This window comes from Schistocerca americana, chromosome 5 (genome assembly GCF_021461395.2).
Source record: "Schistocerca americana isolate TAMUIC-IGC-003095 chromosome 5, iqSchAmer2.1, whole genome shotgun sequence".
NCBI classification, from domain to species: Eukaryota; Metazoa; Arthropoda; class Insecta; order Orthoptera; family Acrididae; genus Schistocerca; species Schistocerca americana.
The window spans coordinates 471,512,409-471,656,587 of NC_060123.1; the positions used below are offsets into that span (position 1 = coordinate 471,512,409).

Sequence of the window (144,179 nt, forward strand, 5' to 3'; positions counted from 1 at the left end):
AAAGCTCACATGGAATTGATGACATTTCCAGCAGGATAATAAAAGCTTGTTCCCAAGAAATTAGTGTGATTCTTAGCCACATATGTAATAGCTCTCTGAAGCAGGGATTTTCCCAGATAGACTGAAGTATGCCATTGTTAAACCAATGCATAAAAAAGGGGATACATCTGATGTCAACAACTACCGCCCAATATCTCTTCTGACTGCCATATCCAAAATTCTTGAAAAAGTAATGTATTTTAGAGTAGCTTCACATCTTTGTAGAAATAAAGTCTTAACAAAATGTCAGTTTGGTTTCCAGAAGGGTTTTTCAACGGAAAATGCTATATATACTTTCACTAATGAAATATTAAATGCTCTGAGTAACCGGAAGTCATCTGTTGGGATTTTTGGTGATCTATCAAAGGCTTTTGATTGTGTAAATCATGGAATACTTCTATATAAGCTGTGGTATGAATGGGACAGTGCTCAAATGGTTTAAATCATACCTAACTGGAAGTTCACATAATATGCAAAAAAACTGGTGATTTCTCAAATTGGAGAACAATAAAGAATGGGATGCCACAAGGTTCGGTCTTGGGTCCTCTGCTGTTCTTAATATATATTAATGACTTGCCATTCTATATTCACGAGGATGCATAGCTGGTACTTTCTGCCAATGATACGAGTATAACTATCACACCCAACAGACAAGAATTAACTGGTGAAATTGTAAATGATGTTTTTCAGAAAATCATTAAGTGGTTCTCTGCAAATGGGCTCTCATTAAACTTCGACAAAACACAGTATATACAGTTCCACACAGTAAATGGAATGACGCCATTAATAATTATAGACTTCGATCAGAAATCGGTAGCTAAGGTAGAATATTCAAAATTTCTAGGTGTATGCATTGATGAGGGGTTGAACTGGAAAAAACACACTGAGGATCTGCTGAAACGTTGGAGTTCAGCTACTTATGCTATTAGGGTCATTGCAAATTTTGGCGATATACCTTTAAGTAAATTAGCTTACCATGCCTATTTTCATTCCATTAAAATTGCTACTCCAAGAAGAAATGCAGATGATAAATGGGTATTCATTGGACAAATATATTACACTAGAACAGACATGTGATTACATTTTCACGCTATTTGGGTGCATAGATCCTGGGAAATCAGTACCCAGAACAACCACCTCTGGCCGTAATAACGGCCTTGATACGCCTAGGCATTGAGTCAAACAGAGCTTGGATGGCGTGTACAGGTACAGCTGCCCATGCAGCTTCAACACGATACCACAGTTAACCAAGAGTGGTGCCTGGCGTATTGTGACGAGCCAGTTGATCGGCCACCATTGACCAGAAGTTTTCATTTGGTGAGAGATCTGGAGAATGTGCTGGCCAGGGCAGCACTCGAACATTTTCTGTATCCAGAAAGGCCCGTACAGGGCTGGCAACATGCAGTTGTGCATTATCCTGATGAAATGTAGGGTTTCGCAGGGTTCGAATGAAGGGTAGAGCCACGGGTCGTAACATATCTGAAATGTAACGTCCACTGTTCAAAGTGCCGTCAATGCGAACAAGAGGCAGCAGTCGAACAATTTCTGTATCCAGAAACGCCCGCACAGGACCTGCAACATGCGATCGTGCATTATCCCGCTGAAATGTAGGGTTTAGCAGGGATCGAATGAAAGGTAGAGCCACAGGTCGTAACACATCTGAAATGTAACGTCCACTGTTCAAAGTGCCGTCAATGCAAACAAGAGGGGACCGATATGTGTAACCAATGGCACCCCATACCATCACGATAGGTGATACGCCAATATGACGATGACGAATACATGCTTACAATGTGCGTCCACCGTGATGTCGCCAAACGCGGATGCGACCATCATGATGCTGTAAACAGAACCTGGATTCATCCGAAAAAATGACGTTTTGCCGTTCGTGCAGCCAGGTTCGTCGTTGAGTACACCGTCGCAGGCGCTCCTGTCTGTGATGCAGCGTCAAGGGTAACCGCAACCATGGTCTCTGAACTGACAGTCCATGCTGCTGCAAACGTCGTCAAACTGTTCGTGCAGATGGTTGTTGTCTGGCAAACGTCCTCGTATGTTGACTCAGGGATCGAGACGTGGCTGCACGATACGTTACAGCCATGCAGATAACATGCCTGTCATCTCGACCGCTAGTGATACGAGGCCATTGGGATCCAGCACAGCGTTCCCTATTACCCTCCTGAACCCACCGATTCTATATTCTGCTAACAGTCATTGGATCTCGACCAATACGAGCAGCAATGTCGCGATGCGATAAACCGCAATCGGGATAAGCTACAATCCGAACTTTATCAAAGCCAGAAACGTGATGGTACGCATTTCTCCTCCTTACACGAGGCATCACAACAACGTTTCACCAGGCAACGCCGGTCAACTACTGTTTGTGTACGAGAAATCGGTTGGAAACTTTCCTCATGTCAGCACATTGTAGGCGTCGCCACCGGTACCAACCTTGTGTGAATGCTCTGAAAAGCTAATCATTTGCATATCACAGCATCTTCTTCCTGTCGGTTAAATTTCGCGTCTGTAGCACGTTATCTTCGTGATGTAGTAATTTTAATGGCCAGCAGTGTATGTATCGAATCCATATGCTGGTGAAGCCACACAGAAAAGGCTTATTGTATGTATGTCTGGGATCTATCCTCATACTCCACTGTAGAATTCAGCTAAATTTGACACACAAACAGCAAACTTCCCAAGTATTAACACTGTGGGGTTTATAACCCCCTAGGGCCCATAGGGATAGAGATAGGTCATAATGATTTTTTTTTAGACCATGATTTACTGGCTGCCCTGCACAACAGGAATGATGTGTGGAACATCGGCCTGCATTATTGATCTGCTTTGTGAGGCAGTCTACACGTTGGGTGTAAGAAACTGTTTTCCAACTCTCCGACATGCCTACATCATCAACCTGCTTTGCATATGTCAGGGGAAAACCAGTTTTCAAGGCCTTGGTGTGTACGCTGCCCTGCATGATAAGCATGAGGTGGGAGTAGTATTGGCCTGTCTTATCAACATCTATTGTAGGGGCTACTCCAGTGGTTAGGTATGGCCGTGGGGAAGTTTGAGATGGGTAGAGGATGGGATATACAGAAAGGGGCAGAAGGGGATGGATAGGGAGATGGGGCAGTAGAGGCTGATAGAGGAGGAGAATGAGATGATCAGGGAGGGGGAGGAAGAAGTAGATAGTCACAGAGCGGGGAGATATGGAGATAGATAGAGAGGGAGGCGGTAGAGGAGATGTACAGAGAAAGAGGGGGTGGAGGAGACGTACAAAGAAAGAAGGGGAGGACGAGATAGGCAGAAAGACACAGGGAGAGTAGGTGGACAGAAAGAGAGGTGGGAAGGATAGAAGTAGCGATATGGGGAAGAGGAGAACTGCAGGAAGAGGGGTCAGTCGAAATGGGCAGATATGGCGAGAAGAAGACTGCTAGAAAGGGGGAGGAGGATTTGCGCAGAGAGTGGGTTGAGGGAACAGATTGGCAGAGAGAGGGTTGAGGATGAAATTGGCAGAGAGGTGGAGAACGAGATGGACCTAGAGAGGGGAAGAAAGAGATGCGTGCATTATGTGCGATATACTAGTAAGCAGATGAAGCTGTGGGGGGCAAGGCTAATATATTTACTTGTGTGTGGTGGGGGGGGGGGGGAGGGGGCTGTGTGTGTGTGTGTGTGTGTGTGTATGTGTGTGTGTGTGTGTGTGTGTGTGTGTGTGTGTGTGTGTGTGATACGAGGCCATTGGGATCCAGCACAGCGTTCCCTATTATCCAGACCCCTGGATCGTTTTCAACCAAATTTAGCACACAAACAGCAAAAGTCACGTGTATCAGCCCTATGGGATTTATAATCTCCAAGGTACCATAGGCAGAGAAATAGGCAAGAAAATAATAATTTTTTTAGCCCCTGCTCTATAGGCTATCCTTCATGAAACACAAATTTTTGGGGAGAAGTATCGGCCTTCTGGGACTACTGAAGAATGAGGTACAATCTGTCGGCCTTGAAAAATGATATCACAAGTCACCACAGATGATACATTGCAAAGACACAGATGAATGTTGAGAAGAAAAGGAATGTAGTACAGAGAACACAGATTGTAGACATATACCGCATATATCCATATTTCGAACGACATTTACAGATATCACTTTTATCACTGTAGAAATTACTAGTATCCTATTCTTTAGTTGATTTATATAGGTCATGCCTGTATGGACTGTGAGTGAATGTCTTCTGTTTGTAATACTTGGGACTTGAAACCGATATAACTGCGTGCTTAAACCCTGTATGGAGTCTGTTTTCTGTCATTGGCAAACTCACTGCTTTCCCATATATTTTAGGCCAGCCACAAGGGGAGAGATCACTCGAGACAGAGGAATATCGGCTGTAACTTTCGCAAATAATGGATGCTGAGGCGGAGTATCAAATACGTAAGAAGTACTGTCTGCTTCACTGTGCTTGGCTTCCATGTAATGCTGATACATTGGGTAAGAGCGGTCGTTGGTAACGTGATTTGCGTTGCAGTGCAAACATCAATGCTCTGCTATGGAAACACTGTGAAGTCTCACGGTCTCCTGGGTATTTAGCACAATGGGCACTACTGTGACACTGTTTAGTTAAATGGAAACATCGATGGCAATTTTAGCATTTCAAAACTGACTGGTTATACAGTGCAACTAGACAGCAGATACCGCACAGATGTACATATTGGGGAAGTTGTAGAGATTTAAATGTTAAGGCACATTTAGGAGTGGGAATGTGTCTCACCTCATCATCTTCAATGACTTTCTTGTGGAACCTTCTCATGTCAGTAAGTAAAAATTCATACTGCATTTCTGCAAGGATGTCTTCATTAGATAACTCAATATCAACATCTTGAATGTCACTCCACCTCTTTATAAGAAAACTAAGAATGTAAGCCTCCCCCTTCCAAAAGATATCAGACAACTACGATTTATTTGCTGACTGCCCAGATTTGGTTTCAATTTTATATATGTTTCTGCCAACAGCGGAGATATTGAGAATTTCATGCCGCAAATCTTTACTTTCTTCAAAGGACATTCTGCCCAGTGCTATTGGATGCATCCTTCCCACATTACCATTTTGTCTTCTACAAATACAACATACAGACCCACATCTGTTGACTGATGTGCATTATCCCTGCTAGCAGTCTATACAAGCATGGCTATTCTGATATGTTACATGCCTTTCAGGATCCACAGTGCTCAATATGAAGCAAAATCCACTGCTCTGGCCACCTCTCAGTCAGACCGAGAAGATGCTTAACAGTTTCTGTGCTTTATTACTGCAGATACTAGGGAATGCATTACTTTCTGAAAGAGTGACCATGGTGGCACTGATCTGTTTTTGAATATGCTGCCCATTGAAATGGCCATTTAGAGAACTAGCTCGAAAGTTATTGTCTTCAGCTACTATGTCCACAGTGCAAGCAACATTTGCAGGGTCACCCGTATCAGTATCCACTGCAACAGTGTTACAATGCGTGTCACTTGCCTTTACCCTTTTCTGCAAATTTACATCAGAAGCTGGTACCTGCCATGATGACAGCGAATGATGTCTTAACTTTTGTCTCTTTGTGTTGTGCATCAGAGGATGTGATGAGACAGCTGCATGTGAAGAATGATGTTCCATTTCAATCTGATAATTCTGAGAACAGCGATCTCGTAAGCACATTTCAATGGTACCTGACTGATGCAGGTCTGTAATTTATACTGTTCATGGAGAATGCGTCATGTTTGGCTCAGTGTTATGGCTCATTTTCAGAATACAGACGACCCCTGACTGGTATCAGCAGGGATCACATAATTAGGTTCCATTTTAATTATAGCCGCTGGACTTACTGAATCACTTCTTATGAACAATGTGTGAGCTGCAAGAATGAACACAGAACTGACACGTGAACCTAAACAGCCCAGACGAAAACACACAACTGGTACACTAGGAAAAGCATATTTGTGCACAGTAAGCTCGCTGCGATGTTAACTATTCCGTGCCTCAGCGACTGTTTTTTCACTGTCGGAGGTATCAGAACGACTTTCAACTATAGTTTTCGACTAGGTAGTTTCTAGACCAAGGTCCTTTACCTCAGATTTGTACATTTTACTCTTCTCCACCATCCCTGGAAGTTCGTAACATCGTCACGGAACTGCCATGTATATTTGTACTATTCCATATTTGTTCACAAACAATTTCGCCAATCGTTCGATTCGCCTTGTAACTTGACAAGTATATTAATATTTGAGTATTACCGTCGCTTAAGGAGCCATTGCAGATGGTTCCATCTGCCTCTGGCACTAACTCATTTTTTTGGAAGATAAGTTACGAATGCTGGCCTCAGAAGGATTTACTCCGTTTCGAGTTTGGACTTAAATATCCGTTACAAGATGACTGGCCAGCATAAAGTTGATACTGTGTGTTGTGAACGCACAAGTTTAACAGGTATTTTTTGCATGCACAGACAGATCGTTGCGTTCGGACAGGGGCCAGAGCCAGCCAGGTTGTTTCCACAGGCAAGTTGACTTGCCGGCTCCGTCGTTCATGGATGCTTGCGCAAGTTTCATATTTGTGGGAATGCGGTTTACACTATGGTACGACGCAGTCTGCTGGAAGCTGCAAAACAATTACGGAAGGTAACAAAAATATTGTCGTTGAGAAACAGGAGAGTGCGTTGATTGTGTATCTTACTGGAATATCTAATTATTTATGAGAATTAATCGAGGAAAGACCTTGATGATAAGACTATTTCTTGTGAAATAAAGTCTCTGACACATCACATGACAGTTGATTGGAAGTGGAGCAAGTGGGAAGGGCCGAGTGTTATAGAAGTGCAGTGTAAATATATAAAAAAATCAATTGTTATTTTCTTTACAAATTCGAAATGATTGGATGTATGTTCAATATTGATGCTGGTTACTTGGAAGGCCTCTGTAGAGGGTTCAAATGTGGAATTTTGAAACAGGCAGATTACTTGAACTTAGTGCAATGTGAAACTCTTGAAGGTAAATATATGAATAATATTTTTGTGACGTTGGACGTATTTTACTTCTGAATTCCTTTGTCAGGAGTTTAATTTGTTCCAGATCTGAAGTTACATCTTCAGGGCACAGATTATGGAAGCTTCTTAGCAAATGAACCAAGTCCACTCCAAGTGTCTGTCATCGATGATAAGCTGAGAGAAAAATTGGTTATCGAATTTCAGCACATGAGACATCATGCAGTTGAACCATTGTCCACTTTTCTGGACTATATTACGTAAGTAACAGTATAGCATGTAAGTTCTCGTCTGCCCTGCGTTTAACAACTACGTTGAATACTGCATCGATCTTATTTGGCTTAATCTTTCGCAATTAATATGAAATTGATGATGAGAAGTTGAACATAAGCGTATAAATCCCACAGCGCTTTGCGAATGAAAAGATTTGATGTCATAGAAGGATGCTAGGAAAGCCCCAAGATTCGTTTTACCACTCTCCCTAAACTGTATTGCATGATCGAATTTTTCTGACAGCGATTGATGTTGTGAGGTAAAATATTTACTTTTCAGGTACAGCTACATGATAGATAACATCATTCTTCTTATCACTGGAACCTTACACCAGCGACCAATATCAGAATTGATCCCAAAGTGTCACCCACTCGGGAGTTTCGAACAGATGGAGGCTATTCATGTTGCTGCAACACCTGCAGAACTATACAGTGCAGTCTTGGTTGACACACCACTAGGTAGGTAAAGCTGTATTCTGTGCTTATAAAATTAGATACGTAGGTACTAATTGAACTAAGATTAAAGTGTGTATGGTAGATATAGAAAACTGCCCTGTTTCTGTACTTAGCTAAGCATAATTAAGTATTACATTGAAAGTAAAAGCACTCAGTTTACATTAACTGTTGAGGGAGGCATAAAGAAAAATATTTATTAAGAGGCAGAGGTCTGAATAGAGGCTTGCCATGTGGCCAGGATAAAAAAAAAAAAAAAAAAAAATAGCAATAGATGGTCACAGTCAGAAACTGGCTGTTTACTAGGAATTTGACACATTTGTTTTGGAAGCTTGTCTAGATCCAAAAATACACTGTGTTAGCAACCTTACGTGCCTCTCTGTGCCTGCTGTGTTTTCGGTGTTTAATAATTGTGGAGAGTGTAGTCACTTAAGGATTAGAAGTATGAGTTCTCAAAAAGACAACAGAGAAAATAATTTCTGGATGTGGTACTGTAGGATTAATTTACTAGTCAAAATTAGGATGATGGAAAATACAATAAGCATGAGAATTAAAGGAACCCTTCAGGGATTATCGTGGCATGGTTACAGTAGAAGCTACCACATTTTGACTTGACTTACATCCGAGAACCCCACACTCAACAGTATAAATCAGGTGAGTTGTGGCCCTACTGCACTGATACATAAAGCATCCAGTGCTTTCTATGACAATTGAAAAAACCTGTAGAGATCAATTTCACAAAGATGGCAGAGGCAATGGTGGCGAATTGTTTCCCATTCAAACTTTCATCTCTACTTACCTTTCTTCAATAGGATGGCTTCTAATCTAGAAATGTGGCCAGTTTCAAACATGAATAAAAGTTTGGTTAATATGCTGCATCAAAATTGACAAAAATCAAACAGAAGATGTAATGAACTTACATAATTTCAAGTAGTATGGGTACTCAGATGATTAATGATATTTTACCATATTATACGCTAAAATCTGGAATTGATAATGAACTCTTCATGATCAAATTTCGGGTCGATGCAAGCGTCCGATCCCACGCGTCGGCTTTGACCCGTGATGTAAGGGTGTTGTTGTGTGTGACGTCATGATGGTGCGGAGTTTGGTTTGTGAGTGTGGCGTGTTTGTAGATGTCGTCGTGTTGTGGTTTGTTGTGCTCTCTGGTGGTATGTTCAGGGTTTTCATTTGTGTTGTGTAATGGGCTCAGTTTGCTTTTGCTCATTATCCAGAATTGTTAGTGTCGGCTGTGTTTGTAGTGGAATTCGTTTCAGTGAGTTAAAGATTTTGTGTGAAGGTTAATTTAGTGTTGTTCGCTGTACATCGTGTGGTAATTTTAGTAAAATGAATCGGTTGTTGCTTTTGTTCAGGAATGGATATGACGGATAAAATTACAGTGTGCAGGTCAAGGGAAGTGTTCGATCCCAATGTGTGGCTGTGTATGTTGATATTGGTATCGGGAGATGTTTTTGAGCTATGTAGGCCAAGTAAAGTGTTTGATCCTAATTTATGGGATAGGGAGCTGCTGTTGAGCTATATAGGTCAAGGGAAGTGTCCGATTCCAGATGATAATTGTGTTTAGTGGTATTTGGGGAGTTTTGTGATGTCGGTTTTTGTCGTCATTTTGTGTGGGGGTGGGTGTCTAAATTTGTTTATATTTAGTTTGCCCCCACCCAAAAACACCCTATTTCCCGCACTTGTCCCGTTAGTGTCATTAGGCTTTTTGTGGAAAGTGTGTGTGTTTGTTTTTCGATGTATTTTCATCCTCATAATGTGTACGTACCGACTTTATATGCACCATATTGGAATCGTGGTTTATGGTCATTTCCGCCATATTTGTAACGTCATGGGTCAAAGCAGACGGGCGGAATCGGACGCTTCCGTATTTCCCAAATTTCAGACTTTGGTTGTAATTTGCCATTATTCGATGAAATGCAGGAAGATAATTAGGTTCTGCTGCTACTGTGGTCAGATAGTCTTTGGGGTTTCACTATGTAGTAATATATACTTCCATCAAGTCATAGTATATAAAAAAATAAATTGCGGTATATTGCACGTGCTGTGATCGGCACTTTAGCTTCTCACAGTACTTCTAAAACTACTAAGTATTTCATTTATTCACTTTTAATTTATCTATTCGCTGAGATCAGTAACATCAAATGATGTATGACAGAAAATCTCCTCACATGCCCACTTACCATACTTAATATGCAGCAACCGCAATTCCCATGCTGCATCATTGAACTGTGAGGCAAGAGACCAAAACAGTGTGGTTATTTTTTCACAGTTGGAATCTCATAAACTAATATTATTAAATGACCTTAGTCCACAATGCTACTTTCACCTTATTAAAAGAAGTGTCAATCTCTTGCTAATATCTTAAAGATGCCATTGTGTCAGATATGACCTCATTCTGTTCACTTTGACTACAGGCTCCCCTCTTCTGCTCCAAATAACTGGGCTAGTTAAGTAGAAATATGACAAAGCTTATTGAAATTTGTGGCCGTATCAGAGACAGTGTCTTTCACACGCATCCCAGCAAAAATGTTCATGGCCCCCTGCAGTAAATTGACACAATATGGCAGAAACCAGAACACTCTCAAGCTGTGGCTTTAAGATGATTAGCATTGAGAGAATTTAGACTACAGCCCACAGGACAGGTACCTAAACTAAGAACACGTTGGCAAGAGGGTGATGTGATCCCTGAAGCATTGCAAAAGTAATGCTTGGAAGTCTTTCTGTGCCTCACTGACTTGCTATGCTGCTAAGGTGGACATGTGTCTGAAGGTAAAGATCATTAGAAATGGAATACATTCTGAGCGTCATAAATAGTCAGTCTGTATAAAAGGCTTTGTGAATGTAATCACCTCATCTCTTATTTCAATTGGTATCACTTTCTTGCCACACACATTACAATGAAGGATTTCAACTGATAAGCAAGCCTTCCCAAGGATTAACGTCATTTGTTACCCTTACATATGTCATTGATCTGCAACAACTGCTTCTGTTTGTCCTCAGTGAAATGTAAGCAAAGAAGTTGCTCCTGCTGATACGGGTGACACAATTAATTGTGCTCATACACATTCAAAGGAAAGAGCTGGTCATGCCAACTGCATTAAGTTCATCATTAGCAAACATATGGATTGTATTGTTAACAAGACTGGAATGGTGGCTGTAACAAGCACAAGAAATGGCTTGTTTCTCCAGTATACTTGCAACAGTGTACACAGTGTTGCCATATTACATGATGATTGGTTGTTATAGTGGACTAACAATATCACCTTAGAAATCACCAACTTGTTCATTTTCAAATGTCAGCAGCATCTTGTGGTGCAGATGAAATTGGGAGATGGTACAATAACATCAACCTAAACTGCATGATTCTTGTGACTAACCTACACCTAAAAACTTATGTGGTGTACTCGTGTGAGATTTCTCCTTCTGGGGCTACAACAAGGATTAAGTGTGTCTTGGCCCATACTTTAATGGGTCAGCATCCTACCTCAATGCTATCCTTTATTTGTCAAATGTGAAATGTGTTACGGAGTGGTTTTTACCCCTGAGACACTAAATTAGCACTCATCAAATTAGAAAAATTACGGTAGTGCTGTGTTAAAAACTGTGTGCCTTCAACACTAACCAATCCTCAGTTCTTGAAAAAAATACTTCTTCACATTAGACACTTTTTCCTGTTGGTTCAATTTGCTGCAGGAAATTCAAACTCTGGAACCACTCATTATTTAAAAATTGTCTTAGCTACAGGAGTGTCTTTAGACCCATTATCATATGTTTCTAGAAACTGTGTCATTAAATAAGTCACTAATCAGCAATAACACTTCCTTACAACACAGTTCGTGAGATTAAACAGCACTTCAAATTCCCCTCTCTGTTCTAAATTCGTGCATCATTCACCTGGTACCCAAAAGGTGAAATGTCAAATATTAACTACATATTCAGGGCAACCGTGCAAAGGGAGTGACCTGGCGCAATTCGAATAGTCACTGACTGGTTGAAATGAAACTGTCGTACAATATACGGGTAGCTCCTGCTTTTGTCCTTATCTCTAAACAGAACATTCATACTCCCTCCCTCAGAACACAGTAGGGTTTACTGCGGAGGTAGTGGGAATCGTGATTTCATAAAGCCGCTTGGAGTGAAAAAGATCTTGATCATATGTAGCTCATAAAGTGTAACTATCAGCTACCAACACTCAGAAATATGGAAGGAAAACAATGTTCGTTTTATGAACATAATGCAAAAACTGGTTGAGCTATAGTAGTATATGCAACTGTAGTGAACTTTCTCTCTGGTCCATCACACCAAGGTCACCAATAAAACTAGCTAAGGGACATCATTTCAAGGATGCATCGTACAGCAAGCACTTACTTGTCCCCAGTTTCAGTTCATTGAATCACTTCCCTGAACTTAGTGAAGTCATTAATGCGTACAAGTAGTGCAGGAAGAAACATGGGCATCAGTGCTATAATGAACAATTTGCATCCTCTGGAAGTTAGTGTTCCATGGACTGCACATTTGGCAGATGGTATCTTAATATCAGTCACTTCTAGAGGATAGGTGTTAAACATTTTCCAACTTTATGTGACTCAAAGGCAGAAAGTGTTTTAAATGTGAGTGCTTTGGTGATCAGTAAGTAACTTTGTGCAAGATACTAATCAGACTGAAACACCTAATTTCCTATGAATATCAGCGCTGTCCTTACATCAGAAAATACAAGAACTTACAAAATAATTATTGTCTTTAACAGATTGCAATCTGTACATCTAATTATGAGCTACTATGTGCTCTGTGTATACTTACATGACTTTGTTGTAGTCATCAGATATATTACTAATCTGCTGATGTAATATGGTGCTGGCTGCATGGTGTGTACAATGTATGTCAATAAAATAAAATAGTAATTTGTTCTAGGTGTACAAGGGAGTTTCTTTCACTTTTAGTTACATTTAGGCTTTAAGCTTTTGTTACCTCCATATTTCACTTCAACATTCACAACAATAGTTTATTGTGGATGCATTGTGTGAAGATTGCAAAGCTCCCTTCACACTACTCTTCTCTCCACAGTGGCTTTTGTATTATTGTTTAATTATTCCCTCTGACAGGTCCACAGCTCTGCAGCAATAACACAAGTATAATTTGGAAATCAAGGTTTTTTTAAAAGAAAACTTATTCAGTGGGAAATACAGTGCATGTGCAACAGTGCTGTGAAGTAACGATCGTGTGATGGGCAAATAGTCTCGACTGTTGTCAGTAGTTCTGGAGCAGTGGTTGAAAATGGTGGCCCTTTGTGTTTTCTTCTTCCAACTGTGAGGTTCGTTCAGTGATACCATCATATAGGGTGAATTTGACTACCTGAGGGTGAAGTTGACTGAATATCTGTTGTGATAATTGTGGATCGTTTGACACTAGAGTGAATTTAATTGTTCTGAAACTTTTTCAATAATTGAGAAATAAATTGAGCATAATAATTAAATTTAATACTAATTTCAGAATGACATACAAAGGAAGTTTAAGGACAGAAATGGTGATCACAAATTTGCTTTATGAAATTACACACACACTACTTCTTTAGCATTAAAATCTGGCTAATCAACTTTGGTTTTACCATGATGACCCTAAAACCAGTTCATCAGCTTCGCAGCTTCCTTTGGGAATTTTATACTCCTAGCTTAGTGTTGTTCATACTTATTTTTGCATTTAAAATTTCTGTGAGCCATAGTTCTAAAACATCCAGGCTATATTTTGTGAAGTAACCTGGTTTTTGTATGTACACATGTGACGTTTTCAACTCTTACAATCTCAACTGAATTATGCAAAAAACAGAACAGTGACCTATGAGACAATCTATAAGTTAACAACAGCCCACTGCAAGAATGATCACACTTCACAACTAGACTGTTATGGACAGTGCTGTTGTATCCAGTGTGTCACATAGTTGCCGCATTCATTATATCACATTCTTGCCCCCATTTACAAATGTTTGTTCCTAAAAGAACAACTACCAACAAGGTGGCACAGTGGTTAGCACACTGGACTTGCATTTGGGAGGATAACTGTTCAAACCCGCATCCAGTCAATCTGATTTAGGTTCTCCATCATATTCCTAAATCACTTCAGGCAGATACTGTGATAGTTCCTTGAAAGGGCACAGCCGACTTCCATCCCCGTGCTTCTCTAATCTGATGGGGCCGACGACCTAATTGTTTGGTCTCCTCCCCTAAATCAACCAACCAGCCAAAAGAACAATTGGAGAAAAGATATTAAACTTCACACTGGTTCCACAAAAAACTGTGAAATTTTTGTGTGTGTCTATAAATTGGTAAATAAGTATAATTAACTTTCATTATTGCTCTAGTTGTCATTGTAAAGGTTCAGCACATGACTTGCACAAGACCTAGACATATGACCAGGTTTATGCCAGTCACACAAATAAAAGATTTAGCCCATTAAAAAAGTTAAAACTAGTCCTTCTGAAAATGATTAGTGTTCAAATAGAGATCCGGAATTCATTTAGCCATTGCCATGAATTAAGAGCTTTTGCGTGGTAAATACAATAAATAAAACAATTTTCATCACCAGTGTATGGTTATTTAACATTTTTTAAACTTTTTGGTCAACTTCACCCCATTTGATGGTACTTTTCTCAATGCAAATTGTAAAGTAGCTGCGTGGCAACAATTTCATCCAGTACGGATCACGATATCTGCAGAATTAGGCTGCTGAGATCCATAATCGTGGGAAGAGCGTTCTCTATAATGTAGTGCCCTACCAACTCCAAAAGGTAGTCACTATTCAGTATTGATCTTTGGAAAATTGTCTACACTAGTGACAAACCAGCTGTTTGCTTATGACCTTTGTCTGGTACACCTGACAGTTGTCGTCTGAAAATTTTGAAAAAAGTGGGTGCTGCAAAACCTGACACCATAAAACGAAGTTAATCACTTACGAGCAATGTTGAAGTTCCTGCAGTGGTATCATGACGACAGCAACATCTTCCTCGACAGTATTGTCAATGGTGATAAGATGTTGGTTGCTCACTTTATTCTGGAAATGAAGCAGCTGTTGAGGCATTGGTGCCACTATAATCCTCTGATCAAGACAAAGTTCAAATGGACTGTCATTGTGGAAAGTGATGTGAACAGAGTTCAGGGACAGCAAGGGTATTCTACTCGCTGAGTTTCTACCCATAGGTGAAACAGTGAATGCTGACCATTCCATTATTGTGAAACACTGTGGAAATTACAATGAGCAGTTCAAAACAACCAGCATGGAATTCTCAATACAGGTTTTTCATATGATCTGACACTGCATGCCCATGTATGGCTAGCACACAAATATTCTGAAAGAGGTTTTTATTTTATTTTGCACATTTAGTTTCATAGTACCAAAGTGAGAAGCAAATTTCCATTGGCATGGAACAAGTGTGTACATGAAATTAACATCAGAAAAGTAATAATAGAGAAAGTAAAATGTACAAAAATCCTATGCCAATGAGTAGCAGAGAGTTTATATGAGGGTCATTCCATGTCAGTTAAACCAGGGCCTCGAGCTCATAGTCTCAGATTTGACTGAAATTCAGTACACTAATTCTACCATGTGTGGAACACTCATGTACAAAGTAGTAATTTCCCCTGCCAATTAGTTCCAGAATTACGACTTGTGAAAGAAGGTGGCGAGACCCGGAAATTGCAACCCGCATCTGGCAATCTATCTTCAGACCCAACTTCAGGTCTTAATAACTTTGGAACTATTCCACACAGTCCAGTGAAATTTTTACAACCCAGTAACATCCATTAAGAGAACACGCTCCATGAATCAAAACACCAACAACATATTTCTGAGGGAAAATAAAAAATTCCAAAATGTGATTAAAATAATGTAATACGTTAAAAGGTACATATTGTAGGTGCCCTCTATGCCAAATATAATTCACTCAAAGGGTTACCTATATTTTTTGTGTGGTGAGCTTAATTTGGCCTAAATACACACAGAACTCATCTTACCCATATGAGTCACGCAAACAGAGTTACATGCACACGAAAATACAAAAATTTGAAAAATTACCTGAAAAACATGGATTTTCGAAGTGTGGTAGCACAAAAGGGACAAGTGGTATCCAAGCCAAATTTCACACACTGCATAAGTAGACCATAATGATATATATCTCAAAATTTCAGCATGTTATTGCAAGACATTTGTGTACAATGGAAGTTGACAGATGTATTTAGTGATGTGGCTATTGTTCCACAACACAATTTTGTAAAAACATATCGTAAACTGTTCTGCCTCTTCTTATCCTCTCCCACAACTGTTTAATCACTAAGCAACAACATATAGACAGATTAATACAACCTATCATTAATGTTTATTGCACCTTAACTGCTAAAAACCAGTCGATTGTGCTTCAAACAGAAGTTCTCCCACACTTCAGCTACTCTACTCTGTACATTGAGTGGCAAATTGAAATGTCTTCCTGACACTGTGGTAGGAACTAGAAATGTCATAAGAATATGTTCAAAAGGAATCCAACACCCGTCTGTCAAATGTGGCCAATGAAATGATCTTGCCGGTCCTGCTGCTGCCATGAAGTTCACAAATACATCACCCTCTGCTTCACAGCACTCTGCAACACATTCTAAGTACCATTTGTTATCATAAACAGCAATAACATAGCAACCTGGTTGTATGTTGCTGCTTTTGCTTCTGAATCCTGAGTCAGACACACTGTGAAGACACATGTTCTGCATGAACCTATAGTTATAATCGGACAGTCTGCTCATCTGAACATTGTCAGAGTCCGCTGGAGAGAAGTGATGATGGCTCCTTGTGCCTGCAACAGTTTTAACATGTTCTAGTCTGCTTTTTAGCAACTCTTCGACTGATTTCACCTCATCTTTCGAAACATAGAATGATTGTATGCCAGAGATATTTTTCTGTACCCAGCTAAATAATTGAAGACGTGTTAGAATGTGACCTTCTGTAGGGTGCTGCAGACTAGCTCGTGATGCCATGCGCTTAATGGTAGCACCAATACCATCACATACGTGTTTACCATGACTTGTTGCGAAAAAATTCCATTCTGTGTGAATCTGAAAATCATGGTAATGCATCATAAATTTTCGAGATTTTTACAGTTTTTGTACTGACTAGCTGCCTCATCACTGAAGTATTTCGCAAAATGTATGTGAGGCAGCTTGTTTTTCACATATGCCATGACAGTGCAAATGTGGGCATGAACTGCAATGGCAGCATGAATTAAACAGTCACTAAAAATGCACAGGTTCATGACAGACACGTCACCTGATTCACCTCTATAGTAAATCGCAAATGGCCGGAGAGTTGCTTGACTGTTGTCCCAATGCTATCCTTGGATGGCATCTTGAACTATAAATGCACAATTTTCAGAAAAGTCTAGTATTACTACAATTTCATCTTGTTTCAAATTATCCTTACAAAACTGGAGATAAGCCGATTGTGCTGTTTCTGTGAAGCTGTGTGTGGTCAGTTTGTCCATTTTTTGACAACACATTTCAATAAAATCTTCCACTGTACTTTGCTTTGTTTCAAGACTTGTGCGATCCATGTGTGTCCATTGTTTATAAGAAACAAGTTCATTGTCACCCACAGTTTGTTATTCATGTGTTCTGCAAGATTTGCCTTACCAGGACACTTTTCTCACCTGTGTATCATGCACTGGTAGGAACTGATGTCACACACTAGCAGCTTCATTGCACCTTTGTAATCCAGACCAGAATCCTTTATAGCAGCAAACATCAGCTTAGCATTTTAATGGGTCTCACATACACAAACATTGTGTGTGTCCCTTGCACTTACAGGCACAACCCATTTTGGCCGAAGATTGAAAAAAGATGATAAACCTACTTTGGTATTGGCATACTTTTCCTTGAATTCTACATATAGTTCTGATATGTTGCATAGCAACAATCTTTTTTGCATCTGTACACGTACCTTTCCCATTTTCACCGTTAGTCTTTTTTTCCAGGCATTATTCGGCTATAGTCATTATTTTCGTAAAACTCCGACACTAGCACCTTTATTTCTGAACTCAATTGCTTACCCTGAGCCTGCTGAAATTGTGGAAGCACTCCTTGGGTTGCTTTTATTTTCCTAGCTTGCTTTGCCATGTATGTAGAAACATTGAATTCCTTTGCAGTGTAGTCAATAGACCAGCTGGAAGGTGCAAGGATGAGAATAGCTACTATTTTCTGGTGTGTGAATATGGCACATTTTTCTTTCAAATCATGCACAATTTTGTCCAAATCAGAGCATTTCTGGCATGATTTCTGTTCCTTTGGAGCAGATAGTTCCTCCTCTTCCACCATTAGTGTGTCAGCTATTTTGTGTTTTAATTCCATTTGAGCTTCTTGTAGTTTTCTTCTACCATAGCTGGGCCTGTCTCTTTCCCAACTTTGTGTGTCTTCATGGGAGACAAACCAAGAGCAGTCACTGAAGTATTTAATTGCTCATCTGCTGTGGTTGTAGGTGGCTGATACTCTTCGTCACTGCCATGTAAATTATCAGAAGATTCTTCATTTTTTAGCAGTGTAATACACCTGAAACATAACTGTTTTCCTGGTTTCATGTTAAGTCCCATGCACTGATTCACTTTCAGTACTGATTTTATAACAACTTCTCTGAGGCTACGCTTCACTGTCTTCTTATGAATCCAAAATTGATCAAAACAATTTCTTTGTAGGAAAGAATACTTATCCAGAAACACTTTCATATGATGATAACAAACACTAAAGTTTCCTGGAACTGTACTTCTTGTGCCCACAGGGTGTATCCTGGATCTCCATAGCAACAAATCTTGGTCTGGTTCATCCAGATCATACAGTACAAAGCGAATGCCACATTTTGTTCCATTTGTTGTTTTATGACATTCAGATGCTTGTGCTCTACCAGTACTGCAACTTGTTTGAACAAAAGCACCATTAGTACACTCTTCTGCCTCCATACTGACTTTCCACAACAGTACTGACCAGTCTGAACTGTTGTTGTTGTCGTGGTCTTCAGTCCTGAGACTGGTTTGATGTAGCTCTCCATGCTACTCTATCCTGTGCAAGCTGCTTCATCTCCCAGTACATACTGCAGCTTACATCCTTCTGAATCTGCTTAGTGTATTCATCTCTTGGTCTCCCTCTACGATTTTTACCCTCCACGCTGACCTCCAATACTAAATTGGTGATCCCTCGATGCTTCAGAACATGTCCTACCAACCAATCCCTTCTTCTAGTCAAGTTGTGCCACAAACTCCTCTTCTCCCCAATTCTGTTCAGTACCTCCTCATTAGTAATGTGATCTACCCATCCAATCTTCAGCATTCTTCTGTAGCACCACATTTTGAAAACTTCGATTCTCTTCTTGTCAAAACTATTTATTGTCCAAGTTTCACTTCCATACATGGCTACGCTCCATACAAATACTTTAAGAAACGACTTCCTGACATTTAAATCTATACTCGATGTTAACAAATTTTTCTTCTTCAGAAACACTTTCCTTGCCAATGCCAGTCTACATTTTATATCCTCTCTACTTCGACCATCGTCAGTTATTTTGCTCCCAAAATAACAAAACTCTTTTACTACTTTAAGTGTCTCATTTCCTAATGTAATTCCCTCAGCATCACCCGACTTAATTCTACAACATTCCATTATCCTCATTTTGCTTTTGTTGATACGGTTACACGACAACCTAATCAACCGTGACAGTGGCTACCATATCAGTAAAGCCTGGGAGCCTGCAATCAGGAAAACCAGAGCAGAACTTTCTGTGCCACCAAGGGCCACGGACGGAGCAGACAGAGATGGATGCCGGGACACGAACCCCGCACATGCATCCCCCCCCAACCACTGGCGGCTCAAGGCGCATTGGGCAATTCCGTGGGCGCGTGATTGGCTGGCAGGAGGAAGGGGAGAGCGGTCCAGCAGAGATATCAGCCTGCGACCGACGATATCCTGGTACTTCGCCTGAAGATAGAGATGCATTCCTTCGAAACATTGCTACAAGACGACGACGCTACTGGTCTGACAACTGAAGACTTCATGTATGAAATTCCCTGAGAAAGCCTGCACTCACATAAAAGTCAATCACTTTGTTATAGCTTTAGGAGCTACACTCAGATGCTGCAGTATGGTGGCCATGCCCCTAGCAGCTTGTAGTGAGGTGGGTAACAGCGATGTGGTGTTGACCATCATCCGGCCAGCAACCTCTGACATATATACCCCAGAATGCTGATGACTCTGACTGACTGACCAGTAATATGTAGCCCAGTTGCACATGCCACACTGTGCATGTGCTGTCCGCGATGCAAGAAGGGACCGGAACTTTTGCATAGGGTGCCAACCTCCAAGTGGGAAGTCGTGCACATGAGTGGTGGCACAAGGCACCAAGGTGCTTACACCAGCATAGAAGGGAGGGTGGCTGTACCACCCCAACTGCCTCCCTAGCACAACCAACTGCCCTCTGGCAGGAGTCGAGCTGCTGCTGCTGCTGCATGACCCTGGAGTGGCCCACCAGTGAAGCGAAGACAGTCCCAGAAGGCAGTTTTGGCACTAACAGGTGCTGTCCACACTGCAGGAGGGGTATTCTTCGGTGTGATGGTGCCCGGCATAGCCCTTTCATCATTGGTCTGCAAGGCTGTGAATTTCTGCTAGAGTCACAGCTGTTTATACAAGATAGTATCTCATTTGCTGTGTCATGGCGCCACATCTAGTCACGTTTCTGACAACATTTCTGCACTCTGCCGGTTGAGAAACTACTTGGCTCAATCTGTAACACCCCTGCTTTATTGCTGTGCTGGATGGTTTGTGGTGCTGGGCCTATTCTGTCTTTTAATATGAAAACAGCTATGGTCTTTTAATCGGTATAGCAACATCCTGTGTCTGTTGGCTGGCTGTGGCGTTTGCAATGCTATGCTTCTGCAGAAAATGGTGGTGGCTCTACAATCGAGATGAACATCAGAATTCCCAGACTCCTGAACCAGACTTGACAAGAGGCTCATTAACTTATACCACATATTGCTCATACTGCTCATTTCAGAGCCAAAAAATACTCTCTCCAAATAAGACGACTTACTTCAGAATGTAATACCATGTCATAAATGAATGAAAATAAGCAAAGTAGACTAATTTTCCTGTTCAACTATCACTTACTGCAGATACTGTTATGATGGTCAATATAGCAGCATTCAGGTTTTGAAGAAGATCCTGAATATGGGCTTTTGATGACAGCTGGTTATCTATTTAAACACTAGGAATTTGAATTGTCCATGCTGTGTAATCAAAATGTCAGTTTCAGTGGAATGGTGTGATAGAAACTGTAAAAACTGAGTCTTACTGTGATTTAGCATCAGTTTATTTTCTGCAAGGCATGAACTTGTCTTAACTGCACTTTTTGATACATTGCCTATGTTCCACTCAACATCCGTTAGTACCAGGAATCATCTGTTATATCATATATAAGAAACAGCAATGGTCACAGCACTGACCTCTTCGACACTTCCTGTTTAGCTGTGCCCCAAACATGTGTCATCTCATAGCCTTTCTCATTACTGTGTAGAATGACCTTTTGCTGTCTGTTCTTAAAGTATTTGTGAAACCAGTTGTGAACTGCTGCTCCTATTCCATATGGGTTCAGTTTCTGTAGTAATACTTTGTGATCAACACAAATGCCTTAGTTAAATCAAAGAAGACTCCTACTGTTCCGAATTTTTTATTTCATCTATCCATTGCCTCGCAGAGAAAAAGGAAGATAGCATTTTTAGTTGCTAAACCTCTTCGGAATTCATATTGTATGTTTGACAGCAAATTACGTGAACTGAAATTATCAGTTGCCCTTATAAATACAGTCTTTTCAATAACTTTTGCAAACACCTATGGGCTTAGAAAAAGCTCTGAAATAAAGCAGTTTCACTATTACTTTGACTGGAAGCTGTGGAAGCTGTTTGATCATCTACCATACAGTTCTTTCCTTGCTCCTAGTAATTTCCATCTTTCTGTAAGTCTTGAGAAAACCAGAAAGCGTTTTTACAATGATGAAGAGCTGAAGACTGCCACACACTGGTTCCATTTCCAAGTGGCAGACTTTTGAGACACATGAATACAACAGTTTATCTCACAGTAAGATAGATTCTCTGGTGATTGTCGAAAAGTAGCTCAAGCATTGCTGTATCTGTTGCCAGTGAAAGCGCTTTTTTTGGTAACACATTGGGGAAACTTTTTGTAGATCTCCCTAGTATGTAGGCTAGTTTTGGCAACACAGATTCCCCTACAACTGTTGGTTATATTTTTTCTTGTGTTGTATAGTATTATAAATCGTCTGCAACAAGCCCCCATGACCGTTATCATGAACAGATATTGTGAAATATGTCTGAACTGATTTGAATTCTGATGCTTCCACTTTAATCTTCCATCACAGCATAATTTGAGTTGACTCTTCTGTTTACTTAAAGGTTTCTACTTCAAAGAATGTTCCTTTTAGACTGTCACTCCCAATAAAATGTCACATTGTCATTCATAATTTAAATCATGTAGACTTAAAATTAACTCTCCCTCTTTCCCCTTGTACAGAATCTTGAACTGAAAAGATATATAATATTCGAAATTTTGTGCCATATTTGACAATTAAATAAATTGGCTTTCCTCTGTGGATGACTGCAGATTTCACTAAAGATCGACCTGATTCTTGGTGCAGTTGGCTGTAAGCTGGTAGCAATTGCCATAACTTATACAGAGTTCAACAGCATTAACAGTGGGATATAAAAAGTATTTAACTTTGAAACAAATTGGCAAATTTATTGAAACACACATTGGAAACAAAAAATATATATGCCAAGTACTTGTTTTTTAATATAACACCATACAAATAGTCACCATCTCATTCTGTGCATTCCTCCAGGTGGCAAACAAAAGCTTCCATCATCTGACCCAGTATGTTCAGTGGAATCTGCTCCACAGCTGTACACATTCTTTTCTTGCGTTCATCCACAATGTGACGACATGTAGCTTATGCTTAAATCTTTAGTATCCTCACTAGAAAAATTCAGGCGCATTCAAATTGGGTGATTGTGCTGGCCAGTGAATGTCTGCAAACGTAGAAATAAAGTGACCAGGAAAATGGCACTGCAAGACATTCACTGAATGGCAAGCCATATGATTTGTTGCCCAGTTCTGGTAAAACCACATCGTTGCTCAACATTTAAAGAAAAGTCATTTAATATTTGGACCTAGCTATCACTAATGACCATTGGTGCATCGCCATGTCAGTCCTCAAAAAATATGGACTGGTGATTCCAGATGAAGCTACACTGCACCACACAAATGTTCACTGTATAGGGTTTTCTAATGCAGCCAGTGAAAATTATGTTGGTTATGTGATACTCAGTACCTGTAATTCTGTTTATTTATTCCATTGTCTACATGAAGCAAGCTTCATCCGATATCTACTGTTTTGCATCTGTGGGTTGTATACTAAAAGTTCCAGCAGGTGCAAGGCAAAGCTTCATCGGGCAGCTGCATCTCGTTTATTTAGTTTCTGCACAGCCTGAAATTTGTATGGGTAGAAGTGGAGGCTGTTATGAATAATGCTCCACTGGGAACAATCTTGACATTTTTAGCACCAAAACATATTTGGCGGCATGGTAAGGACTTCAGATGAGTTGCTTGATGCACCTGCTACACTTGCTTTGCGGACTGCTGCATCCTTTGTTGCCCTGCACTCTTCTTCATTGCACAAGATGCAGTTGTCTGGAATTGTTGACCCCACCCTTCCACCCCATACAATCATCTGATGATCCAAGACTTTCATCATGTCATTTCAACTCAAAATAGTGATGAAAGACTCGCTAAATTGTGATGAGAGTCCCGTTGTCGTTTTTTAAAAGTGCTTTGACAGCGAATGCTCGATGCTCGGAACTACACAAGTTCGTAATTACAAATGACCAGGGCCTCGGTGCAGCATGTGCATACTTGTTTTTGCAGGCACAACAGCAGTGCTATACTATGACTCAGATTGTACTATTCATTGTGTTGGACCCTGTATATGCTTTGCCAATTCATGGAGCTATATTTCTATGATGCCTTTCTGCAAAAGTTACCATGTAACTGAAGGAAAAAGAAATGCTACCCACATTGCCGTGGGTGGTGTGAGTTTTAAAGTTATTTCATTTAGTGTAATTGTTTTGGAATAGTCACTGTTCTTCTTATCATCTTTTTCACCTAACAAATAAGTATGTACTCTTTCTAATTAAACATATTGTATTTGCAATATTCCTCAAATTTTGTACTGACTGCTCCAGAAATATGTTTCTTGACACACAAATAGTTCTGACTGAACCTTCTTTATTAGCCGTCAGTTAACACCTTTTTCTGCTGTTTAAGAGCATTTCCTTGTTTTAGAATGTGGGCATTCTGACATTAATTTAACTGAAAGAATAACTACACAGCTGAAGACAGTAATTGAACTTGTAATATTACTTAACTAAATGTTTTTCTCAGCTCCGTTCTTTGTGGACTGCATCAGTGAACAAGATCTTGATGAAATGAATATAGAAATAATACGAAACACCCTGTACAAGGCATACTTAGAAGCATTCTACTCTTTCTGCAAAGAACTTGGTGGTACAACAGCTGACACTATGTGTGAAATTCTTGCTGTAAGTGAAACAGTACTTATGATTTGTTATGATTAATTAAGCTACTAATAATTTACATCTTTTGTTTGTGCTTATATTATTGTCTATGAATTTCTGCAAAATATGGGAGAAGGGCATGTACCTTACCTCTGCATGTCTCTTGTTTAGCTAAGATAGTGGCTAGTAATTAGTGTTTGAAAATGTATGAACTTAAGAAATGTTTCATCTCTAATACCATATCTTCCTTTGAATTTTCAGTGTTTAATTGAAAGGGACTAAGCAGCAGTAGCATCCTGTGGGATAACTATAATCTTTATGTGACAATCTAAGGGAGGTGTTGCAATGTTTGACATTGGATGTACATTCAGGAGGCTGTCTCTCAATCCAGATTTAAGTGTTCCATTGGTTCCTTTAATCACTGGAATTGAATCCAGAGATTCCTTAAAAAAGGACACAGCTTGTCTCATTCTGTCCTTGCTGAATCTGAGCTGGTACTCATCATTAATGACCTCTAGATGAATGATGCATTTAGTCTAACCTTAGTCCCTTCTTAATGGCCGCTTGGAGTATGTAGCGAACCCATAAGTCATGCTAAGGCTGGGATGCGACAGTGTGAATTGAAATCTAACAACCCACAAAATCTGATCTCCATGATGATGAATTTTTGGTGTACCCTTTGTGTTAATCGAATTGCAGTTGCACAGATTAAATAGGCAACCTAATCGATGGCATTCATATGGCACAAATAATGCTCTGAATGGTTTCACCTGGCAACATTCCACAAGCAGATGTTAAGCAAGGCTAACTATACACTTTACAGACAACAATCTGTGTTTCAGTATCATTACAATGATCAGGAATGGTGAGGCGCCCTATGACAGTTCAAAAGCTGACCAACTGTGGAGAACTGCACAGCCTGTTGAGTAATGAACACTATCTGCCATAGAACTGATAACCCTCTGACTGCTGTGGACTAGTTAACTCATCCAGTCGTCTCATTGCTGTCGATGAGATTAAGCACACTGAGCCACAGGTACCTGTGTTCTCTAGAGTGTTAAGACACAGAACTGAATTTCTGCGACATACTTTGAGTTCCAGTTGCATATTGGAATGTGTATCTACATTTGCTGCTGTGGTCCCTCACTGCAGATTTCGATATCGATATTTTTTTTTGTTAGTATTAACTTCATACTCTTCTGTTGTACATTGCTGTGGTTCCACAGATAGTATCCAAAAATGATCACTAGGAGTGACAGAGAGTGTAAATTCTCTGATGTCAGTACAGTGATGAGTCATCAACAGTGTCTCAAAGTAATAGTCCTCAGCCCTAAAAATGAGCTGGTACAACACACTAGTTTGATGTTTCTACGAGAGGTGGAGTCAGCAGACATTCAGGATCTGTAGAATCAGAAAATGAAATACTTCGGGAAAGAACACACCTTAGTAACACTTTTGATCACAAACAAACTTATTTCCGGCCGTTAAATAATGCGTTTGATGAGTTGCGTTCAGGGCACACGTCAGTCGGTTAATGACTCAGACATACTCTTATTTTTTATGATATTCCTGTCAGAAGACCTGTTTCATTTTACAGCAGACAAAATATGTTGATTTTGCATATATACCAAGGCAAATACTCGTGACTCTGTGCATTATTGACTATCAAGGTGGAATGATAGGCGATTTTAGGAACTATAGTTTTGTTGCTATTTGTCTTCTGATTTTTCAAGTTAAAAAGTTGAAAATAAATGCTTATTGGTCCATAGATATACTTTTATCACTCCAGTTTTAGCAAAATTATTTCTAGAGACCATTTTATTTTACTTTTGAAAATGCTACACTTTTGTGGCAACTGTACAGGTGACAGTTTGTTCAAAATTAGGAATATTGTTGATAAAGTTCATACAGCATTTCACAGTTCATTTAGTCCACATAGGAAGCTTTACATGATGAAAATCTTTCATTGTTGCAAGATTGATGATCTTTTAAACAGTTTATCCATTCAAGCAAAGTAGAATCAGAAAATACATATCTGTGCTGTTTGTCTGTCGTACTGGGTACATTTTGCAAGTCGTTGTATATACTGCTGCACTGTTTATCACCATCATCATCATTGTTAAAGGTTATCTTAAATCCCATGAATTAAAATAAATAAAACATTGATCTTGCCAAAAGCTGAGAAGTGAATTTTCTGTTATATCTCTCTGGGCTGTCCTTGGATAGTTAGTGTGCCTGGGTGACTCAGTGGCTCAATGCAGGCTTGATTCCACTTGTGCAACGAGAGCTGCATGTCTCCCTTAGTGTGGAACTTAGTCCCTGGCACATCCTGCAGTGCTTCTAGGTTTTTTAGGCACGGCAGACGTGTTTACCAGACCGGATGTGATTACCACAGTCACCAGTTACAGAAATATTTTTCACAAACTCTGTGTCTTTTAAACCAAATAAAAACAGCTTCAGTACCCTCTACTTATCGTGTACTACAAGTACAGTGTGTCAAGGCTGTATCAGAAACATATTACAACCTACCAAATTCTTTATTCACAACTTCACCAATATGATGAGTAAGACGACAAATCAAATGACAAGAACACGTTAGCAGTAGAAGCATCACTACCAATGCTTACAATAGCAGTGGTCAACCAGTCATTACCATGACTGAAAGTATCATTGTTACTAATAATAAAGTTAAATACACATCCTACAAATACAAAAGTACCATCAGGGGTAGAGGTGGAGGAATCTACTTTCAGTTTATTCTTCACGACACTAGCTAGAGGGCCATTCCCAATTTTTAAGTCTGTTGACAACATTGATGTGAAGAGTGGAACTGGAATTGGTGCCACGAAGAATAAACTGAAAGGAGTTGCCTGCACCTCTGTCCTTGTGTGTTTGTAAGATGTGTATTTAATTTCAATGTTAATAATAATTATACTTTTAGTCATGATAATGGTTGGTTGACTGTTGCCATTGTACAAGTTGATAGTAATGCTTCTGCTGCGGTGTACCAGAGTTTTGATTCTCATAACGTGATTTGTTATCACACTTATTGTATGGGTGTAGTTATGACTACAGACTTTGTTAGGGCATACTGTTTCTGATAAGGCCTTGACTCTCCATGGTCATCAAGACCGCCCAAGGCAAAGTTAGGTAGCAGGAACATTGCTTGAACTGAATGATGTTACATGGCTGATTATCTGAGAGTATTTAAAGAGATTTTACAATATTTCAGACCAGCGCCGTAACTAAATGCTTTTACAGATGGGTCTAAGCAGGACATCGGTACCTGTGCTGTGGCTTACCCTGATTGTGTGTACAAGATCTGCTTCCTGAATGAATTCACTGCTTATGGTACAGATGTACATGCAATTTTGAGGACAGTGGAGGAGATTAAGCATGAAAGTTTCTCTCATCTGTTTTGACTGTGTTCACTCAGTGATACGTAGTACATGTATCCAAAAGGGAAATTATCAATTTATCCAGAACACCACTTGCCAGGCATTGTGATTGATGAACTCTGACACAGAGTTGAAGCAGGATAGAATGACGTGCCCGTATTTGTCATCCAAACTCACTTTGACTCGGTGCCCAACTGGATTAGATCAGTTGTTGCTGCCATATGTGGCAGATCTGTGTATAAATTTCACATCCTGTCTAGCACCAGATAACCTACAAATTTAGTTGTGTATTCTTCCTGCTGTACTGTGTACCCTTAGTAAGTAAAATTTTGAATTTATTACCCTTTCTGGTGTTGCAGTCTTAGTGGCCAGCAATCACCAAATCAGAAGTTCCCAATTTTTTGCAACTCCAGATTTGTAACACACTGATGGAACTAGTTCTTTTTTACCTACAAGAGAAAAAACACTCTCTCTGAATACAATACATACATTTTCCTTGTACCATTAATGCCTACAACTATCTTTTTTCAGCCTGTGGCACCAAGAATTCCTTGTTTCGATTAACAAAACTGAGTGTTACATATGTTGCCATCAGTAATATAATCTAAAATTACTATTTTGCTTTATGGATATGTTCAGCACATACATTATGGTTTGTTCTGGTAGAGATGCCTCTACCTCCATAGTTTTGAGTTGCTGGTAACAATTCTCAGTATCTGCATCTACATCTACTCTACAAACCACCATGAGGTGTAGGGCAAAGGATACGTCCCACTGTACCAATTATTAGGATTCCTTCGTGTTCCATTCACATATGGAGTGCGGGAAGAATGATGATTTGAATGGCTCCTTGCATGCTGTAATTATTCTACTCTTATCCTCATGATCTCTGTGTGAGCAATATGTGAGGGTTGTAGTATATTCTTGGAGTAATCATTTAAGTCCAGTTTTGAAAATTTATTAATAGCCTTTCTTGGGATAGTTTGTCTGTCTTCAAGAGACTTCCAATTCATTTGCCTCAGTATATCTGACCCTCCCCCATGGATTAAACAAACCTTTGATGATTCATGCTGCCCTTATCTGTATAAGTTCAATATCCCTGTTAGTCCTATCTGTACGGGTCCCACACACTTGAGCTATATTGTAGAACTGGTTTCACGAGTGATTTTTAAGAAATGTCCTTTGTAGACTGATTGCACGTCCATAACATTCTATCAATAAACTGAAGGCACCTGCTTTATCCACAACTGCATCTATGTGATCATTCATTTTCATGTCCCTACAAAGTGTTACATCCAGGTATTTGTATGAGTTGGCAGGTTCCAACAATGACTCATTGATATTATAGGCATAGGATAATACATTTTTTCTTTTTGTGAAGTGCAAAATTTTATGGTTCTGAAGATTTAGAGCAAGCTGCGAAGCTCTGCACCTCATTGAAATCTTATCAAGATTTTATTGAATATTTAGTTTCTTTCAGATGATACTTCATTATAGATAACAGGATCATCTGCAAAGATCCTGATTTTACTATTGATATTTCTTGCAAGGTCATTAATATACAAAATGGACAGTAAGGGTCTCAACACAATTCCCTGGAGCACACCCGAAGTTACTTGTACATCTGATGATGACTCTCCATCCAGGATAACATGCTGTGTCCTCCCTATCAGAAAGTTCTCAATCCAGTCACAAATTTCACTTGATACCCCATATGATTGTACTTTCGACAATAATCATAGGTGTGGTACTGAGTCAAATGCTTTTCAGAAATCAAGAAATACTGCATCTACCTGATTGCCTTGATCCAAAGCTTTCAGTATCTCATGTGAGAAGTGTGTGTCACGTTTCACATGATCAGTGTTTACGAAATCTGTGCTGGTTGGCATTGAGGTCATTCTGTTCAAGATATCTCATTATGTGTGTGCTCAGAATGTGTTCTAAGATTCTACAACAAATCGATGTCAGAGATGTTGGACGGTAGTTTTGTGGATCATTTCTACTACCATTCTTGTGAACGGGTGTGACCTGTGCCTTTTTCCAAGAACTGGACATGGTTTTTGTTCAAGGGATCTATGATAGGCTATAGTTAGAAGAGGGACTAACTCAGCTGCAAATTCAGTATAGAATCTTACAGGGGTTCCATTGAGCCCTGGAGCTTTGTTCAGTTTTAACCATTTCAGCTGTTTCTCAACACCACTGGCACTAATATTTATTCCATTCATCTTTTCAGTGGTACAAGGATTAAATTGGGACATTTCTCCTGGGTTTTCCTTTGTAAAGGAACTTTTAAAAGCTTATGCTTTGCTACCCTCAATTTTGGTTCCTCTCTCATTCACTAGCGGCTGGACATAAAAACTTTGGTGTAACTAATAGCCTTTACATATGACCAGACTTTCTTTGGGTTCTGTGAAAGCTTGCTTGACATTATTCGACTACGGTAGGCATTGAAGGCATTACGCATTTGTCTTGACAGCCAAACTCATTTCATTAAGCATCTCTCTATCTATAGCCCTACGCTTTGTTGTAAAACTATGAGGGGCGTTTGAAAAGTCTGTGCAAAGTCCGAGAGATGACACCACCGGCATGTATCGAGGTCATTTTAGTTAGTAGCATCTTTGGAAAGAATGCACACCAAATTCAGTCATATTGGTCTATTTCTTTGTGTTTGGCATTCGTGTGAATCAAGGAAGTAGAGTGACTGTAAAAAAATGGACGAAAAAGAATTTCTGTGGTGATTAAACATTACTTAATGAAAGGCAAAACGCCTCAGGAGACTAAAGAGAAGCTTGATAAACATTACGGTGACTCTGCACCTTCGATTAGAACAGTTTATGGACGCCCTGTGGAGGTTACGACTCCAGAAATAATTGATAAAATCCATGATATGGTGATGGATGACAGAAGAGTTAAGGTGCATGAGATTGCTAGTGCTGTGGGCATCTCCAGTGAACGAGTACATAATATTTTGCATAAACATTTGGACATGAGAAAGCTATCCGCAAGATGGGTTCCGCGATTGCTCACGCTTGACCAAAAAGAGAATCGTGTGAAGTGTTGCAAGGATGGTTTGCAGCTGTTCAGGAAGAATCTGCAGGAATTTAAGTGTCTTTTCATCACGGTGGATGAAACGTGGATACATTACTATACTTCTGAGGCCAAACAACAATCTAAACAATGGGTTACCAAGGGAGAATCTGGAGCAAAAAGGCAGAGATCATTCCTTCAGCCAGAAAGGTTATGGTGACTGTCTTTTGGGATTCGCAAGGGATAATCCTCATCGACTATCTGGAAAAGGGTAAAAATATTACAGGTGTGTATTATTCATCGTTATTGAACTGTTTTTTTCCATCACGACAGTGCACCAGCACCCACCTTAGCAGTTGTGGTCGCAAAATTATTTGAAATAGGATTCCAACTCGTTTCACATCTCCCCTATTCTCCAGACTTGGCTCCCGTGGACTACTATTTGTTCCCCAATCTGAAGAAATGGCTGGCGAGACAAAGATTTTATTCAAATGAGGAGGTGATTGCAGCAAGTAATAGCTATTTTGCAGACTTGGACAATTCCTATTATTTGGAAGGGATCAACAAATTAGAGCAGTGTGGGATGAAGTATATAATTCTAAAAGGAGACTGTCAAAAAATAAAAAAGGATTACCCTAAACACGTAAGTAGTTCTTATTTTTGCACGGACTTTTCAAACAGACCTCGTATTATGCAGTAATCTGTTTCTTTAAAAGTTTCTTTACAGTGACTGTATACCACAGAGGTTCCCTTCCGTTATGAACAGTCAGACATTTGGAAATAGTTAATGAGATGAGGCTCAGCGATTCCCTTCCGTGACTTTGCCTTTGATGGTTAGGTAGCGCTAATATTTTTGTTGCTGCTGGAGAGATTCGTGAAGGCAATCGACTTATTTTCTGTCTGTAGCTTCTTGTTCATTTTTATAAAACTGTCAGTTTCGGGCAGTGTCACCCATCTTGAGATCTGCATTTCTTGTAGTTGCAAAGTAGTCAGTCTTAACAGAGCAGTCAGTTTGTTTCATACATTTGTTGTGTTGGTGTTTAATCATAATTGGCCGCTAGTATGTATCACTGTTTAAGCCTTTCATTGCCTATGTTTCCATTACCCATCTCACATAATGCTGTATAAAGCTGTAAGATATTTTTAATTGGCATATTGGTGGTTGCTGAGTGAGTGATTCCTTTACCAATTCCTCTAAACCCATGCCAATACAAATCATTGGTTGTCCCCCTCCTCCTCAGGCAGATCAGATTGTCTCATCCCCATTACTGGTTCCTACTTGAATGGCCTACATAGCCTTGATTTGGTACTGAATCAAAAGCATTTTGAAAGTGTAGAAACACCAGATTAATCTGGTTTCCTCTATCTATGCCATTGAAGATATCATGTATGCAGAGTGCAGGTTCAAGTTTGCATGATCACCATTTTCAAAACAGTGTTTTAAATGTGAAATATGTTTTAAGCTTTTGTTACAAATAAATATGAATGCTATAGACACGAGTCTGTTCACTTGTACTTAAAGCTGCTGATTGATCTGTGTGTAAATAATAGCAGTGGCTTCCAGAATTAACTGAGTATAGATGATTCCAGGAATTATAGAATGAAAGTTTCACTGTGGAGTGGAGTGGGTGCTGGCAGGTTAAAACTGTGTGCCGGACCAAGACTCAAACTTGGGTCCTTAGCCTTTCATGGGCAAGTGCTCTACCAACTGAACTATGTAAGCACAACTCACAGTGTGCCCTGATAGCCTTGCTTCTTACAATACCGCATCTCCTACCTTCCAAACCTCTTAGAAGCTCTCCTGTGAAGCTTACAGGACTAGGATTCCTGAAAGAAAGGACATTGCACTCCTGGAAGAAAGTATATTGCAGAGATTTGGTTTAGCCACAGCCTGCCGGGAAGTTTTATATCAGAGCACACACTTCTGCAGAGTGAAAATTTCATTCTGGAAACATCCCCTAGATTGTAACTAAGCCATGTCTCCGCAGTACCCTTTTTTCCAGGAATGCTAGTTCTGAAAGTTTAGCAGGAGAGCTGCAGTGAGGTCTGGAGATGAGGTACTAGTGGAAGTAATGCTGTGAGGAGGGTATTAGCTCACCAGAAAACAATAGTTAAGAAAAATGGATGTTCTACCTGGGAGATTAACAGGCCACTATAAAAGCCAGAAGGCCGACACCGGATACAGAGGATACTATGATGTCAAAGTCCATAACTTTCATTCCATAAGTTGCCAAAGTTTTGTCTAAGATAACCAGAATCTTACAGAAATTTCAAGTTAATCTAATGCTGCTAGTACTAACTTTACTAGTTGTTAGTCAGGACTATTTATTCACATTATCTCTACATACATTCAGAACATTTTTAATTATATTAAAAATTTTAAAATTATTGTTATTTCTTAGGAAACTATGATGTAAAACAATACTGTATTTGGGAAACCCTGGTCCAATATTAGAGGGCCTGAAGGCCTTAATCTGATCAGGTTAAATGAATAAATTTTCTGCCCTCTGTCTAAGATTGAAGACATTCTGAGAATTAGTGATGGATGATTTACTCTTGTGGAATGTGAGAGTTTATAAAATAACTTATCTGTGTGCTATGTTCTACATAGATCAGAACATTGCAGTGACCACAAATGCTACTCTAACCATTTGCAACCCACAGAGTATGGTATTACTGTATTTTCACTGCATATGTAACAAATATATAAAAAAAAGATCTTCAGCAAAATTGTTCGGAGACTCTTTGAATCCATGCAGTGAAACTTATAGATGTGATAACAGGTATTAGTCGGATAATGCTTCGACTTGTGTTATTTCGACTGTCCTCTCTCTGTGTGTCAGGCTATGCAGAAGGCCACCCAATTGAACAGCTTAGTTTAACAGTTCGTTTGTTACTGGGTCATGTGGATAATCTTTCATTAAGATGATGATACATACACAAAATGCATACAGTGCACTAATAGATAGTGCGACATGGGAAGCGTATGTCGGTTACCGTTGACTTGTCTGGAGATAACTGGCATATGTCATATTGAAGTAGCATGCTTTGAAGTAAATGACAACTGAATAAAATTCTGATACATCCTCTAGTCAGTATGTGGGAGAAACACTAAGATAAACAATAAAAATGTTTTATTTCTGGCTATTCACATTCATAATGGCAGTATGAACCCCCCCCTCCTCCTCCTCCTCCTCCTCCTCCTCCTCCTCCTCCTCCTCCTCCTCTGGGGGGCCCACAGTCCCTTTTGTGGGTATGTGTGTGGCGCGCACGGGGTCCCAAACTGTTGCAGTCTTCTTCCTTTTTCCAGACTGCATTACCGTCCCTGTTCCTCTCCTTCCCTGTCCTTGCTCCTTTCTCCCTCCCCCTCCTTTCCCTCTTGGCAGACTTCTTTATATCAACCTGGCTCTCCTCCCGGCTTTGTTTTGGTATGTGCTATTGTTTAGTTTGCTGTTTTCATCTCCTTTTTGGCATTTTTGGTCCCCTTGGGGTTTGACCTCCATTTCCAACGTTTTCTGTTCAGTGTGAGACCTTTGGGGATGAACTCCCAACCTAGTTTCCATGGTGCAGGCTCCTCTCCCCTTCCTTTTCCCCTTGCACCCTGGCTCTCTTCCTGCTAGGTCACCATCACGGTAGCCAGTCCACGTGGTAGGGCTGTTAAGTACCTACTTGGCTGACCCCCCCTGAAAACACAGGGATCACACTACTAGTACCTGAGCTGTTAATACCTCGTGTATGCCAAGGAGTCGATGCTGATCACTTTGGGGCAGACGGCCCTTGTGTGGCTGGGCGACGCCCACGGGGCGAGCCCCTGGTCGGAGTGGGTGGTACTATGGCAGAGACCTTGCACATGAAGCGACAAAAGCTTCAACATTCTGCCCATACTGTGGGCCGTCTTTAAGAGTGGTAGATGACATGACACTCCTTCTTCTGATCCTTCAGCCTTCCTCTCCCTAGCCACCCCCTAGCTTCCCAGCTCACCAACTTCTGTTGAAACCTTTCCCTTGATACCTGTTTTGTACCAGGACTGATGGTAAAAGTTTTGCTGTGACCAAGCCTTTGTTTTTCATGGAGACGATTGAAGATAAGTATGGCGAAGTGGAGTAAAATGTGGAGTAAAATGTGATCTGGTTCTTTGCTCATAAAGACATCTTCTGCTGCCCAATCTGAAGCCCTTCGTGCTTGTGACCATCTTGGTGACATTCTGGTCTGCGTCGCACCCCACCAATCCTTGAAATCAGTACAGGGCATCATTTTCCACCGGTATATTCTTCTCCAAACTGATGAGGAGCTCAGTGCAAACTTTGAGTGGCGAGGAGTTTGATTTATTCGCCATATACTGTGAGGCCTTAAAAACAATCACACCAATACAGGCACCTTTATCCTGGCTTTTGAGGGGGATACCCTCTCAGAGAAGGTCAAGGTGAAGGTGTATCAGTGTGATGTAAAACCTTACATTTCACCACCAATGACATGCTTTAAATTCTTATGGTTTGGACACACATCTTCCGCTGCACCAATGATAACCTCTGCAGTGATATTGGGGTGCCCCCTCCATGAGGGAGTGCCTGTGCTCCCCGCCAGTGTGTGTAAATTGTAATGCGCAGCATCTTCCACGCTTGCCAGCATGCCCGGTGTATGTGAAAGAACGACGGATTCAAGAGTAGAAGGTCTTAGATCGACTTACCTACAATGAGGCTTGTTGAAAGTATGACTGGCTACATCCCGTGCCTATTAATTCTACTTTTGCATCAATTACATCCATTCCCCCTCCTACTCCCTCATCTTCCCAGCCCCGCTCCATTCACCCTACACCTTCCGCCTCACATTCCCTCTCCCATGCCCCCTCCCCCTCCCCTACCCACCCCTTCGGGTGCTGCTCCCCATCCCCTGCTGGAGAATTGCTCACCTTCTTTGGCAGCCACTGGTTCTGGAGCTCCTTCCTGGGACTCTTCTTCCCAGCCCCCACCTGAAAGGTGATCTGCAGCTCTGCATCGGCCACAAGATCTGCGGCTGGTGGGTGTCAAGATTGCCAGGTGTAATTCTGTGCCCAACCTCACTGCAGTCTGCCCTTCTCTTCCTTCACAAGAGAAGAAGCAGAAACACAAGAACAAGGGCAAGGCCTCTCCAGTACCACCTGAGGTGCCGCCGCCTTCCCCTCCTCCAGCCAATGAACCAACAGAGCGTGACCCCACCTATATCGACTTTACCCCATCTTTATCGGTGACAGATGGCGACTCGGCGGCGTGACCGGCTCCGGTTTGTTCCCTTGTCATCTGGACTCCAGCTGGTTACAGATGGCGACTCGGCGGCGTGACCGGCTCCGGTTTGTTCGCTTGTCATTTGGACTCCAGCTTGAGAATCCTCCAGTGGAATTGTAATGGATATTTGTATCACCTCCCAGAGTCACGGCCCCTACTTTCCTCCTACTCTGCTGCTTGCATTGCTCTCCAGGAGACCCATTTTGTCAACTCTTACTCACCCACCCTTTGTGGGTTCCACACTTTGTCGGAACCAAATTGGCCCCTTGCGGGCTTCTGGTGGTGTTTGCATCTTGGTCCGAAAGGACATTGTTAGTAAATGGGTTCCCCTCCATACCACTCTGGAAGCAATTGCTGTCAGGGTCCATCTGGCTACTCCAATCACAATAGGTAATCTCTACCTCCCATCTGACAGGACGCACACATCCCTTGCCCTAACCACCTTTCTTCAACAACTCCCTTCTCCCTTCCTGCTTCAAGGAGACTTTAATGGCCACAACCCTCTTTGGGGTAGTCACCCAACTACTGCCCTGGGCAGGACTGTTGAAGCTGTTCCGACAGGGCTTGACCTCTGTCTGGTAAACACCAGTGCCCCCACACACTTTAGTGTGGCACACAGCACTTTCTCTGCCATTGACCTCTCCATCTGAAGTCCCGGCCTTCTTCCCTCCATTCAGTGGGGTGTCAATGATGACTCACGTGACAGCAATCATTGTCTGATTGTTTTTGCCCTTCCTTTCAATGTATGTCACTCTGACCCCCTCCCAGGTGGGCCTTCTCTAAAACTGAGTGGGATGCCTTCTCCTATACTACCATCCCCCCTGTACTACCACACAGCAGTATAGATGAGTCTACACAGACTTTGACTGCCGCCATCCTTTTCCCAACTGTTTCAGCCATCCCTTTTTCCTTGGGTTCCCCCCCCCATCGGAAGATGGTCCCTTGCTGGACTCTGGAAATTGCTGTGGCCATAAAAGACCGCCGCCGTTACTCTTCAACACTTCAAGCGGCACCGTTCTACAGCTCTCGTTTTGGACTTTAAATGATTCCGCACCCAGGCCCATTACCTTAGCAAATTTCAGAAACGGATTTGCTGGGAACAATATGTGGCTGCCATAGGACTGCACACCCCCTCTTCACAAGTCTGGGCGAAACACGGGTGAATTTTTGGCCATCGTCCTCCCCCCGGCGTTGCAGGAATTTCTGTGCATGGTGTTGTTCTTACCCATTCAGACTTTGTCACACAGCATTTTGATCAACACTTTGTCCAAGCCTCTGCATCATCTCAGTATTCGCCCACATTCCTCCTCCTGAAAGAGTGCTCGGAACGACTGCCTTTGTCTTTTGTTCCTCGCTGCTTAGAGCCTTATAAAGCCCCATTTAGTGAGTGGGAATTTACCAGTGCCCTCGCTCTTTGACCTGACACAGCTCCTGGACCTGATCGGATATATAACCAAATGCTCCAGCACCCATCGGTGGCTGGCCACCATCGTATACTGACCCTTTACAACCATCTGTAGTGAGGGGTATTTCCTACCCAGTGGCAGAAAAGCATTGTTATTCTGGTGTTGAAGCCTGGGAAGCCACCTCTTCAGTTGGATAGCTAGCCTCCAATTAGCCTTACCAACACCCTCTGCAAGCTCCTTGAATGCCTGGTGTGTCAGCGGCTGTTTTGGATCCTTGAATCTCATGACCTTTTGTCGTTGACTCAAGGTGGTTTTCGCTGTGGCCGCTCTACGGTGGATAATTTGGTGCACCTGGAGTCTGCTATCCGGTTGGCTTTTGCCCATCGGCAACACATTGAAGTCTTCTTTGACCTGCATAAAGCCTATGACACCACCTGGCACCACCACATCGTCACCACACTTCGTGAATTGGGCCTTTGTGGCACTCTGCCCGTTTTTATCCATAACTTCCTTTCTTGTCGCTCTTTCCGGGTCCAAGTTGGTTCCTCCTATAGCACTCCCCATTGGCAAGAAAATGAGGTTCCACAGCATTCTGTGCTGAGCGTCCCTTTCTTTCTCGTAGCCATTAATGAACTGGTGTCTGCTGCTGGGCCGACGGTGTCCCCCTCTTTGTATGCTGATGATTTTTGTATCCACGCCACTTCCTTTGTCATGGGCGCTGCAGAACGCTGTCTACAGGGGGCAATCTTCCGGGCGCAGTCTTGGGCTCTATCCCATGGCTTTCAGTTTTCGGTAGCCAATTCGTGTGTCATGTATTTCTGTCGTCGCCATACAGTCCATCCCCATCCAGACCTGCTTCTCAATGGCCAATCCCTCGAGGTGGTGGACACCCATTGCCTCTTGGGTCTGGTCTTCGATGCCTTGACATGGCTCCCTCATCTTCGCCAGCTGAAGAGGATGTGCTGGTTACATCTCGATGTTCTTTGATGTTTGTACAATACCACCTGGTGTGCAGACAGCTCTATTCTACTGCAACTGTACCAAGCTCTGGTCCAGTCTTGTTTAGACTACAGGAGTTTTGTCTGTGGTTCTGTGTCACCTTCGACATTGCAGATACATTGTGGGTTACGGCTTGGGACTGGTGCCTTCCGGACTAGCCCCATGATTAGCCTTCTCGCAAAGGCGGGGATTCCACCACTGGGAGTTTTGTGCCAACAACAGCTGATATCTTACGTGCTCAGCATTCGCTGCACCCCAAAGCATCCTAATTATGGTCTCCTTTATCCAGACATGGAGATCAACCTCCCGCAGTGGCGGCCATGATGTTTGCTTATCATGGCTGCCTGCATTCAGTCACTCTTTTCTGAGCTCCAGCGCTTCCCTTTACCACTTCTTTTCTCCGCGCGTGCCTATACCCCTCCATGGTGCGTCTCTTGGCCATAGCTCTTTCTTGATCTCTCCATCAGTTCAAAGGATTCTGTTCCTCCGGAGGCCCTTCACCATCAATTCTACTGTCTCCTCAGTTCATGTCATGGTTCAGAAGTGATTTATACTGATGGCTCGATGGTTGCTGGCCACACTGGTTATGCTTACACCTATGCGAGACACGCGGAACTTCGGTCCTTGCCAGGTGGCTGTAGTGTTTGTACTGCAGAATTGGTAGCCATCTTGCGCACGCTGGACTATGTCCACATCTTCTCAGGACTGTCCTTCACTATCTAGAGTGACTCCTTGAGCAGCTTGGAGGCCATCAGCCAGTGCTTCCCTCGCCACCTGTTGGTCATAGCTATCCAGGACTCCCATCCTCTCCTTGATCAATGTGGATGCTCAGTGGTTTTCATTTGGACCCCAGGCCGTGTTGGGATCCCTGGCAATGAACTTGCTGATCGACTGGCTAAATTGGCTACTAACAGGCCATCTCTTGCTATTGGCATTCAAGAAATAGACCTTCACTCGGCATTACATCGTCAGGTTTGGGGACTTTGAAATGCAGAATGGCACACTCTCTTCACCAAACAAGCTCAAGGTGGTAAAGGATTCTACAACTAAGTAGTGGCCCTCCTTACGGGCCTCAAGTAAGGCTTCTGTCGTCCTTTGCTGGCTATGCATCAGTCATGCCTGGCTGACTCACAGTTATCTCCTCTGTTGTGAGGACCCCTATCTCTGTTGTTGTGGATCAATGTTGACCGTGGTTCACATGTTACTGGACTGTCCCGACTTAGCCGCACTGCAACGGACTTTTAGCTTTCCTGACTTGCTACCACTGGTGTTAGCTGACAATGCCTCAGCAGCTGATCTTGTTTTATGATTTCTTCGTGATGGGGTTTCTTATGGCTTTTATTTAAGGGTGGGACCTTCAACCTCATTGGTGGGTAGAGGCGATGGCAGGCCGTCTTGCTCCCCCCTTTGCCCTGACTCGAGTGGCTTTGACTAGGCTTGGTGGTACACCCCCACCCTCTGCCTTCCCACTCCTTTCCTTCTGTTTTTTTTTTATCTCGAGTGTCTTATCTTATCTACCTGTGCTTCTTCCTCCATGCCCCTGTCATTAGTCACTTTCTTTCCCTCCTCCCTTCTTTTGCCTTCTTCCTTCCTTCTCTGTCAATAGTTTGTAATTTTATAGCCATTGTAGTTCCCTCGTAATTTAGGTTAAGTAGTGTGTAAGCTTAGGGAGTGATGACCTTAGCAGTTAAGTCCCATAAGATTTCACACACATTTGAATTTTTGTAGTTCCCTCGTATAGTGTGAGATTTTGTGGGTTTTAGTTATTCCAAGGTCTGAGGGACTGATAACCACGTAGTTTGGTCCCTTCTCCAATCCAACCAACCAATCATGTTATCACTTGCATTTGTTGTCCATGTTAATTTCTGTTTTGCCCAGGACTTTAATGATAAAGTCCTGGACAAAACAGCATCATTACTCTCAAATAAATAAAATGCAGTTGCCCATGAAATACTACATGCAACATCAATGTCTCTATAATAATGCACTGTGTCAATATTTCACACAAATTTTGCAGCAATACTCATACCAAAAAAATGCAAAAGTTCAGTGAGCACGTGCAAACTACCAGAACAGCTGCTACAAGAACTCTAGTGCATAGCCTGTGGGTGGCTGAGTGCTGTTTGGCTGAGCAATGGGCATGTGCACCAGAAAACTACTAAAACCCTCGTGAAAACTTCTAAACGCATCGCATGTCTCAAGAATCCTTGTGGCAAGCATTTACCTATACTTGCCTTGGTATCTTTCACCCGTTCTCGATGCAGTTGTCAATGATACAGCTCAAGGCTTGCAAGGAAGTTGCTGTCAGTTTGACAAGAAATTGATGATGCCAGTAAAACCGCACAGAAAACTAAGTGTATGGACCTATTAATTCAGCATTCTGTTGGTTTGTCTTGGAGGTATATTGTAAGTCTTCTGATGCCTCTGTGTTAGGTAGTGTCGTGCTGAAAGGATGGCAGTGGTGATGGCTGTATTTGCCAGTAACATAAACCAATGAACTTTGTTGAAAACTGGCATTATGAGACCTTGGTATGTAAAAATAAAAGATAATTCATTTCCATTTTGGCATATTTGGCCTCCCTTTGGGGTTTGACTTCCACTTTTGAATTTTCTCTCGGCAGTGTGAGCCATGTGGGGAAGAACTCCCTCCCTGGCATCAACAGTGTGGATTCCTCTCCCACTTCCCCATCCCTCTTCCTTCCACACCGTAAGCCATCGCCCCCCTCCAAATACTGTCCCATTGTCACCAGCACGTCTAGCCAGTCAGTGTGGTGTGAATGTTATGTACCCATCTAGCTGATCCCATTGAAAACACAGGGCTCACATTTGCTACCAGAGCTGTTATCTCCCAATGTATGCCTAGGAGTGGTTGCTTGTCTTTTTAGAGCATTGCAACACCTGGCAACAGCTGCAACACAAGACGGCCCTTGCTGTGGCTGGGTGGCATCAGGGTGGATGCTTTGTGTACAGGATGTATTAAGCACCAAAAAGCTGTCTGTTCTTGTACGGCTGTCTCTTCCTTCCCTGGCTGCACCCTAGGAGGAGGGTCAGGTTTGCGGGCTTGGAGTGAAACACTTTCTCCAGTATCTGGTGTGCACCAGGAGTGATGGGGACACAATCAACTCCACCAGGCAGTTACGTTTTGTGGAATGTATCAAGGACAAGTTTGGTGACGTGGACTCTCAATAAGATGAGGTTGGATTCACTGTTGATCAAAACTACTACTGCCACCCAAACTGCAGCGCGTCAGTGCTTGTGACCATCTTAGTGACATCCCGGTGGCCATTACTTTGAATATGGTTCAGGGAATCATTTTTCATAGGGACCTCATCCTTCAAACTGATGAGGACCTCCAGGCCAATATGGAACGATAGGGCATTTATTTTGTTCGGCATGTTTAGAGAAGTAGTCAGGACAATTACTCAGGTGCTGGCACCTTTATTCTGGCATTTGAGGGAGATACCCTCCTGCAGATGGTCAAGGTTGTGTGTTATGTGATGTGAAGTTGTAGGTCCTGTCACCCACGCAGCATTTTCCATGCTTGCACTTTGCATGTGTCTTCCAGCTATATGGCGGACCCTGTATGCAGTGAAAGTGGGCACCCACTCTGTGAGATGAGCCCCTGTGTTTCGCTGCCCATGTGTGTTGATTGTCGTGATCGTCACTCACCAAATTGCCTGGTTTATAAGAAAGAAAAGAAGATACAGGTGTATAAGTCCCTTGACTCTTTTATCTTACACTGAAGCTCATCAGAAATATGCCTGACTTCAGCCTGTGCCAATGACCTGTAGCTTTGCTTCTGTTATGTCCTTTCGCCGTCGTCCCTTTTCCTTACCCCAGTCCCATCCCCCTCTTCTCTTCTTCTGCCCTGTGGTTCCCACGCCCTCCCCTCTGGTGCCACTCCCTCTCCCTGGCTGGAGAAGTGTCCCCCTTCTTTGACACCCACCAGTGTTGGAGATCCCTCCCAGGACCCCTTGCCCCTGGCATCTTAGAGGCTGTAGGCCTGCTGCAACAACTCAGCCGCAGGACCCATAGTCCATGCGCTGCATGGGTGCCCTCTGTGTGTCAGTTCCGGATCTTGCAGCAGCCTGCTCTCCCTCTGTGTGCTGCCCCCCTCATCCTATGAAAGAGAAATAGAAGAAGAAGAAAAAACATAAGTCCCAGGACAAGATCCCCCCCCCCTCCCCCCCACAACCTGAGTCTGATCTCTTCTTTGATGTCACCTCATCATTGTTGGTGACAGATGGTGACCCAGCGGCATGATTGGCTCCAGCCCATTCGCCTCTCATTTGGATCCATGTTCTCTTATTCAGTGGGACTATAATGGATACTACCGTTACCTCTGGTAGTTGCAATCCCTTATTTCCTTTTATTTGCCAGCTTGTGTTATTCTCCAGGAACTGGGTCGGTCCTTTGATGGCTTCCGGTGACGTTTGCATCTTGATCTGTATTGACGTTGTTAGCACATGGACCCCCCTTCGTACCACATTGGAAGCAGTTGCTATCTGAGTCCACTTGGACTCTGCGATCACAGTTTGCAATCTCCTTCCTGACAGGCCACATACACTTGCTACCCTAACTGTCCTCCTTCAGCAACTCCTCCCTCCCCTCCTCCTCCTCCTCCTCCTCCTCCTCGGGGTTTTAATGCCCATCACCCGTTGTGAGGCAGTGCTTCATTGTCTAGTTGGGGGCTGCTCATAGATCAGTTTCTTGCAGACTACAACATGTACCTTCTCAATGATGGTTTCCCTACTCATTTTAGTGCCACATGTGGCACATTCTCTGCCATTGATCTTTTGCTCACTTCCCCTCCCCTTCTTTCTTCCTTACACTGGTCACTGCATAGTGATAGAGGCTGCTTCCTGTTGATTCTCTTGTTTCCTTCCCATCTCCCTGTAGCGAGGCTGCCCCCACTGGGCCTTCCATCATGTTGGCCTCTATATACCTCTCAGGTTGTGTTTACACCTTCTTTGTGAGGCTGTAGTGATGAAGTCTTTCATGATCTGTCTGATAAGGTAATTGCCCCTGCCACTTGGGATCATCATCATGCCTTGCAGCATCTTAATGACATCTGTCCTCTGCTGTTCTTATTACCATTAAACATCTTCGTGTCAAAGCCCATTACTTAATCAAACAGAGCAAGTGGATGAGTTGGGAATGCTGTGTGTCCTCCATAGGTTCTTGCAGCCCTTTGTCACAGTTGTGGACTACATTCCACACTCTCCAAGGTTGTCAGAGGCCATCTTCTATTCTGAGCCTTGCGCTTCCAGGAGATCTTTGTACGGATCCATCAGTTCTTGCAGAACACCATGCTACCCATTTTGCAACACCTTCGGCATCAACCTCATATCTCGCCACCTTCCTCGTCTGGAAACACTGGGCTGAAGCTTCCCGCTTGTGTTTTACCCCTTGTCGGGCAGAATCCTGCAGTGAACCTATTATTGAATAGAAACTTCTTCTGGTCCTCTCTTCTTCCTATGATTCAGCCCCTGGTCCTGATTCCCTCGATAACCAGTTGCTTCAACACCTCAATCCTCCACAACGGCAATATCTGCTCTGTGTGTTTAACCGTATTTGGCTCCAAGACATTTTCCCCTCAATGGATAGACAGTATTGTAGTTCTTGTCCATCATTCCTGGATAGTTACCGGCCAGTCAGTCTGACCAACGCCCCTGCAAATTACTTGAAACGATGGTGGCTTGTTGGCTCAGTTGAGTCCTCAAATCTTGGGACCTTTTATCTCCTTACCAGTCTGGCTTCTGGGAGGGACAGTCTCCTATCCATCATCTGCTTCAATTGGAAACTGCAGTTCGACTGGCCTCTTTTCAGCGTTGCCGTGTGGTCACAGTTTTCTTTTATTTTTGTAAGGCCTACTACACAGCTTGGTGCCACAACGTACTACTTATGCTCCTTGAGCAGGGTCTTCTGGGCCCCCTCCCAATTCTTATTTGCCAGTTCCTGTCCCACTGGTTGTTAAGAATTCAGGTTGGCACCGTTCTCAACTCTCCATGGATCCAGTAAAATGACTTTCCACAGGGCTCTGTATTAAGTGTCCTTACTTCTCTCATTGCTATTAATGGACTTCTGGCCTCTGCCAGACTGTTGGTCATCCCTGCTACATATGTGGATTATTTCGCAGCTCCAGGGTGCCATTTGGCGCATTTCCTTGTGGAGACTCTTAAACAGTTTTCAATTCTTGGATCATGTTTTTTTGACAATAATCTTCTTTGTTGCTCGAAATCTGCCGTCTAAAGGTTGGCTGTTTTTGTAAATTCTCGCTTCACCTCTTGGGGTGCGGATCATTTGACCCATTTCTGCCTTTATCGGGCATTGTTCTGTATCATCTGGATCAGCTGCCCCTTCCCTACTGCTCCTTTTGGAACTAGTTCACCATTGTGGTATCCATTTAGCCTTTCTCATTAGCCCTGTCGATAGCCTTCTCGTCGACGCTGAGAGTCCCCACCCCGCCACGCACAGTTTTGTATGGCGATCCCAGCTCCTGGTTTCCTGTGCCATCACTGTCCGCTCTTCCCCTGCTCACAACTCCTGTTCTATTCTTCTTGTGGCTTCAGGACTTCGCCCGCCCACTGCCTGTTGTTCGCCCTTGGGTGGGTTTACCTGTTGGGCACTGCCTCACTTTTCTCCAGTGTGATTTTCATCTGTCCTTCCTTGTCTTCTTCCCCATGTTCTCTCTCGACCACGGACCACCACCAGACCCTAGGGCACTCACCGTTCTTTGTCAGTTTCTTTCTTTTCTACCATGGGGCCCCAGCCTTTGCAGCATCTTTCTCTCTCTGTGCTGTGTGTCTACCCTCTTGCTATTCCTTTTCCCTTCCCTTGGGAACAAGTCTGGGTTGTTTTTGGGAATGTGTTCCGCATTTTCAGTAGATGACATAAGAACAGTCTCACCACTGTTTTTCATTCCTGTTTTCCTTTCTTCATTCACCTTCTCCTATACTCCCTCCACTTCAGCATTTGAGGCTCCTGTTTTTCTTCTTACTCCCTGTGCGTTCCTGAAGGCCAGTCCACACAGCCAATGCGTAACAGGTGATCAGTTAAAGCATATTTCCTAGCCCCAGGTCAAAAGGTATGGCTCGCACATACCCCCTGGTACAGGCCAGGCCCAGGGAGGGGTGATTGCCTGAGCTGCTACCTTCGAAAATTGCTGATTGGTCTCTTGGTCATGTGTTTGGGAGGTGTGATCTGAGTTGTGAACAGTCACCTAAGGTGGGTGAGCCCCCCTCCGAAGGGGTCCCCCAGCTGGAAGGAGCATGCCATTGGAGATGGGGTCTTGCAATGAGCCAGTCATCATCTTTGTAGTCCACATCTACCAAATGTAAAAGGAATGAAGCTCCTGATTCAAAGACCCTCCCAGCTGAATCACGGTTTCACGTACTGAAGACAGTCAGTCCTTTGCAACGGTAAATCCATTTCTGATCCAGAAAGGTGTTGATGCAGTTGCCGGTCCTGTGAAATCCTGCTCTTGTTCATGCAGTGGCCCTTTGCTTTTGGAAACTGCTTCTGACTCCCAAGCACAACTGCTTGCCGCTTCGCTTCTCCATGGCTATCCTGTTTGTGCTGAGGCCCATAGAACTCTGAATTCTTCCCATAGTGTTATCTGCACAAGACTGCTAGATTGTCTGTCTGAGGCAGAAATCCAAACGTACCTATCTGATCAGGGTGTCATTGCTGTCTTTCGGGTGCTGAAAAAAGTAGATGCATCTTTAGTGCCCACACGCATTATTCTCCTCACCTTTGATGGAGTGGTGCCTGCATCCAAGATCAAATATGGCTCTGAAGCTGTAACAGTCCGACCTGATGCGCTGCTACCAGTGTCATCATTTCAACCATACTCGAATGTCTTGCCAACACCCGGCCAAACGTGTAACCTGTGGTAGGGATGCTCACAAGCCTGATTGTCTGCCGCCGCCTCCTCCTCCTCCTCATCCTCATCCTCCTCCTCCCTGGTGCATCAACTGCAGTGATGACCATGCCGCCTCCTCCCACGATTGTCCTGTGTATCTCAATGAGCACGCTGTCCAGGAGATCTGGGCAAAGGAAAATTATGCTTCACCCAGTTGCTCGCAAGTTATTGGCTAGTCAGAAACCTTGCATTCTATCGTTTCACACCTGCAGTACTCTTCTTGCTACATCTCGTTCCATGAAGAACATGGCCACGCAGACATGCTACCTCAAATTCAGCATTGTGGTTCTGAAATCACACATTGTCATGGTAGCTTCGCCGTCTCCTCGTACAGCTGTGCAACAAGTCATCAAACATTCACCACCTGGGGCAAAGCCACCTACTACACAACTGGCAGGCCGGAAAGCACAGAAGGAATACTCCTGCAAAGACTTCCTATGTCCCTCCAGCCAACCAACATCTGAGTTTTCCTCTGCCAACCTGAAAGGCTCCAAGAAGTCAAACAGAGGGAAACAGTCTTCTTCTTCTTCGCCAACTCAGAGGTCCTCTTCGACAGTGTCGCCACATGATACCCTCACTCAGCTGACCTCCAGATCACTGGTGCACACCACCAACTGTTTTTCTGCTCTGAACTCAACTGATCAACAGAGGGAGAACGCTGACACCTCTGTAGATCTCATGAAGCAGGCTCCTCCCGCCTCTGTGCCGTGTAGCAGCGAGTCTTTGAAGGCTGGAACTCGGTAGCCGCCGAGGTGACACCCCTTCATTTTTTCTGTCCTCCCCTTTCCTCATTATGACTCTACTTCAGTGGAACATTCGTGGCCTTCAAAGAGAATTCATGGCTGCTCTTAGAGTCACAGTGTCCACACATCCTCTGCCTCCAGGAAATAAAAATGCATCCTCACAACCACTTTCAGCTTTCTCATTTCTTCCCGTTCCATTTCGAACTTTCCCCAGAGGACAGCATTCATGGCGGAGTCGTGCTGCTCTTATGGGATGATGATCATAGTCAACCCATCTCCCTGACTACCTGCCTTCAAGCTATTGCACCCCTCAGGGGCTCAGCAATCGTTTGCTGAGTACGGGCTTGACGACCCTGGGGTTTCTGAGTTGGGGACTGGTAAGCACTACCAGTCCTCTGTCACCGTAAGCTCTAATCATATTTCAATGACCACCGTGCGGCGCAGTGGTGGAATGTTGTGTGTTTCGGAGAACTGGGCTCTTGGCTTCACCACCTGGACTGCGAGGAACGTACACGCCTCAATAAAACAGAACTTCAACCTCAAGGTGTGCTATGTGGTGAGGAGCTGAATGGATGTTGAGGTAAAACAGTCTTTAGCAGGCAACCTCTGGGGCACCTGTCACCCTCCAGTTGTATCAGGCTTGTTCAGGCATGCAGGGGTCTGCCTAGTTCGACGGTTGTGTCTCTAGCATCTAATGGGATCCCTATGGAACTGTCTCATGAAACTACTACTCCTGACGGGATGGGTGTACCATCAGGCAGCACCTGCACCCACTCCTCAAAGAAAACTCGGTTAGTCAGTACTCCTGAAAAGAAGCCTCAGAGTAATAGTAACAGAGCATTAGTGTGCAATAACACTTGCATTGTAATCAAGTCAAGTGAAATGGGGGAAGCTTTGAGAAGCTATCCCCTTTCTATATTCACATGGCATTGGAAGGTATTGCTGGGTCTCTGAAAAGTGTCAAACGACTTTGTAATGCAACACTTTTAGTTGAAACTGCTAATTCTAATCAAATATCTAAGCTTCTGGGATGTAAGGCCTTACGTGACTACCCAGTCGAGGCTGAATTGCGTACCACCTTTAACTATAGTAAGGGCGTGGTTGCCTTCTCCGATGTACTGGAGATGGACCCTGCTGAGTTACGTGAAGAGTGGGAGAATGTGGGTGTCACAGAGGTGCAGAATTATATGAGGAGAGTCAATGGCAAGTTGAAGAAATCTGCAACATTTATTCTAATGTTTAGTACTCCCGAATTACCGGAACATATCCTTGCTGGCTGTAACCGCCTTAAGGTTCGCCCATTTGTTCCTAACCCCAAGTGATGCTATAAATGTCAAAGATTTGGCCATTCCACTATGGGATGTAATGGGAACGCTACCTGTGGCAATTGTGGAGGCTCTGCTCACAAGTCGGGGACTTCTTGTACACTTCCTCCGAAATGTGTAAACTGCTCTGGGGATCACCCAGTGTGGAGCAGAAAATGTGGGGTTTACAATGAGGAAAAGAAAATTCAGGAGTTGAAACTAAAGAGACGCATACTTTATGGTGAAGCTAAAAAGTTTTACAAAGCCATACAACTACCGATTTTTGCTACTTCTTTTGCATGAGCCCTTAAGACGACAATCGCTAAGTGTGATGCCTCCACACAAACTCAGACCACAGATTCCAGTACGAGCACATGCACTTGTCGATGTACCTGGGGGGGAAACGCTCCACTTGCAACTGATGTCGTTTGGAAGCCATTAGCAGTAGGCTTACCACCTAAGCCACATACCACTCTCCAACATTAGAAGCCAACTAAGCCATCCCTGAAACCCAGGCAGCCGCCGCCTCCTGTCAGTAAAGGAAAACGTCCTTCGAAAAGTAGTTCTAAGTCCAAGAAAGCAGTAGGTAAATCTTCGGATTGATGAGTTCTCCTACTTTCTGATGGCAACTATGCTCATGAGGATATAGACTTCCAATTGGAGGAACCAGAGAGCATGGAACTGGCTAACGTTCCCCCTGACCTCCCCAGTAAATCACTGCCTCCAAGGGAGAAAGAATAGAACCACCATCGCTAACCAATGGCTTCCACAGGGACTTCTGTGTTGCAGTGGAATTTGAATGGATATCGCTCATATTTGGAAGAATTGCAGCTGCTGGTCCAGGATAAACCTTTCTGCATCTGCTTACAAGAGACGCATCTTAAAGTCACAGACGCACCTGCATTACGGGCTACCAGATATACAGAAAGGATGATACTACTGGAGACAGGGCTAAAGATGGAGTGGCTGTTTTCCTTGATGACAGATGCCACTCCTCTCCTGTCCCTTTTACCACGACCATGCAAGCAATTGCTGTGAAAGTTCTCGCACCATTTACTATCACAGTTTGTTCTTTGTACCTGCCCCCCAATGACGCTTTGGCTGCAGATGCACTGGCAGACCTCTTTCAGGCACTCCTACACCCATTCCTCCTTGGGGGGGAACTTCAATGCCCACAATGTGCTGTGGGGCTCGGCTACTACTTGCTCCAGGGGTCGGATTATTGAGCGACTTGTTCATTCTGAGAATATCTGCCTTCTGAACGCGGGTCAGATGACTCACTTTCGCAGAGCTACAGGGTGTTTCTCAGCTATTTATCTTTGTTTTTGTTCCCCAGCTATTGCAGACTCGGTTCAGTGGGAAGTGGCTCCAGATTTACATTCTAGTGACCATTTCCCAGTGTGGATTCATCTGCTGCCTAGGATGGTGGCCAGCAGGAGACCACGCAGGTGGCTGATACAATGGGCAAATTGGTTACAGTACAGTCGATAGGCTATTTTTGAATGAAAGGATTGTGCACACGAGTCGATGGCCCATATCGCTCATGAGATCCAAAGGGCTGCCGCAGAGTCCATCCCCAGGTCTAGAAGCTACCACAGACGACGGCCTGTACCTTGCTGGAATGACGACTGTCGATTGGCAATCCTGTCTGCAAGCGCACATGCAAGGCGAGTGATCAAAGAATGGAAGAGGGATTCCTGGAGGGAATTCCCAACCTCCATTAATCAGTCCACTTCCGCTGCGCACATTTGGGAATTAATAAGACGGATTTCAGGCGAGGGTAGTCCACATCTCCTTATGACTTTGTCAGATAACAGGGTCTTGGTGGACATGCCAGAGACACTGCTCCAGGACCTGATGAGATCCAGTATACCATGCTTCATCATCTGTGCCCTGAAGCGAAAGGTCAGCTCCTCTCTTGTTTCAATTAGATCTTGTATGATAGGCAGTATGCCACGACTTGGAAGGAGGCAATATTAATTCCATTCCAGAAACCAGGCAAGGACCATAGCGCCCATAACAGTTATCGGAGTGTCGCCCTTACCAGTTGGAGGGGTTAAGACTCTTGAATGCATAGTCAACCACCGCCTTGTCTGGCTGCTCGAGTCCCGAGATCACCTGAGCCACTTCCAGTGCGGTTCCAGGTACTACTATTCTACTCTGGATACCTTAATTCTACTGGATACGGTGACACAGGAGTCCTTCTTATGCCAAAACCATTTAGTTTGTGTGTTTTTGACCCCAAAAAAGCATATGACACTACTTGGAGGTATAACATCCTTCGCCAACTTCATGAGTGGGAACTACGTGGACGCCTGCTGCTTCTGATCCAGTCCTTTCTTGGAGACCGGCGTTTTCGTTATCGCATTGGCAATGCAATGTCTGATTGCTTTGTTCAGGAGAATGGTGCGCCCCAGGGCAGTGTCCTCAGTCTCACGTTGTTTGCCATTGCTATCAATGGCATTTCCTCCGAAGTCAGGCTCTTTGTTTGTGGATGACTTTGCCATCTTCTACTCTTCCTTTGATCTTGAGACAATGATGAGGCAGCTACAACTGACCATTAGGAGGCTGGAAACCTGGGCCCAGACAACTGGTTTTCGGTTTTCCCGTGAGAAGACGGTGCTTGTCAATTTGATTCGTGCTCGTCGGAGTTTAAACCAACCAGAGCTTACTATGGGGGACCGTATTTTACATTTTCAAGACACTGTGTGCTTTTTGGGTTTATTATTTGACTCTAAATTAACATGGCTCCCACACCTGAAAGACCTACAAACAAAGGGCTTCCGGTTGTTGAACATTTTGAAATGCCTTGGCTGAAAAACATGGGGAGCTTACAGGTCCTGGCTCCTGCAGTTTTATAGGGCATTTGTTCGATCACACTTAGACTATGGCAGCATGGTCTACATATCGGCCCATCCTTCCTACCTCCAGATGTTAGATGCTGTCCACCATGTGGGCATTTGGATATCAACTGGAGCTTTTCGGATCAGACCAGTTTAGAGTCTGTGTGTAGATGCCGGTGAGCCACCACTCAGGATTCAGCGACGTATCCTTTTGGCTCGACCGGCGCTGAAAATCACAGCTTCACCTCAGTCTTTGGCATTTAGTTCAGTGATCCAACCCACCTTCGAACAACTGTTCTTGAATCAGTCCCAAGGGACCCAGCCATATGGTATATGTGCTACGGACTCTCTCAAGGATCAGGATCTCTTGGACATGAAAATACACACCCAGGTATGGAACCCACTGCCACCTTGGTGTCTTCAGAGGCCCAAAGTGATTTTACGCTTGATACAGCACATGAAAAGTTGTACTCCAGATGTGATTTTCACAACTTTGTTTTCATCTATTTTAAGTATGTACCATAGTTTTATCGTTACTTATACAGACAGATCCCAGCAGGAGAATGTTCTCAGCTGTTCTGTGGTTTTCCCTGGTAGGGTTTTTATAGTGCATCTTCCAGAATAATTTACAAATTATGATGCCGTGTTATATGGCATTCTGATGACAATGGATAGGGTTCACAGACATCACCGTAGGAGTTTTCTTGCCTTTTGAGACTCTCTTAGTGCACTGCAAACACTTCACCAAATGTATCCAGTAGACCTGCTGATTCAGCTCATCCATGACTCCTTCCAGCGGCTTCAACGCTGTGGCAAGGAGGTGATCTTTTGCTGGGTACCTGGCCATTTTGGGATACAGGGTGACGACATGGCTGGCAAAGCTGCCAAGGAAGCATGTTGGGATGATGCTGTCCATCAGTGTCCCATCCCATTGCACACCATTATCTCATTTTCTGACAGATGCATCATGCATCAGTAGGAGACTGAAGGGGTTGCAGGTGTCGGACAGCAAACTGCGGTCACTCAAAAATAAAATTGACCACAAAGGCTTGGTGGACTTTGTGTCAGCCTCACTGCTGGAAGGAGGTTTTGCTTACCAGACTGTGCATCAGGCATAGCCCTTTCACACATGGGTTCCCCCTCCGGCGGGAGGATCCACCATTCTGTGAAGTTTGTGATGTGCCACTTTCAGTTCAGCATATTGTGGCTGTGTGTCTCCTGTATACTGATGTTAGGGCAGCCTTCGGTCTCACTGGAGATCTACCCACCATCCACGCAGATACCAATACCAATGTTAACAGAGTGGTGAAATTTTGTGAACTGTCAGGCGTCATCCCTAAACTGGTGGGGAAGAGCGGCAGACTTTAGTACAGTTATAAACTGCTCCGCATGTTGGGGCAGCCTTCGTCCCCACTCATGAGGTTTCATGTCGACTTTTCATCAGGGCGCTGATGACCATGATGTTGAGTGCCCCCTCAACCCAAATAATAATAATAATAATAATAATAATAATAATAATAAACCCCGTGGAGGCCCGGGAAAAGAATCGGCCTCCGGTATGTTCTGCCAGTCGTAAAAGGCGACGAAAAGAACAAACCACTAATAGGGCTAACCCCCCTTTTAGTGTGATTAGTTGGTTCAGGACAGAACTAAAGAAGCCTCGGACAAGCGCCGTCATGGTCGGGGACGACGCTTGAACCCTATGCCCGCCCACAATGGTAACGACACTGCTAGCCAACTGGAAAATGATTTAAATCCAAATAGAGGTGTTTTGCAGGATATGCTTCCTGCAACCACCCTAGAAGGAAAACAAAGACAGAGGATGAGATGGTCAGATGAAGTTAATCGACACCTCATGTTCTGTTATTACCAAGCAACAAACCTAGGAACCAACACAACTGGATACAGATCACAAGTATACACAACATTTATTACCAGATACCCAGAATTAAAATTTTTAACAGAACAACGATTAGCTGATCAGATCCGTGTAATAATAAAAAATAACAGGATACCCCAGTCAGAATTAGAAAACATCAAACATCAAGTACAACAAATACTGGAACAAAATAATGTGCAATCAGAAGAAGAAGAAAATACAGTAATGGACTCAAACATCCCAGAGCAAACAAACAAAGAACAACATGCACCAATTAAACAATCAGAGGAAAACGAAATCTTAAGACAGCCACCAGAACAAGCACAAATAGAACACGAAGTGACACAGATGTTAGATATAGAAGAAAAATTTCAGCTAACATATATAGAATACAAAGACACAAATACAGACATTAGACCATTCTTGCGTAGACCACCAAATAACCCACAAGTCGAAACAACAATAAAAACTATCAACACAGTCATACACAACAAAATAAATGAAAATACAACTATGGAAGAGTTACAACTACTGGTTTAGATAGGAGGACTCACTACACTAAATATACACACTAGGCAGAGATCAGAACCAACCAACACACAGAAGAAACCCACAAAACCAGCATGGCAACACAGGCTACAGATCAAAATAGAAAAACTGAGAAAAGACATCGGACAGCTAACACAATTTATAAGAAATGAAATCTCGGAAAAAAAAACGAAAAAGGTTGGGTAAAATCTCACAACAAGAAGCGACAGAGCAATTAGACGAAAAGAAGCAGAAATTACAAGCATTAGCCAAACGACTCAGAAGATACAAAAAAAGTGAAAATAGAAGGAAACAAAACCAAACATTCAACACAAACCAAAAGAAATTTTACCAGACAATAGATAACACACACATTAAAATAAACAATCCACCAAACATAACAGACATGGAACACTTCTGGAGCAACATATGGTCAAACCCGGTACAACATAACAGGCATGCACGGTGGATACAAGCAGAAACAGACACATACAAGATGATACCACAAATGCCTGAAGTGATAATTTTGCAACATGAAGTCACCCAAGCAATTAATTCTACTCACAATTGGAAAGCCCCTGGAAATGACAAAATAGCAAATTTCTGGTTAAAGAAGTTCACCTCAACACATTCACATCTAACTAAATTATTTAACAGTTACATTGCAGACCCATACACATTCCCTGATACACTTACACACGGAATAACATATCTGAAACCTAAAGATCAAGCAGACACAGCGAACCCAGCTAAATATTGCCCCATAGCATGCCTACCAACAATATACAAAATATTAACTTCAGTCATTAAACAGAAATTAATGACACATACAACACAGAACAAAATTATAAATGAAGAACAAAAAGGCTGTTGCAAAGGAGTACGAGGATGTAAAGAGCAACTGATAATAGATGCAGAGGTGACATATCAAGCTAAAACTAAACAAAGGTCGCTACACTACGCATACATTGATTACCAAAAAGCTTTTGATAGTGTACCCCACTCATGGTTACTACAAATATTGGAAATATACAAAGTAGATCCTAAATTGATACAGTTCCTAAACATAGTAATGAAAAATTGGAAAACCACGCTTAATATCCAAACAAATTCAAATAATATCACATCACAGCCAATACAGATTAAGCGTGGAATATACCAAGGAGACTCATTAAGTCCTTTCTGGTTCTGCCTTGCTCTGAACCCACTATCCAACATGCTAAATAATACAAATTATGGATACAATATTACTGGAACATACCCACACAAAATCACACATTTGCTATACATGGATGATCTAAAACTACTGGCAGCAACAAATCAACAACTCAACCAATTACTAAAGATAACAGAAGGATTCAGCAATGATATAAGTATGGCTTTTGGAACAGACAAATGTAAGAAAAATAGCATAGTCAAGGGAAAACATACTAAACAAGAAGATTACATATTGGATAACCACAGCGACTGCATAGAAGCGATGGAAAAAACGAATGCCTATAAATATCTAGGATACAGACAAAAAATAGGAATAGATAATACAAATATCAAAGAAGAACTAAAAGAAAAATATAGACAAAGACTAACAAAAATACTGAAAACAGAATTGACAGCAAGAAACAAGACAAAAGCTATAAATACCTTTGCCATACCAATATTGACCTACTCATTTGGAGTAGTGAAATGGAGTAACACAGACCTAGAAGCACTCAATACACTAACACGATCACAATGCCACAAAAATAGAATACATCACATACATTCAGCAACAGAAAGATTCACATTAAGCAGAAAGGAAGGAGGAAGGGGATTTATTGACATAAAAAACCTACATTATGGACAGGTAGACAATTTAAGAAAATTCTTTCTAGAACGAGCAGAAACTGGCAAAATACATAAGGCAATCACTCATATAAATACATCGGCTACACCACTGCAATTTCATAACCACTTCTACAACCCTTTAGATCACATAACATCAACAGACATGAAGAAAGTAAATTGGAAAATGAAAACACTACATGGCAAGCACCCGTATCATCTAACACAGCCACACATCGATCAAGACACATCCAACACATGGCTAAGAAAAGGCAATATATACAGTGAGACAGAAGGATTCATGATTGCAATACAGGATCAAACAATAAACACCAGGTATTACAGCAAGCATATTATTAAAGATCCCAATACCACAACGGATAAATGCAGACTTTGTAAACAACAAATAGAAACAGTAGATCACATCACAAGCAGATGTACAATACTAGCAAATACAGAATACCCCAGAAGACATGACAATGTTGCAAAAATAATACATCAACAGCTTGCCTTACAACATAAACTTTTAAAACAACACATTCCTACATACAAGTATACACCACAAAATGTACTGGAGAATGATGAATACAAATTATACTGGAACAGAACCATTATAACAGATAAAACAACGCCACATAACAAACCTGACATCATACTCACCAATAAAAAGAAGAAATTAACACAACTAATCGAAATATCCATACCCAATACAACAAATATACAAAAGAAAACAGGAGAAAAAATTGAAAAATACATCCAACTGGCTGAGGAAGTCAAAGACATGTGGCATCAGGATAAAGTTGACATCATACCAATTATACTATCAACTACAGGAGTCATACCACACAATATCCACCAGTACATCAATGCAATACAGCTACATCCAAACATATATATACAGCTACAGAAATCCGTAATTATTGATACATGTTCAATTACCCGAAAGTTCCTAAATGCAATATAACACATACCGTACAGTTAAAAGTAAGTGACGCTTGATCAAGGTCCGCGTCACTCCATTTTTAACCGGACTTAACGTCTGAGAAAGTGAAGATAATAATAATCATAATCATCATCATCAAGCTGTTGCAGTTCACCTTTTCCTTCCTCACTTGACCTTTTCACTTCCTACTGTTACATCCCTCTCTCATTCGATGTCACCAGGGCAGACTTCCTTCAGCTTATTGGGCAGCTACCTCACACCTTTCTGCTGCTCGGTGACTTTAAGGTGCACCATCCCCTTTGCGGCTCTCACAGGACCTGTCAGAGAGGTGCCCTCTTGGCTGACTTTCTCAATCAACTTAACCTCGTCTGCTTTAACATAGGAGCATCTACGTTCCTTTCAGATTCCACACTGGGGGCCTTACTCCTCCCTGACGACCTTTGATGAACATTTCCCCAGTTGTGATAACCAGGTAGAATATCTTACAAACGTTATTCTTACTGCCGCAGGACGTTCTGTTCCTTGCACTTCCTATTTACCACACCATGTTCCAGTCCCTTGGTGGACAGAGGTGTGCACACACATGCTCTCCATGTTTTTAATTGTCATCCTATGATGGCAAACTGCATTCATTATAAACTGTTGTGTGCACAGTGTCATTACATTCTTCTGGATAGCAAAAAAGCTAGCTGGATTTAATTCACTAGTTCTTTCAACTGTTCCACTCCCTCCTCAGTCGTGTGAGTCAACCTCTGGAACTGAGATCTATTCCCCAATTTCCGGCCTGACAGTAGCGGATGATATTGTAGTGGACCCATGTTGCAATCTCAAACACCTTGGGCCTCCATTTTGCAGAGATTTCGAGCTGCTTCCACTATCACCCTGGCTTCCTTCATTGGAAAGGAGTGGAGGAGGCACAAGGTTACCCTTCTCTTCTCAGAATTGTGACTGCTGCAATTCCACCTTTACTATGAGGGACCTAGATCATGCTCTACCTCATCCCAATCCTCCGCCCCAGGGCCAGGCGATGTTCACATTCAGATGTAGCAGAACCTTCCTGTTGCAGGCAAGCACTTTCTCCTTCATATGTACAATCACATGTGGGCAGAGGGGACATTTCCCAGACACTGGCGTGAAGCTAGTCATACCTGTACCTAAACCTGGTAAGGACAAATATCTTCCTTCTAGCTACCGCCCCATTTCTCTCACCAGCGGTGTTTGCAAGGTGATGGAATGTATGATTCAAGCCTGGCTGGTATGGTGGCTCGAGTCTCGTAATGTACGAACTACTGCATAGTGTGGATTTCGAGCACACTGTTCTGCAGTTGACCATCTCGTCACTTTGTCCACCCATGTCATGAATGGTTTTCTGTGGAAATCCCTGACTGTAGCTGTGTTATTTGTTTTGGAGAAAGCCTACGACACTTGCTGGAGGACTGGTATTGTCCGTACTCTTTACACATGGGGCTTCTGTGGCCACATGCCCTGTTTCCTTGAGCAATTTTTAAAGGAATGTGTTTCCATGGTAAGCATGGGTTCTGCCTTGTCGGACACATATATCCATGAAAACGGTGTGCCCCAGGGTTCCGTCTTGAGTGTTGTCCTCTTTGTTATCACTATTAACCCTATAATGGCCTGTCTCCCACCGGGCATCTCTGTCTCTCTTTTCGTTGACAATTTTGCTATCTATGGCAGTTCCCTATGGATTTGTCTCATTGAGTGGCATTTTCAGCGATATCTCGATCTTCTTCATTCATGGAGCTCCGACAATGGCTTTCGTTTTTCCTCCAACAAAAATGTTTGTATGAATGGCACAGCTGGTTTCTTCCACCATCTTTATATCTTGGGCCTGTTGCTCTTTCGTTTGTTGAAACTACGAAATTCTTGGAGCTCATGCTCGATAGGAAACACTCTTGGTCTTCCCACATGTCTTACCTGGCAGGCCGCTGTGTGGGGTCCCTCAATGTCCTACATGTCCTCAGTGGTACTTCCTGGGGAGCATATCGAACCTCCCTCATCCATTTGTAATGGTCCCTTGCCCATTCGAAATTAGACTATGGTTGTTCCATTTATACATCTGCACGTCCGTCCCTGTTATGCTGTCTCAGTACTATCCACCATTGTGGCACCCATTTGGCCACGGGCGCCTTTTACACTAGCCCATTTGAGAGTGTGCAGAAGCTACTGAACTACTGCTGTCGTACCGCCATGACTTTCTTCTCAGCAGGTATGCCTGCCATTCAACTGCCATGCGTGGCCACCCATCCTATGCCTTCTTCTTCTTCTTCTTCTTCTTCTTCTTTGATGACTCCTTTGATCACCGGTGTGGGGCACATCTCTCTTCTCTCTTACTTCCTGGAGTTCGCTTTCGGCTTTTGCTCCAGCAGCTTTCCCGGTTGGTGTGAACCTTTCACCACCTTGACTTCATGTGGCAACCCGCGTTCATCATGGTGTTCATTTGCTTACTAAGGACACTATGCCAGCCTTGTTCTAGCACCTTCAGTTTCACAATCTTTGCATGGAACATCGCAATAGTACTTTTGTGTGCACTGTTGGCTCTCGGATTGACCACGGTGCCTGGTGCGCCTTCGTCATTGGCACCGATGTTTTTCGGTATCGGCTTCCAGAACACTGCTCACTGTTTACAGGAGAGCTCTTCGCCCTGTATCAGACCATGCAGTACATCTGGCATTATAGGCTTTTCAATTGCGTCATCTGCTCCAACTCTCTCAGTGCCCTCCAAAGCTTCTGTGTGTTGTACACCATCCATCCCTTAGTGAAACAGGTCCAGGAAAGCTGTCACTTGCTCACTCTTGATGGAGCCACTGTGATGTTTGTGGGTTCCTGGTCACATTGGTCTAACAGGAAACGAGGCCACCGACACTGCTGCCAAGGCTGCAGTCCTCGTACTTGGGCCCATTGCTTCTTACATTTCCTCCGATAATCTCTGTATTGCTGTCTGTTAGCAGGTGGTTTCAATTTGGCGTCTCCACTTGTCCTCCCTTCATGGAAACAAGCTTCGGGTTATTAAGCCTCTCCCTGCAGCTTGGATGACCTCCTCTTGGCCCTCTCACTGTGAGGAGATCATTTTAGCTAGTTTGGATATCAGGCACTGTCTTTTTAGCCATCACCGTTTAAGTGGTGCTCCCCCACCACATTGCACTCAACCTTTGACGGTCCACCATTTCCCGACGTTTTGCCCTTATGTTTGCCATCTGAGTGATCAGCCGTTTTAGCGAACGACATGCGGACTGTCGACCGCGTTTTATGTTGTATCCGTCATAGCAATCTGGCAAAGGCCATTTAATTTTTTGTACCGGTCTTCTCTTCCATCGATTGGGATTAAAGTGTAGCCATTTTTTACTCTGTTTGTCTTTGTGTTCTATAGTTTTGACGTGGGCTTATGTGACCCTAGTTGTTTTTGTGCCCTAAAACAAAACAAAACAAAACAAAACAAACCCTCCACCACCACCCCCTCCCGTCCTGCCCCCCTGCCCCCTTCCTGGATTAGTTCCTCGGCCCCAGATTCAGACTGTGTTTCCTGGGTCTTGAGAGCCTCAATCACTCAAACTGTGTTGCATTGTTTGTTCCGCCTGATCTTATGGGAGTTTCAGGATGCCAGTGATTTTTCACTGATAGTTCTAAATCAGCTGATCAAGTGGGATATGCCTTCATGTCTTCTGTTGGTACAGAACACCATCGCTTGCTTGCCATGTGTGGGGTCATTACTGCGCTATTGATTGCCATCTAATGGGCTCTTTGCTTTATTAAATAGTCCTCCCTAACCTGAATTCTGCTCTTGCTCAGTGTTTTTCCTCCTACCCCTTGGTCCCTGCCGGGTCTCTGCCATCCACCGCTTCTTCAGTTGATTCCTTTGGGTTTCCCACCATGTGAGTATCCTAAATAATGAACTGGCTGATCATCTGGTTAGGGCGGTAGCCACCTATACCCTTGTTCTCCGTGATCCCTCTAGTTGCAGATTTGCGGCTTTATATCAAATCCCTTTTTCCTCAATCATGGGCTTACTCTTTTGGGAGGGGTGGGGGGACTACCGCCTCTCTAGTAAACTACATGCAATCAAGGAGACTGCCATGTGGCATTCTTCCCTCTTCCTCTCCCAGCAGTAATCTACCATCCTCTGCCATCTTTGTATCAGCCATACTAGGTTGATCCATGGTTTCTTACTCCACGAAGACCCCCCCCCCCCCCCCCCCCCCTCATGGTGATCTGTATTTTGCCACTGCCCCTGGCTTTCGGCCACTCACACTGGATACACCCTCCCACCTTCCTGGAACCAGGTGTTAGCAGATGACCCTCGCTTGGTTATGTCTGTCCTTGGATTTCTACGTGAAAATGGTTTGTCCTCCCAGGTTTAAGTATCTGAATTTCCTACAGTAATTGGTATCCCTTGGTTAGTGTTGGTATTGGTTATGGAGGCCTTGGCGTTGCCTATACACTGGCCAGGTCCCCCCTCCCCCTCGCCCCCCTTTCTCCTTAAGTTTTGTCTTGTCCTCTGTATCATTTTATTTCCCTTTTTCTTGTGTCTGCTTCCCTTGGTGTTGTCCCTGTTGTCATTATTACGGTATGGTATGGGAATCGGGAAGAGTCAGTGGCTGTGCTGGTGACCCAACCTGTGTAGTGTTTCTGGGGCATCCCTGCTCTCACTGTTCCCTTCCTCCTGTTCTTTACTCTTCCTGTTGTCCCAGTGTTCCTTTTTGGTTCTTTGTTTGCCTGTTTTCCATTCCACTTGACTGAATTGTGGTGTTTGTGTTCCTTGTTTCTGCCACCTGAGGTCATGGGCTGATGACTTCGCTATTTGGTCTCCCCCCCCCCCCGCCCCCCATATCATCCAACCACGTCCTCTGCATTACATGAAGACAATTAATGAGGAAAATGGTTTTTGTGCAGGAACAAGCATGCTTTATTCCAACTGCTAAAGGGATTATGTAACCTAGGTATTTCAAAAGGGCGTTGCTGTTTTTTTTCTTATGGTACCTGTTGTTTTACAAATATGCTTACACACACAACCAGTTTGTAGTTATCTGCTGTGAGTTTCTATACATTTTCACTCAGTTGTTCATTTGTTTCATCATCACCAATTTCTCCAGGACATTCACCATTTTTAGAATGGAAGTTTTATCCAGTCGCATCATTCCTTGCATCATTCTCCTACGCGCTGTCAGGAAGCATGGGACTTCATTTCCATTTCCATCCAGTAAATACTCCAGTGAAGTGCTCCATATTTCCAGTAATTCATATTTTTGATAATTCCTCAACAGTGGCATTAACATTCATGAATCCCAGTGATCTGTAAAATACCTGTTGCTGTGATAGCAAAATCATGAGGTAACTGATATGTTTTCTTACCAATTCCAGAGGTACTGTAAGGCTACTTTTGCATTAGTAGCTGGAAAGTGCCAGTATATAAATTTTTACAGCACGTAAATGCAGCAAGTTTAGCAATATCAGACTTTCTAAACATAAATAGGAGCACCATGTACTATACTACACACAAGTTTTTTTTTATGTTTTCATTGAAATTTTTACTATTTTACATATTTTGAATCCTTATTTTAAATATTCTGAAATTATTACTTACGACTTTATGATGGCTTTCAATATAAATTATGTTGTGATGTATGACTTGCAGTTTGAAGCAGATAGACGAGCAATTATTATTACAATAAATTCATTTGGCACTGAATTAACAAAGGATGATCGTGCCAAACTGTATCCTCGTTGTGGGAAGCTACATCCTGACGGTCTAGCTGCTTTGGCACGTGCAGATGACTATGAACAAGTAAAAGCTGTAGCTGAATACTATGCTGTAAGTATCATACTCAAGAAAATCTTTGGTCTGAATGTTTCAAATGTTATCAGTAGTAATTACCAAGATTAAAATATTTTAGAGCTTTTAAGGATGGTTTAGTGAGATTGTTAGCAAAGTAATCTGCTGGGGGGGCCTGATTGAAACTGTACGATTTATTAAACATGTTAGCAAGATAAACAACATTACACCAACTCTCATACAATACTATCCAGAATAAAGAAACACAAAAGATATTTACATAAGTGAGGCGTAGATTCTAAATTCTCACCCTAATTATAAATTACAGTAGATAAAATTTTGCACTGATCAGTGATTATAGTCACAGGCATAATGGGCTAAAAAAGAAAAAGAGCTACAGGAAAGTGAGTGATGTATCTTATAAACAGCATTTTGGGAAATGTCTTCTATAAGGAGAAAGTCTTCCCTCCTGCCGTTACTTTCAATTTGACTGCAAAGTCTTGGCAACAATGAAATTCTAGGAAATGAATTTGTTCTGGCTGAATTATGTCAAAGTAATAACAGCAGGTGGTAATGAACTTTTTGGGAAACTGTAAAACTTACAAGGATTGCTGCATCAGAATTGAAATGGTAGTCCTTCTTATTGCTTCAGGTTGTCACTGTAGGACTACTTCATGTGGAGTGAATTGTGGCTTTTGTAAGCTTGTTAATGTTTTCAGTTAGTACAAGGAAAATGTGCAAAGTTCTTAGCTGTTACTACAGAGATGGCATTGGTATTAATGACACATTTTTGTTACATTGACATCTGTCGTACAAAGTGCAAATAAGGTGTTAAGTTTCTCTGTGGAATATATTCTTTATATGGCTTTTTAAAGTTTTCATATTGTGTGTGTATTTCATTCATATGGTTTACTTTTTGTTTATTTTTTTCATTTTGTTGTTCAGCTAATTTAGCCTTTACAAAAATAGGTGAAGCCTCTTTAATCTTGAACTAACAAATAAAATTTCAGTAGATGTTTCCATGCCCCTCTGTTTTCTGCCAGTTGAAATTTGCAACTGTCTTCAATTCTTTATCCCAGAGGTTGGACAGTCTGCTTCGTAGTCTTCATCTTTCTCTGGCAATCCCCTCTGCTACTACTATTCATTCATAAACAAGAAACACCATCCAATTATAAAATTATTTATTTTGGTTTATTGTCTGTAAATAATCATTCATAGTTGATTAAGTTTTGTAGGTCATGTCAATTTATTTCAACTGTTTTGAAAAGTGTGATTGTATTCAGAGGTGATTGTACTCTTGAATACGCAAGAACAGTATCCCAAGAAAGCAACCACAGACGAAAACATGGAGGAAGTGCACAAAATGGTATTTCACAGATTGTAGTTAGACATATCAAGCCATGGGCCTGGTGAGTGTGGCACTGTTATTGAATCATTTGACCGATACAGCTGATTCGTTTAGCAATTTGTCAATGGTAAGTGGTTCCACCACTTTATACCAGTAACAAAATGGCTGTGAAAGCTGATTGAGTTGCAGAAAAGAGATAGATAGAGAGAGAGAGAGAGAGAGAGAGAGAGAGAGAGAGAGAGAGAGAGAGAGAGAGGGGGGGGGGGGGTATATATCAGATTTCCTGTGCTGGAAATGTGGTGACCCCGTTCTGGGATGTGGCAGAGATTCTTGTCTTTGATTAAATCTTCATGGGTGGAATCTAACCACTGTAAAACATTGGTCTCATTTATTGACATAAAAGGAAACCAGTTTTTAAAAAAAGGCACAATTTTGATTGCAGAACAATTACTTGCCATCAGCCTGACAAATTTTACATTGCCCTTGTTTTTATAGTGTGACTATTTCCATAGAAACCTAATTATGCCCCATACATTGCACAGTAGACTGTTCTGATGTTTGTGAGTGTTCTTCTCTCTATATGTGGGGTACAGTTGTAAGTGGTAACAAAAAGCTTATGAAAATAGTTAAATCACTTACAGGACAGTGTAATGTTGTCAAAGGAAATAATAGTATAATAAGCTACCTTAAAGCATTGCAGTGCTGAATGGTTGTTTGGTTTGTGCTATAAAAAGGTATTCAGTGGATGGAAGAACTGACTGTCAGATCAGTTGATTATTCCTGTAGTTCCTGTCTTGTTATTTAGCATCTAATTCCATTGGGGTGAGTTCTTATTCAACCACATAAGTGTGCCTCTTTCTAGAATTAAAAAAAGTGTGCGGACGAAGGAAAAAATAAGCTAATAACATCAGAAATTATTGCTCCTAGAGAGTGAGAAGTTAAAGTGAGTGAATTTGAGGTGAAAATTGGAACCATTCTTCAAACTTTGGAGGAGCAGGAAACACTATGAAAAAAATGGCCTTATGCAATCAAACATATTAAACAATAACAAAGATAGATTGACACATTTATGAACACCATATTAAATGATTCTAAGGTATACTTTTAACTTTTTCTGTTCTTGAGCTCTGTGCACTGTTACTTAGGGTAGTAACAAAAGAACTGATAATTTTTTATAATATTGAAATTAACTGTATTCTTTTCTTCTTCAGGAATACAGTGCTTTATTTGAAGGTGCAGGGAACAACCCAGGAGAAAAAACACTGGAGGACAAATTCTTTGAACATGAGGTAATGTTACTGCTATGTTATATGAACTGTAAGAATATATACTGCACAATATCATGCGTATTGGTGTACAGTAGAACATTTTAAGTGTGTGTGGGGTGTGTGTGTGTGTGTGTGTGTGTGTGTGTGTGTGTGTGTGTGTGTGTGTGTGTGTGTGTGAGAGAGAGAGAGAGAGAGAGAGAGAGAGCAGTTATGGTTTTTACACTTTGACTTCAATCAATATCTGATTCTCTCACACGGTACTGAGACTAAATGTCTATCACTTTGTATCCATTAATATTAGTGTGAACAAAGAAAAAAAATGAAGAAAGTGAAGCTACTAGTGTAACACCATGTGCTTGACTTCATAAGAAACATTCTAAATCTTCTGGTATTCCTACGATTTAAATTAAAGCCTTCATAAATGATAAATGATGGCTTTAAGTGCGCTAACAACGTAGTTCAGAGTGATTGTTTCTGTAATTAGCGTGGCTCCTATATCCCTTTTACTACAAACATAATGGCAGGTTCTCCATGTGTGTACAAATATATATTGACAGCACGTTTTTCTCCCAGTCTTCTCAGCTTTTACTTACACTGTTTGGATGCGTGACAGTACACTTGAGATAAATCTTGTAATTAAAGCATGTTGTTTGCAGAGCAAGGAGCATTGCCTTGCTGTCACAAAATATCTCGCAGCAGTGAACTCACAAAGCCTAAACTACAGCAAGCAATAGAAAATAGGGAGAAGAGTGTCTGGCAAGTTTCTTGGTTTGGTTGAACATTCTACTAAACCCACAAATTTGAGATGCCAACGTAAGGGTTTATGGTTGTCATGGCACATTACCAACAACGTTTTTTCCTAGAGAAGGTTGACAACGGTTGGAGTAAGAGCCTACGTAGTGATGGTGTACTACACTCTGACAATGGCCACTGCAACCAGGATCCAGTTTTCTACTGCTGTCAGAGACTGTGGCAATTTAGAATTGGAACTTTGGTTCTGAACAACAGTGAAATGGGGAATGCTCATGTCTTATATTGAATCTGCTGTCTGCAGAGTCTGAGGTCCAGCAAACTGTACCTGGATGTCATTGAATGCAAAACAGTATATTAGTGCACCGGAGAACAAATGCTAAGGGAGTGTTGGTCTCATTAGTATGAGAGAGTCCTATGTGATTCCTGGTATCCATGAAACTATTTTCCTCTTCCAGTATAGGTTCAGAAGGCATTTTTCCAACCATGAAAATGTGAACTTCCTGTAGACAGCAGGACATCACTCTCTCTTATGCAGTTGTTTTTTTTTTTTTTTTTTTTAATCCAGAATTGGTCTATGATAGCACTTGGAGGCATCATATCCTTGTACAGCTCCACATGTTAAGTTTCTGCATTCTTCTTCCAATGTTGAAAAGACCCTCTCTTCTTATATACTTCTGATATACTTAGATACTTAAACTTAAATAAAAGAATTTTGTCTCACAGAGATTCAGTTAACGGTAAGTCCTCCATAGTACCTGCTGTAAAGTATCTTAATATTGTTTATGGATAATTTTGTAATTTATAGTTCTTTCTCCTTGCAGCAATTACTTGTTAGTTTTGATATAGTTGGGTTAGTAGCAGCATCTTCAGTCCAGTTTCTCCTTTTTTTCTTCTCAACCATGTCATTATTTTATAGTTGACATTTTTTACTTTATCTGCTCTCAAAATGAGCATTTTGCCCATAAAACCCTGTTTAAAAATGCTATATGATTCTTGGCCTCACATCTGATAAATAACTTACATGGATATTGTACCTTAAGGATTTGAATGCATTGTGGTAGAGGGATATCTTAAAAGCACTTCAGCTGTGGATATATGGCTCTGAAACTAGCCTTACTCCAATTGGCTAGTCTAGTGGATGAGATAATTGACTTCAGTTGAGGAGAAGCAATGTTCAGATTTCTGTGTGATCATGTAGATGAAGGTTTTCTTTATTCTCCTTAAGTAATTAAGGCAAATGTCTTTATGGATGCTTTGAAGAAACCAGGGCCATTTTCATGCCACATCCTTGTTGCTGCCTAGCTATTACACACTGTTCAATGAAGGATGAATAGTGGCGGGGGGACTAAAATGTGATATATGTTGGAAACTGATTAAAAACTGCTGCTTAAATAATTAAAAGGGAAATTTTGAAAGAAATTGGAAGGTACACATATCCTGAGTGAACTTTAACTGACATTGGTATCAACAGACCCTCAATATTCAGTACATATATTCAGCATTTAAATTTACGTACTTCTTTTTCTGTTACCACCATTGTGCATTGAGATTGGTATGATAATACTGGTTCCGGATCACCCATCTTCTGCTCACGTAAATTATTCTTGTCTGCTTCAATCCTCTTGATGCAGGACTCTCAGCACGTCTTGGAATGATGAACAGTTGGCTATGGTCATCGTGAATGTACAAATAAACTTTACTAGCTCGACCAGTTTGTATTACACCTTTTAATGAACAATTGGAATATATATATAAAGAAAAGAACGAGGGAGAAAAGAAAAGATAAGAAAATAATAATAATAATAATAACGACTTAGAAGATACAAAAAAGTGAAAATAGAAGGAAACAAAACCAAACATTCAACACAAACCAAAAGAAATTTTACCAGACAATAGGTAACACACACATTAAAATAGACAATCCACCAAACATAACAGACATGGAACACTTCTGGAGCAACATATGGTCAAACACGGTACAATATAACAGGCATGCACGGTGGATACAAGCAGAAACAGATACATACAAGATGATACCACAAATGCCTGAAGTGATAATTTTGCAACATGAAGTCACCCAAGCAATTAATTCTACTCACAATTGGAAAGCCCCTGGAAAAGATAAAATAGCAAATTTCTGGCTAAAGAAGTTCACCTCAACACATTCACATCTAACTAAATTATTTAACATACCTAAAAACAAAGACGATGTGACTTACCAAACGAAAGAGCTGGCACGTCGATAGACACACAAACAAACACAAACATACGCACAAAATTCAAGCTTTTGCAACAAACTGTTGCCTCATCAGGAAAGAGGGAAGGAGAGGGAAAGACGAAAGGATGTGGGTTTTAAGGGAGAGGGTAAGGAGTCATTCCAATCCCCTCTCCCTTAAAACCAACATCCTTTCGTCTTTCCCTCTCCTTCCCTCTTTCCTGATGAGGCAACAGTTTGTTGCGAAAGCTTGAATTTTGTGTGTATGTTTGTGTTTGTTTGTGTGTCTATCGACGTGCCAGCTCTTTCGTTTGGCAAGTCACATCATCTTTGTTTTTAGGTATATTTTTCCCATGTGGAATGTTTCCCTCTATTAATTCATATCATAAATTATTTAACAGTTACATTGCACACCCATACACATTCCCTGATACACTTACACATGGAATAACTTATCTGAAACCTAAAGATCAAGCAGACACAGCAAACCCAGCCCCATAACATGCCTACCAACAATATACAAAATATTAACTTCAGTCATTACACAGAAATTAATGACACATTCAACACAGAACAAAATTATAAATGAAGAACAAAAAGGCTGTTGCAAAGGAGCACGAGGATGTAAAGAGCAACTGATAATAGATGCAGAGGTGACATATCAAGCTAAAACTAAACAAAGGTCGCTACACTACGCATACATTGATTACCAAAAAGCTTTTGATAGTGTACCCCACTCATGGTTACTACAAATATTGGAAATATACAAAGTAGATCCTAAATTGATACAGTTCCTAAACATAGTAATGAAAAATTGGAAAACCACGCTTAATATCCAAACAAATTCAAATAATATCACATCACAGCCAATACAGATTAAGCGTGGAATATACCAAGGAGACTCATTAAGTCCTTTCTGGTTCTGCCTTGCTCTGAACCCACTATCCAACATGCTAAATAATACAAATTATGGATACAATATTACTGGAACATACCCACACAAAATCACACATTTGCTATACATGGATGATCTAAAACTACTGGCAGCAACAAATCAACAACTCAACCAATTACTAAAGATAACAGAAGGATTCAGCAATGATATAAGTATGGCTTTTGGAACAGACAAATGTAAGAAAAATAGCATAGTCAAGGGAAAACACACTAAACAAGAAGATTACATATTGGATAACCACAGCGACTGCATAGAAGCGATGGAAAAAACGGATGCCTATAAATATCTAGGATACAGACAAAAAATAGGAATAGATAATACAAATATTAAAGAAGAACTAAAAGAAAAATATAGACAAAGACTAACAAAAATACTGAAAACAGAATTGACAGCAAGAAACAAAACAAAAGCTATAAATACTTATGCTATACCAATATTGTCCTACTCATTTGGAGTAGTGAAATGGAGTAACACAGACCTAGAAGCACTCAATACACTTACACGATCACAATGCCACAAATATAGAATACATCACATACATTCAGCAACTGAAAGATTCACATTAAGCAGAAAGGAAGGAGGAAGGGGATTTATCGACATAAAAAACCTACATTATGGACAGGTAGACAATTTAAGAAAATTCTTTCTAGAACGAGCAGAAACTAGCAAAATACACAAAGCAATCACTCATATAAATACATCGGCTACACCACTGCAATTTCATAACCACTTCTACAACCCTTTAGATCACATAACATCAACAGATACGAAGAAAGTAAATTGGAAAAAGAAAACACTACATGGCAAGCACCCGTATCATCTCAACACAGCCACACATCGATCAAGACGCATCCAACACATGGCTAAGAAAAGGCAATATATACAGTGAGACGGAAGGATTCATGATTGCAATACAGGATCAAACAATAAGCACCAGATATTACAGCAAGCATATTATTAAAGATCCCAATACCACAACAGATAAATGCAGACTTTGCAAACAACAAATAGAAACAGTAGGTCACATCACAAGCGGGTGTACAATACTAGCAAATACAGAATACCCCAGAAGACATGACAATGTAGCAAAAATAATACATCAACAGCGTGCCTTACAACATAAACTTATAAAACAACACGTTCCCACATACAAGTATGCACCATAAAATGTACTGGAGAATGATGAATACAAATTATACTGGAATAGAACCATTATAACAGATAAAACCTGACATCATACTCACCAATAAAAAGAAGAAATTAACACAACTAACTGAAATATCCATACCCAATACAACAAATATACAAAAGAAAACAGGAGAAAAAATTGAAAAATACATCCAACTGGCTGAGGAAGTCGAGGACATGTGGCATCAGGATAAAGTTGACATTATACCAATTATACTATCAACTACAGGAGTCATACCACACAATATCCACCAGCACATCAACGCAATACAGCTACATCCAAATGTATATGTACAACTACAGAAATCCGTAATTATTGATACATGTTCAATTACCCGAAAGTTCCTAAATGCAATATAACATATACTGTACAGTTAAAAGGAAGTCACGCTTGATCAAGGTCCGCGTCACTTTCCATTTTTGACCAGACTTAACGTCTGAGAAAAGAAAGAAATAATAATAATAATAATAATAATAGTATGTTACATTACAAGGAAAATTAAACACTAATCCATCTCTCCATATTCGTCTTCTAAATTAAGCTTATGAGCTACCAATTGCAGCCTAGTGTTCTCTCTTGTTGTGTGACCCACAACCAGTGACATTCCGTATGTACTTTGTGTAGCAGTAGAGTGAAATTTAATGTGCCATCTTGAAACAATAAGGCCATCTGTGATCCATTTCAAGCAGAATGTTGTGGCACTTGATAGGGATCAAACTGGCCTTAAATTCAGTTCTCCACTCTAACTGATAAAGGGTACAGAATTATTTATATTTTACAGGAATGCAAAGTGTATTGTGTTTATAAGATTTAGACAATAGTTTTTTTATATATTTTAGTTCAGCACTGCACATCTAATATTGGACATGTATAGATCTAAGAAGGCTGCATTGGTAGTCCCTGAATGTGCTTTGTAACTGGTTGTGTGTTAAATTATGGCAACGACATGTTCCTTTTTACCACCTGAGCTGGCACCTAATAGGTTATAAGAAGAGGAGGAAGTGATACATGTTTTATTGGATCCATCCAATTACATTATATCTTCAAAAAGTGGTAATTTTCATTGATATATTATTATGTATCCTGGCAGGCACAGACCTATTTTTGTAATTGACCAACTTATATTTTTCCAATCCTTTCTTTCAGTGTCTGACTCATCAGTGTGTGTTAAAAGTATATATTGCAAAACAAAGATTGTATGGGCAATTCTTAATGCAATCTAATTTTGTGCATAAGTCTGTCAGATAATATAAAAGTAATGGGTTTCATCCCAATCACTACATAGCTTTTGAGTAAAAATTCATACACTATGGCAGCTTTAAACTTTCACATATGGAATCAGATCATTATGCCAATAGCTTAGTTAGAAGAGGGTGCAGAAGTCTATGCTGGAGGTAAACTAATCTCCTGTTCAGACCTCTGAATGCATGTTGCCCAGGTGGGGTTATTTGGTCCAGGGTGAATGAGACTAACATTCTACCAGCAGGAAGTGGTATGTTGTCATTAGCTTCTAAATTTGTGATACCTTTGTGGTACTTTCTACAATTGTTGCAATACTGACTTTCATTTGATGTACCTGATATGGTAAAGATCATGTTACAATTACATCATTTTTAGTGACCACTCACCTGGCTGAATATATCAGCAAGAAAAAATATTATCTGAAAGATGTTTCAAAATGAATGCTGTACACATAGTCTGCTATTATTCAATGGTGACTGTAATGACATCAATCCAAAGAAGGAAGCAACTTGCTCTTCGGCAAGAATGAGGAGCTGCTGCTGAAACTATTATGTGTATTGCAAAAATTGCTCTTTAACTAATTATAGTTAAACATGTTTTGAGTTAATGAAAAGTGTGACATTATTAAGAACAAAAGGAAGATTATGACATAATATGCCAGTAGCTACTTCACTGAAGACCATTAGCATGGGCAGCACCAAAACATTCAAACAAGCAGACAATAGTGTAATATGTTATTGGATTTACTGTGACAATCAGCTAGTATCCATTTGTACATCTGTATAAGTGGGAAGTAAATATTAAGAATGGTGGTTTTTATTTCAACTTCATCAGTAAAATGTTATAATCCTATGATTTTAGCATTTATTTGTACTAGAAAGGGATCACAGATTAAAGAGTGAATTACATCAGTAATCGTCATCTTTTGTAATATAAAGGCAAAACTAATTTGTTGATTTGCATTGTGCTCCCTTCATTTTATTAACTGTTTGACATCCTTTTGTCTTTTGGGACAACAATTGCAAAGTTAATTCAGTGTTTTTCATTTTTAACTATTTTTACGACATTTTTCCTCTGATCGGTTTCACCACGAAACTTTCATTCGTTATAAACCCACAAGTTGAACAAACTTACATGTTCCGTAGCCAAAATCTGCTCCTACGTATTCTTTGTAAAATCTCGCCTAGTCTGTATATTCCTTTCAGTGGACCTCCCACCCGCTACCCCATTCCTATTTTTCCCAGAGATGTTACCCTCTTTTAATTCTCAAGGCTCCCCACTCTGGCATTACAATTATACAATTCAAGCATTGGTCTAGCTTTAAACTGTATCTGTTATTTTTGCAAGATGACCGGGAACAATAACTTGCATGCATTATTTGTGAGATAAACATTTGGTCTACAAAAGCTGAAAGAGCATTCTGGACATCAACCAAAGAAGCTATCTTAAGCTACTTGTCTTATGCCTGAATGGGTAGATGTTACCCTGTCCAGTCTTGGAATCCTTGGACTAAGGGAAGCAATAGTTATTCAAATATGCTCATAATTTCCCAGAGCCTTTGCAGAGTGAAAATATTCTGACCATGTAATCCAGAAACATATTTCACATGACACCAGGAGTCCTACCTTGGCTGTGAATCAACCACTGACCAGTAATTCCCTTATCATGCAAGACTTGAGCAGGAAACTCTGCTACTGCTTATCACACCTGGAAGTGGGTGTTATCCTGACCAAAACTCTATTGTGGGCCTCCAGAATGTTCTATTGCCCGCACAACCTATGTAACATCATATTGTAACATCATATTGTATTGCAGTCTGGTGCCCTACAGCCCCTTTCACCTATGGATGATCCATGTGCAATACCTGTCCCATAAACCAACTCATCCACATCCCCTATTAAACACTTTTTACAGCCATTTCGTGCACAGTTAAAGGTAGGAACATGTATGAAAGCAGCCATGTCATCTAACAGCAGTGTTATAATTACTGAGCAGTGTTCTGTGTAACAGTGACAACTAACGTGTTCCCAACTCACATGAATTGCCACCTGCAAACAATGGCACCAGTTTTTGAACATTGTGCACACCACATCATCAGTATTTAAACAGCTGTTTTACTACCCAAGCCATTTACAGCCTCCTGTTACCCCATTACTGTATGGCTACACAACTGCTAGTCAACCTCTGGAAGCAGTCAACCCTATTAAACATCTGGAACTAAGTATATGGAGAGATTTAAGGTGTCTTGAGCACACAAAATAAATAGCAAGAAAGGCAAATGCAAGACTGAGATCCATTGTACAAATCTTTGGGAAGTGTAGTCCACCCTTGAAGGAGGTGGCTTACAAGACACTTGCTGACTTATACTAGACACTTGCTGACTTATACTAGAATATTGCGTCTCAGTCTGAGACCTGTACCAGAGAGGAATGACAGAAGAAATAGAGGAGATCCAGAAAGAGCAGTGCACTTCATGACAAGTTGTTTTCAATAAATGGGAAAGCATTGTGGATATCCTCAACTAAATCCAGTGGTAGATGTTTCTTAAGCTATCTTGCAGAATATAGATGTACTAATTCCTCTAAATTATAAATTTTATTCCCCTTCTGCAATATCTCTCTCTCTCCCAGCATATGCCTAGGTGTGCATTCCTGAGTGTTGTGATGCAATTATGCCAGAAGAGGTGAAAGATCTTACTGAGCTTATGATATCTCAAAGTGTCAACATGACACCCATAAGTAATCCACTGATAGGGTGTTGCCTTCTTTCATTTCTGTTTCTTTTTAATAGTGGATGCATCACATCAAATGGTAAGTTACTTGACACACAAGTAGGTCTTGAAATTATTATGTAGTAAGAGAACTTGGACTAAGAATGAAGGAAGCTCTCCAACATTATCTGAATCCTACACATTTCTCTTTTCAGGTACGATTGAATGTGAATGCATTTTTACAACAGTTCCACTTTGGTGTGTTCTATTCGTATTTGAAACTGAAGGAACAGGAATGTCGTAACATTGTATGGATTGCAGAATGTGTTGCCCAGAAACACAGGGCAAAAATTGATAACTACATTCCAATATTCTGAGACAATTTCCACTACTGTAATATATTTAAAAGTTATGTGCTGAAGACCAGTGATATGTCTTCACTTAGTGTGTAAAAACAAAACCTGACTTTTCGTTGCGTGTGTCACTCTTTTTATTTGGTAACTCATTAAATTATGCAATAATAAAGCGTGCATAAAGTACACCATGAATTTGTAAATAGAATTGTCATATTGTTTCCCACATCCTTTCACAGTAAAGTATTATGGGCTGGGGTATATAAGGGCAATAGGTGTAACAATGTTTTGGTGGAAGTATAGTGTGTACTGGATAATGATTGTATAAAAGTATTAAAATTGAAAGAATATACATTCTTCAAATTTTGTAGTGTTTGTATTTTTTTGCCTTCAATAGTAATCGTACACTGTCATTTAGAGGAACTATTTCAGTGTCTTAAATTAGAACAACTCCCATGTACATATTTTGGCATGTGTTCAGTATTAATATATATTGATTTATACCATAGAAGACATGTTTTTAAGCACAGTATGTAAAACTGACATTGTTAAAAAATATTAATTATTGTATTAAATATTCATTGTGACCCCAAATTTTGTACATATAGGATAGTGGTTTACATAGCAAAAATGTGACTGCAGAAAATTTTATTGTGATGTAATATTTTGTTTCCCAGTCTGTGTTGTACATTCCTGTTATTACAGACGCATGTGTCATATACCTGTACATCATGTAATATTTGTGTGTGTGTGTGTGTGTGTGTGTGTGTGTGTGTGTTAAAGCCACAGATTGTACAAACTATGTATTATCCAAGAAATACAGTTTTCTTCACAAATCATTAATTTTCCATTAATTGCTCAGTAAGTTAAAAGTGAATCTCAGTCCACTAGTTAAATCATTGACTTGTGAATATTATGCATTAATTTGCCTGCAGAAATTGCAACATATAAGCATAAACATGGGCAGTTGTTACATAGGCTTGCATTTCTGGGAGAGGATAATACTTCGTTATGCATTTACAGATACTAAGACTTTATTTGCTACTTTCTTTCTTATAGGAAGAAAGTGTCTGTTCGAGTCATTCCAGTTACATTTTTGTTCATAACACTCAAGATTTGTAACAGTCGTTGGTTTATACATCTCTCATCACTGTATTGTGGCCATAAGTAATTGCATGTGCGCGCACACTGTTGACGTTTTTGCAGATGTCCTTTCCCCATGACAGCTGTGGTTATAGAACCAGTGTATCAGAAAACTGACAGTACTTTCATCCACTTTCAAATATCAGTTACTGAATTTTGCCTGTCTACATTTAGCATGGACTAGTGCGCCAGTGAGTACCTCATTCCATATATATGGATATTTTAAACTCTGTGAACTCTTGAGGCCACGACTGTTCAGTATGTAATATGTTTGGTGTAAGACCGAGCAAAGGGCGCGGTAGTTATCACACTGGACTCGCATTCAGGGAGATGATGGTTCAAACCCGGGTTTGGCCATCCTGATTTAGGTTTTCCATGTTTTCCCTACATTGATACAAATGTTCCTTTGAAAGGGCACAGCCGATTTCTTCCCCATCCTTCCCTAATCCGAGCTTGTGCTTCATCTCTAATGTCCTTGGTGTCGACGGAATGATAAACACTGATCTCATCCTCGTCCTCCTCCTCGGATGTCCGTAGAGTGATGGAAACTGATTTCACAATCATGTGTGTCCATGGTTCATCCTGTTTGAATAATGTTGCTCTACAAACTGGGGGAGGGGAACCTTGTTTGAAAGGCAGCAAGGCAGCAGTTCTGGCCCATGCATGATTACTGGAATTTAATCCACAAGAAGACTAGGAAAAGTACTCAACAGGTTTAATAAACATACAAGCTTCAAACTCAGCAACAAGTGGAAGGGGGCATTTGATACAGAGGTACTATCGAGAATTATACTTGATAGCTGACATTCTGCTGTGATGGTGTAGGTTAAGTAGCACTATTGACACTTACGTATCCTCGGATTGCAGGTGGTACTATTACAGAATTCACCCTTTTGTGTTTCCACCTTCTGTATATCACTAGACCAGATTATATGCATCATAAAAACTTAAAACAGCCGTGAAAAATGCTTAAAAATGCATGAAAAGTGTCAAAATATGCAAGATCAAATAATAAAAAAAACATGGTAGTTACTGCGTACACTATATCTCAAAGTCGAACCTGTGCATATCAATTACGAGGAAGAGTGCCGGCCACGTGAAAAATCAGTACATTTAGAACGGTGATATCATTTTCTGAATACTTCTGGTACAGGTTAGGAAAGGGGCCTTTCTGGGATTATTTTCTAAAAATTTGGAAACTGGGGACGCATACCGTGGTTAAAGAAGTTTTCCTTCTTTGATATTGTTGTTGGTAACAAGTGGATGCGATGCGAGGGAGTCGCAATGAAACAATCGATATGTACAGAACCAACTTTGAGGTGTATCACACGCAGAGGGACATGTTCAAAAGCTCCATAATATTTTATTTAAAAAACAACGTACACTAATTTTTTTGAACAGCGTTAACTATTAATTAATGCTATCAGACCACAGCATCATTTACAATTTATTGTACATTTTTCCAATATTTTAAACATAAACAACCGAGTACTGTTCCAAATGTTCAGTAGTAAGATTTTGTCCTTGATCACTCAAATCATTTTTATAAGCAGAAAAGGACCATTCTACATCAACTGCTGTTGCTGGGCAGTATTTGAATTTGGGTGCTATGTTGGCAGTTATTGTTTCTGCTAAAAGTTCATCCATCCCATTAACAAAACTCAATTTGGCACAAGGGTTCAAAGCCTGGGTTATTGTTTAAAATGTTTTCAAACTTTTCTTTAAGTTTTCTTGGGAATACCTCCAGCTTATGAGGAGTTCACTAGAATAATTTTATCTCTTAACTGAATAGTCATTCAGTGCCAAACCTGAGTTCCAAGCTTTTTAATACTTGCAGGTGTACGAGAAAAACGAGTGCTAATCACACAAATGTCTCTTAATACCGGAATCATTAAACGCTTCCTTGCATTGGCAAACTGCCAAAGCCTCTGCACTATCAAAGTCATTTACTACCCCTCTAATGGCCTCAAAATGTTCATTGCGAAACAACACAGCTTCAGCCCACGTACACCGAGTTACCATTGGTTTGGGAGGTAAAGGCACATTTGGTAGTTTCTCTTTGTAGGTCTTGATGTGAGCAGGAGCCTTTAGAAACACTTTCTTTGTGGATGAGATCAGTTTATTTACATTCACAAACATGGAACGTACTTCAGCAGGGCGATGTACTCCATGAGCAAAACACCTAATATGAATTAAATTGGGATAAAATACTCAGAGGGCTTTTCCTGCTTTGATCATATAAGGAGCAGCATCTGAAATAAACAAAAACACCCTTTCATCTGCAGAAGATTCAGGAAATATTTTCTAATACCCTTATTCACAAATCTGGTAATCATAGAATGATTTACTTTTTAAAGTTCTTTGCAGGTTGCTAAATAGTAAGGAGTGGCTCTTCTTTTAAAGCACCAACAGTTAAATTTGTAATGTAATGGTCAGAAGTGCCTGTAATTTCGCCAACTGAAATCCAGATAATACTGTGCTCGAGTTCACTGCATATTTCTTCCCGAACATTTACGTAAATTGTCAGTATGTAATTTTTGCGCAATGTTGATTCATCTGGTATATTTTGATTTAAGCAATATTTGTGCAGGAAGACCTTAACGATAGGGTTTGTAAGTTTGTGCAATATTGCTTGCAATGAATGCTCCACATAGATCCATGTTAAACCAACTTTTTTCGTTACCTTTGGACAAATCCCTGCTATTGCAACTTGCTGTTGTCAGAGGTTGTTGTCGTGGTCCTTTCTTCTGCATTCCTGTGATATGAAGACTTGTCTTAACATGGTCTATTTAAAACTTTTTTTTTTTTTTTTTTTTTTTTTTTTTTTTTTTTTTTTTTTTTTTGCGCAAAATGTTTCTCTCGCAAGCTCGACAATATAAAACAATTCTGTCACATTTAAATGTTCGAGGATGGTCAGCTATCCATGAAACGTTTCTTTTTTCGGGCAGCATGGCGCACAACGTGCTATGCACTATTTGTTGTAACATGTTCAACTGTGTGTGCAAGTAAATAGAAAGATAAACTGAAACAATGGACGTGCGACTAAAACCTTGCATACTTTAATTTAATTGCTGCCGAAGCGTTCGGTTTGACAGCAGAAGGGATTAACTGGAGGGGTGGGCACAGGAGCATTGACTCTGTCTACCAGTTCCTGTTACTCTTCTGTAATGAATTCGCTAGACAGTGGCCTCTTAGTCAGGGATTGCACACAGTTCTAGGTCGCGGTCAATCTGAGACACATCAAAACTAGATTGAGCTTGCCTGCCTGTCTAAATTATTAAAATATTGTAAACATAGAGCGAAAATATGCAATAACTGTGAAAAAGGAGCCAAATATGCAAATGCACATGCAACGAGTATCTCTGGATATCGCAGTGTAAGCTGACCTATCAGAAAATGGGTATCTCATTTAAGAGGAACTCCCGTGTGTAGGTGTCACATGCTTTTTCTGGGCCTATGAAATATTTTCCATAAGTATGAAACTTCATGAATTTGAACTGGAAAAAGTTTTAATCGAGAATACTCAGAGAGAATGAAGCAATTTTCACCTTTGGTGTAACTTTACTTTGTAAGTGTAGTAGCGCCTCAGAGAATTAACACCTTAACATTGAACCTCGAGTTATCTTGTTTTTATTATTTTGACAGAAACTTAAAATCCAAAAGGATAATTGTGCAACTTAATAAAAGACCTTTAAAAAAATAAAACACACGTATATCCATTGCAGCACTGATAGTTGTGGTACGCCCGCTAGAGAGTACCTGTTACTACATTTGTAGCCTGGCTGTTGCGTTTTGGTTGAGGTGGTTGCCACTAGATATTGTTTAGTTTTAGTTATGTCATGTTTCATAGATCATTTTCCTGATTATTTTATTGATATGATGTGGAACAAGTCAGATTACAAGATATATATATATAATATACTCATATGTATAGTGCTAATATTAATATTACTGAAAAATTTTAGTTCTACACATGCAACTACATTTAGATGTACATTTTTTTTCTACCATTTCTGAAACAAACTCGTCCATGGAGTAGAAGAAGTTGTCCAAAAGAAATGATTTTAAGCTAGATTTAAAACTTGCATCTGCTACCTGCCAGACACTTCATGTTGGGCAAATGATCAAAGACTTTTGTTGCTGAATAATGTACTCCTTTTTGAGCAACTGACAGCTTCAATAAAGGATAGGAAAGTTCACTTTTCCCTCTAGTGTTGTGCTTATGAACATCACTGTTCTTTGCAAATTGAGATGGATTATTTGTAATGAATTTCATTAGTGAATATATGTACAGTGATGGTGCAGTTAAAATACCTAACTCCTTGAAAAGGTGCCTACATGGTGTCCTTGGGTGAACACCATTAATTATTCTCACTGCTCTATTTTGTGCAATCAATACTTTATGTCTAAGTGATGAGTTACCCCAGAAAACTATTCCATAAGACATTATTGAGTGGAATTTGTCTTTACTGTGTGCAGCTTTGGATGTGCGACGACAAAACATGCACTTTCAGACACTCACTGGTACTGTTGTTTAGGCAATGCTTTCAAAAAAGAATTAATAGTGAAGATTGACACTGAATTTAGCAGCTATGAAAGTGAAGAAGTATGTGATGTTACACCATTGAAGACTGAAAGTAACGACAGATTGTAAGTTGAGGGACAAGTGTCCTCCAGTGGTATGAGATAAATACATCCAGGTGTGCTCCAGACAGCTCCTCCAAGATTTATATTCACAGGAAACCATTGTGAAATACATGGTTAGACTTAATAGCTACACAGAAACTAAAAAAAATTGTTTCAAGTTTCAGGATAATTTAGTGAAAATCCAGTGCAAGACTATATGTGGTATTATAGTACTGATGATTTTCAAAATTTGGAACGCAGTATTTTGAGCTTTACATGTCTATATGTAATTTGATTCATTGTAGGACTTTTTCATAAATAAAAAATATTTTTGGAACATAATTTTAAATAAAAAAGATCATTGAAGGGTTAAATTAAAAAGTGATGCTTGCTATGTTCATTGTATTTGATAAGCTACACATGTTCCTTGGTTTGTGCCAAAAGGAAAGCATCTCGGAGAATTCCGCCAGTGTTTAATGAGTATATGCTTGGCAAACTCTCGGGTTTTTGGAGCTGGAGGCTGGTGAGAGCCACTATGTCTACATTACTTTAAGCTCTAGTACTGCATCAGTGACAAATGTATGGCTTGACACAGGAACATTGTGTATCATAAGGAAAAGGGTGTTCATTTAACTGCCCAGTTCATGTGGATGGTACCAACTTCTGTATAAATTCTCAACCTCCAGGTGTATCTATTGCTAATGGGATGGATGCCTGTTAAGGTGGAAGTGTGTCCCTCTGGGGTGCCTGTCACACCTTTACATTGTGTGTGTCCAAATAAAATGGTGATCAATTTTTGTTTCCCCAGCTATTTGTAGAATGAAAATGAATATTATTTCTGGGTGAACTACTAGTTGAAATTTTTCCGACGACAACCAGAGAAGGCTGTAAGGTGGGGCCTGGAGTAATCAACACCAAATGTTATGTGGATTAATAACTGTACTTGTGAAACAAAATGTGTGTTTGTTGGAATCTTGGGGGAAGAAGTGACGATCAATAATATGTCAAGTTCCTAAATCCAATAAGCTCTAGAATCTATGACCCCCCCCCCCCCCCCCCCAACCTTAAAATCAATTAAATGTCTGCAGTATGGGGCTCTATTTATTGAGGTAGCACCTTAATAAGTAAGAATGATAATCGAATTCTAGAATTTGGGCAATACCCATTAGTGAACATGTCGTCATAGCGATGATGGTTGCTTAAATTAATAAGTCCATCAAGAAGGCTAGAAAAGTTTTTATGCTGGAAAGAGCAGATAAACAGTTATTATCATCCTACTTAGACAACAAATGGACATGTTTAGTTCCAATACGATGGATTTAGAGCAATTACGGACAAAGTTTAAACTTAGTAATGGGACAGCCAACTGGTTTTAACAACTGGTTGGTCAGTCAATTTTTCTCATTCAGTTCCCCCCCCCCCAGATATGAACGGAAACTTCTCTGTGGGCTTGAGCGGTTTTACTTACAAACTGTCATCATTGTTTTAGGGTGTATGCGAACTGCAAGTACATTTGCCAACTTTTTTGAGAGACAAATAATGTATCTTATTTCAAGGAGGTTGAATAAAAAGCTTATTTCTAAAAATTAAGTATTTCCAAAATTTATGTATTTAATTACTTAAGTGTGAGTTGTTCATGCTTCTAGTATTAAATGTTGATTTTTGGTTGGTTTTAAAAGGTTAATAACCACTGCTGCATTACAAATTTACATTTAAATAAATGAAAAATTAGTTTTTACTTCAATTTATTGAATCTCTGTCTCCCAATACTTCTATTTCAATAAATGTTAAGGTGATGTGAACAAAACACTTGTAAGATACAATTTTTTGAATCCTTTGGGGACTTAATCACTTACATTTTAAGCATATATCGCCACTTGTCAGAAGTATTTTTCACATGAAATATTTATCCCCATTCATTAATTTTCTTTGAATTTCTTTGATTAATATAGTCATCATCCTTGCAGATACTGTATGTTACACTGAATGTATCTTGTGGATCACTTTTATCCAGTCGTATGATTTCTTCCATTCCTTCACCACCGAGTGGTTCGGAATTCTGACCCAGACAAGAAGTTCACTATCAAGAAAAAGCCTATTCATACACATGAATGAACAAGTGAACTAAAAGCTGCTTATTGCACTCAGTAAAAGGGAAAAATTGGAGCAGTGATAACAGCTATAACAGTGCAGCCAATAGTGATGATTTAACAATGGCAAAACGATCAAATGTGTCTGCTCCGAACTGAATCCACCAGATTGTGTCAACTGTTTCTGCTTGGTTGCTCCCACAGATTAGTTTCACTCAAAAGACTGAATGAATAGTGCAATCGATATGTAAAGCTACAACCGACTGAGTGAATAAATCGTGCACTGGAGGGTATATGCCAAGCAAGTGGCTTAAGGACAGAAAATATCCACTGTGATTTAATGACAAAATTTAGAAAATGCTGTGAAAGCATAAACTATTGTACGCTCAGTTCACAAAAGAGCACTGAAATGTCAACATGCAAGTATTATTAAAAATTGCGTGCCTCCAAAAACAACACACACAAAGCATAGTGTTGATCATCCTACATTATCAGAAAATCTTGCCGAGAACTTGAGAAAATTCAAGTCCTACATAAAATCAATAAGTGCATCATAGGCTTCTATCCAGTCACTTGTTGACCAGGCTGATGTGGCAGTAGAAGGTAGGTAAAGAAAAACTGAAGTTTTCAGTTTTGCACCTAAGAAATCATTCACCATTGACTGTCACACAGCCTGCTGTATGGAGGTCACAGAAGTAGGCATCCCTCACATTGAGAAGCAACTGAAAACAAATAAGTCTCCAGGTGAATAGAATCCCAACTGTTTGGCATAGTGCTCTTCAGAATTGGCCCCTTTCTTGGCTTGCATTTACTGCAAATCTCTCGACTAGTACTAAGTCTCAGGTGACTGGAAAAAGTGCAGGTGACTCTTTTGTATAAGAAATGTAAAATAACAGACCCGGAAAACTGTAGACCAGTACCCTTAATGTTGGTATGCAGCAGAATTCATGAGCACACACTAAGATTGAATATAATAAATTTCCTTGAGGTAAAAGTACTTCTGTCCTCAAATCAGCACAGATTTAGATAGCATCACTTACGCAAAACTCAGCTTGCCCTTTTCTTGCTTGATATCCTCCAAACCATGGAAGCAGGGCTACAGGCAGATTCCATTTTCCTAGATTTCCATAAAAAGTTTTACACAGTGCCCCACTGCAACTGTTAACAAATGCCTGAGCACAGAATAACTTCCCAGATATTTGAGTTACTTGAAGACTTGTTAATAATAGGACACAGTATGTTGTCCTGATTGGTGAGCATTCATTAGAGGCAAACGTACCACCAGGGCAGTGTGATAGGACTGCTCTTGTTCTCTGTATACCTGAATGATTTGAGGGATAGGGTGAGCAGGAATATGTGACTGCTGATGACGCTATAACATACGGGAAAGTATCATTGTTGAGTGACTATTGGACAGAATTTATATTTGGTGTAAGGAATAGAAGCTTGCTGTAAATGTGGAAAAATGTAAGTTAATGCAGTCAAGTAGGAAAAAACAGTCCTGCAGTGTTCAAATGTAGTATTAGTTTGTGTTGCATAACACAGTTATGTCACTGTCTAGGTGTAATGTGGCACAGCGATATAAAATGGGATAAGCACGTAAGGTTGCTAGTGGGGAAGACAACTTGTCAACTTTGGTTTATTAGCAGAATCTTACGAAAGTGGGGCTCATCTGCACACAAGACCACATGTAGAACACAGATGTGACCCACTTTTGAGTGTTTGGGATATCCACCAGGTCAGATTAATGGAAGACATTGAAACAATTCATAGATGTGCTGCTAGATTCCTTACCAGTAGATTTGATAAACACTGAAGTATTGTGGAGATACTTTGTGAACTCAAATGGAAATCCCTGGAGGAAAGACAACATTTTCACGCAACACTAATGAGAAAATTTGGTGACCTGCCATCTGCAGCTTGCTGCAAAATGATTCTACTGCTGCCATCCTACATGTAAAATAAGGACTGTGAACACAATGTAGAGAAATAAGGACTCATATGGAGACAGATAAACTGTCATTTTTCCTTGCTCCCTCTTTGACTGGAATAGGAAAGGAAGCATCTAGCAGTGGTACAAGGTGCCCTCCACCACACACTATATCATGGCATGTGGCGTGTGTTTGTTGATGTAAATGTAGTGGCTGAAAAGCATAATTCCCATAAGTGAAGAGATGACCTCCTGCCACAATATTAGGTATACTTACATGAAGGAATCTCTGAATGCTGAAGCAATGGTGTGATGAAAGGGAAGTGGTGTCAGAAACATTATGATGGGGGTGAATGGCAAGATTTGGGGGTGGGGTTGTAAAGTCTCCTTTATTATTGCTGTTGAGTAATCAACAGAGTACATTAAGGCAGAGTTCCTCCATCTAATAATACATCCCTGTGTTCAAATGTTTTGAGTGACAGCCATATGGTCATATGCAGCTCAAATGTAACAGTCGGTAGGAACAGTTGAAGGAGGAGTCATGACTTTGCACATGATATGAATTAAATAATTCTGACAATTGCACAGTATAGAGCCAAATCTGCTTAGTGTTTCAGGACGCACAGAAGGTGCAGGAGACAAGTCATCAAGTGTCTTACACCAAGACAAAGAAGCTGTACAGTAAGTAAGAAGCTGGTCAGCGAAGTATATGTCCACTTATTATGCATACCAAGAGTTTAAGGAGAAGTACGTACTCCTGCAAGAGAATTTGTAAAACAATCATTACTTTCCTGTCAGTAGTCAAACAAATCAGTTGGTCAAAACATTGTGAAGGTTCAAATACAAACTCACTGCACATGCTGGTAGAAGCCTTGCGCAGCAAATGATGTATCAAACATAGTGACACAACCATTGGTGAATACTCATAATAATGACTGTACCAATGAAAATGGTATAGTCACAAAATATGTTGTGAGATTTGGCCTCCAGTAATATTTATTGTTCCAATGGTGCTTGGGATTGCTCTCACATAACATTTAAAACAAGAACTAAACCTTTTGGGTTAAGAACTATTAAAGAAGCCTATTTGTGCCTCTACAGTGCATTTTGGTCCCCATCCTCAAACCAGGCTCCTTGTATCTCAGTTTTGAAGTGGTGTCCTATTGAGCGTTGTAGGAAAGACATTGAAGCAAATAATAAACTGTCACCGACCCTGGAGTCCAGAAACCTTGTTAGCCACTTATGTGGATTCAGGGGTATCAGTTCACCATCAAATAAGTTAGCAGTGTGAGGACAGTATTAGCTCTGTTTTTCAGTGTTAACAGCATAAAATAATTTACTCAAGAAAACTATAAAATTGAGACACAGTACTGCTGGCCAAAACTTACCTTCAGGAGGTGAAATATTTAGGAAACCTGAAACACACAAAAAAGTAACTATACCTGTATTGGCAGTACTAAATATTTTACCTCTCAAAGGTACGCACTGGTCAGCAATTCAGTCCCATAATTATATAGTTTTTCTACTTTTCAATATGAAAGATAACATTGTTCCACAGCTGACTCGTTTTATGTCCCTTTATTTTTGTTATTGACACATTTGGCTGTTATACCTTTATCAAACACGTAAATACATACCAGAAAACTAAAGTAAAAGTTTTCTACCAATAGAATGAGAATTAATATCAGTTAAGGGGGCTATGAATACACTCAGGATCGTATTTAGAGAAGTAAAATGAACAGAAATATAATAGTCTAAGTGGATGGTAGAGCTCTTGAGCAAGAGCACAAACCATTTGATAATACTTTCAAGATTCGTTACGAATGACTTTGATACATGTAACATCTAATGTCTGATGAAACTGAATCTGTTGTCATTACACATTTCCATTTGTAGATGCAAAAATAGTTGATGTCCACTAAAGTTCAGTATGTGCAGCACCAAACCCATAAACATTATAATAATTGTTATTAAGGGATAGCAGTGATGATGCCTTTTCTCCTCAGATTCCAACTTGAATTTCCCAGCAATTATTGCACCAAAACTCTGACTAAGTTAAATTAAAGAAAGATCATTAAGGATGTGTAGCAAGCACTGGTAATCTGCCCAAAAAAGGGGATCCAAGTAACAATTTTCTTTATAGTTAGGTAAAGAAATACTTGTAGAATTTTTTTTCAATATCTGAGAGGCAGTAAAGTGACATGAGATGTGATACGAAAAAGGCATTTATTTGCAATAGAAAGTTACTGTGCCTTGAACATACCCTGTAATTTTCTAGAATTCTTTGTCATTGTTGAGAAACTTGGTTTTCATACTTTTTTGTTCTTTGCATATTGCATGAAAAGTTTTGAAGTGAATGTGCGAGGTATAAAAGCTTTCACTTTTTTGGGAGGGAGATTCATTATCTCTCCCCCTCAAATTTGCACATATGAATTACAAGAAAAATGGGAGGCTACTATGTGGGGCTAGCCTATATAAAATAATGAAAAAGGTATATAGTGAACTTAACGAAGCAGCAGCATTTTATTTATTTAACCTGATCTGTGTAGGACCATTAAGCCCTCTCTCAGATGGGATCAGCTTTTCACAAACGCAGTACCTTTCTGTGTCATAATTACCTAAGAAATAACAATTTTAATGTGACTAAATGTATTACAATGATGTGTGTGTGTATTGAGACAATGCGAGTAAATATACTAAGAACTCATAAAGTTGCTACTACTGTTGCTGTTGCTTTTGCTGCTGCTGAGGAGTATGATGATGATGATGATGGTGGTAGAAGCATGAACAAAAATTATTTATAGGTGTACAAAATAGATATTTTCTGATATAGCAAGTACTAGGAAAGGGAAATTTAATGAGACTGTACCAGCTAAGAATACTGGGAAATGAGGATGACCTGATTGAAAGGACATAAAAGGGGTAACAAGTGTGTACAGGGACAATGGAAGTCGCCAAGTTGCTTCAGTAGATATGTTTTTAACAGTCTTTTGAAAATGGAGATGTTATTCAATTCTCTAATATAATGTGGGAAGTTATTCCAGAGTTGAGTTGTTGCTACTGACAAGGACATTGAGAAAGTGGCTGAGTGATTGAGTGGCACAGAAGAGACTTTGCTGTGTGGGGATGGGTGTTTCTGCCATGTTGTTCCGACAAGTGCATTAAGGTCAAGGAGAGATACAAGGGATAGATACATTGATAAGACAGTAGAGAGACAGAGAGTATGGAAATCTCTGTACTTGTCTGCCAGAATAGCTGTGCATATGATGGTGAAATATGATGAAAGAAGTGAACATCACAGATATATCTAGCACAGTCTTTTATAACTAGTTCCAGGTGTGGAGCTTTCCTGAGAAAGACCTTGCCGAATAACATCACTGTAATCAATAACTGGAAGTGTAAGCATTTGTACAAGTTTCTGTTTTAGGTCAAGAGGGAAGAACTTATTATATTTTTGTAAGACATCGGGAGTTGCTGATATCTTCTTGCATATTGCAGTTACATGCTTAGATCAGTTTAGATTTTCATCTATTGTGACCCCCTACACTCTTTGCTTAGGAAGTGAAATTGGCTGTCATCAGCATATACCGGTATGTGACATGTGCATCAGGACAAAACTGATGACCTGTCACTGACATACAGTGAAAAGAGTATATGACATAATACCGGACCCTGAGGGATGCCTAACACTAGCTGCCTCCTCTTTGACTTTATGGTGCCAGATATGAAGCATTGCTCACAAGACGTCAGGAGTAAGTAAAACCGGTGGACAGCACTTGGCAAAAAATTTAGGCTGCGACATTTGGCAAGTAAACTGTCGAAGTCAGCAGTGTCAAAGGCTTTGCTAAAACCTAAGAAGCACATGATAGATGCCTCTTGCGCATCCACAGCAAGCTTCAGGTCACCTTTTATCCTTATTAAGGCAGATGTTGCGCAGTGATGTTTATGGAAAACTGATTGGTATCCATCTAGTGGGTTGTTTGACTTAACACATCCAGGTTACTGCCCATAGAAATTATGGACTCTGCGATTTAACAGTCAGCACTTGAAGAACCTCAGAGTGCAGCTTTCACAATTGTGACTTCATGGTGCATTATTTCCGAGCAGCGACAGCTTGAAGTCACTTGTTTGCTCTTACTACTTCAGAGAACCACCAGATGGATGTTCCTTCATCCAAAAAGTGCTACATGACTTGAAAAAATATTACAGGCATGATCAGTTCCTACACATTCGTTGTTGCAGTGTTTTTCCATGGTTGTCTTGATTGCAAATGTTTGTCACAGAATCGGGGACAGTTTGATTGGTGATGAAATTATGGGGCTGCTTGAAGAATCTGGTTCCAAAATTGACAATGGTTTTGAAATCGATGACAGTATTTCTGAAACAGATGATAATCTGCTTTTCCCCTTCACATTATAACCAGGAGCCACACATTGAGGTCAAAAGAGTTTATGACTTCTTGGGGATTGCAGCAGTCACATGTCCCGACTGGAATGTGTTTGTTAGCTGGTTGTGGACTATATAGTCTAAGGTCTTGGACAATGGAGGAAGAGTGCAGGCAAGTTGGTAATCGGAGAGTGCTTTGGCAATGTTCTTTTTAGATTATGGCTTAACTAGTCACTGTTCCCAGACCTCAGGGGAAAAACTTGTGTTAAGAAGTGGTTGAAGATATCTGTTGTAGTGGGCAAGTCAATAATAAGCTTCATAATTTGGACTGTGATGCCATTGTGTCCAGTAGATGCTCATCCGATAAGCATAATGGCTTTTTTAATGGTTTGCAAGTAACATGCTTTAGATACAGTTTTTTGCAGCTACAGTTGTTTACCCTGCTTGAAGTAATCAAGAGTCTCTGTTTCATCTTGGGTTCAGTTGTGGTTGTATGTAACGTGAAGTATAGGTTAGATCAGCTGCTGCTGTTACTTTGCCTATAAAAGACCATGCAGCTTTTTCCATAGAACAGCTGATCATAAAGTCCCATGCAGCTGATATCAATAGTCCCTTCCCTTCCCTTCCCTTCCCTTCCCTTCCCTTTCCTTCCCTTCCCCCCCCCCCCCCCCTACATATAATGTATCACAGCTGCAGACTCGTGGTGTCTGTTCTTTCGGACATCGGACATGTCTATGTCTGAGAGACAGACACCACACATTCATATAAATGGTCTAATTCAGGTGTCTGCTTATGTACGGGCATGCTTGAGTTTAGTGATTTTCACAACTTGACTCTCTTCCACTTCTGCTTGTAAGCAATAGGATTGTCAGGAGTATGGTGTAGTCTGTATGCTCAACGTGGAGTATCTCCGAGATTCAGGAGTTGTTTTAATTCATCAGTTAGCTTCTTATTTTTCATCTTTCAGGGGAACATAATTGTAATATGATTGAGTAAATCCATGAATTTTTTCATTTATGTCAAAGAAGGAAATAGATGTCATCCCCTACACTATTTCATGCACCTCAGTTGCATGTTCAGTGTTCGAAGTTTCCGTATGTAGTCAGTCTCAGTTTCTTTCTGGGACATTCTAGTGAGTAAGTTATGAAAATTATGTCATGGGCAGACATGCCAGGTGCAAATATGTGAGAGTTATGAATTACTCTGTTTGGAGGTTATGTTGCAAATTTACCTATGAGAGTGTGATGGGTAAATGCAAGCTGAAGTTATGTCACATCTGAAGAAGAAAGCAGTCACTCAAATTTCATGCTGGAAGGACTACTGTATCAAAAATTTATGTTAGTGTCCCCAGCTTTAATTATATGCTCACATGCCGATTTGTCCTGACTGTCCACGTGACATTTTTTTCGGAACATATTACAGCAAACTATACCTGCTTAATACTTTGGTTCTAAATCCTTTAAAGTGTTTTAAATTCCAACAGTTCAAACACAGTACAGTTGTATAACCACAAAGTCTTTCATGATGTATTTGTTGTATCAAATGTTGTTGGTATACTTGTTAATTCTTGACATAAATCTGGGTTTTACACAGTATCTACTATTTTCTTCATCAAGAAGATAGTTGCTTTCCTAATGAAGACAAAGGTCAGTATTGTCGAAAGTTAAGATTTTCATGGAGAATTAATGTAGGGGCACTGAGAACATTTCGTACTACCCTACACTGGAATTTTAGGGCCAGCAATAAGCAGAAATTGTGGCAAAACAGCCCATGGAGGAAATTAATGACCAACTGCATACCACATAGCGAGACAAATAAGGTGCATGAGGCAAGACATCATTTGCCATTATAGTAAAGCAAATAATATAAAAAGTTAGTTCCTTTCCACTGGCAGATGCGAGTTATAAAAGTGTAAAAATCTTCACAACAAGCCACAGTACTAGTTTCGTCATCCAAGCAGTTACACTTACCAATAATGCATAGCAAATCACATCAACACAGCAAGCAGAAAAAGACAAATCCTTTAGTGTCTTTGCAACAGTTATATCCAGACTGTTGCCACCAAAAACACAAGTCCCTTTACAAACTGAAGCTAAAACTGCCGGCTCATTCAACCTTATTGACATCATCTATACACCATGAGCTACTCTATAAATGTTTATTTGCCAAAACTGGTTTTTGGGTTTACAACCCATCATCAGTGACATCTGATACTGAGGAACAAACAACTCTACGTATGTCTATTTCTACAAAATGACAACTGTATATATAGTAGTGGAAATATAAGATTACTTACATTATGTACTTTATAGCAATGACAGCATTGTGTCAGTTAAGACAACTGGATATGGAAACTGTCCTATCACATAATATACAGGTTGTCAGATCTTAAGCAGTGACAATTCCTGATTACATTTGACTTACCTACCATATAATGTAAACATGGAACTGACAGGTTAAAGAGTCCTGCACGAAAAATTCTCCGGTTTGACATATGTTGAATATTTTGCAATTTTATACCTTTGTGTAGTTTACCTTCAAACAGCAACAGTAAATACATATAGGTGGATGGATATGTGTGTGTGTGTGTGCGCGAGTGTATACCCGTCCTTTTTTCCCCCTAAGGTAAGTCTTTCCGCTCCCGGGATTGGAATGACTCCTTACCCTCTCCCTTAAAACCCACATCCTTTCGTCTTTCCCTCTCCTTCCCTCTTTCCTGATGAGACAACAGTTTGTTGCGAAAGCTTGAATTTTGTGTGTATGTTTGTGTGTCTTTCGACCTGCCAGCGCTTTCGTTCGGTAAGTCACATCATCTTTGTTTTTTGATAAATTTTTCCCACGTGGAATGTTTCCCTCTATTATATATATTAATTAACCACAGAAACCTTCATCTAATCCCCTACCCCTAACCCATATGGATTTCTAACTTGATGAAAGGATAAAGGGAAAAACAAACTTACCCCATTCAGATGGCTCTCATAGTGCAGTGGAACATTAATTGGTTCTGAATGCATGTGGCATATTTGAAATTCCTCGTGCATGCTTGTAATTGGAGGAAACATATTAGTGCCTGAGGAGTTATACCCTGCACTGCAAGTATGACTTTACTGAAGACAGGGTCAAATGTGGCATGACTGCATTTAACAATGACACATGGCACTCCTTCAGCATCACATGCACTTCATCACTACTGCAGGGTCATCATCAGCCATAGATTCCACAGATCTCTTGTTTTGCTCTCCAGACTGTAGATTCTTATCAGTGAGAAGTTACTGATTACCTGTCCAGTGAGCAATTGTACCAGATGGAACAGACCTGAAAGGAAGCTACCGAGATAGGTGATGCACAGAGAAAAGTAAATGCTAGAGTTTTAACTGTGTATTTAGTAAAATTAAAATAATGTCCATGGTAAACCACATCATAGCAATCTACCATGCCACTGATTTATCCATCCCTAAGTCTTCAGGTCACTCTATCACTTGGTGGAATGGTGGGTGTTGCTCTGCAATCTGGTAAGGTGTGCAGCTCTGTTACAGTTTAAGTTAAAACTAATAGCAGAAAACTTCTCTGTCTTTCAAGTTGCAAAGGGCAAAAATTGACAAACAGTCAAAGAGTGGAAAAAAGAGGTCCCGGGAAATATTACTGGACTAATTCAATGATTCCGCTATCCCCACTCAAGTATGTCAAATAATCATGAAAATTTCTCTTGGAACACTTCAGCCACCTATAATGAGGATGCTGTATTTCCAGGCATCTGGAGACATTATGAAAACAAAGGCAGAACACTTTGATGGCATCTGCTGCTGTCAACCAACATCTATCATTCAGCCACAACTATGTGATTCTGGAGAGGGGCTGAACAGATTTCTGAATGACAACTAACGAGTGCTATAAATGTCCTTGCTCCCTGTGTCAGCTGGATTCGGCACTATATCAGTCTCGTGATACTGTGACCAATCTGAACTTCCAGAGATTTTTGCTACTTGACTTATGGTTTGTGGGTGGATAGTGGAAGGGGAAGTGTAGTTGAATTACAGCCTCATAACATATTTGCTGTAAATCCTTTCACAAAATACAGACACTCACACTTCGGTTTCTTTTATTTATTACTAGTGAATCCTGCAATGCTTCGCAATTGCTTAACATGTATGGGAATTAGATATATGTTCTAATCTCCCCTACCTCTTCCGCCAATCTGACCTTGAGCCTTGTTTCCTGTTATTGTAAATAAAAGCTCGATTGGGGACTGAAGTCACTTAAAATGAATGGCTAAATCACATGGGATGACTGATATATGGGGTAGAACAAGACCACTCCAGCTGCTGGATCTGAGAGGATGTGGTGTGTGTCATATGTAAATATAAAAGTCTGAGATTTTTGCTAATGTTCGAGTCACATTAATGTTGTCACCACCTATATTTGATGTCAACGTCCAATAACCACTCACAGATGGCAGGGTTACCAGTGGTGGAAGATACTTGTATAAAAGTTGTTTAAGGGGGACATGGAGAACAGTGATATTGTTGTACTGCAGGAATGGAATGATTTATCTCACTTCCACAATGCCCTCATCATAGGCTTTTGGGCTAAGGGTGGAAGCATTTCTGAAAAATCTAAGTTTGTAAACTTTTTGCACACTGCTGTGGTTAAAGAATGCTGTGCCTAACGAAATGATGCTATCCAAAAGTGATGCCGAAGCAGCTGTGGCACACCATGGGCCAGAGATGACAGGGGTGGACGATGAATGCAGAGATGTGTACAGACAATTAGATGTGCAACTGAGGAGCAACTCACCACCCAGAGGAACCAAGGAGCTACCAACACCAACTCCTCAATGACCGTTTAGCAAACTGCTGCTTAAGGGCCTCTGCACTGGCACCTGGTTCATGCATCCATGTTGACTGTTGTTCAGTGACGAAGTCTGGAATTTGCAAGCCAGTACCACAACTGGATGTCCATCAAGTGGCGGCAGGTGGTCTTTTCAGATGAATCACGTTTTCTGCTCCATCGGTCGTGAAACATATGAAAGCAAACTCCCTGCGACAATCATTGGAAGGGTCCAGACCAGAGGAGGGAGCGTTATGGTCTGGGTAATGTTTTCATTGCATTCACTGGATGAGCTCCTCATTCTGGAAGGCACCATGGATCAGCTCAAGTATGCACCTATCCTTGGGGACCATGTCCATTGCTACATGCACTTTGTTTTTCCTTGGCTCAAAGGCATCTACCAGCAGGACAATGCAATGTGTCACACAGCTCACAGTGTATGTAAATGGGTCAAAGAGCACCAGGATGAGTTCACTGAAAAATCCAGGCCACCAAATTCCCTGGATTTAAACACAATTGAGAATCTGTATGACCACCAGGGTCGGGCTACTCACGCCATGGATCCTCAAATGAGAAATCTAGTGCAACTGGCTACAGCACTGGAGTCAGCATGGCTAAACATCCCTGTCAGTGCCTTCCTGAAACTCATTGACTCTCTTCCTGCATGTCTCACAGCAGTCCGTGTTGCAAAAGGTGGTCATTCAAGCTGTCACTTTAATGTGACTGGACAGAGAGAGAGAGAGAGAGAGAGAGAGAGAGAGAGAGAGAGAGAGAGAGAGTCTGTGTGTGTTCCCCTTTATATTATACACATGAAAAAATATGTAATTTATGTCTGAATGTTTATTAGAGCATTGTGTAAAAATTGGAACTCAATTCATCAAGAACTTTTTTAAATTTTCGGTAACATTGGGAAAACAACCTGGCTTTATGTGATGGGGGAATCAAATTAAAACCTTAAAAATGATGGTATCCATGTTGTTCAACACACTTTGTCCAGTGAACAGGAAATGCACATGGATTCCTCTGAAGAAGGGTGATAGTGACACACACACACACACACACACACACACACACACACCTCGTGCCATGGCACCCACCTTGCAAACACTTTGTGAAACTTAGGCACTTCATGAATGATGTGATTTGCTAAGCCATGACTAATGTTCAAATAATTTGCAGCTATTTCATCCACTGTCACACAGCAATTTTCCATCACAGTCACTTCAACTGCTGCAGTAGACTCTCGTGTCACAGGTGGTGTGCCTGATCCAGGCATTGAGCATTTGTCACAAAAGTCAGGCCACTTTTGAATTTTCTACTCCAGCCAAACAGTTGCTGCAGCAATAGACTTGCATCACCTTTCACTGATGGATTTCAATAGGTTTTGTACCTTCACTGCTCAGAAAATGTATGACAGAACACTGTTCTTCCTCGGTTCAGGTCACAGGCCATTTTGAACTGGTATTGTGGCTGCATTTCACTTGTCTGTAGTATGCTGCCAGTTATAGCGTGTTCCTTCCTTCATTGGCGACAGTACCGCCAACTTACAGAAAAATGGAGTGATACATCTGCTTTTAATTACACTTTTAAGGTTTTCATTTGACACTGCCTCATATTTATATACTATATATGTTTAAAAAATATGTAGCCTATGCCCATCCCCAAACGTATATTAGAGAACCATGTAAAAATTTGAAGTAAACTGGTCAAGAACTTTTAGTGAACTTTTCAAGATCTCTGGCAAGAAAATTAAACAATTTGTCTTTATATACTGTAGTAATTTAGATTAACACACACAGTCAGTCACCGGATGCACCCTGTAAGTCAAGGAGGACTACTATTGTCCAGAATGCACTTGTGAGCTTGCTATGAGCTTATTCCCCATTTGGCCACCAAATGGTTGCATATGTCTGTAGATAACAAATTAGTGAAATTTATTGAAGTTCTATACAAAGTTATAGAACTAGTGGTTGCTCTTGCAGAGCCGATTAGTTTGAATACAACTATATGCTGCATGTGCAGTAGAAGTGGTTCACTAAAGAAACTTTCACCTTAACATCCATTCAGCTCCTCAGTGTGTGGCTCACCTATAGCTTGAAATTTGTTTATATAATTTTATAACATGCTTACGATCAAGTGTAAAGCCCACATCCCAAATCTATGCAACCCACTGTCCCCCACTGCATTCAAAAGTACTTGCAGAGCATGCCCAGAACTTACATTTATAAAGTATTGGCAGCACTGCTTAGTGCCCAGATCTGAAACATATGCACCATCAAATGCAAACAGAGTTATTTCTGGTTTAGCTTGCTGTGATGCTTGTCATTAATACTACCCAGTAGGTTCATGTAGTTTATGGATCACAAGGAACTTATTACCATCCAATGTGAAACATGTTGTCACTAGCTGTAAACAAAGCCACTAACAACACATAACAGAACACACAACATGATTTAGTCTGTGGATAGGTGTAAAACAGGTAATGGAGAACAATGTTGCTTGATAAATTTGTGGATTTTTGTTATATACTGCAGCTTTCAAAGAAACTGCACTGTTCTCAGTAACTCACTGGTAACCACAACTTTTAGCATAATAAACAAAGTCCTAAGAACACCTGCAGTTTTTGTCACTGAACTGAAACAATTTAAGTATCAGAGCTGAAAACATTAAGCTGTCAGGATAAAGTAAACTGGAGTTAATTTGGAATGATCTACATGGCAGTAGACTGAAGTTATGCATCAGGCAATTTGTTACACCACACACTAGAGACCAAGAAGTCTCATAAAAATACAACATTTTAATCAAAATGGAGCATCTGCCATATGTATACTCCTCGTACACTTCCACACAAATCAGAATGTAGAAGACTTCAAAAAATATGACTAAAAATGAGAATCCATCTTAGGATTCGAGAGTCAAATGAAATACAATTAAAATTAAACACGCAATTCAGCTTACAGTGAGGTGATACTTGGGACTGTAAGGAACAGTCTCAAAGAAACTGCTTTCTTTGTCTGTAGATATTCTGCAAAGTATTTAAAAATAGTAAAATCAGCAGCATAAACACACATTATAAACAGCACTTAAGATGCTGTTAACTATGGATTTTGCACAAAGGTACTATTTTTTACAAATCTGCAATGTCTTTTATTAAAAGCACATAAAATGTGATGAAAATATATTACAATTTGTCATAAATATTTCTGCTGTCTTCAGGAAACAGAGTTTTTGGGAGCTTCTCTAGAAACAGAATTTTGAGATTCACAGCCACTGTCACATATCTGAAGTTCACGAAAGTTCAGTATTTCAGGATTTTCATCCCAAAACTGTTTTCCAATTATATCTATACAAAATGGTAAAACAACTTTGCGAGGTCTTCCACCCTCTTCAACTCTAATCAGCTTCCTGAGCAATACTGTACCCTTACGAAACATTGGAGGTTCATTATTGTAGTTTATACCAAATTCTGAGTAGAGTATCTCATTCTTATCTGCGGTGAGAGTACCACGTAGTCGTTCCTCTGCCTGTATTAAAAAAACAATTGTGATATAATGTGAATACAAATTAACATTTCTGATAACAGTGCAATTATGTGACATAAATATGTAATATACATTTATAAATTATGTTTATAAGCTTATATTTGCCTTTTCCTTTTATAACTTAAACATGTATAATGCTACAGTGGAGTAATATCATAAATAAGCACATAATTTTCCATTATTTGCAACTAGATATAGGCTTTTTTTGTGAAACACCATACGGTCACCTAAAAATAACAAAATACTGAATATGTAATGGTTTTAATTAATTCCATAAAAATGTGAGCAGACCATGTACTCTATGCCAAATATGTCTTACAGTTGTTCTATGACAGTACACCATGGCTACACCTTTTAAGAATCTCCTCTCACATTTAAAATGAAAAAGGTACCATACCTAGCTTTTAGAAATGTTAGTTCTTCTTCAGGAAGGATTGAAGGGCAGGCTGAATGGGAGGGACAAGTCATTCAGACCTCAAGTTGAGAAGGAGCCACCTATCCTCAGAGTCTTTCACGACGGCATACATGAATAAAATGTTCTCGGTTTTCCAGCCACGTCAATTCGAATAAAATGCTTGAGCTTTCGATGGCCATCTCCGCCATCGTCTTCAGGAGTTCACTGACTGCTGGGGCTGTTACGATCTCTCGCTTAAATAGGCATGATGACATCATCATCAGCCAATCAGATCGATCCAATGTGGCGCGCGCGCATAAGTCGACCTGGGCAGCACGTGGCAGCACCAGTGACGTCAGGTGGTGCCAGGGGGAGGCGCCACGTTTGAAACTGCCGTTCCTGCGTCACGCATCTGTCTCTGCTTTCTTTCGATGTCCAATGCCCATCCCCATGCCCTGCTGAGTGTGTATCCCTGGAATCTGCTGAAATTGTTGTTGTTCAAGCGAATCTCGGCCGCTTCCTTCATAACGGAGTCCCAATATGTAGAAGCATGAGCCAACACTTTTGTATTTTTGAACTGTATCTTATGTCCGTTTCCTAGGCAATGCTCCACTATGGCCGATTTGTCAAGCTCCCTTTGTTTTATATGGAGCTTGTGCTCAGTACAATGCTCTGCAACCATGCGAATTGTCTGTCCAACGAACATGCTGCCACATTCACAGGGTACACCATACACAACGGACGCTCGAAGAGCAATGTCGTCCTTAACAGGGCACAACATATCTCGTATCTTGGGGGCGGGCTGGAACACTGGTCTTAGCACATGTTTCTGCAGCAGACGTCCTAACTTATTGCTAGTTGCTCCACAGTATGGCAGGAATACAGTCCGTTTGGCCTCTTCTTCTGATTCAGCAGCTGTCTTTCGTCGGCGGCCCTTGAAAGCGTTTACGATGTCTCTTTTGCTGTATCCATTTTCCCCAAAAACACATTTTAAGTCCTGCAATTCGGACTGTAGGTGGTCGTCGTCAGAGATAATCTTGGCTCTATGAACCAACATGTTCAGGACAGCTTTCTTGTGTACAGGGTGGTGGAAACTATTGGCATTCAAGTACCGATCAGTGTGTGTTGGTTTCCGGTACACTGAGTGACCAAGCTGGCCTCCTGCCTTCTGCTCAACCAAAACATCCAAGAATGGTAGCTTGCCGTGCTTCTCCATCTCGACAGTAAATTTAATGTTGGGATGGACACCATACATATGATCGATGAACTGCTGTAGTGTATCTTCACCATGAGGCCATATCAGGAAGGTGTTATCAACGTATTGTAGAAAGCAAGATGGCCGTAACGTCGCAGTTTGCAGAGCCGCTCCTCAAAGTGCTCCATGAAGAAATTTGCGACTGCTGGAGACAGTGGTGATCCCATGGCTGTGCCATCAGTCATCTCATAATATTTGCTTAAACAACAACAATTTCAACAAAGACCAGGGATACACAATCAGCAGGGCATGGGGATGGGCGTTGGACATAGAAAGAAAGCAGAGACAGATGCGCGACGCAGAAGCGGCAGTTTCAAACGTGACGCCTCCCCCTGGTGCCAACTGATGTCACCGGTGCTGCCACGAGCTCCCGGGTCGACTTATGCACGCACGCCACATTGGATCGATCTGATTGGCTGCTGATGATGTCATCATGCCTATATAAGCGAGAGACCGTAACAGCCCCAGCAGTCAGTGAACTCCTGACGACGATGGCGGAGATGGCCATCGAAAGCTCGAGCATTTTATTCGAATTGACGCGGCTGGAAAAGCAAGAATGTTTTATTCAAGGAGCCACCTGTTGTGAGGACAAAGACAAAAGTTCATGGGAACTAGTAACTTTGTCTATTAGCAAGTTTCTGACATAATTTGTGTCTCCACCTGATTCTGTTCCAGGCCAGTTGCTTCATAGCATAGTACCTTCCACTTTATCCAGCATATTTATTCTTCTCCTCCCTATTTTTTCTGTCCTTGCACTGTACCTTCGATAGTTGATATAATTCCTTTTCCTAGTAGTGTATGTCCCACCTTCCCAGTTTGCTTTTTTCTTGTCTTTCATTAGTTTTAGGAGTTTTGCTTGTTGCTCTAATCTTTCGATTACTCCATTTTTCTTCATTGTATATTCCCATTTCATTTTCTTTATTTTTCTCCAAACTCATAACTGAAGTGCTTTAATTTTGCCCCTTTCTCTCTTCTTCAACAACCAACTTTCAATGTTCATAGTTGCACAGAAAAGCGCTCGACATGAAGCATTGAACCACCCTTTTCCTCAACTCTACCTACAGTGCCACCATGCAAAGTGGCAAATTTCTGGGGATGGCAAAATGTTAACATTTAATAGAAGACTATGAAAGTTTTGCATAAATGAAGAACGTGAGAATAAGTTGGAACTACAAATCATTCATAAAATCTACTTTGTTACTGGAAATTGTCTGCACTATAGTGGAACAGATGACAGTTCAAGAACTGGAGATGGTTACTTTGGGTACATCTTTCAAAATCGGAAAACTTACCAACTCTATTTCTATCATTTGCTTACACAACACTTGAACTGTACCTACATCAGCTTGAAAGCCCCTACAGAAGTGGAACACTTTATAATAAAGAAGTAAAGATAAACGTCAACGTGTGATGGCCTAACATTTCCTACACAGTTCACTCAAACACCTACAGCGGTATCACTGAGAAAGGCATTTTGTAATAAGTGGACAAAGAATAAGTAAAATATGCATTGCCCATCACATGCCATACCCTTCTTTTATTCAGTCACTAAGCATCGCTTACACGAGAGAAGGTACATGGCATCCTTCCCTCATCACTCTGTCTTTCTTGGATCTGCCATCAATATGATTTACATTTCTTCTCGACACACTCCTCTAAATTAATTTTTTTTTCTTTCTCTGCACTTTCTTTTAATCTTTCCCTCATCATCTTTTCTTTCTCTATGATGAAGTCATAATTAATATATGTTAATACTGAAATTACTCAGGAAAAAAAAAAAAAAACTACCAAACCTTATTTTGGAGCTGAAGCATTGCAACAGTGTAGTAGGAACTGTTTAAGCAGTTTCATTGTATTTCACACTGGTTGCAAGCCAACAACTTTGTTCAGGATTTAACTGTTGCTTTTTGCTACACTAAATGAAAATGCTTTCAAAACTGCTTGTTTTGAGCCATAATTGGCAATTATGCCATGTCGGAAAGCATGCCTTCTCGATACCCAACTTCAACCACTTTTCCTTTATATACTATGGACACACTAAACAGGCATTGGGGCTTTACAAATTTTTCCAGCAAATAAAGCATTTATACGAGGGCTATCCACAAAGTACATTATGTTTTGGAATTAAAAATAAATAAAGTATTGGAATTTTTTTTATTATACACAGATGAAAGCCACACTTAAATACTACTTTTCTACATAGTTGCCATTTAAATTAAGGCACTTATCGTAGTAATGGACGAGCTTGGAAATTCCTTCATCGTAAAATTCGGCCGCCTGCATCTTCAACCACATGGTTACCTCTTCTTGAAGCTGTGCGTCGTCATCAAAACACTGCATAGCCAACCACTTCTTCATTGCTGGGAATAAGTGGAGGTCGCTCGGTGCCAGGTCGGGACTGTACGGCGGATGAGGAAACAACTCCCACTTAAAATATTCGAGAACTTCATGAGTGGCATTTGCCATGTGGGCCCGGGCGTTGTCGTGAATCAGCAAGATCTTTGAGCCCAACTTTCCCCTGCGCTTGTTTTGTATTGCTCTTCTGAGGTTGTGCAGAGTTTGGCAATACCTTTGAGAGTTTATTGTAGTGCCTCTTTCCAGGAAATCCACAAAAATCACACCTTTTCTGTCCCAAAAGAGGTAACCATGTGGTTGAAGGCACAGGCGGCCGAATTTTACGACGAAGGAATTTCCAAGCTCGTCCATCGCTACGATAAGTGCCTTAATTTAAATGGCAACTATGTAGAAAAGTAGTATTTAAGTGTGGCTTTCATCTGTATATAATAAAAAAAAATTCCAATACTTTATTTATTTTTAATTCCAAAATGTAATGTAGTTTGTGGATAGCCCTCGTATGCAAGAAGAATGGAAAAGAAAATTAGGATGTGTTAGGTGCCTATCAGTCAGGCAGTTCTGACATAGTGGTTCATAATGGAAACAAGACTGAAGAAAAATCAAGATACATCCATAGGAATTTTTGACCTGGAAAAAGCATTCGACAATGTAAAATGGTGCAAGATGTTCAAAATTCTGAGAAAAAAGGGGTAAGCTATTGGGAAAGATTGGTAATGTACTATATGTGCAAGAACCAAGAAGAAACAATAATACTGGAAGTGCTCAGATTAAAAAGGGTGTAAGGCAGGGATATAGTCTTTCCCCTACTGTTCAATCTATACATTGAAGAATCAATGACAGAAAGAAAAGAAAAGTTCAAGAGTGGGATTAAAATTCAAAGTGAAAGGATAGCAATGAGAAGACTTGCTGACATCACTGTCCTGAGTGACACCATCTGTTGAATGGAAAGGGCTGTCTAATGAGTACAGAACATGGTCTGAGAGTAAACTGAAGAAAGACTAAAGTAATGAGAAGTAGCAGAAACAAGAACAGCAAGAAACTTAACATCAGAATAGGGGCTCACAAAGTAGAAGAAGCTGAGCAATTCTTCTACCTAGGCAGCCAAATAACCCACGACATACGAGCAAGAAGGACACAAGAAGCAGATTACCACAAGCAAAAAGTACATTCACAGCCAAGAGAAGTCTAGTAGTATCAAACATTGACCTTAATTAAAGAAAGAAATTTCTGAAAATGTATGTTTGGAACGCAGCATTGTATAGTAGTGAAACACTAACTTTGGGGAAAACCAGAAGACAAGAGAATCAAAGCACTTGCAATGTAGTGCTACAGGTGAATGTTGAAAATTATGTGGACTAATAATGTAAGGAATGAGGATGTTCTTCACAGTACCAGCGAGGAAAGGAATATATGGAAAACACTGGCAAGAAGATGGGACAGGTTGTTAGGACATCTGTTAACACATCAGGCAATACTTTCCATGATGCTAGAGGGAACTGTAGATGGTACGGGAACTATCAAAAGTGACATTTGTCTCAGCCCTAAATACCAATGTCAATTTTGATAATTCCGTACCTAGCAACAGATGGTAACATTTATCTCTAAACTTTTACATTTGATGGTTAGCCCATTTGTCGATGCATGTCTTCAATTACATTGTGAAGAAGGTTGACTGGGTCTGCAAATGGAAGTAGGGTTGTGTGTGTGTGTGTGTGTGTGTGTGTGTGGGTGTGTGGGGGGGGGGGGGGTGGTAGCACTTGATATTTTCGCATGGTGCTGCAAAATGCCTGGACCCAGACATGTTATGGAAAAAACTCAACAGTAATTCACTTCATATCTGGAAGTATGAAGCAGAAAGCTGTCCTCCAGTGTCAACAAACAGGGAAGAGGTCTGAATCTGACTGGAGTCAGGTAAAGTGGAGGTTGCCACTGAACATGGCAGACAACTTAAAACATATTTCTCTTTGTAGATGATGTACATGTTATTGTGAAAGACATGGAATGTAACGTAAATAATGTAGCTAATAGGTAGGTAGTAACATCAGCACATGACTTTCAAAGAACAGATTAACATTTAACGGCACCAAAACACAATGCATACAGTTTCTGATATGGAACTCGTCTAAAAGCAAAATTTTACTGTCCAAGCTGGACAAACAGATAGTGAAGCTGACTATTTTAAATTCTTGGGACTGTGGGCGTGGGCAATTGAAGACTTTCTTGGAAATATCATATTCAAGAACTTTGTGGAAAGAATGATCTCCACTGCCTCCAACAAAAAGGGATGTATAATTTGACTCTATTGCTTTGTATCCTGTTATCTTTTGGGGCAGCTCTGTGCGCTCAGCAAGAATATTCTTAGTTCAGAAAAGGGTGATCAGACTGACCTCCAGTGTCAATTCATGACATCCCTTTATATATGAAGTGTGGCTATAAAAGAACGGGACTACTGCTTTAACACTTTTCGCTTCAAAAACATACATATTCAGTTATTGTCACCCTAAATATCCTCCCCTCCTCTGTCCCTACAACGCTCCTTGCTAATTTTCCATTGACAGAAACAGTGCTGGTGGAAGTCTTCCCACGTGAGCTCCTTGATGAGATGTGCCACTTTTTCTTTCACTGCTTCAGTGGCCTGGAATCTTGTTCCTTTTAATGCACATTTCCCATTGGGGAGTAGATAAAAGCCACATGGTGCTAAATCAGGGGAATAAGGTAGGTGGTCTAACACGAGGATGCTTTACTTCACTAGAATCCTTTTAATGCTGTACTTTGCTAGTAACCTCTTCATAGATAATGTGATATGAGCTGGTGCAGTATCTTGATGCAGAACCCATAACTTGTTCTTCCACAGTTTGGGTCTTTTTTTTATTTTCTCTTTGAGTTGAGCAAAAACCTCAAATAGTAAAGCTGATTAATAGTTTGACCTCACGAACCTAGTGCAGATGCACAATTCCACAAATATCGAACAAAACAATCATCATTGCTTTGAATCTTGATTTGCTCATTTGAGCTTTTTTCACTCTCAGTGAAGTTGGGCCCTTTCGATGTATAGATTGGCACTTAGTTCCTGGATCGTAAGTGAAAAACCAAAATTCATCACATGTTCGTCACTCTTTCAAAAAAAAAATTAGGATAATTTTCAATGGTATTCAAAGTATCAATACAAACATTTTCATGAGCTCCTTTTTGTTCAATTGTAAAAATTTTTAGCAACAGTCTCGCATACACTTTTCTCTTGTTAAACTCGTTATATAAAATTTGCCCTACACATTCTTTGTCAATTTGTAGTTTCAGAAATTGATTGAGTACCTAACCAACAATCAGATTGAATCAAATTATCTACTTTTATGATATCTTCATCCATTTTTGATGTTGAGGGGTGTCTTGGGTGAGAGTCTCTTCAATGTCTCTCTGCCACCTTGGAAATGCTAGGCCCACTCTCTTGATGAACAGTCTCTGCCATACACTTCTTTTCATAACATATGCGTTTCAGTAACAGTTTTTTCCAAGGTTCATGACTGTTGCTTTTTTATTACACTCATCTTTTTCCGGCAAAGCAAAATAATGGCTCTTACACAAATGAAGGCCATGGCCACACTGGTTTTCTACAGACATGACATATGCTGCATTGGACTAAGAAGCTTCACACTTCACTGCTATCAGTAGTTCATCTTTGCCACAAGTGTACCTACTCTGTGACATCAGTTCCATTATTTTATAACAACACCTCATATATTCCATCATGGCTTTGTTGTTACTAATACTTCACACATCCTTATGCACCATACAGAAAGTTGTGCAGCATTCAGCGGGTTTCATTTTCACTTTCCAACAGAACTGAAAAAAAAATTGAGTGAGAAACCCCAAGTATTTAAATCCAAGTTGATAGGTTCCTTTTTTGTCACACTCCTATTCTGTACAGGAGTTCCTTGCAGTAGTTAACTTTTCTCTGTAATATGTTATTTACTTGTACACGCTCTTACAAGTTTTTTCATGTTTTATTAATTCTTAGTTCATGATGTGGGTTCCTGTTGTCATGTCCTAGTTCATGAACCACGGGCAACGTATGAGTAGCCAAGTAAGTGGTCCTGACAGTCGGGATACCAGTTACTTTGGAATAAGGCTGAGCATCTCGGACATATTCTGAGTCATGGTCACCTCTGTGCTCAGACGGCAAAGACTATTAAATCGACCGGTTAGTCCCTCAACCGTTAGGGGTAAAACTCAATGGGACCCGGGGCAAGTAAGGCTAGCAACCTGCTTCCCTGGTACTTTAAATATGATGCTGGCAACAATCAGAGCAAAATGCCTCGGACCTTTGGAGGTGACGGAGTCCCACCTCTAATTGACAAACCAGGGACTCCTAAGATACGGCTCGGCAAACGAATGGTAACAAGATGGGGAGCTATTTATATCAATGGGGGCTACTCTGGGAAGAAGGTAGAGCTGGCAGAGGCTGCAAGTAAGATGGGGTTGGACGTTTAGCTGTTAGTGACATTCGGGTAAGGGGTGAGAAAGAAGAGGGAGTGGGAGAATACAAGGTCTATCTGTCAGGAGTCAAAGCAGGAATAGCACAATGGGGTGTAGGGCTTTACATCAGGAAAGAAATGGAACCCAGCGTAGTTGCAATAAGGTATGTAAATGAACGACTGATGTGGATAGATTTGACAGTGTCCAGCAAGAAAATTAGGATTGTGTCAGTATATTTGCATTGTGAAGGGACAGATCAAGATAAGATGGATAGTTTTTATGACGCATTCAGTGATGTAGTTGTTAGAGTAAAGGACAAGGACAGTGTTCTGCTCATGGGCGATTTTAATGCTAGGATTGTAAATCGAACAGAAGGGTATGAAAAGGTTATGGGTAAATTTGGAGAGGATATGGAGGCCAACAGGAACGGGAAACAACTCTTGGATTTCTGTGCCAGTATGGGCTTAGTAATCACAAACTCCTTTTTTAAACATAAGAACATTCACCGGTATACTTGGGAAGGCAGGGGAACCAGATCTGTCATTGACTATATAATAACAGATCAGGAATTCAGGAAGGCTGTGAGGGGCAAATGTGTATCCAGGGGATTCTTTGATGACACTGATCACTATTTAATCTGCAGTGAAATTGGTATTGTGAGGCCAAAAGTGCAGGTCAGGTCCATATGTAGGAGGATAAGAGTGGAGAACCTTCAGGATAAGGAAATCAGGCACAAGTACATAACAGTGCTCTCAGAAAGGTACCAGTTAGTTAAATGTAGTCAATTACAGTCATTGGAAAAGGAATGGTCAAGGTACAGGGATACAGTACTAGAAGTGGCTAAAGAATGTCTTGGAACAGTAGTGTGTAAAGGTAGGATGAGGCAAACACCTTGGTGGAATGACACAGTCAAAGCAGCCTGTAAAAGGAAAAAGAAGGCGTATCAAAAATGGCTACATACTAGAACTCAGGTAGACAGAGAAAGTTATGTTGAAGAAAGAAACAAAGCCAAACAGATAATTTCAGCATCTAAGAAGAAATCTTGGGAAGACTTTGGAAACAGGTTGGAGACTTTGGGTCAAGCTGCTGGGAAACCATTCTGGAGTGTAATTAGCAGTCTTCGAAAGGGAGGTAAGAAGGAAATGAGAAGAATTTTCGACAGGTCAGGAAAACTGCTGGTGAATCTGTTGATGCCTTGGGCAGATGGAGGGAATATTTTGAAGAGTTGCTCAATGTAGGTGAAAATACGATCAGTAATGTTTCAGATTTCAATGTACAATGGGATAGGAATGATGATGGAAATAGGATCACATTTGAGGAAGTGGAGAAAATGGTCAATAGATTGCAGTGCAATAAAGTGGCTGGGGTGGATGAAATTAAGTCGGAACTCATCAAATACAGTGGAATGTCAGGTCTTAAATGGCTACACAGGATAATTGAAATGGCGTGGGAGTCGGGACAGGTTCCATCAGACTGGACGAAAGCAGTAATCACACCAATCTTTAAACATGGAAACAGAAAAGATTGTAACAACTACAGAGGTATCTCTTTAATCAGCGTTGTGGGTAAAATCTTCTCAGGTACTGTTGAAAGGAAAGTGCGAGTATTAGTTGAGGACAAATTGGATGAAAATCAGTGTGGGTTTAGGCCTCTTAGAGGTTGTCAGGACCAGATCTTTAGCTTACGGCAAATAATGGAGAAGTGTTACGAGTGGAACAGGGATTTGTATCTATGCTTTATAGATCTAGAAAAAGCATATGACCGGGTTCCTAGGAGGAAGTTATCGTCTGTTCTACGAGATTATGGAATAGGAGGCAAACTTTTGCAAGCAATTAAAGGTCTTTACATAGATAGTCAGGCAGCAGTTAGAATTGACGGTAAATTGAGTTCATGGTTCAGAGTAGTTTCAGGGGTAAGACAAGGCTGCAACCTGTCTCCACTGTTGTTCATATTATTTATGGATCATATGTTGAAAACAATAGACTGGCTGGGTGAGATTAAGATATGTGAACACAAAATAAGCAGTCTCGCATATGCGGATGACTTAGTTGTGATGGCAGATTCGATTGAAAGTTTGCAAAGTAATATTTCAGAGCTAGATCAGAAATGTAAGGACTATGGTATGAAGATTAGCATCTCCAAAACGAAAGTAACGTCAGTGGGAAAGAGATATAAATGGATTGAGTGCCAAATAGGAAGAACAAAGTTAGAACAGGTGGACGGTTTCAAGTACTTAGGATGCATATTCTCACAAGAGGGCAACATAGTGAAAGAAGTGGAAGCAAGGTGTAGCAAAGCTAATGCAGTGAGCGCTCAGCTACGATCTACTCTCTTCTGCAAGAAGGAAGTCAGTACCAAGACTAAGTTATCTGTGCACCGTTCAATATTTCGGCCAACTTTGTTGTATGGGAGCGAAAGCTGGGTGGATTCAGGTTACCTTATCAATAAGGTTGAGGTTACGGATATGAAAGTAGCTAGGATGATTGCAGGTACTAGTAGATGGGAACAATGGCAGGAGGGTGTCCACAAGGAGGAAATCAAAGAAAAACTGGGAATGAACTCTATAGATGTAGCAGTCAGGGCAAACAGGCTTAGATGGTGTGGTCATGTTACATGCATGGGAGAAGCAAGGTTACCTAAGAGACTCATGGGTTCAGCATTAGAGGGTAGGAGGAGTCCGGGTAGACCAAGGAGAAGGCACCTGGATTTGGTTAAGAATGATTTTGAAGTAATAGGCTTAACATCAGAAGATGCAGCAATGTTAGCACTGAATAGGGGATCATGGAGGAATTTTATAAGGGGGACTATGCTCCAGACTGAGCGCTGAAAGGCATAATCAGTCTTAAATGATGACGATTAATTCTTTTATTTAGAAATTTTCTATTCAACATTTTGTAAACAATGTACTGACTTGTTCCATAACCAAATAGCTGAGGTCTGTATGGTCCCACAAAAACTGATACATAAATAAATAAATGAACTGGCCTTCTCTCTCCAAATCTTCTATACCAACACACTCTTATTTAACCACTACTCCCTCACTTTTTGAGTACCCCTTCTCAACTGTTGATTTAGTCTTTTGTGTATTCTCATCTCCTTTGTTTTTATATTTTCTTCTTCCTTCCATTTTCTGCATCATCTCCATTCTTATCTAAGGTATATTTACTCTTTTTCCTGGGAAGTATTATTACTTTTCATCTCATTCTTTCTATGTTCCATGTGTTTACTTGTATGCTTTCTTCACTTGTTTCAATGTTGTGCTATCATGAGGAACATGTGATCGCTACTAACACCAGTTCGCAGTAGCCTGTCAAGAGTTTTTCACTGCATTCTTGTATCTATTAGCCAGTCAACTATAATCTATTTAGTATCTAGTTCTATCTCCTGCCAAGACCCATGTACAGTGCCGTCTTTAGTGGTATGCACACCATTTATCAGTGATGAACATTTCCTTTTCAGACAAAATTCAAGTGACCTTTCTTTTCTCTCATTTCATCTTGCCAATCCATATTTTCTCAACAGAGCTTCAATATGTTCATACACTTGCTGTATTACTAAAACATCATCATAAGAGGATGTTGGCATGTACACCTGGACTATTAATATATCTTTCTGTGAGCACTGAGTCTACTTTCCCCATATATTAACTCTTTTTTACTCAAGCTGTTACCTCATTTTATACTATAATGCCAACCCCACTGCTATCTTTTTCTCTCCCTGAATGATAGATTCTGACACCATCATTCACCTTGCCTTTCCCATCTTCACTTAAGCCTATCACATAGATTTTATTTATCTGCATTTCTCTCTTCAGGTTTTTCAGTTTCCCTGGTTATGGTACAATCCGAACATTCCAGGTCCCAATATGGAGTACTTTTTCTCCTGGATTGATTCTTCTTTTGCTGTTTCACCTGGAGTTCCAATTGGGAAGCTATATTACATCTATAATGTTTTCTTTTTTTCTTTCTTTCTTAAGGCCACATTTTATAAGGAATCCTTAATGCGTGTTTTCCATTGCCTTCTGCACCCTAATGCACTTGACCAGGTCACACCTTTTCATCCACCTTTCAGAGTGATTTCTGAAAGGTGATTTCTCATCCCAAGCACAACAGAGTGCACTGAATCTCCACTGTCCCAAGACACTGTTGGCATTTGGTTGCACCTGAGTGGTGGAAAGATCTAAATGAACTGTTTCGTGTAATCAGTACTCAGGTCCCTTGTGTCATCCTATAGAGCCTGCTCAGCAATTGGATACTGTGTGTCCCTAGTCCCCAAGGTGGACAGTTCTTGTGTGTAGATTCATAAACTATGCCAGTTTGGTGGTGGTCATACCTATAAAAAGACCATGATGTGAATATGTATTGGTTGGTAAACAGTAAACGTAATTTGATATATTGCTCTGCCTACATCAAAACCAGAGCAAAGTGGTAAATTGTTCTCCAAAATAATCTTACATCTGATGACTTTGTAGACTTAATCTCTGATCTACATCTACATCCATACTCCACAAGGCACCTGACGGTGTGTGGCGGAGGCTACCTTGAGTACCTCTATCAGTTCTCCCTTCTATTTCAGTCTTGTATTGTTTGTGGGAAGAAAGACTGTCGGTATGCCTCTGTGTGGGCTCTAATCTCTCTGATTTTATCCTCATGGTCTCTTCACGAGATATACGTAGGAGGGAGCAATATACTGCCTGACTCCTCAGTGAAGGGATGTTCTCGAAACTTCAACAAAAGCCCAAACCAAGCTACTGAGCATCTCTCTTGCAGAGAGTTCCACTGGAGTTTATCTATCATCTCCATAATGCTTTTGCTATTGCTAAATGATCCTGTAACAGAGTGCGCTGCTCTCTGTTGGATCTTCTCTATCTCTTCTATCAACCCTTTCTGGTACGGATCCCACACCGATGAGCAGTATTCAAGCAGTGGGCGAACAAGGGTACTGTAACCTACTTCCTTTGTTTTCGGATTGCATTTCCTTAGGATTCTTCCAATGAATCTCAGTCTGGCATCTGCTTTACCCATAATTTTATATGGTCATTCCATTTTAAATCACTCCTAATGCCTACCCCCCCCTGCTTCCAGTTGCTGACCTGCTATATTGTAGCTAAATGATAAAGGATCTATCTTTCTATGTATTCGCAGCACATTACACTCATCTACATTGAGATTCAATTGCCATTCCCTGCACCATGCGTCAATTCGTTGCAGATCTTCCTGCATTTCAGTACAATTTTCCGTTGTTACGACCTCTCGATATACTACAGCATCATCCGCAAAAAGTCTCAGTGAACTTCTGATGTTATCCACAAGGTCATTTATATATATTGTGAATGGCAACAGTCCTACGACACTCCCCTGCGGCACACCTGAAATCACTCTTACTTCGGAAGACTTCTCTCCATTGGGAATGACATGCTGCGTTCTGTTATCTAGGAACTCTTCAATCCAATCACACAATTGGTCTGATAGTCCATATGCTCCGATAACAATGCCTCTTCCCTGCCACTTTTTCCCCAGTTGTAAAGTTAATCATTTGCCCTATTACTTTTTTTATTTTCATCTCCCACCCCTTCTCTAGTCCTCATTTTATTTGCTCTCATCTCTTTTCCTACTTTCCTTTGAGTTGTTAACCATACTTTTCATTTAACTTCAAATTTCTCTTTTTCTTAATCCATCTTTGAGGAAGGAACTAACAATACTGAAAGTTAAATATATTCTTTTTCTCTGTTTCTTTAATTAGGAATTTTGCCTGCTGAAGCTACAAACTAGCTGTTAATTTCGTCTCCTTGTAATGTTACAGCTGTTCCAAGTGTTCCTTTTGATACGCAGGCATCAGGTATATATCTGTTCATTTGTAAACATATTTTCAGCACACTGCAAATTATCCTTATTGACCTAATTCTCCTTCTTGCAATTAATATCTCTCTTTTACTCTCACTTTTAAAGCACAAAAGTGCAATGTTTATCCATTTATTCCAGGGGGCTCTTATGATCATAATGAGAAATTACCTTATCAATTTCTACACTTCAGATTTCTTCTTGTAAATCGCTTCCAGTCCGTGCAACATTTAATTAATCCAGTGATGACTTTCATTTACGTTTGCTCAAAGACACTTAGCAGAGTTTCTGATCAGTAGGAGGATTACAACTGTTTCTAATATTGATTTTATATTGCTTATAAAATGAAACTTCCTGGTAGATTAAAACTGTGTGCCGGTCTGAGACTCGAACTCGAGACCTTTGCCTTTCACGGGCAAGTGCTCTACCAACGGAGCTACCCAAGCACGACTCACGACCTGTCCTCACAGCTTCAATTCTGCCAGTACCCCATCTCCTACCTCCCGAACTTCACTGAAGGTCTTCTGCGAGCTTGCAAACATATGTAAACATAGGCTGTGGCTAAGTCATGTCTCCGCAATATCCTTTCAGGGGTGCTAGTTCTGCAAGGTTTGCAGAAGAGCTTCTGTGAAGTTTGGGAGGTAGGAGATGAGGTACTGGCAGAACTGAAGCTGTGAGGATGGGTCGTGCTTGGGTAGCTCAGTTGGCAGAGCACTTGCCCGCGAAAGGCAAAGGTCTCTAGTTTGAGTCTCGGTCCGGCACACAGTTTTAATCTGCCAGGAAGTTTCATATTCGCGTACACTCCACTGCAGAGTGGAAATCTCATTCTGCTTATAACATATTACATTAACCCTCAAAGTTTTATTTATTTTACTATCAAGAAAATTACACATAATATCTACACTTGGCCACTGCAAACCTCCAGCTTAGCTGACAGTTCTAACTAATAATTTGTGTGTGGTGAGTAGTAATCTGTCATTTCCATTGTGTAATAATTAATGTTATTGTCTTGGACACAAGCATTAGAGGGATGGAGGGGGGGGGGGGGCATTGTCAAATTAAGTTGTTCAGCTGCGTTGGGTATAAAATCAACAATATGTTTCTTTTACATGTCTTCAGAAGTGTGTGTGTGTGTGTGTGTGTGTGTGTTTCTATATATATAAAAAAATAACGCACAAAAGAATGAAGGGCAGTTGACAGTGTTTCATTCCAACATCTCCTTTCCTACTAGATTTTCAAAATGCAGTCTGAGAATGAAATGTCTTCAAAACAGAGTGAGGCTGGAAAGTGAACATTTCAAATATTCACCAGCCCTTACACTGATGAGCCAAAACATTGTGACCACCTTCTTAAAGGTGTATTGGTCCACTTTTGGAATGCAGTACTGTAACAATTCTATGTGGCATGGATTCGACAAGTCCTTGGTAGGTTTCCGGAGGTATGTGGCACCAAATATTTACACACTGGTCACACAATTCTCATAACTTAGAGGCTGCTGGTTTGTGCATATGATAGTGTTACAGATGTGTTCCATAGCATTCTGATTATGCAAATTTTTGCTCACAATGTCACCATGTGGTATTCAGTGTGGCAACTGCTATAATCTTTTGGCCTATCAGGGTATAAGATTCTGCAGGCAACTATTGTCAGTTATTAAAAGCATGGTTGTTATTGTCAATGATGATAAGAGTCCAAAATCTTCCACATTTCAAGTGACAACGTCGTACAGATCTCATCTGAGTCATTATAGGTACTAAGTAGTTAATGCTGCAGTAAGCAAGCTGTGAAGTGGGCCTCACTGTAATTCCAGCACAACCATTCATCTGTTCTTATTACTACAACTGAAATATTGTGACAATGGAAACAACTATCCTCATAAAACTGCACGAAGCTGATGGTTGCACATGGGCACACTTACAAGCCCAGTCAACTGCACTACAGGCTGTTCAAAATTGCTTTAGGACTGACAACTACCACAGAAGCCCTAAGGTGGAAGCCCACGCAGGATGCACAGCATGCATTCCAACAATTCCAAGAGACCTGTAGCTGCAGCAACCACCTGAAGTTGCCAAAGCTCCACAGCCGCCGCCACCACAACAATTCCCACTTGCACTTCAGTGTCAGGCAGCTTGCTGTACTGTGTGTTATTTTCATTTTTACAATTGCAGGAGTTAGAAAGCTGGAAAAACATCAAAGTTTGAAACCAACAGGAAAAACCATGTAAAGGTAAGCAGATAACCAACAGAAGTTGATTTGCTGGGATGCAATTTGTCATCACATTTACAATTATTATCGCAGAAAGGAACATCTGACACTCAGCAGGTTAAGGCAGCACATCTGTTAGAAGCCAGCTGCATATAATTATTCCTAGTTTTGCACAATCTAGGATTTCACTACAGACATAAGCCGTTGATGGTGATACTGATTTTTAAGGCAAATAAGTGAATATTGGCAAAGTGGTGCGGATTTAAGAAACATGGGTTAGTTCTGGTCATACTGTCAAGCAGAATTAGACAGACAACACGACTAAAGGAAAAATGACAATGCCAACTGGCAATGGGGTAGGGGCAGACTTATTCTTCTTCATGCAGGCACCTTCCACAATTTTCTCTCAAATGGTCTGCTACTTTTTAAATCAAAGATGACATTACATTTACAAACCTGGGCAAACTATCAACAACTGTTCAAGATAACACACCTTACATTCAGATGTTTTCAAGGCACCTACAATCACAAAGCAAAAGGAGGACATGATTGATTGGTTCCAGCATCGTAACATCATTGTAAATGATAAATAGAAATGTAGAGCTTATGGAACTAAATCACAGTTCCCCATATATGAAATTGACAAGCTGGCAAAAGCATATGGGCTTACCATTGTTACACTACCACCTAACCACTACCATTTCAACCCAAAACAATTAATACGAGCCCAAATGAAAGGTTACATTTCTTCAACTGAAGCTCTCACAAAAGCTGTTATGAATGTCAAATGCAAGAAATCCAGCAAACATGCACTGAGGATCATGGAAAAAAGCATTGCGGAATGAAGCTGGTTTGGAAAAGCGACTGTGACACTTCAAACAAGTGCCTTAACAATGAGACTGATGTCAGTGGAGTTTTTCAATTGCCACAATAAAAATGGAGCGCATGCAGATTCAGCTGCATGCTGAAGTACTCATTTGACAATGGTAAATTATATTTTTGTAAAATTTGATGCCGTAATAAGGTTGTTATCAGCAACTAACTCCAAATGAAGTGCATCCTAGGAATTTAATATCTACCACACAAAATAAATATCACTGTTTGCAATACAGTTGCTGCAATACAAAAACACTGCTTTTTGTATCGCTTTTGTTCTGTCCCACATACCAGTTAAGTCTATTTAAGTAAAATTTTCTCAACAAACAAACAAACAAGTATAGATCTTATTCTTTTTTGTGTTATAAATGAGTGAGTGGCTCTGAAAACTTAATAATTATAAACTTAGTTATCTGTTTCTTGTAATGAAACCATATAGGTGGCCACTTAGCATTTGACACCATTGTGCATCACATTTATCTGAAATCATCTTGTGTTAAAAAAAGTAACTGATCCTGTTTGGAACAGATGAAAATGTGATTTATTCTTAAGATATCATTCACATAATTTATTGACCTAACTTCAATAACGATAAAGTTACCCGCAAGCTGAAAGTTGGGTAATGTCAATACAAAACAATTTTCAGTATAATGTCTTATTAATTTGCTGATGCAAATAAATCTAAAATGAAAACCGTGCACATCTTTTAAAAACACACTGACACCAATTCCATATTTGTACATTGAATAATTTGCCCATTTGAGTGATTTGAATGAAATTAAGATCATGGGCATGGTCAGTGGGGGACATTGCAACTCTGCTCAGTGCCCCCCCCCCCCTCCCCACACGGTCCAGCCAAACTGTCAAAGTTATTCAGAACCGACTATAGCTTTTCCACTTCCTTACATCTCTCCTCTCTTACCAATGGATTATGGCAGCAGAGAAGAAAGATGTGTGGAAGAAGAAGAAGAAGAAGAAGAAGGAGGAGGAGGAGGAGGAGGAGGAGGAGGAGGTGGAGGAGGAGGAGGAGGAGGAGGTGGTGGTGGTGGTTGAGAAGTATCAGGTGGTGAAAGAAAGGAGACAAATAGTGTTCAGCAACTACAACCAGGCAGTTGTGTTTCCAGTTTCTAATATTTTGGCAGTATCATTCCTTCATAAACAACTGGTAAACTTTTATCCACAAAACACTGTACAGCACTTGCAGCAATGTTCACAGGTGACACATCTGCTCTCATATGCAGTCTCTTTGATCAGATAAGAAATGCCTGTGACAGGAATACAATAAGAAATGGTGAGTAGTAGAACTGCACAGGTTTACATTTGTCTGATTCACAGCACACATTTAGAATTACAAGTGGCATGGTGATTTGATGGGATATTGTGTAGGTGACAAAATATCAGTTTGGAATGTGAAGATAGAACTTTGAGTCTGTTGTCTTTCATTAAGGCATAATATTGGTGAATGATGTGGCTTGTTATGCCTCGGTGATAAGGGCTGTATTGTTCAGAAACTGATTTGCAGTGGCATCATGTTTATTTCAATTATGATAAAAAATTGCATTGGAATTATATTTAAGAACTAGTTGGGCATGGTATTATCCATCTGTATGGCCTTTGTAAAGGTTATCAATGCATGCCCATTTTGTCCTACAGATTTAAGTATGATCACAGAGTTTCTGACAAGGAACATAAAACAATTGTCAAAAGGGTGGTATTGTTGGTCTTTAGTGAGTTTGATGCTGACATGTTTTTACAGTCATCAGAGAGAAGAAGCTCAACATCTATAAAAGCTGAGAAGGACCAGTTGAAGTACATTTAGGAATGGTACTGAGAATCTGGAAGAGTACCACGAGTCTACACCAGAAAGATATTTAGTTAAATAGAGATAATCCTTGTGTATGTTTATGGCAGATATGAGAAACAGTTTACAGATTTGGTTTCGAAGAAGAATTTTTCAGTCAGAATGTGACTGGCCAAGCAGATAAGTGAGCAGTTAACGTTCTGCATGAGGAGACATTGAGAAAAGTATTCTTTCAGGATAGCAACGTCATGAGGAATTTTTATGATCGGGGCATAGTACCTACAGTGATGAGTGAGAAGACTAGTGATAATGTGGCCAGAGATTGTGGAGATGTAATGAAGAAATCCATTAGTGTCTTGGGTATGTCGAAGGAGACTACAGCGATTGATTGGAGATGGTGGGTCAACAAAGGTAGAGGATATCTCTGTGCTAGTTCTGTAACCAGCCACGATAGGGTTGATGTTGGGCTTGGGGAGATTTGGGCACAATGAAGAGGAAAAGGGGGTGGAGGGGGAGGAGTTCCTAATGTGAGGAGGGTGACTGATACAAGTGACTAGTTTTGGAAGGAATCTAATTTGCTGATGAGTTCTTTGAGGTCCACACTAAAGTTCTAGAATGGGATCAAAGTGGTAATGATTATAAGAGGAGGTACTGGAAAAACAGTAGAGACTCCCATCACATAATTACTGATCTTCACAACTACACTAAAAGACTCCTTTTGAAATACCTGACTGATATGGTTGGAATTGGGCTGGGTTGTTTGGGGGAAGAGACCAAGCAGTGAGGTCATCAGTCTCATTGGATTAGGGAAGGATGGGGAAGGAAGTCGGCCACACCCATTCAAAGGAACCATCCCAGCATTTGCTTGGAGCGATTTAGGGAAATCGCGGAAAACCTCAATCAGGATGGCCGGATGCGGGATTGAACCGTCGTCCTAACTAATGTGAATCCAGTGTGCTAACCACTGCACCACCTTGCTCAGTCTGGTTGGAATTGTGTTATATGCAGTGCGGCAACAAAAGCAGAGGGCATCTCTATGGTAGCCTTGTAACCAATCATAACAGTAAACTAGGCCGCAAAACCTGTTTGTTCAAAATCTGTGATGTTAGACTCACCAGAAAAAAAAAAGGACTTGGAGGAGGAAGGTGAAACTAGGACAGAAACGAGAAATTCCTGAAGGTTATCAGGGATTGAGACAGAAGTTGGACCTAAATTTGACAAGGCTCCATATATGGTTAATGCTGGTTGTGGTCATTAGTGTAGGCAGGCAAAAACATAAGGACTAGTCAAATGAAAATGAGAGTAATCTCTGTTTATCCCACTGTCCGATGCAACGATCGATACCTTCACGTAAAAATGTTTGAAGTTGCCTATGGAACCATAATTGTACCCAGGCGTGCACCTCTTCATCCAAAGCAAATTTACAGCCATGAATGTCTTTCTTCAGGACTTAAAAAACATGGAAATCAAATGAGGGAGAGGTCATAACTGTATGGAGGATGTGTACGAGTTTCCAGTGAAACTTCTGCAGCATAGTCAAAACCACATTGGCAACATGTGGACGAGCCCTGAGGTTGCCAACGTTGTTTCGACTATGCTGTAGCTCTCCCCATGTGATTTCCACAATTTTGAAGCTGTGAAGATAGGCATTCGTGGCCATCAATTTTCTTTGGCTGAAGAGTTGTATACTTGAATACAGTCCTGGTTCTACGGGGAACTGCAAAAAATTTTCCATGAATGCACTGGCAATCTTGTCTTACATTGGGATGAATGTATTAACAGTTATGGTCATTACTTAATACTTCCATTGTCTGGAACATTTTAAGGAACTCTGGTACTCTACAAGTTTGGCACGATTAAGCCTAGATTCACAGCTGAAGAACCATCTTCTTGCAAGAGGTGATACTTCATTGAGAGTAAGTTTCTTGAAGAATACAATGCTGATAGTGTTGGAGTCTGTAGAGGCTATTCAAAAGCAGTGTGATTAATGGGACATAAAGGAAGTTTGTATGGATGCGTAGCTTATCAGTAAAGTAAGCCTAAGAGCTATAACAGGTTAACTGAGACAGTGGTCTGTATATGGATTGGAATAATTGATTCCTTAGTATGTACTAACACTCTTGAGAGAGAAAGCCGAAGTACAATTAAGTCTACAATTAGATGGCGTAATTATTTTCATGAAACACTTTAGGAAATGAAAATGACTTCAATAGCTACTTCAGTACCAGTATCACATGGATTTCCTTATACGCTGGGCTATTTCACTGAACTGCAATTGTGCAATATCTTCGTCTATAAAATTGTCATTTCCACAACACCCCTGAAGTAAAGCTCAGCATGTCTCCATCCTGGGCTGACCACTTTTCACTCCTGCCCACACTCATTCTTCATTTTACATACGTTTCATCCATCATAACTTTGGACTCTCAACCCATTCCTCCATTCAGTAGTCAGCCCATTCCTCCATTCAGTAGTCAGTTTTCCTAATCATTTGCAGCATGAATTGACATTCTGCCACTGTCACTATGAGCAATTTGCCTCCTCCTTATCCTCCTCCCAATAATTCCTTTTACCTTATCCACCTCCTTCCCATCCGCCGCCCTCCCCTCCTTGCCTCCCACATAGTCCCTTAATTCCTGCAGCCACTCATCAACCCTCTATCAGAGCAACCACTCATTAAATGCCCAGTGCGTGCATATTTATGTCATACTAGTTCCTCAGTTTGTGTCACAGAGCCTGACTTACACACATTTTCATTACTAACAGCTAGTTCCCTTCAAATTCCTTGGTTTATTATGTACCGTAAGGAAGTCACACTAAAAAATGAAACTTACTTTCATTATCTGGAGACTGACACAAGAAGGCTATCAAAGGAGCAGAACTACTAAACTCGCCCTTTGAAAGAAAGTCAAGTTACTGTTCTAGTAACAGTCCTATCCACTGCATTTTTTGAAACAGAGTGGATCTGGTTGAAATTAAACTGCATGGAAAAACTGATATACTAAAGCAAATGGAAAATATATTTTCACATTTTTATTTTCACAAACATGAAAATGTCTCATCCAACACAACAAAATGTCACCCTGTGTACAAATCAGTCAGGAAAACTATCACATATAACTTTCCAACAAACTTTATAGTCGTAATGTGCCCCCTTTAGTCTGCCTCTCATGAAATGAGATATGTGGCTGTAATATTATGGCCATGTAAGAAATACAGCTGAGAATCAGTCCCACACAACAGCACTCAGGGCATACAGATTCTTATGGCTAGATAATACAATTTTACAAACCTGAAGGGAGCTGACAATGAGGTATAAAAATCTTTTATAAAGAATTGCAAAAAGGTGGGAATTTAAGGAGATGGGACCTGGATAAATTGAAAGAACCAGAGATTGTACAGAGTTTCAGGGAGAGCATAAGGGAACAATTGGCAAGAATGGGGGAAAGAAATACAGTAGAAGAAGAATGGGTAGCTTTGAGGGATGAAGTGGTGAAGGCAGCAGAGGATCAAATAGGTAAAAAGACGAGGGCTAGTAGAAATCCTTGGGTAACAGAAGAAATATTGAATTTAATTGATGAAAGGAGAAAATATAAAATTGCAGTAAATGAAGCAGGCAAAAAGGAATACAAACGTCTCAAAAATGAGATCGACAAGAAGTGCAAAATGGCTAAGCAGGGATGGCTAGAGGACAAATGTAAGGATGTAGAGGCTTATCTCACTAGGGGTAAGATAGATACTGCCTACAGGAAAATTAGAGAGACCTTTGGAGAAAAGAGAACCACTCGTATGAATATCAAGAGCTCAGATGGAAACCCAGTTCTAAACAAAGAAGGGAAAGCAGAAAGCTGGAAGGAGTATATAGAGAGTCTATACAAGGGCGATGTACTTGAGGACAATATTATGGAAATGGAAGAGGATGTAGATGAAGATGAAATGGGAGATATGATACTGCGTGAAGAGTTTGACAGAGCACTGAAAGACCTGAGTCACAGCAAAGCTCCGGGAGTAGACAACATTCCATTAGAACTAATGACAGCCTTGGGAGAGTCAGTCCTGACAAAACTCTACCATCTGGTGAGCAAGATGTATGAGACAGGCGAAATACCCTCAGACATCAAGAAGAATATAATAATTCCAATCCCAAAGAAAGCAGGTGTTGACAGACGTGAAAATTACCGAACTATCAGTTTAATAAGTCATGGCTGCAAAATACTAACACGAATTCTTTACAGACGAATGGAAAAACTGGTAGAAGCCGACTTCGGGGAAGATCAGTTTGGATTCCGTAAAAATATCGGAACACGTGAGGCAATACTGACCCTACGACTTATCTTAGAAGCCAGATTAAGGAAAGGCAAACCTACGTTCCTAGCATTTGTAGACTTAGAGAAAGCTTTTGACAATGTTGACTCGAATACTCTCTTTCAAATTCTGAAGGTGGCAGGGGTAAAATACAGGGAGCGAAAGGCTATTTACAATTTGTACAGAAACCAGATGGCAGTTATAAAGAGTCGAGGGGCATGAAAGGGAAGCAGTGGTTGGGAAGGGAGTGAGACAGGGTTGTAGCCTATACCCGATGTTATTCAATCTGTATATTAAGCAAGCAGTGAAGGAAACAAAAGAAAAATTCAGAGTAGGTATTAAAATCCATGGAGAAGAAATAAAAACTATGAGGTTCGCCGATGACATTGTAATTCTGTCAGAGACAGCAAAGGACTTAGAAGAGCAGTTGAATGGAATGGATAGTGTCTTGAAAGGAGGATATAAGATGAACATCAACAAAAGCAAAACGAGGATTATGGAATGCAGTCGAATTAAGTCGGGTGATGCTGAGGGAATTAGATTAGGAAATGAGACACTTAAAGTAGTAAAGGAGTTTTGCTATTTGGAGAGCAAAATAACTGATGATGGTCGCAGTAGAGAGGATATAAAATGTAGACTGGCAATGCCAAGGAAAGCATTTCTGAAGAAGAGAAATTTGTTAACATCGAGTATAGGTTTAAGTGTCAGGAAGTTGTTTCTGAAAGTATTTGTTTGGAGTGTAGCCATGTATGGAAGTGAAACATGGACGATAAATAGTGTGGACAAGAAGAGAAGAGAATAGAAGCTTTCGAAATGTGGTGCTACAGAAGAATGCTGAAGATTAGATGGGTAGATCACATAACTAATGAGTAAGTATTGAATAGGGTTGGGGAGAAGAGAAGTTTGTGCCACAACTTGACTAGAAGAAGGGATCGGTTGGTAGGACATGTTCTGAGGCATCAAGGGATTACCAGTTTAGTATTGGAGGGCAGCGTGGAGGGTAAAAATCGTAGAGGGAGACCAAGAGATGAATACACTAAGCAGATTCAGAAGGATGTAGGTTGCACTAGGTACTGGGAGATGAAGAAGCTTGCACAGGATAGAGTAGCATGGAGAGCTGCATCAAACCAGTCTCAGGACTGAAGACCACAACAACAACAACAACAACAACAAAGAATGGAGGAAAGGAAGTAATGCAAGGATAACTTCTCATTTTAGTTTTTATGTCTCATTAAAGACTTCTGAATGGATCTTTCTATATCTTAATCAGGTATGTGTCAGACATGAAGACAAAATTATAGGGTTACGCACTCACTCAAAAGGGATGGTTCACATTCAGTTTATTTGTGAACAATATAATATGGGATAGAAATGGTCATAGTAAGGATGATCATCGGAAGCGTCACAGCTACATAGTGGGGAGTTGACTCTAAAGTACCAGTCCACACATACAGAGGGCTTACCAGATCAGTTCTCGGTTATAGAAGTGCCACTTATTGTGATGGGATTTGAGTATGGATATCACCCACCACAAAAACAGCAGCTGGTACTTCCTGAAGTTGGCTATATTAACCTCTTGTGAACCACAGAGAAAGCACTGTTAATGAGATGCCAGAATTTCTGAATAGAATTACTTCAAACTCCTTGCAGACGTTTATGAACAGACCAAGGAAGCCTGGAGAGGATCAACTAGGATTTGCCATATTTTGTCCTTTGTACAGTTCTGAGACATAACAGCTTCTTCCATACAAACAGCACAAGCTGTCTCAGTGAGGGAGGTCCTCTGGTATGGAATAGTTGAATGGCCATAACATTATGCCAAAAGAAGAAATGTAGCGAGAAGTAGTCCCATGCAACAATACACTTATGGCACACAGGTTATTATGGCTAGATAATATGTTGTGTACTACCTCTTCTTGTTAAGTCACTGTTTTGAAAGAGCTAAAACACTCAAGATTAATAATTAAGTATTCCCATTTGCTGTACAACTTATTTTTCCTACTAGAAGTAAGTGTTGCATTGTATTGGACTCGCACTGAGGAGGAGCAGGGTTCATACCCCTGTCACTCCATTAAGATTTGTTTTCTGTAATTTCTTTAAATCACTTTGAAGGCAAATCCAGACATTACTATACTGATACAGATCCAATTTCTGAAGGGCCTTTTTCAATCCAGTTTCTTGTACACACACACACACACACACACACACACACACACACACACACACACACACACACATTTTCATAACACAGAAGAGAAACACAAGACAATGATAGATCCTAAGCTACACAACCCAAATTTAATTTATACTGTTCTCTGGGACTACAATTTGTATTCTTCCCCTCTCTCTAGTCCCACAGCATTTCTCTTATTAAAGCAATGGCCTTCAAATGGACAGCACATCCAACCGACTTAAAGATTATTGTTGAATAATAACTGATGACTAGCACTGTGGTAAGACATCTCCAACTTTTCCCGCATGGGCAAACGATTCAGCATCATTTTGTCAACAGCCCTTTGCACATTTACATATCTGGGATAGCAAGGATTATAAACATTTCCATTTAACGTATTTTTATCCTACTTTTTCAGCCAGCTGGAAAAGAAAAATTATCTTTGTCTAATACACTGTTTAATGGTCCCAGCCTCCGTGTACAGCTTTCTGCAGACAACTGGTAGACTGCAAGACCTTGCACAGTGATACTTCCTGCAAGACTAATGGACCACCATTGACTAACAACTATTTCAGCCACAACACATATCTACTCTAATTCCTTTTGACAACAGTGGCATGATTACAGATTAAGAACTCTGAGTATCAGATGTGATCCTATGAACCATAAAGAACTGCTACTTGTATTTCCAAATCCAGTAATAGGGCATGTTTGACTTCTTCAGTGATATGTAAGAACTAACTTAGGCCTCCAACCAGAATACTTTTTTATCAAACTTTTCCGCTGTAAAAAATATTAACATGATTTACATTTGTATACACAATTATTCAGAAAAACTGATATACAGGGTGTGGGGAGAAAGTTCTTCCTTCCAATAAATATAAATTTTTATACCTCTTGTAATCACAGTGAAAGCAAAAAAACAACATGGCATTCATGGTAGTCAATGTAGCTCACAATATTGACAATACAATGCTGTTCTCTAAGTCAAGGAAGAACAGGACTGATAGTAAAAAAGAATTTTTTTGTGGTAATTGATGAACAGTTTAGTTCCCTGAAAGTTTATTCTTTTAAGAATCTAACCATCATACCGGTGTAAGAGAATAATATAATTTAACACAAACCATGTGTGGACCCAAAAGACAACACTGATTGCATTTATTAATGCTTAGAGATGGATAAATAAATGAGCCAAAGTGTACCTTGGCACTTTTAAGGTACAAAAAGCATAATCAGGGGTGAAAGTCATGTTGAGCTCCAGGTGGGGGAGATAATCACATTACACTTAACAATTCATGAGCTGCTCATCCATACCTTGAAGGCTTAAGGAATAACCTCTCTGGATTGATAACTCAACATCTAATAAATACACTGCACAATCACCTCAATCCTACACTTTATGTTTATCTATCAAATATTTGGCACCATTAGACAAAGGAGTAACGAAATGGTTAAGTAACACAACACTTCATGGAACACAAGTCAGGATATAATTAATTCCTGATAATCTAGTAACACAGCAATTACTGCAAAGGGCTTGTACGAAGATCTACGGCCAATAAAATAATTTCAAAGGATTGACAAATGATTCTAAAATAGATCATATTTCTACAACAAGTGGGCAAAGGAAATCAACGCCTATGTAAGGCTTGTACAACAGTAAAAATACATTTTCAGATTCAAACAACTTTTAACGTTAAGTACCTCTGTATTAGTCATCCCCTTTTTTAATACGAGTGACCAGAAAGCAGTGTTGTACAGGTTATTCACATGAACATCTGCCTGTCTCCAGCTCAAATAATCTTTAAGATTATCGTCGGACGGATACAGCACAACCCGTGCGTCGAATGAAGGTGGGTACTGTAATGGAACTGAACCAAAACATTTTCCCCAATTGTAAACAAATGCCGACGAAAATAAACTGTTTACGATGCTCATAAGCTTTGAAGATCTGCGGTTGAACAATGTGGTGTCTTTCCTAAAGACAAAGCTGTACTCATCACTTTGTCCATAAGCTATACATATTTCTTTCCACTGATTCATTACATAAGTTGCCGCTTCAGTCATAAGATTAAGTCCTCGAACATCGTTAGGTTTTTCGTAACCATGAGCATCCGTAAACCTGTGAAAATCTTTCCCATCAATTCTAACCACTATCCAGCAGTTCGGCAGACAACTGTCATTCGCTTCAAATTTTTTTACATACTCGAATCTACTTTTCGCCATGACCGATAAGCACCGTTTCACAAGTATTTCTTGACGTACACGTGAAAATCCACGATAACAGCCTACACAGCTTTGCAGGCAATGTACTTGCGCATGCAACATCCTCCTGTCACACATTCAAACATAATTTCTTTGCTCTTTCATGCTCCATTATAAACAATTACATTGGTGGAACGGCAAATTCCAATAATATGTGTTTAAGAGAACCCACGTGGGTTAACAGACTCCATGTATGTTTACGTCTTTACGATAACATGTCACCACTAACTACACTGTACCCCACCACTGCCAACACTGCGGAAAAAAGACATCCAATAAAATGTTCCGTGTAATTAACATACCAATATAGTTCATGCAAATAATGCTCATTAATATTCTATAACATTCAATTTTTCCATTTCACGTGGAGTGCGTGAACAACGAGACAACATGGTGGTCTATCGCCAACGCCGCCAAACTTTCGGCAAGCTGTGCTGAGCCGGTCACGTCCCCAGCTACGAGGACAGCTTTACTGGTTTCGCCAGGTGGCCAACTATAATTCAATGAAAATAACGAAACAGCCTCGCAAAAAGGGCCAGAAATGGATACATTATAATTTGTTTAATTGTCAAGACCTGATGCAGAGAGACATCGGGGATTGCAAAGCATCCCAGTACTTGCAGCGTTTGCGAAGCAAGATTGACGCTGGCCCAGTACTGGACAGCCTGCTAAGAACCACATGGAGTACTCAGTTGCCGCCCGCCATTAAACCAATCTTCACGTCGCAATCTGACATGCCTTTAGACGCAGTGGTAGAGCTATCAGACGAGGTGCAAGACACTATGTCATCAGCGTCTATCAGTGTAACAAGTCTGCAGTGCGCAAGCACATTTGCCACAGTATCGCACACTGACTACGACGCTCTGGCGGCAAAGGTGGACGTACCCACACAACAGATCGGGCAGTTGTTATCTCATTGTGACGCCAGCAGCGACCGTGGCCGATCCAGATTCTGGAAGTGTTCACACAGCAGACTGTCGACCACCTCGACTACACCTAGGACAGAAACGAAGCATGAGATATGTTGGTACTACAGTAGATTTGGCACTCAAGCACGTCGCTGTATCAAGCATGCCCTGTGCATACCCAGTGCCAACAGCAGTTGGGTATAGACGCTTCGTCCAATTGCCTGTCTGAGTCACGGCGTCTGTTTTAAGTGAATGACATACAGAACAGAAATACCTGGTTGACAATGGCGCTGATCTGTGTACCTTCCCATGAACAATGCTACACTGGTGTAGGCCATGTACATCATTTGTCTAGCTGCTGCAAACAATTCTTGTATCACATTATACAGCACGAAACGTTTCGAGGTGGATCTAGACCTATGCCATGTGTTCGTGTAGGGCTTCACGATCGTGGACGTCGCAGAGCCGATTATAGGAGCGGACTTCTTGGGGTACTACAATCTTCTGTCTGACATCACCAACACACGTCTGGTCGACCATACCACCAGACTCACAGCTGTGGGATTTTAGCGCCATGCAACCACCTACTCTGCCAAACTGATTGAAGTCAAAGACAGCGAGTACACTGTCCTGCTTCGAGATTTCCTGGCACTGACAAGGCTGCCAGGTATGCCCAAAGATGTTACAAAGGCAGTATCTGATAGTACAATTTGAGATTGCATCATCTGATCGCAGTCCCTGGCCTTCACCGCCGCATCTAGTGCCAAGAAAGTGTGATACATGGCGCTCTTGTGGTGATTACAGAACACTTACTTCCCATAGAGCGCCAGATCGTTACCCAGTGCCATTAATCCATGATTACAACTACATTTTCAGTGGGACCTGCCTGTACAGTGTTTTGAACTGTGTCAAAGCATACATGCAGATACCTATCACCATGAAAGACATAGCAAAGACAGCTATAATCACACCATTTGGCCTGTTTGAAAGAGAATTCATGACGTTTGGCCTCAGGAACGTTGCACAGACATGGCAGAAATTTATCGATTCAGTGTTGCAAGGCCTGCCATTCTGTTTCGCTTACCTCGACGACATATTGGTATTCTCAGCCTCGCCAGACTGACATTGCCAGCATCTCATAGAAGTTTTGAACTGGCTGGACCAATTCGGCATTGTTCTGAACACAGTGGTGTGTATTTTTGGTCAGCCACAAATCGATACCGCTACCTGAAAAAGCGGAAGTCATTCTGAAGATCCCCTAGCCTTCCAGAGTTAAAGAGCTGTGAAGATTTCTAGGGGTGTTATACTGTTTTCGTGGCAAATACCACAGGGAGCATAAATTCAAGAACTATTAATGGCTGCGCTTCTGGGTATGAAATGTAAAGAGAACTTGGACAGATGCCGTGACTGCTGCTTTTAAACAAGCAAAACAAGCGATAGTGGACGCTCCATCGTTGGCACACCCCTACCCAAGTGTGCCATTAGCATTGCTGGTACATGCGAGCCAGACAGCAGTGGGTACTGTGTTACAGCAACACAAGACACATGGCAGCCTCTAGCCTTTTTCTCATGGAAACAACAGCTCAACAGAAATGGAGCAGCTACGACCATGAGCTGTTAGTGACATGTGAGGCAGTCAAGTACTTCTGACCTCAGCAGGAAGCCCATGAGTCTATGGTCTTCAATTAACACAAGTCACTCATGTATGCTTCTCAGCAGAACAGTGTCAACTGTTCGCTGTGGCAGCATAACCAGCTTAAGTCTATTCACAGTTTACCACAGATTTCCAGCACATACCCAGGATCGAGAATGTGGTAGCTGACTGCCTTTCCAGAGTCAGCAGGGTCTCTGCTATTCACTACACAGAACTTGCATAAGCACAATGTACCGATAAGGAACTGCAAGAGCTGTTGCAAGAAAGAACTTCGACGCTAGACTGACAGTTAGTCAACGTTCCTGGCACTGGCATCAAGGTATACTGTGACGCATCAATAGCAAAACCACAGCTGGTTTCACTTGCAAGATTTTGAGAGGACGCCTTCGAATCTTTACACAACCTGTGTGACCTTGACACGTGATCAACATTACATCACATTACAAATCGCTTCATGTGGCAAGAAATGAAGAAAGACAGCTGTGAGTGGACACAATGTTGTGTACAAAGTCAGTGTTGCAAGGTCAGCCAGCATGTACATGTGCCGATTGGCAGTTTCCTCGAGACTACCACACATATCATTCAAGTGCATGTGGATGTTGTGGCACCAGTACCAGCTTCGAATGGTCAAAGGTACCTCCTAACAATCGTTGACTGATTCACCTATTGGCCAGAAGCGGCACCTGTGGACAACATTGCAGAAACTTCGGCGCATGCTTTCCTCCTAAACTGGATATAACATTTTGTGTATCCTCTGCACATTACAACAGATTGCAGATTGCAACGTTCTGTGGCGTGAATCATCCCAAAACAACCAGCTATCACCCAGAAAGCAGTGGGATGATAGAGCATGGCCACTAAAAGCAGCTCTGTTGTGCCATCCTGCCAGTTGGACAGAAGCTCTGCCTATGGTTGTACTTGGCCTAAGGAACTTATACAAACCAGATCTGGAAAGTTCCTCTGCAGAATTGCTGTACAGAGAGCCATTACGACTGCCTGGCGAATTTGTGGATGTGGCTCAACAGCCTGATATAGATCCATCTACCTTCATCAGTCGCCTTAGACGTCAGATCAAGAAGATCCAATCTCCACAGCCGTCCAGACATGGAACTGTTGCCACGTTTTTCCACAAAGACCTCAGTATGTGCACACACATGATGTTGCGTACTCATGGTGTCAAAGTGACCCTACAACCACCATACACTGGGCCACATAGTGTCGACAGGAGGGGAGATCTCACCGTGGGCATTCTGGTCAATGGTGAACATTCTGCAACAAACAGGTTCAGGCCAGCATTCGTTTTCAAGGAGTTGTCCCCACCGAGACTCGATGGACACAGCCTCATCCAGCATCCGGTTTAGCAACAGCAACTCAGGGGCCAATACTGCCCATGTCAGCTTCAGGGGCAGCGCACCACAAGATCTGGGTGATGTGCCCACTTCCCGGCGCGCTTCCTGATTGATACTCCACTTCTGCGAGGGGGCTGTTGTGGCGACCACGGTTGGCAGTTCTGTACAGTGCAGAGCACAACTCTTTGTAGCGTGAGTCATGCCACAAGTGTTAGATTTCGCGCTGTCAAATTAATTCCACGATGGCTGCCAGGAGAGCTGCATTTTGTATATAAACTCTGTGGCATTTACTCTTAGTTTATAATAATTTGCATATTAATGTTTACTCTATGTTTAATTATCTGATTTTATATAGCCATTAGTAATGAGTCAACAAGATACTTAGTCATTCTCTCTCGAGTTTGTCTTTGTGTACACTGTGTGTTTGTTCTGTATTATTTGACTACAAACAAATAACTCGTTGTCACTCTAGTAAATGACGTATTGTTTGTGCATTATTTATTATAAACTAAGCAGGCTAATTGGTTGGATGGGCGAGTACTCATCCCTACAGCCAAAGTTCTACATGCTGCTATAAAATTCTACTGGCAGTGGGTTAAATGGAAAGCCAGCAAGTACTGCAAATTTCTGGAATCTTTCGTGGATCACGCTCGCATTCTTCACAATTAATTATGTCGTATATGTGCCTATATTCTAAGCGGCATGGAGAAGAACATATAAGCCATTTATGGATTCCATGAATAAGAAATTCAGTATTTCTTGGCAGAGTTACCTCTGTAGAATAAAAAAGTGTGAGATCTAATGAATGACAGACGCAGTGCATGAGAACAATAGAATTGTTTTCAAATTTGTTTTTCATCTGAACATGTACCCCAGTGTTAAAACCGCACATTTAAAATTCAGCAAAGGCTATTTTATTCCTGAAAGTATAGGTGCAGCATCATATTTTTCTACCTCAACATTACCCAAAAATGTGGACATCATTTCGGTCATTTGTGTACTGTAATATCACACTACAACATCTAATAATTTCGATACTGAAGAGTCAATCGATTCTTCTATAACAAGGCTGAATTTCTATTCGCCTACATCTCTCATTAATAGATCAGTGAAGTGTGGGGTGAGTATATTCACAATTACTCTCTTAGGTTTTGTCGTGTATAGAGAAAAATCGACTGCTTTGCTGTCACTCAAAGAAAATGAGTTACTGCATAATTGTGACGTATGGTCAATGCTTATTATTGCAGAATGTGTTGCTGTGTACAACGATAATCTAGCTGCAGCCTTTCTGCTGTGTACCCATCATTTCATCAACCCTTTAAGCGTCATTTTAGTTTGTAGTTTGATTCTAAGTGAAAAGATGCGGAAATGTGTTTTTTAGAACATCAGTGATGTTTTAAATCATATAACTTTGTCCTTATTTCTGCTTTGTATAACTTGCTTTAGTTGTCTGTTACAAGCGGTTGTATCCACTCTTTAAAGTCCAACATATTCTCCCACTCCTTTCTGTAAATTTGTGTATACTGAGGTTTCGGCATGATCTGATAATTAACTATCACAGTTAGAAAGTACACTACATTCCAACACTCGCTGCATACACACGCTATAAACGAAGAACTTCAACAACATTATTGGAACCTGTATTGAGTTTCTAAGCAAGCACAACTACATTTGTGTAAGCCCTTAACTCTTTAGCTGATAGCTCTGGCGTCTGGCTTTCTACAGACAAGGGGAAAACCAAGTTAGGTGTCATATGATACATGAGATAAGATGGTATATTACGATACCACTGCATGGATATACACATGCAGGGACGTAAAGGGATGTCCAGTGATAACACATGATTCATGTGTGGTATGTATTCTATCACAGAGGAAAAAGAACTGCAAAAATACAACTGCATTCATAATAAAATCTAAAGTTATATTAGTTTTGAATTTTTATTGTGAAAATTATCGAATAATGAAAATGGCTATTATTTTCACAAAAATGACTAGGAATGACAGCGGTACCTTTCTTAAAACCGGTGGCTACTTGCCACTTCAAAAAGGCTGACATGGCATGGCATGTCAAGTGCTCTGTGTAAAAGCTCAGTACACAGATGCTGTGTTGTTAGATCATCACTGTTTAGAGCGGTCTGTGTCTGACATAGAACATGAGCAGGACAAAGTTGACCGACTTGTGCTGGTCCAGATTTAGGGAGCCCTCATTCAGGATGTGGTGAACAAAAGGTATGGATTGCAGCAACACAGTCAGCAACATTTTCGTTTACTGTTGTCTGACTGTGTTTGTGACAGTATATTTCCCAGCCAGAAGTGTTGGCATGGGCCACAGTTATACTGTGACGTGGACGAAAACGAGCCAGTGAAAGTGGGTGGTGCTCTCCAGCTTTTGCATACTAGAAGGAAGAAACGTAGAAAGATCAAGAGAGTTCGGGCTTTGTGGGTGCTTTTTTAAATAAGCAAACTGCCTCCGAAAATGTAACTCTCAAATTAATGCTTGATACATAACATTTCAGGAATGTCTACATCTTAAAAGCAACACCAATATGAGAGACTTAAACTGGTTTCAACAATATTGGTGATCAACCCTTGAATTTTGACTACCACAGATGATTCATGCAGTAGTTTGATGTTTTTCATTTAAGTGGAATTTTAATTGATATTGATCTTGATATCAAACATATGGAGTGTTTTGGTAAAAGGACTACAAGAATTCATCAAGGTAAGCTCGAATTAACAGTCAAATGTTTATGCCAATATTTTATTGTAGTTTACCAGAGCAGCAATGGAATTACGTAGTTCTTAAATGAGGTATAGTTCTTAAATGAGGTACCAGTGATGTTGAATGTGATGGATACAAAGATTGTAATAAAATAAAGGATCACATGTGATGAAGCATACAAAAAGTTTTAATACAATGAAGGCTCACTACCGCAATCCTTCCAATAGATCATCAGATAAAATGCAGCACCCCCATAAATCATCACTCTGATCGTTTTGAAGCGCTGTACATGGTGTAGAACTGTTTCTAGGCAGTTATGTGACGCTACACCACTGAGTTAAGTCGTGATATGTAAGTGGTAAGTATGTACCAGTTGGTTGTATGGAATCAGCACAACAAGATGAGTCATGTGGAGACATGGTGGAGTGAAGAAAAAGAGCTTTCGTGTTTGGAGAAGCGCATGATTCATCAAGAATGAAGTTCTCCATTTTTTAAGTAGTGAAGCAAGCATGTAATAGAGAATAAGAATTCTCTCTGGTTTAGCCTAAATGCTACACACACATGTAAAATGGCATTCAGTCATGTATCGTTTGCATTTTCAGTTGTTTGCTCATTATAGGTTTTTAGTGAACCATCAAACAAAGTTCACACCCTTCTCTTTTGGTGCCAGGAGTACAGAAAGCTTTCATCTGCTATCTTGTCTACTTCTGTGTTGTTGACGTGGGTTGTGTGAGCGACAAGATAATCCAAAGAGAATGTAACATTGCTGATAGAAGGATGTAGATATCATATATGCTTCTCTGATATTAAAGGTCTACAGTAGAAATGCTGAAGGCAAAGAAATATAACTGGTAGAAAATTGCCGAGGCATTCAAAGGTCCTACTGGGATGTAACAAAGATGATAAACTCATTGAACGAAAGAGTGAATAAGCGCAAACTTTGTGATTCTTTTCATTAAAGTGGAAAAGCACAATAAAATTCCTTGAAAGTAAGCAAGTGCAAATACATCTCACACGAATCTATTGGATTTGAATAGTTAAAACTAAAAATATACGAAGAACCTGATCATTCTCGTTGTTTATCTTGTGGCATCTGTAATTACGTGGTTTATGCATCACTGACCTTCAGAGATTTTTGATGATAAACAAAAATGGTTTTCCATGATCATGCTATCTGTCCTCTTGCCATACTACATAGCAGATTTCATCAAGTAGACTGTGTGCAGATCATATGTACATTTTAGAGTTCAGTAATAATATTTCGTTAACGTTATATTCCTTATATGTACTTTCAAAACATCCTTGAAGTGTGCTGCACATATCACTTCAAACATTGGAAACTGTCTAATATATATCATCTATTTAAAAGTGAAACAATCACTAACACAAATGTCGCTGATTGCTAATAATCAGTGCGTGAATGCTAGCCTTTCTTCAGATTATGTTGGTCATCGGTAATTAGTGTTCTGCTTTTAAATTTCCTTTTCAACTGTAATGAGAAGTCAACAGAAACTGACACAGCCTACATGCACGAGTTCTGGACTAATCCTAAGAAAAGTTGGAACTGCAGTTTAGTGCTACGTTTACATACAAACTGAGATGCCTAAATTTTTCTCTTCCTATGCCATTTTATTTACTTTCTTAGAAACAGAGCGCAACAGTGCTAAATAATCCTCTCAGAACACCAAAGTTTTGCATTGTGACTCTAACTGTAAAGAGTTATATCCAAACAGATAAAGACCAATTCACACTGCACATCAGGACACTATCACACCACAGCACTGTCACATCAACGTGTATTCACATTGTCCATCACGTCATGGCACATCAAGTCAGTTCAAGTCACGTGATCTCAACTCTCATGGCTGTCCTCAACTATCTTTTTCACAGAAACTGCGGTCTTCGCAAGGTGATTTTTAACTTTTTTTATGTGCGAAGTGCACATACACAGCATGGTAGCTTATGTACATGGACATCTGAGTCCACATTTGTACTAAAATAACATTATTGGACTCAAATAATTTGCAGCTTGCAGGGATAGCTTGTATTTTAGAGAAGGAACACAGAGTGCAAAACAACACAAAAAGAGTAGGGGTCCAAAAAATATCGTTACATGGTACACAAAGGGAATTTCACACACTATACAAGGACCTCAAGGAAGAGGGGAAATATCAGTTTTTTATTTGTTAGAGTATGTCAAATTGCACCCAGAATTACTAAAAGAAACGCAGTGTTATGAGCTGCCATCACATCCTGTGAAGAACTGGCTTGTTTAGGGTTAACTTTCGTTGTTAGTCCACTGAAAGTTTTCGTGCAATAGTCATATCTTCCTCAATACCTTTCCCTTCAAGATTGATAGGTGTTCTTTACGTCTTGTATTTGTCTTTTAATAGTTCTAGTGCCTTATTTGTACTGCGGTTAGCTGGTATGTATGTATAGAAATCCACTTTACAAATGTAGTAAAGGGCAAGTAATTTAGTACCCTCATGTCATACAATTCAGACTGCTACCTCACTACTTCAGTTAATCTTTCGTCAGTTGTTATAAATTTTAACAAAAGAAATAAGTTTATAACAAATGACGAACAAAAACAACAGATATTAACCACTGAAACCACAACTAAAGGAAATATGTAGATCTGCCATTGACCATATATCGGTAGGAAATGAGCATGGGGGCCATGTGGTCAGCAACAGACGGATGATGTCAGACCTCAAAACTTTCTTGCTGAGAAACCTTGACGTTGCCGTGACGTGACATGATGGGATGGGATGGCCAGTGTGGATGCCGCCATTCTAAATGCACTGCAGAATGTTTGCACGGGACAGTACGTGACGCGATGTGTTGGCCAGTGTGAATTGGCCCATGTCTGCTTTGGTTGTATCGAGATCTACCTACAGTCGTGATACTCATGATCATTTTTGCTATACACTGTGACAGCAGCACTTCAAGCGAACAGAAAGCTACAGTTCTGAATACAATATAAGTGCAAATAGTATCGTGTATATTTGTTTGTAACATAGTTTTTACAATAGAAAGCATATGTGTCGCCATAAAAATAGGCACTTAAAAATGACACCATGTTTGTCTGACTGCAGTTTCCTAACGACCCTGTGAGGTACGAAATAAGGACAGTTTATTTATGATTCTCTTGCAAACTAAACATATTTACTGAAGAATATCGTTTTCTTTTAAGAACGAAAGATGGCTACTAAACAGCACAAGACCTGAGCTTTCGCAGAAGGACGTCGTGTATCTACTCAGCAATGCAAAAATTTTCTTCATTACCCTTCGAATAAAGTCAGTGAATGCAGAAATTAAGAAACATGTATGGAAAGCACTACCTACATTATTAAACGTACCAAATAAGCCACCACAACTGTATGTTAACACAGCATAAGAACAGTTCTCATAAAAAATTCCTAACCGACAACAAACGTAAAGAAGTGTCACGACTTATCAGTTATAATCATTTCCAAATCTGACAGGAATTGCTCCTGTCACTGAAAGCTACCTGTATTTCAAGACGTCTTCAACTGAAGTAATGTATGTATGAGTAACTGTATTTATGTTAACATCGATCCACAATATGAACTGCACATACATGATGCAAAAGAATAAAAGTAATATTTAAACACTTCAGCAGAATACATGAAACATGACATCAGTCCAGATCACGACCAAAACATGGGAGTACAAAGAGCACTCTGAAATAAAGATTAAGAAAGTCAAAGATATCACTTGTCTCTTTCAGTCAATATGTTTTATACTCAGAATAATGTTGTTGCTACACGGCCCCTCTCCCCCATAACAGAGCTGTGGAAAAGTCTGCAAATGTGTTGCATAGATGATGGCATTGCCATTAGTGGGTCGATGGTGTTATTCATAGTATGCAGGGGCGAACTGGATGAGTACTTCAAACTGAATGCTTTGCGAGCTGCACTGCAGAACTTCTCCATTACATGACAATTTTCTCTATAAGGAATTTCCTCATCTCTGTTCAGTGGCAGTCTACAAATATGACAAGCAACAGCCTGCTTGTACGTGGGTTGCTCAGAAAGTAATGCACCGCATTTTTTTCTTCAACAATTCTTTATTGAAGATAATGAGAATACCCACACGAAAGAATGGTGTTTTATCTACCACCCTGTTTTCCCACTTAATCTCCATCCCGTTCTAAGATCTTCCTCCAGCGCGAAACAAGGGTGTGTATGCCCTGTCGGTACCAATCCTTGTCCTGATGGCGGACCCTGTGCTTCACTGTGTGAACTTCCTTTGCTGACTGTCAGATGCAGCGCCACCTGCCGAGTCGTAATGCGTCTGTCCTCGCAAATGACATCAGCTCGCTGCAACGTGTCAGGTGTGACAGCCATGGATGGCCTCCCTGACCGCTGCAAATCGCGGAGCTCCGCCGAACCGCCTTCTGATGACCTCATCCTCCGTGCCCAGCGACTAACAGCACTTCTGCCGACAGCAGACGCTCCAGAGACTTTGCACAAGCGTTTTTGAATATTCCCCACTGTTTCTTTCTCTGCAGTGAGAAATTCATTGACAGTACGTTGCTTGTAACGTACGTCACCTAGAGACGCCACTTTGAAACTATCCTGCGGCTACGTTACCTGTCGGAAGTGATGGAAACTTGGCGTGCTCACTCAGGAGACTTTAAAGAATACAATTCGTAGCATTGTTTTCGGCTGAGAAAAAAATGCGGTGCATTACTTTCTGGGCAACCATTGTACAATGCATAATTCTCCTCTGAGTTGTTAACGGGACGTTGTCACTATAAATTCAATCAACATTCCATGCAAATTATCTGAGCTCATCTCACAGGATTATCCCCAGTGTAAGATTCGAATTTGCTGTGACTAGAGTCATAGGTGTACACAACTTGATAGCAGTTGCATACCGTACACGTCGTTCTGTGAAGCTGGTATGGGAGTCAGGGGGGGGGGGGGGGTCGCCTTCACAATATACCACAGCAGTCTCTAAGCACTCGAAATCAGTGTAAACGACTAAGGCACGTTGCCCCTGGTTTTGGGTGTTCTTAAGCTTTAGAAACTTTTTGTCATATTTTAGGTATTTCCACATGTACTGGTTCCTGACTCAAGCAGTCAGTGAGGTGTCTTTCAAGATACTCATTGGTGCCAAAAATGTTGAGGCACCTATGACAAAAATACCTTGCCCCATTATGTTGGGGAGGAAAGTAAAAGCGGCACGTTTTTGATCGACAGGTAGTGTTGCCAATTGCTCTCATACATTAGCAAACGGTCTATGTGTCTCAGACGTTTACCAGCTAATTTGAAAAATTACAGGAGTCCAACTATATTTTACTCGACTTCTTTGTTGTTCTGAACAGTGCTCTCACGGTAATCATGACAACAACCCTTGTCCTCTTCTTGCTTATCAAATCCATGCTGTATACCTGAGCTGAATAATTGGGGCCCTGCCTCTCGAATTTTGGAATGTTCTGGAGTTTTATGGGGAATTCAATACCATGGAAACTGCAATGTTCATGGACATCAGATGTTTTATGCATCTTTAGGGTAATTTCTATCGCTAGCCAGAAGCTACCATACAAAGCAACATACTTCCCTCTTATAAAGATTATGGACATTAATACATGCTTTTTTACAATATATCTTTCAGAAGGGTGATGTAGCTGGTCCCCCCATTAAATGGATTCTTGATATGAGGGCATATATCGAGATGGAGTACATGGCTGAGTACCTTGCCCGACCCTCTTTCCTGTATTTAGGAAAAGAATATGAGACTCTTGGTAAAAGTTACGAACTACTCGTGATTGAATAGCCCCATGATATCACGCCAATTCTTCTACCAAATTTCGATAACGCTTCTCTCCTCAGCACCTCACGTCGATGTATCTTTTGGGGGAGGAGAATGCATCAGTTCCCAATACAGAACCGCTTTGCACTTGGGATATTGCAGATGTTGACGTAGCCAGGGAGCTTCCTTTCCAGAACTGCTTGGCAAGCGCTAAGGAAAGTGGCCGGATCTTGGTAACCCAAATTCGAATTATCGATTCAGGCAAGTGAGTTCCTGACCCCAAGTGAGCCAGTGATCACTGTGTGGTCTAGTGCAGATGTTAACCTTACTTGATGATCCATAACCGCGTGGGTGGGGAGTGGTGTTATTGCTACTGCTACTAGGCTCGACGCTGTATTGCGTCAATCTCCTGAGATGATCGTGAGATGGTCCAGGGCATGACGATCCCTGTCCAGACAACGGAAAATGGGCCAGAGCTGTGATGCCACATGCAGATGTCGAAGGCCTGGGGTGTGGAGGTGGTGCTGCTACTGCAGCATGGGGTGGTGATCGCCAATGTGAAGGCCAGGTCGGTGGAGATGTGAGGGGCCACCAGTTCGAAGTCCTGGGCTGCAGAGATGGTGTTGCTATGGCAGCATGGGATGATGGCCACCAGTATGAAGGCCTGGGCTTTAGCGATGATGGCTTCCAGTGAGAGGGGCCAGTCTGTGTCATAGTTATTGTAAACCACCACCTCCCAAAAACTATGTGCAGAAGAAGAAAGAAATGAAAGTGAAATAAATAAAAGCAAAAATCAGTTTGTGGTCACTGATAGTAATTTACGGGTACTTACATATAAAATGAGTAGTGTGTTTATTGCTGAAATATGCATCCAGCAGCCAATCAACGACAGGTGTGTCAGTCCTTAGTAGTGTTCGCAGCATGGGTGTTGGAGGCAGTGTGTGGCACCAGCTGGGCAATGGTTCTGATAGAATTTGGCCAATCCTGAATGACAACAAAAGTGTGGGTGCAGCAGCATCTGGTGGGGGTGTTGGAACATAGATATTCTCATTAGGCACACTTAAAAACGAAAATATCTCATAAATAACAACAAAAATTGTTATTGTACATTAATTAATGAATTACTAGTCACGTATTTGCTCCTGAACAATCAGAGTCATTCTCCAGGATCAATCATCATCAACAACCAATCGCATCTAAAAAGGCAGAAGCAGAATGCACACGAATCATTCAGACACAAATAGAAACACAATTAGTGCTTTAATGTAGATAAATATGTGTGCTTACTTTCATCCTCCGCCATGTCGTTTATGACGAATGACACACTAGTGCCTGTAAATGGAGACAACAGCGTGTTATCATCATCAGTCGGTGGATGCTTACTGGATTCTTCATCATCATGATTAGTGCATGAGCATTTCTTTTCATCATCAACGCTGGTCAGTTCACATATTAAAAGACTGGGATTATACTGTATACAGAGACACACCAAATGGAATATGTTGGCTGCAAACATCTGCTAATCGGCTACATTTTGAATGCTGTGTGGCAAAGACTTCAAAAAGCGTCTCTAAATTCTCGATGAAGATCATAGATGATGCGAGTTAAAAAAAAGCTTACCTGATAAACAAATGAGGTCGGGAGTATTTAAATAAACGCAAGAGATTCTTCTAAAGAGAATTATTTACCTCTCAACCATTGTAATGGTATTTGCACATTATCTGAAGCATGTATGAAACTGTTTTCTTCTTCTCCACTATCATACACTTTCTTGGAATGTCGAACTGATGTATATTTGAATAAGTCTTAATTCCAGATAGCAGCATTCTTGAAAATTTCCCACATCGACACAGCTTTCTCGTGACCTTGGGTGTACACGATGCTGTCTCTGTGATCAAAGTTGCGAAGTGATGTCAGCATATCCTCGTAGATCATTCCTGTATCGTCCCAGATTTTGCCATGATGAAATCGAGTCAATCATGCTACTGTCTTCCAAGTCTTGATACATTTTATTGTTCTGAACGGTTGTGCCGAAGCGTCCATTGTGTGAAAACTTGTTAAAACACATCTAGCACCTGTGAATGTGACAAAAGCTACATCTTTGAATACGAAGCAGCCACAATCATCGAGAAAGCCTTGCACGTCAGCAACAATATCTGCACGCTGTGGATTCATTATGAAATGACGAGTATGTGAGACACATACGCTCCTTTATACAGCTTGCTGTACACTTTCTAAAGGTGAATAATTGAACACGGAGTTGTGTTGTAATAATGCGCACACTGTAGTGTCTTGTGGGAAATTTTCTAATGATTCAAATTCATTCCGTATAAAAAAATTGACCTACTTTTAACTTTCATTTTGCTTAGGACAGTCTACCACTATAACAGGTGCTAAGTCCTTATACTGCTGCGAGGTGACATCCCGATTCACTTCTCTCATAGTAAAAAGAGTGAAAGTTGAAATACATTTTATGTAGTGGACTGTTCATGTTATTACCCCTGTCAAGCTGTACATTATTATATGTGGAAAATATTCTGCATTCAGAAACACTCTTGCTTTGGTTGGTTTACAGTTGTCAAACACACTCGAATCCTTTATCAGGTTTGCTCTACTGTCTGTTTACAGCACCAGACTTACGAGTATGTAGCGAGGTGTTTCTAGCTCAATGACGCTTTAATGGACAAAGTGTGTTTGCATGTTGTCTGTAGAAACGGGTATTCTCACAATTTCCATGACCAGAAATTTAATGGTAATACACACACATCAAAAAACATTTTGCATCACCTCGGCTCAGAGAGTTCCAGAACCTGTACGGAAAATTGGAAAAGAGATCAACATAAACATCACTTCCACTCTTTTTATTGCTCATGAAAACCACACATTGCATGTTGTACCACCATACAGCGAGACTTCAGAGGTGGTGGTCCAGATTGTTGTACACACTGGTATCCAGTAGCACGACCTCTTGCATTGATGCATGCCTGTATTCGTCGTGACATATTATCCATAAGTCCAACAAGGCACTGTTGGTCCAGATTGTTCCACTCCTCAACGGCGATTCGGCGTAGATGCCTCAGAGACGTTGGTGAGTCACATCGTTCATATACAGCCTTTTTCAATCTATCCCAGGCATGTGCGATAGGGTTCATGTCTGGAGAACATGCTGGCCACTCTAGTCGAGCGATGTCGTTATCCTGAAGGAAGTTATTCACAAGATGTGCACGATGGGGACGCGAATCGTCGTCCATGAAGACGGATGCCTCGCCAGTATGCTGCTGATGTGGATGCATTACCTGTCGGAGGACGGAACTCAAGTACCATACAGCCGCTACAGCTCCTTCCATGACCACCAGTGGCGTACGTCAGCCCCACATTATGCCACCCCAAAACATCTTGCTGGACAGCGTGTCTGAGGCGGTCAGCCTAACCGGGTTGCTTCCAAACATGTCTCCGACGATTGTCTGGTTGAAGGCATATGCGACACTCACTGGTGAAGAGAACATAATGCCAATCCTGAGCGGTCCATTCGGCATGTTGTTGGGCCCATCTGCACCGCGCTGCATGGTGTCGTGGTTGCAAAGATGGACCTCGTCATGGATGTCGACAGTGAAGCTGTGCATCATGCAGCCTATTGCACATAGTTTGAGTCGTAACACGACGTTCCGTGGCTGCACGAAAAGCATTATTCACCATGGTGGCGTTGCTGTCAGGGTTCCTCCGAGCCATAATCCGTAAGTAGCGGTCATCCACTGCAGTAGTAGCCTTCGGACGCCTTGAGCGAGATTTGTCACCGACAGTTCCTCTCTCTCTGTACCTCCTCCATGTCCGAATAACATCGTTTTGGTTCACTCCGAGACGCCTGGACACTTCCCTTGTTGAGAGCCCTTCCTGGCACAAAGTAACAATGCGGACGCGATCGAACCGCGGTATTGACCGTCTAGACATGATTGAGCTACAGACAACACGATCCGTGTACCTCCTTCCTGGTGGAATGACTGGGACTGACTGGCTGTCGGCCCCCTCCGTCTAAAAGGCGCTCCTCATTCATGGTTGTTTACATCTTTGTGCAGATTTAGTGACATCTCTGAACAGTCAAAGGGACTGTCTCTGTGATACAAAATCCATAGTGAACGTCTGTCTTCAGGAGCTCTGGGAATTGGGGTGATGCAAAACTTTTTTTGATGTGTGTGATTCCCGAATTTAGCAGTTGTAGAAATTTCAGTTTCTCCTCAATTGAAACAGAAACATGCAGTGTTATCCAAACTGATTTATCCAACTAAGTCTTGTTCCTCTTAGGGTCAGCTTATGTCGCCTACATCTATACATTATTGTCCCTTTCAGATCGTACTAGAATGAGCTCCTGCATCACATTCGTGATAACTTTCTTCATAACCTCAAAGTAATCTATAGAAATGTTGTGTGGGATGCATAAGCTAAAGTGATTGTTGATCGGTGCATCTATGAACCATCTTGCATTCAATAAATTATTCAAGTCGGGCTTTGGTGCGGAGATACATGTTTGAAGGGTTGAACTGATTCCAACAGTCCATGTGCGCTCGATTTCGTCTTGAGTTCGTAACGGATCTCCTGAAATAGGTAGGCGAACGCATTTCACCTAAACTGTGATTACGTTGTAGGTGTTCCAGCCTTCTTCAATAATCTTTCTTTGAGGTATAAGAATCTGTTTCTTGGAACTGTTAACGTATCTTGGTACTGAATGAGAATTTGTATCTCATCATTATTACTATACGTAGCTGGAGCAAACAGTTTGCGGACGACATATTCCTGTCAAATGATTAGGTCGAGTGGTGAAGTCATTGTGTGTTTTTTTTCCTATGGATTTAACATACTTGTAATTCTCCTGTGTTATCACGTTGTGCTTCCACTGTGAAATGGCGCTTTGAAGGCTGTGAGGTGTAATTTTGTATCTCAAATCCATGATGATATTTACTTCAAGTGGAGACATACCACGATTTCCTCACCTTGAAAATCGATTACATTCCTGTCCTGGTCCACAATATTCAGCTCGAGATGGTCTAATGTCTGAGTAGTCACTGGAAGTGCGTGAGGCAAAGATTTTATGTTCTCGGTCCACTGTAGGAAAAAATCAGTAAATTGTGTCCATCAGTCTACTACTGAGATACAGATCTGTTCCCATATTGCACTCAAGATGAATCATGCTGAGTGGTAATATTTCCACTGCTTGTTTCGACAAATAAATTTTATCGGGATTCTTCTCATAAACGTAACTGAAACGTAATAGTCTATTGTCTATTGTCTATTTAGCCGTTTTTATTTCCGCTATAAACGTATTATTTCCAGACCTCTTTATACCGTATTTAGGTCATCAACATCATACATGCCTACGGTATTTCCAGAATTTTACCACCTCCTAGATGTAGTTGATTGTTATCCTTGGCGACATTAGGATTGCTGTTTCCAAGCCTATCAGTCCCATACTCCATTCAACGCTGCTTGATCCACTGGCGGATCATTCACATTTACCACTGACGAACGCCCTTTCACAGTCAGAGTGTATGACATCACATATAAAACGAAACTAATGCAGTGATCTTTGTGCCATTCAGTTTTATGCATTTGCCAGGATAAATACAGGCTCGGGTGCCCACAGATATGAACTGAAGTGCTGGAAGCACTGAAAGTTGTAGGACACGTGGCTGATGGCGAAGTGGCGGTGTAGTCCTTGTGGTGGCTTTAAATCATCACATGAGTCAAAGCAGGGTACAATATTTTGATTCCTCTTCTTAACATATGCATCCCACTTTGTTCCATAACCGCCAGTGGAATTTAAATTCACGATCCTACACCCATTATTAGATCTCCGCTTCATCCTTAGCCTCGTATCCCACATAAACACACCAAGAAATCTCGGATTGTTGAGTTTTTTGATGGGTTTAAGAAGATCCATATTAGTTGTCAGTCCGTTTGGTAGTATATCTTGGAGTTATTTTTTTAATAAATAGACCAAGGCCTTTGCTGTATGGTTTTAAACATAGTCCTTTCGGGATTGCGACGGATTCTGTAGCTTTATTATGTCGCTTCGCTTCCTTCACCTACTCTTATGTGCTTCTTGTGTTCTTAATGGTAAGAGCTATGGCCGCAGCTCCAATCACCAGTGAGCCAACCACAGACAGTCCCACAAGTGCTGGAATTAGGAAAGGGATAATTCTATCAGACGTCTTGGGTATTGGTAGAACTCTTGGTCTTAACATGACTTCTTCTTCTTATTACACCATTCTGCAGCGTCATGATGCTTTCAGCCCTGACACAGGTGCTTGAATACTGTTCTTTCCTGTTTTTCTTCCCTTCTTTGGGCAACAGCGTTGTCACAGTGGTAGCAGAAGTTCCTGTCAGACCACCGAAGATATGCTGTATTGGGCTTGACTAGCACTTGGATGAGTGGCCGTCCAGTCTACCGAGCACTATTGGCAAGTGGGATGCACGCAGCTGTTGTGAGGTAAATTGAGGAGCTGCTTGATTGAGAAGTAGTGGCTCCGTTCTCATAAACTGGAAAAGACCGGGAGTGCAGTGTGCTAATCACATGCCCCTCAATATTCGCATCTAGTGATGACCATAGGCTGAGGATGACATGGCAGTTGGTTAGTAACGCTGGGCCTTCTGAAGCCTCTTTGGACAGAGTTTAGTTTAGTTTTTTTGTTCTTTAGCGTAGGACAGGCTGTGGTTGTAATGTGTCTGAAGTTTATTCCAGCACCAAATTTAAGTCTGGCATGCACTGTCTTAACTGCAAATGTGACAATATGCTGACCTATTCCAACATCCCTTCTTACATACCTTTTCTTGGCCTTAGCTGCATAAGCATTATCATTCTCATTACACACATTGTCTGTTAAATTAATACCTTTGTCACCGTAAGCCAAACAGTTTTTTCAGCTTAGTTCCAGATATACAAA

The 144,179-nt window shown here is 40.8% G+C and overlaps 2 protein-coding genes across 2 annotated transcripts; one reads left to right on the forward strand and one right to left on the reverse strand.

Moving 5' to 3' along the window:
- Positions 1-6,656: 6,656 nt before the first annotated feature.
- Positions 6,657-75,178, forward strand: LOC124615510 (V-type proton ATPase subunit d). Its single transcript, XM_047143469.1, has 7 exons — positions 6,657-7,052; positions 7,134-7,305; positions 7,598-7,776; positions 24,309-24,466; positions 62,169-62,345; positions 64,866-64,943; positions 74,202-75,178. The coding sequence occupies exons 1-7, from the start codon at positions 6,932-6,934 to the stop codon at positions 74,361-74,363; spliced, it is 1,047 nt and encodes a 348-aa protein (XP_046999425.1). The 5' UTR covers positions 6,657-6,931; the 3' UTR covers positions 74,364-75,178.
- Positions 75,179-96,440: 21,262 nt separating this feature from the next.
- LOC124615733 (probable tRNA(His) guanylyltransferase) lies at positions 96,441-125,021 on the reverse strand. The gene is made up of 2 exons (XM_047143808.1): positions 124,265-125,021; positions 96,441-96,865 (listed from the first exon to the last, which is right to left on the reverse strand). The coding sequence occupies exons 1-2, from the start codon at positions 124,901-124,903 to the stop codon at positions 96,554-96,556; spliced, it is 951 nt and encodes a 316-aa protein (XP_046999764.1). The 5' UTR covers positions 124,904-125,021; the 3' UTR covers positions 96,441-96,553.
- Between the last annotated feature and the right edge of the window lie 19,158 nt (positions 125,022-144,179).

Bases quoted from the DNA above. Each gene is read 5' to 3' on its own strand.
- LOC124615510 (XM_047143469.1), top strand. From the start codon at position 6,932: ATGATTGGATGTATGTTCAATATTGATGCTGGTTACTTGGAAGGCCTC. The intron at 7,306-7,597 runs GTAAGTAACAGT...TTTACTTTTCAG, and splicing joins ACTTTTCTGGACTATATTAC to GTACAGCTACATGATAGATA. The intron at 24,467-62,168 runs GTAAGTGAAACA...TATGACTTGCAG, and splicing joins CTATGTGTGAAATTCTTGCT to TTTGAAGCAGATAGACGAGC.
- LOC124615733 (XM_047143808.1), bottom strand. From the start codon at position 124,903: ATGTGTGACAGGAGGATGTTGCATGCGCAAGTACATTGCCTGCAAAGC. The intron at 96,866-124,264 runs GTACTTAACGTT...TTTTTAATACAG, and splicing joins AGGGGATGACTAATACAGAG to GCAGAGGAACGACTACGTGG.